The sequence below is a fragment of the Chiroxiphia lanceolata genome, chromosome 3, assembly GCF_009829145.1.
Source record: "Chiroxiphia lanceolata isolate bChiLan1 chromosome 3, bChiLan1.pri, whole genome shotgun sequence".
NCBI classification, from domain to species: domain Eukaryota; kingdom Metazoa; phylum Chordata; class Aves; order Passeriformes; family Pipridae; genus Chiroxiphia; species Chiroxiphia lanceolata.
In genome coordinates this window covers 105,087,861-105,232,039 of record NC_045639.1, presented here as the reverse complement: position 1 = coordinate 105,232,039, position 144,179 = coordinate 105,087,861, and the positions used below count along the sequence as shown (strand labels likewise).

Sequence of the window (144,179 nt, the reverse complement as noted above, 5' to 3'; positions counted from 1 at the left end):
GCTATGCTTACTCCCTCCTTACCAAAAAGAGGATAACTGCATCCAGTCTCCTTTCTTTTGGATCCTCCTCAGTTCCTCCTCACCCCTGAGCAGTGACCAAGCTGAGACCAGTTCATCACTGGATGGGTGTAACCCAAAACTGTGTATTCTATAGCCTTCCATGCCATTTCCCGGAAACTGTTATCAATGAACCATTTACACCATCTGCACATAGAGCCTGACTCCTCAGGCTATAAATTAGGTGTTAAGAGGCCTGTGAGATAGGAGTTGCTCTTGTCCTCACACCCATTAAGGAACCCCCCGCCCTGAGGGAGGTACGAAGCATTCCTACCTGAACTGGAGGATATATAATCTTGGAGTCTTGGGATGTTTTTAACCGCTCATGGGATCCAGAGGAAGACTGCAGACCACTTCTCTCAACCAGACCGCAGACCACCATTCTCAACTGGACTGCAACCATCACTTTTCAACCAGACTGCAACAGGTTTTCCCCTCTCCTTTTACTTTGGACTCGGGGCCCAAAGAACACCACTCTGTTCATGCCCCAGGGTGCTGGGTTATACATTTGGGTTTTGTGGGTTAAAACCAATTGTTTGTCTGTATAATTATACTTGTATTATTTTATTAAATTGTTATTCTGATTTATAATCTCTCTTTTGAGTTGAGTTCATTTCCCCTGCTGGTTTACCTTTAAACCAGCACATTGAAAAACACATGAGTTTGGACATGACACAGCTGTGCCACAGACCCTGGTAGCACTCCAGCAGCATGTTTTGTGCTCTATTACAGATGTGGCCGGCAGGCTCCTTTATCACAAAGGCTGAAGTGCCTAAAAAATACTGTCCAAGATACTCCAGCCCTTAGAAGAAAAGGGTAACTGGGGAAAAAGAGAAATCTATTATATAGCAATGGGCCATAAGGACTAGAAAGTTCTTGCTGTTTTTAAAAGTATTGACCATCTTATTTGAAGATATACTAATTATTTCTTAGATCATTTGCTTGAAAACTAGTGAGTGTAATACCTTTATTAGCCCTGAAGAAACTCCAAGGCACAATTCTGTGTCTATTAAAGGGTAGGCTTCATTTATTCTGGAATGAAAAAACAGAAAGAATTATTTTGCTTTGCTCCCACTAAAAATGGTCAGTTCTACAGCAAAGAGAATTACTCATATGTGACACAGGAAAAAAAATTAAGTATTGCTGCACAGTGGGACATTAGATTATAATAGGTCAGCTGTGAACTGTTTTGGAATACAGCCTCACTTGCTACTCAGAGCTTTGAGCGCCAGAACGGGAGACTCCAAGCATGCCCTGTACGATGTTGCAGACCCTGTTCATAAGATTTGGGCTATAATGATGCCTAAATAGTTTTTCTCACCTGACCTGAACAATAAGCATTTGTTTGGGATTGTAACCTATCATGGAAGTATTCTGGGTTTGAATCCCTTCAAGGCTGAAAGAGGAATTTAACCTGTCCCCTTTTCTTCAGGATAAGTGCTTTAAATCATAGTTTATTATATAAAATTTGGGAACAGTATGTTCCATTTATGTTGCTTTAAGATTAGATCTCTCCAGTGCATTTTAAATCATATGTAAGTTTTCTAAAACAGGTAGAAGAGGTCTCAGCAGACCTGGGTAAATAAATGCTATGTTACCAGGTATGTCTAGTCCAGGAAGCTGGGTTATTGAAAGCAGGTCTTTGAAAATGCATATGCTGGAGTTTCAAATGCAAGTAATTTTTCACATATTTGAATTATTTAAGTCTGGCTTTATACTCCTCTGATTGCTTCTATGAGAAACAGGTGGCATAAATCTAACAATAACGTGCAGGACATGGTCTCTCTTGTTAAGTAATTTAAAAAATTTCAGAGTCCAAAGATTGGCAAATGTTGTACCAAAATATTTCTTGACACTGTTCCACAGGACAGGAAGCATTCTTCATCCAGATGTTTGATTTTAAGGCATTTTTTAGTTAAGGACATACAAATCACCTTCTTGAATCAGATCAGCAATCCACACTCTCTGCCAGGGACCACTGTTAGAGGCATAATGTCATCATATTGCATTTGACAAATCAATGTAAAATCATTATCAATGTGAAGTAATGTAAATTTTGGCTGTATAGTAATCTGTCTAAAATCATATTCCTCTGCTGTTTAAAATCCTAAAGATTTGAAATGTCATATTCCTCTTATGTGTCATCTTATACATACTTCATTTTAAATTACCTACTTTTTAAAATATAAGTCAAGTTTCTGAGCAAAATGCCATCCTCCCCAGAATCAGCTTTACTTCTGCAAAATGAAATAATCATCTCCCCACTGCAAAAATGTCTGAAATGCTGTGGTCAGGAAAAAGCTGGGGTCAGAATAAATGGTCATTGTGTTGTTTACCAGTGTAAAATCTATGAAACATGATACTTAAACTATGCATTGTATGATGTTAAACTACCTGAAATCCATGTAGGATTTCCATGAATACACAGGCTTTACACTCTATGACATCTTCCATTTTGCAAAGTTCAACTGATAAAGTACTACAGGATGAATTTAAGGCTTTGTTAGGCTTATCAGAATGGAGGGAACATAAGGTTTTTGAATGTGGAGCTTTAGCCACCTGTCTCCAATTATACTCAGTGTGACTGCAAGATTAAAATGCCATCTAGCTCACTGCGAAAATATGTCCCATAGCATCTCCTTTTAGCTCAGGAGCATTAATGTTAATAACAGCCCAACAAAGAATCAATCTTATTTTGGTACTTTCAGTGATTAAATATTTTATACATAGCTCTGGCAACAGTGTTAAAAACTCTCAAACACAAAATTTGAGCTGAGAACATGTACTGGCACTGAGAAAAACTGTATATGAAACAGTGTGTGCTAATTGAATGACTAGCACAAATGGTAGCTAAGAGAACTACATTCACCTGACAAATTCATATGAAGTAGAATGTGAAATCAAAGAATCTGTGAAATAACTATGTTGACAGGTATTGATTTCAAGTTAAATTATCAGACTGAAATGATTTTTTTATTATTATTATTTCGATGCCTGGCAATTTCACTCTTTAAAAAAAATCTATGCAAAACCGGCCAGTAGTTTGGTTAATACTAAATATAAAATTCTGTAAATGATATGATGCCAAATTTCTAGACTTCTCCTATTCTTATTCTTATTATTACAAGGCTCCAAATCTGTAACACACTTAAGGAATCAAGTGCAAGCCATAACCAAAGTTATACACAGCCTTTCCAGTTGACAATTAAGCATTATTTCTGCAAATTCACACCTTGAAGGTAAAAAGATTAGTGAAACTGGACCATCCTGACAGAAATGTTAGCTAAGGACATACTGCTGAAGGTATCATTATTATATTCAGAGTGTTTAAATATGAATTCCAGTTTTAAGTTCCAAGTGTTTCATTTCAATGTCAAAACAGGTCCTTTTACATTAACTATAGCTGCCTGAGATCTTCTGTGCTGTTTCACAGCTGCTCCTGTTTACATTCCTTTCAGAAAAAAGGCCAAAATAGACCCTGGAAGAGGAATAATTTGACTGTAGATAAGTAAGTAGCCATTGAATCAGCCTCAGGAATCTCTACCTTACATTTTTCATGCAAGATTTTGTCTGTAAATAGGACAGTTAGGACTGTCTTTATTGCCTCATATAGTAATACACTTTAGAGATGTTAATTCTGGAGAATGTTAAAAAGGCAAGTATTAGACTTTTTCATAACAGGGATCTTTGAATCATGTTTACTTCGATGCACTTTTTTTTCAGATCATAATAATAATTATCGATCAATACATGGAAGAAATCTAGCAGTCTGCATTTGGTATACAAAACACTAAAGATGTATGTTAGAAAAAAAAAGTCATTGCCTTTTCTGTTCCTTAGTGTTAAAGTATTTAATCCCATACTGCCTTTGGAAAAGTAGCATCTCCCATTTTCAAATGAGGCAGGTCAGACATGCAGAACTGAATCCCTGGGTGTCTATAAAGTAAAAATTCAGCTTCAGGTCTTCTGATGCCCTGTTCCAGTTATGGAGACAGCAAAGATCATAAATTACATGGTATGTTGAGAGTTATGTAACCTCCCTGAGTGGTGCAAAAACATTGTGTCAGAGATAGAGACAAGGCTCATGTCTCTTCTATAACTTTATATCATGTTTCATCCTTCAGCACTGTACTCTAAATAAAAGAAAAAATTTCACCAGGAAAGGACATCAATGGTCTACTTGCATTACTGTCATTTTGCAGAGCAACATAACCCTGATGCCATTCCCTGTTAAAAAGAAAGTCTGTCGTCTAAGCCAGGACATTATTCCAACAAATGGATCCAAATGATCATGGGCATGAAATATAATTCAATGTAGAACAGTTGAAAACACCAAAATATGGAGGACTCTGTGCAGATCACCTGTACAGCTGTGTTTCCACCCTGATGAATCAAGGAGCTTTTCCATATCTTCTAATTACTAGTGGGTCTGTAAAATTGCTTTTAGTGCGCCCCTTGGCATTTTCTTTTAATATGTCTTTGTGCTTGTTGGACTTCCTGCCATGCTAGCCCACTGCCATCTCCTCTGCAGGTTTACTGTTGTCACTCATCACTCGAATTTCGTGCAGAATCATCAGTACTGCAAGGTTTCAGAAACTCTTGTTGAGACACAGCAAAGGAACTTTTTTCTCCTTGTGCACCTGCTGAACAGTTCTTTGCCTTTCTTTATGTTACTCTGGAGAATACTGACACACTCCAATAAAACTAGATGGAGTCATGGAATATCCTGAGTTGTAAGGCACCCACAAAGTTTGCTGAAATTCAATTCCTGGTCCTGAACTGGGCAACCCCAAGAAATACACCATGTACCTGAGAGTGTTGTCCAAATACTTCTTGAATTCTGAAACGTTTGGTGCTGTGACCACTTCCCTGTTCCAGTGCCCAACCACCCTTTGGGTGAAGAATCTTTTCCTAATATCCAACCTAAACCTCCTCCTACAACTTCAGTCCATTCCCTTGGGTCCTGTCACTTGTCACCAGAGAGAAGAGATCAGTGCCTGCCCCTCCTCTTCCCCTCACAAGGAAGTTGTAACTGCAGTGAGGTCTCCCATCAGTGTCCTCTTCTCCAGGCTGAACCGACCAAGTGATGACAGCCACCCCTCTTATGGCTTCCCCTCTAGAGCTGTCACCATCTTTGTAGCCCTCATCTGGATGCTCTCTAATAGCATTATATCTTTTTTATAATGTGGCACCCAAAACTGCACACAGAATTTGAGGTGAGGCTGCACCCACAGAGTGAGGGGTTATTTATCTAATTTTTTTCCAGAAAATATTCCACTGTTTTGATGTGGTTTTATTATTGCTATATTTTCAATATCAAGTGCTCCAGTAACAGAGGAAAAACTGTTTCTGTGATCTTCTTTCTTATGTTCTTTAGTACTGCACCATTATTTATTTTGACCCTTCAGTTTTGACCTCTCTGGCATGGGAGCCCCTGCTGAAGGCATGTACCATCGCCAGCATAGCTCGCAACCTCATAGGGACACACAAGCTACTTCCCCATTAAAATGGTTAGATGTGGGAGACCAGGAGAAGTGTGCTGTGGAAGATTGTGTCTACGAGCAATGGAAGGCAAATATAGAAATCTGCAAGGAAATTCTTGGAACACCAGAAGAATGCACCTTTTCTACCTTTGTTTAATGAGTTGGATTGTTAAAGTACTTTATACTCATCAGTAATGTTAATGTTGAATGTTTGGAATGTTATTGCCTTATAATATTCCTTTGATTGTCAGTTTACCACACGTCCCTCAGTGTTTGGCACCTCAACCCACGCCCTTGTTCGTAATTGGTTCAAAAATGCTGCATTGCAGTATCTAATTCATTAGTAATCCCTTGTTTGAATATCTCTGCCCTTATTCTTCCTCCATTGGTTTGTATTTGCATGCTCCTCCCAAACTCCTCCCCTTTTTCCAGTACCTTCCCTCCTGACCCTATTTAAATCCGATTCTCCCCTCAATTAAGGACGATTTTTGCCTCTACTCCGAAGTAGTTGAACCCTCTTTCCTAACCGGTCGTGTCAATTAGGGCACATAGCAAGTGAAAACTGGTAAGGCGGCTGGGGTTGATGGAATTCCACCTGAAATCTGGAAGCATGGGGGCCAAACACTCCATGCTAAATTTCATGAGTTCATAGTGCGCTGTTGGGAACTAGGCAAACTACCATCAGACCTTCATGATGCAGTCATCATCACCTTGTATAAGAAGAAAGGAGATAAATCAGACTGTTCAAATTACTGTGGTATTACTCTACTCTCCGTTGCTGGCAAAATCCAGGCAAGAATACTTTTGAACAGATTAATACCTGCTATAACAGAAGGAATTCTACCTGAAAGTCAATGTGGTTTCAGAGCCAACAGAAGTACCACAGACATGGTATTTGTTCTCAGACAACTGCAAGAGAAGTGTAGGGAACAGAACAAGGGTCTCTATGTAAGCTTTGCTGATCTCACCAAGGCTTTCGATACTGTGAGCAAAAAAGGTCTATGGCAGATTTTGGAACGTTTAGGATGTTCCCCCAAGTTCCTCAAAATGATCATCTCACTTCATGAGGATCAGCGCAGCCAAGTCAGATATAGTGATGAACTTTCTGAGCCCTTTCTAATAACCAGTGGCGTGAAACAAGGTTGCATTCTTGCGCCAACCCTATTCACAGTCTTTTTCACCATGATACTCCAAAGGGCCACGGTAGACCTCGATGATGAAGATGGTATCTATATTCGATATCATACTGATAGGTAACTGAAGGTCCATACCAAGACCTTAAGTCATCTTGTCTGGGAGCTGTTTTATGCCGATGACACCGCCCTTGTTGCCCACACAGAAGTAGCTCTGCAGCATTTAACATCCTGCTTTGCAGAGGCTGCTGAGCTTTTTAGGCTAGAAGTCAGCTTAAAGAAGACTGAAGTTCTCTATCAACCTGCACCTCAGGAAGTCTTCCATCATCCCCGTATCATCATTGGCGAATCACTGCTCAAATCAGTCCAGCAGTTTAATTACCTAGGTAGCCTCATCTCCTCGGATGGTAAGTTTGACAGAGAGATAGACAACAGGTTAGCAAAGGCGTACAGAGCTTTCAGAAAACTTCCTAAAAGAGTTTGGCGAAATAAACACCTGAAGAAAAGTACCAAGATCAGTGTTTACAGAGCCATTGTGCTGTCTACTCTTTTATATGGACCCGAATCTTGGTTCATCTACTGCTACCACCTGTGACTCTTAGAATGCTTCCATCAACGCTGTCTCCGTATAATCCTAAACATCCACTGGTCAGATTACGTGACTAATACATCTGTTCTAGAACAGGTAGCGATTACGAGTAAGGAGGCCATGTTGCTGAGAACACCACTGAGTTGGGCAGGACACATCTCAAGGATGAAGGACCACCACCTCCCTAAGATCTTGCTTTATGGTGAACTTGCCACCGGCTGCCGCAAGAGAGGAGCCCCAAAGAGAAGATACAAGGACTCCCTGAAACAACATCTCAGCCTTGGCCATATTGATCAACATAACTGGTCTACTCTGGCCTCCAATCGGGAGGCCAGGAGACACACCATCTATAACGCTGCTGCTTCTTTTGAGAACGCACACAGGATCACTCTCGAGGAAAAAAGACAACACAGAAAGAACCGTGTCTTGCCGATACCACCTAAGGAGTCTTTCTGCCTTTTTAGCCACCAGCGCGCCTGTAGCGAGTGTGCTTCCCAAATCTCTGTTCGCGAAGCCTAGCCATGATGATGATTATTTGTTTTGTGAAAAGGAGGAAGATTCCCCTGGCAATGGTACAACTCTTGTACTTCAAAACTCAGACAATAATCCTGAGTATGGCCATGCCTAAGTCACTTCACTTCTGCTTATCCTCCTGTAAAACATGAAAAGGAATATGTTTCTCTGTTAATTCTTTTGAACTGAAGGAACACAGTAGAATATGTCTGTGGCACATATGCCAACCAACATCTGTGTCACTGCTCTCCTACTGGAATTCAGTAGATGTTATTGGTACTGACATTTCCTAGACAATAAACTAATATGTGCTTCATCACCCTTCAGTTCACACCATTTTTCCATGACCTTTTTCATCTCTGTCTCAATCTCATATGCTATTTCTCATTGTACTTTTGAACAAAAAATGAGAACCAAAAATTCAGATCATGTCTGCTTTAAATATTTATGATTTAGGATAATATAAGGCCTTTTTTAACACAAAGCATGTAGGAAAGCAACCCTTAAGTAAAATTCAAAGTTAAATTTAGATGAGAGTCCATACTGCTGACATGTTTGCAAAATGCCAAAACTACTACTACTGCAATCAGCTACAGGGATTCAGCTGGGGCTGAAAGGGTTTGTCTTGTCCTTTACGTCACAGTCATTGGCATCATTACATGCAACATCTTTGGGCTTCCAGATGTTTGGGAAGTAGCTGGCTCACACTTCTGAAAAAAATTTCTCTTTTGCAGCGATGTCATGCCACTAACGGTAGGCAGAGAAGCTGCACTGGTTCCTTCATTGAATGTCCTTCTCTCTTCTGCTTCAGGAAACAATTGACTCTGTAGACAGGCTGAGCTCAAACAGCCTGCAAGGGCAATACTGGGTGTACAAACTTGTGCCTGGCAGCACTGACCTGTTAGAGAGGAATACATGGTAATTTTTTAGTTTTTATCCTTTCACTATGTTATTAAAGTGTGAAGTGTAACACGTGTCTGGCTTGCCAAGAAACAGGAACAGAAAGCAGAAATATTTAGCATTTTGCCTTTCTTTTTTTGGGATTCTGCTTTAAATTTCAACCAATTTTAGCATTTACCTGGAAATATTTTGGAAAACACATTTAACATTTAAGATGTTCCAGTTCTTAATGGGAAAACTAACCAATCCAAAAACTGTGTCAGGCTTTCACTGTTATCTTCAGACTCCAGTAGTCACTACCAGGTCTCCACTGCTTGTGGAGTCTCAGCTGCAGACACTGCAAAAATGTGTGCAGTCCAGAGACTTCAAGAGAGTTTCAGCACAGCTGGTTCTGTGAAAAGGAAACAAAGCAGTTGTATCAGCATAGTGTTATACCCAAGGAAAATTTGTAAAAACTATTTCCAGCACCATGGCAGTGTGTGGATGTCAAAGTGTGGTTGGTTTGATCTTGCTGGAGCAACACTCCATTGTACTCTACAGTCATATTTCATTCTTAAAGAGCAGTTTGACCATTTTCTTGCCTTAAAATAGGGGAAATTACGAGGCCATAGTGAAAAAGCTGATATTTTTAGGTTCTTCAATATTATCCACTTTCACAGCCCTCCTGTTATGAATAAAAATAGCTTCCTATTACTAGCATATATGACCAGACATTTGCAGTATTTTCACATAAGGAAAACAGGTAAAAAGGTAGTAACCTTTTCAGGAGATGGCACTCTCACTCAGGTTGCTTTTGATAATGTCACGACACTAACAGATTTGTCTTGTTTAGAGATAAATATAAAATCAAATAGCAGATATTTTAATGTTTGGAAAATGTATCAGCTGCCCAATGGATATTTATTAAATAGTCAGGCAATACCAATTTTAGGTTTTTTTCTCTGACTTTCTGGGCTTTTAACCATTTGCTGCTTGCTGCTTTCCTTGTTGCTTGCTATGAAGTTGTATGTGCCTCAAAGTCAGGAGGGACTGGAAGGTGCACTTACAAGCAATGTCTCTGCTGGTTTTGAACCTGTAGTTAAAATAACAATTTTTTCTTCCTCGACAAGTGAAATACCAGTAATGATACAGTTGTTTTATCAAATCTATAGGTAAGAAAGGAAAATGGCAAAGCCTACTGTTGTAGGGTTTGGTGGTAATAAAACCCGATCTAATTAAAGAGGAGACCTCACTGCTGCAGGGGTCAGCATTAATAGCTGTCAAGTAAATTCACATATAAAAGCAAACTGCCAGGTCAGAGTTGGCCACTGTGTGTGTGGATGATCACCAGACATGTTGACCACGGAACAGGAACAGTTCTTTTTTTTATCCTTAATTCTACCTGACTTACATCAATAAATTCAGGTGTACTGATAAGACTTGGTGTCCCATTGCTTCAAAAGGAAATAAATGTTGTGTTTCATAAAACATCTCTGTATAATATTCTATTTAGAGGTTTACTTATTTCCTAGGCTCAGACACCAACCCAGGGTAGACTTTCAAAATGGATTATATTAGCTGTGTTTCAAGGGATCAGCAACAACAAAATCCAGTGTCACCTGCTTTTTTTTTCTGAAATTGAGACATAAAAAACATACAAAATTTATAGACAAAACAGCCTCCATAAGTAAGCATATATCATAATGAAATGTAAAAACAAAGCTGAGTTAAATACAGAGGTTGTATGGCCAGTCTTTGCGAACAAAGATTTTGGGAAAGGTCTTTACCCTTCGAGCCTGCGCAGTGGATTTTTTAGGTGAGACACAGTGTGCGCTGAGCTGAGCCCACCCTTTAATCCTGAGGTTCATCTGCCGGGGCCGAGCAAGCTTGGACAGTGGCAGTGAGGTCCTCAGGACGTAGGTTTGTTTAGAGTGACCTTCTCTTAGATGGATGGCCTTACAGGGCTGACAAGCTCCATCTGCCCGGGGGACTTCTCTGACCGGGAATCGAACCCGGGCCGCGGCGGTGAAAGCGCCGCATCCTAACCACTAGACCACCAGGGGGCCCCAAATACAGAGGTAGATTAATGGTATCCCTGGCAATCGGACAGCCACTCCATTCCCTGTTAGAGGTCTTTGGTCTGACCCTCACATCAGAATAAAGAATCAACAACTCCTCCAATTTTGTCTAGACATTTTCTGATTTGCAATTAGACTCTTCTTCCTCTTTTGGAGGGTGATCTGCACTGGTACCTTAGCAAATAAAATCTTGCTACTGTACTGTTTTATATCCTTTTGTCAAGAATTATTTATGATTTGTAAGATGTTTCCCTTCTTGAAAATACAATGTAATTGAGTAATTGATGATTTTCAGCCCTTTCAGAAAAATAGACAGCTTCTTCTGCATTGCATTTTCAAGTTCTGTAGTTTGCAAACATGAAGAGGACCTTCATACACGAAATTGAAAAATTAATGTTTGAATGAACTGGATGACATAGCATTTCAGGAAGGAGAGATTTATAATAACGGTTAAAACTCCAATGGAATAGGCTATAATGAAATCTAATGTTTGAAAAATGAAGCTGCAGGAATTCAGACTAATATTGAAACATAAAAGTGTAATTAAGGACAATTAATTGCACAAACGAGCCCTACACCATTTGTTGTAGTTTTAAATCAAAACTGAACAACTTTCAAAACTCTATGACATAGATACTATAGCAATTACATGTCTGAGACAGATATTCATCAGTTCTATCTTAAAAAATTTAAGAAACAACCATTACATTGTTTTACAATTTAAATAACTGAAACTATCATTAACATTTTGACTGATGGGGCAGGAAAACTTCAATTAATGAAGTAACATTGTTGCACATTCAAGTACTCAAAGTTACAAAATGCGATAACCCAGTTAGCCACTAGAGATTTTATAGACTGGGTAAATCCAGCCATATTTTTGACCGATCCAAGACTAACCAACACAGTGGAATATTATATAGCTTTTATTAAAGAAGGCAATAGGGATCTATTAAAAACATCTTAACTAACTTATATGTAAGGAGAATGGGATATAATTTTGTAAATTTTTCTTGGTTGAAAATTCAAAAATATTCATGGGAAACTTACATCATTAAGGTGAACTAAGAAGCAGTTGAAAATGCTTTTTTACAGTGTAAAATCTTGGTTAGTCTTATCTTTAGACAATCTCAGCTACAAGTTTTTGCCATTTAATATGTATAGAAATTTTTCTATATGCATACTGGAAAAAGACTGTATTTTAGTCCTCCATGTTTGCTCATTTTGAGAGGGATTCGTCTTACTCACCATCCACTCTCAAACAGTCTAGTCCAAGCAAGTAATGTAACCTGACTGATTGTAAAAATAGCATCGGTGATGAGCTTAAATTGAACTTTCATCTTTTAAATTGCTACAGTGATATGTGTAATACCAATAGTTTATGATCTTTCTTAACGAGCCTTTGTAAGAAATACCTGACAGATCATAACCCAGTCCTTCGACATATGTTTTTGTGAATGAATTCTAATTAATGCAAATGCTTATGTCCATGAGTGTTGGCAATGGAACTGGTTCCTTCCATACTGGTTGGTGTAGCTGAGACTGTAGCACCAACCAGTCCTCATCTGTCCTCCCACACCCAGCAGCAAGTCCTCTGACAGAGATCAGTGTCTTCTTACATTAACAACTTAAGATTTTATGTACACACTTCTCTATAAATAAATTGGTAATACAGCACTGAACCTGTTTTATAGAAAGTTCAACAACAATTATCAGCATTGGTTACAGTGTGGATTGTTGGTTTACTTTTAGCATATTGAGCCAGATGCCCTTCTGAAATTAAAGTAATTAATCTACAGTGTTTTCAATCTACCTGTGCTGCTTTGACTTGTCCTGCAATTTTGTTGATAAAATAAATATTTGTGTTCCCTAATTAGATTGGAAAAATAATTAATAGAGTCCTTCGTTATTATACTAGCAGCTGCACATACAAAATATACATTTGTGTAAGATGTCTTCCAAACTTTTCATGGCAATAAATAGAAACTAATTGCAATATAAATTCTCTGTTGACAGTTGCTTTATACTGCCAATTCACCTATTAGTATCCTCAATTATGAATGAACAGAATAACGGGGAGAACACTGTAAATATTAATTTAGGAACTATCCAAAATGCTTTGTAAATGTAAAACACTGCTATGACTGAAGGCGTTCACTGATTAGATGATGAAGGAAGAGCTGAGAGGCATGTTAACCTTGGTACCTCAAAAGTACTACTTCCTTTACTGAATTTAAGTTCAAAATATACATAAATATCTGTCTCCACTGAAAACAACGGCAAAGCTGTCATATTCAAAATGGAAAATTAATTCCCTTTTTTTCTGTCAAATATCTCTCAATAAATGAAGTAAGAGTTATAAATCAACTCAATCAGAAAAGTAGAGAAAAATGAAGTAAGGTGAAATTTTTTCGAGTAAGTTTAAATCAGGAATTCCCACACTGAAATTTAGCCAACTACAAATTTAATGTAAAGGAAGTAATGGGAATAATGGTGGGAGTTTGCTTTGATGTCTTGCTCAGTATTCAATAGAGTATCTAATGATATCTTTAGAAGATCTGAAAACAAAGTACGACTACCTTTCCTTTCCTCTGCTAGCATATTTTCGGTAGCTACTAATTTAACCCTTTTTTTTTTCTTAAATCTTATCTTTAAAGTTTACTTTTACTCTGTAAATGTGTTTTTTCTACCATAAATCTCAAACGTCTGAGAATCCACCCACCTCAAACAGTTGTCCAGAAGGCGATAAAACCTTCAAATATGTGCTGTCTTACAATATTAGCTGAAAATAAAAGCTATCATTCATGATCATTCCTGGGCCCTGGCTGTTAGTGACTGCTCCACTTTTTGGATGTTCCCCCAAGTAAGATCAAAGAATATGCTATTTCCTTTTCATTCATGTTAAACCTAGTGAAGAGCATTTATATTTCAGTTCTTGGAGGTATATAAAATATACCTGCACCAGATAGCTTTTTTTTTCTCTGAAGATAATTGCTGGCATTTATTTTCTCAAAAAAATTATTTTCCCTGTACTAAATGAGATGAGATGATGCATGAGTGATCTCACAGAGGGATATACTGAGATTTGAAGTAGCAAGTATGTATTTGGCACAAAAATAATTCAGCATAAATATTTTTTGTATCCTGTCTTATTGTGAGCGAGGGACTTAAAGAAACAGATTCATGGGATGGAAAAATAAGGAAGTGAGTAATTTATATTTATTTAGGTGGGATGATGAAGGGGATAATGTGCATTACCTTGATGGAGTGGCAGTTGCCTTAGCAGATCTGTTGAGTCATCTCTGTGGTACCGTGTTGAGTCTTATGTATTGTTAGCTGCCACAGTAATCACAGAAAGACTTATTGAGAAGCAGATTACTTAAGAAGAGTAACTAAATACCCATTAGAATTCTGCCTGAGACAGAGGAAATTCAGCTTGCGTGATCAACATTTGGAAAAGTAATGAGTAACCGACAGCCTGTGCGTATAATACAATATTTGGGGTGCCTCAGGTCTCCCCTGTTGGGGATAAAACTGTTGTAGAGAGCTCAGCTGCTCTGTCACACAACATGAAGTGCAGCCTGGCTGACACTATCAGAGCAGGAAAAGCTGCACTTCTGTAAATCCACTGTGCTCTATACATGGCACAGCGGAGCCACAGGCGGGAATGATGTAACAGTGAGAGAGCAATATACAGCAATGGGACAATTTATGGTATGTGTTATAACCCAGTTTAATGCACTACTAAATTGTCTACTGAAAAAAAAAAAGCGTGTACTGTTTTTCTTTTGTGTATTATTAAAGGCTGATTATTGTTTAAGGTGTTGGCATGGAGCCCAGTGGCCGAATTTGGACTAATTTTCAGTGGGAATGGAGTCACAGAAGAAAACAAGTTATATGAAAACTGTAGGCATACCTGCAGTCATTTATTACAGGATAATATACAATGATTCCTGCTAAATTCAGATGTTTTTATTATTATCTTTTGAGCAAAGATTTGGTACAAAATTAAGTAGATATGTAGGTGATGACTCAGCTTCTCTGAGGGTAAATTTGCATTCTAACAGTAAAGTCAGTACAGTCAAGATAATTTACCTCGTCTAAGGACAAGACCCCCAGTCACTACTAAATTCAAGACCGTTTGTCTGGATAAAGTGATAAATCATTTCAGTGGAGGCAGCACCTGATTCTTTAATGAAACAGACTAACACTGTCAGATTTTTCTGTTCTTTGGTTCCAAAATAAGTTTGTACAGGCTCTCAGAATAAAATCTTTAAAATCTTAACCACAATTCCATAATCAAAAGAAGTTTTGTCAGATTTAGAATTTAGGCTATTGACTTTACCATATATGTTTATTCCCTATATTATTTTATTTTCCTTCTTTTTTAGGTTTGGATTTCCTGTTACTTGACTGCTGAACAAAACTACCCTAAAGGTTTTGCACACTGAGAAAAAAAAATAATTAGCTTTTTCTGGCTTCTCTACTCAGTGAGCTCAGTTGTTATGACAACCAAAATTTTACCACTTTCTTAACATCAGTCCTTTTGATTTCTGCATCTACAAAAAAACCCAAACCTATTTAAACTGAAAAAAAAAAAAATCTGTAATTTCAAATATTTAGAACCACATAGTTCACCTGTATTAATAATGACCATGCTTACTAACTTTCTTAATATCTTCTAAGAGTCAAAGAGGTCTTCAGAGAGTCAAAGAGTTTTTCCATGGGATACAGCAAAACAAGTATCTGTAACTCATCACTGGTCCTACAAGCTCACTTATCAAGGACTCCTACAGAGATTAAAGCTGAAACAAATAATTACTGTGGTTCTGATGTCAGAAGATGTCAGACAGTACATCCCAGTCTGGCAAAGAGGGAGCTTTTATTACTATTTTGATTGTGCTCAGAAAATACATATAATGAGGCATTTTTGTGTTGGAGTGATGTGATCTTGGGGTTTTTTATGTATAGCTTTTCCTGGCTGGGAAACTTTCAATTTGCTTCCAGTAGTTCTTCACATTATTGTAAAAACCAGTTTCATTTGCTATTTGAAGAAACCTCCTTTCAGGAACAAAATACAATATGAACTTTCATTGAAAGAATACAAAACATGTGCCAAAGGCTAGCAAACAGAAGACTATATTATTCACCAGTAGAGATTTGTGTAAGATTTTATAGATTTGTTAGGTACAGATAAATACAAAAATTTAGAATGGACATCATTCTACTTCCCTCTAGTATTCCCATAGAATGTAAATCAAAGTGTAAATCACTGCCAATTCTACCACTAAATCATGTCCCGAGGTGCCACATCTACACATCTTTTAAACACCTCCAGGAATGGTGAGTCCCCCACTTCCCTGGGCAGGCTGTTCCAGTGCTTGGCAACTCTTTCTGCAAAATAATTTTTCCTAGTATCTAATCTAGCCTACCCTAGCACAACTTGAGGCTGTTAGCTTTCATCCTATTGCTGGTTACCTGGGAGAAGAGGCCAACCCTCACCTCACTACAGCCTCCTTTCAGGGAGTTGTAGAGAGTGAAAAGGTCCCCTCTGGAATAAACATCCAGAACCTCAATGTCTTTCTTGTCATGAGAGGCCCAAAACTGAACAGAAGATTCAAGGTGTAGCCTCGCCAGTACAGGGGGACAATCACTGCCCTGGTCCTGCTGGCCACACTAGTGCTGATACATGGATGGAGACAATATAAATGGTTGACACAAACATCACCTCCCTGGGAGCTTTTATACACAGAGTGAATGGGAAACTAAGGAAGCTATCTGCCCACAGGGATTGAAATCCCCTTCTAGAAAAAGGTTCATCCAAGATATCTTTTAAAAAAAGAGATAAGTTTGTTTCTTGTTTTGAAATGTGGTAGCCCAAAGGGTGGAGATCTATCACATATGTAAATGTTGTTCCATCTCCTTCAGGTGTTCCATCTCCTCCAGTTCTTTTTCTGGAGAAGATGGAAACATTTCAGAGGGAACTTTACGCAAGCAACTCCTTGTAAATATTTAATTGTATTGCTCTAAATTGGATTCAAGTCTGGAGATACACTAAATGAAGCAAGAGCACACTCAGACAGAAACATACAATTGTCCACATTGTTTAATTTGCACACGGTTCCTATCACGGTTTTGGCCCTTGAATGGATTCCTCTGTTGTGTTTTAATCAGAGCAGTCACAGAGATCATAGTTACTTCTTCATTCATCTTTCATGTTATCTTCTTTTTGCCTCCTATACATGGTTTCTCAAGCTCAAGGCTGTGATATTTAGTGAACAGCCTCATTCTTTGCTTACAGAGAGATCAGACTCACTACAATCTTTCCAAATGCACTGCTTCCTCATTTGTATGCACTGCAGCCACCTCCTTCTCCGCAGACTAGATCAATCTCAGTATTAGGTAGTTTATACTTCCATTGGTAAGTCCTCAGCTTTTGCCTCACATTACCGTAGCACAAGGCTACATCTTGAAGACTAGATGAGCTTGTCATTTTGTTTCACCCACTCGATATAACAAAAAGGAATTTTACTTAAGGAAAAAGTGATTCCGGTAGAACATTCTGTAGTTTGTAGGAAACAGTTCCTCTTCTTTGTGATCTAGTTAAAGACAAAGGTTCTTTTTAAGCATAGGTGACCAAGAACTTATTTGATGTTTAGCCAAAACCAACCTGCAAATATTATTAAATATTAAAAAGGCCTGTAGGCAACATTTGGTAGAGGAATGGAAAAATGGAAAAATAGAGTCAAGCTTTCTGAGTTCTGATCCTAGCGATTACTGCGTCTTAACTTGTCACAAAATAATTCTTCCTCCTCCCTTCTAAAACTTATGAAAACTTTTAAACATTTTATTGATTTTTGTGAAAGCTTGACAAATATTTTGATATCAATGATGTTTTAAAAAATAAAAAGCTACATAAACTTACCTAATTTTTCTTCCCATCAAAGCTGCATAAACACCTCCAGCTTTGAGTATTCTCATGCATATGGTTTGGAATGGATGATACAAATTATAAATTTCAAAAGACATTTCAGATTTTAAAAAGAACTTTTTTTCAAAATAAATCTCACATTTATTCAAGAGCTGCATATTAGACAGTAGTGTAGCTCTGTGTTTTAGTAATGGCTTCATGGTTGCTGGATTCTTTGTTTTATTTCTCCAATGCAAATCTTTCACCACTAGGGAAAAAAAAATCTAAACATTAGTAGTCTTAGCTATGTGTTTAGGTAAAAAAAAGGAAAAGAAAAAAAAACTAGCCAAAAAAAATAGAGAAAGAGTAATAAGAAGATTTGCCCAAGGTAATATATAGACTGGATGATTTCCAGTGTGGTTAGAAGAGAACTTAGGATGTAATCAGAAGGGAGAACAGCACTTAATTTAGAGATATTTACTCCGTAAGGCAAGATTCTTCCATCTTTCACTGTCTCACAGCATTTCTAATGCCTTGATTTTCCCACTTAGCTTTACTATTCCGTTCTCTTTTTTTTTTCAAAAAGAGAAGTTGGATAGAAAAAGCGACATGGCTGTGGACTCTCAGAGGATTTCTGGCCACACCTCCTGAAATGATACGTAAGCTTTGTTTATGTGAGTGGTACAATTGCTGCTTTCAATTTGTCCGTTTGGGTGTGTAAGAACTGGCAAAGTGGATTCTTTACAGAGAGAGTGATCAGACATTTTAATGGGCTGTCCAGGGAGGTGGTGGAGCCACAGTCCCTGGAGGCATTAAAGAAAAGACTGTATGTGGCCTTAGTGCCATGGTCTAGTAGGCCAGGTGGTATTAGGTCAAAGGTTGGACTTGATGATCTCAGAGGTCTTTTCCAACCTAGCTGATTCTGTGATTCTGTGATTCCAGGTACCATATTTGGCACTACATTTTGTGGTTTTGGTTACTTTGGGTGACTGTGCATGGGTGTGAAATACGTCCGGAAATGTGGGGCAAGATGACCCATGGACTGTAGAGAGTAAACCTGTAGTAAGAATTGTCCCAAAGTCAGAGGATGCCAACAGGATGTCAAGGAAAGTTTGTGATGGACAGATTCCCTGGCCTTATGGAACTGATGGTGCTGTTTGACAAGTTACTTTGTCATATTGTGATTAGTATTATTAAATTTACATTTCTCAAGAGGAGGGTTATTAGGCAGAGGGAGCATATAAACATATATCTACAGTCAGACTCATGGTGAGGAATATTGTCTTTTGTTGTGGGGTGGGATGGGCTTTTTTCTCCTTTTCCCTTTACATTTTCTCTTTCTCAGTTTCTATTAGTCCTGTCTCCCTCCCCAGCACTTCCTTCTCTAGAACAATTCTCCAGCCTTTTGGAGAATTCCTCCTATTTCTTGTTGATTTGTGTATGGGCAACATCTTAGTAGTGATTGACAGTGAAATTCATTATCAAAGACTATAACTGAGGTCACAGAAATATGTTGACCAGATGTCTGACCTGCATAGTACCTGTCATATGAAGGATTTGCGGTTTTATTGCTTTGTTTTGCTGAGGTAGAAAGATTTTGTGAGGAAAGTGCTGAAAGAAATGGGAAAATTTTAATCCTCTCTTCTCTAGTGGAATTTCTGGCAAATAAGAATGGGAGTAGAGCCCTGTGATAACACAGGAATTACCATTTCTCTCACTCTGTCCACATCTGAGCATGAAATAAGCAATGGAACAGAGCAGTAACCAAGGAGGTTCAGCCACAGCCCAAGGAAGGCTGTTTTAGCACAGGAAGACAGAGTGGAGGCTGTTCCATTGGCACAGGTCAAAGTGGTCAGAGTAGCAAACCCCAAATTATATGTACAAGTAAAGAGAAAGAAGAACATTTAAGTGGAGATTGGGTTGAGTTGTCAGAGGGGTGAACTGTCTTTCTATGCGCTTGGTCTTACCTGCAAGGTATATCACTTCCTTGTGCTTCCCTTTTTATTCCCTTCTCAGAGTATTGACTGCATGTAATGAGTTTATTTTTAGAAATATTTGCAGAATTATGTGATTTTTTAATTAAGTAAAGCTGAATATTTGTTATAATTTTTGAATTACTTTCAGTTTATGCATGGAAAAACTCTGTTCATTCCTCCACAATTTTTTCCTAAATGTTTATGAAATATAAATAGAATAAATACTCCAGTCAGCTAATGAAAGAGAAAAAAAGATATAAAAATGAAGCTGTAGACATTAGGAAACACAGTTTGTGAGGAGATTTTGGAAAAGTTTTGTTTCTTTGCCTTTTTTTTTTTCTTGTTTTTATAGATTAAAATTTGATCTAAGAACAGCTGACTAGGCACTGGGTATTTATTTTTCAATTATACACACCTATTTCCTTGAAGATAGAACTACCTTTTGAACGGCTTACACTTGTTGTTTCTCATTTTTCCCAGTAAGATATTCACAAAAGCATTTAAGACAGTCGCATGTCTTCCACATCTGCAGCATTTTGCAAGAGACCAGTTTCACCATCAGGAATTTCAGATGAATTCTCAATTCAAAGCCCTGAGCTGGAATGTCAGAGATTCTAAACCAGAATTTGCTCTTTAGATTGATGATTAAAACTGTCTGGAGAGAGCTGTCAATGACCAGTCTTTGTCTGAATTCAATTGCTTCCATGTGTGCTGAACTCTGGCAGTTAAAAGATTTTTTTGTTATTGCAGAGGGTTTTTTATATTGACATTATGACACATGATAAAGCTAATTATTTGCATGAGAGTTCACATCCAAATGAACAGAAAACATTTGGAGCTACCTGTTACCAGTATTTAATAATAGTACTTGAGGTTTGACCTGAGCTTTGTTTCTCCTACTTTCTACAAGCATTTAACTCTTACCAGGGTTTCAATCAGAATATGATCCTTTGAAACTATTGATGCCCAATACCTTCTCCTGTTCCCCCTTTAAACCACAGCTATTGAGTACGTGAGCATTTGTCTAAGCTATTAAACAAATACAACTAGGAGAGTTTCAATTTAAGTGTACATAATATATTTGGCTTATATGAACTATTTCAAATAAAGCAGAAGAATTGATGGAGTTGCAGCTGTCAATAAAACAATTAGGTTCAGGTGAATTACTCACTGAAGTGTGATGTATTTTAGATTCCACAGAGGTTTTCAAAAGGAAGATATGAGCAGCTTGTCCTTCACTGAAACATCCCTCCTGATATGCACCAGTCCCTAAGCTGCACATATTGAACTTGTGTTTTGAAGTACTTCAAAGCTGTAGGGTCACTTTGAGAAAAGAACGTATCAAGGATCAATAAGTTATACGATAGTTAATAATGTGGTTTAAGTTTTGAATATACACCAGAGATATGAAATCAAACAAAATCTTATTTTACTAATGACAGACTGTGCTCCCACAACTATGCAGTGAGGTTCTTGCCTTTGTTCCAAACATAGTTGATTTCCTTTGTTTCTTTAACATAACTGCATGCTAGTCAGTATAAGAAAAGCTCAGTTTTGAATCTTCTGGTTTTGGACAGGAGGACAAAATCTTCTGTTTTACTTGAAAAGGGGAGAATATTTATGTCCAGAGGTCTATCTTATTTCCTTCTCAGATTTGATTTGTTTATTTACATATTAGCTTACAGATCATGCCTAAGTGGTTTGTAATGTAAGTAGCTGTTGTAAATAGTGACCCTCTATTGCATTCTATCCTGTGCTGATGGATCTGACTGCCATACACAATTGTGGCCTGAACTTCTTCCATAGAAGTCTGGGTGTAGGATGTGGCTCACCTCAGACCTACATGCGACTAGCACTAGCCATGCTCTGCAGAAGTCAGACTGAGGGCACTGCTGCCACTGAGTTTTATCAAATAACATTTTGGGGACTGCTGTAACGCTGCACAGCCTTATTCACCTTCTTCCTGTGATACAACATTGGACAACAATGCTTTTTCCTTACCAGAGGGGGAAAAGGAAACTGGAACATTAATTAGCACCTGGAAGAAGTATGTTTGCATCGTGATAGATTCATAAGCAGCAAACTTCACCATGTCACTACATAAGATCATTATGATACAATGACAAATTCTGAAGCATATATCTGTATATACTACAACAATATTTGTTGCAACACAGCTCCTCCTAGGCAGAAGCAGAGCAATCGTATGTTTGGGGATAGATATGTTGTGTCTCCAGAAACTTCCAGCATTTTGAAGGCAAAAGGGAGGTTAGTAAAGATGAAATAAAAAATTAATAAACCACCCCAACTTATTACTGTTGCTGCTATGGAAACTGAACAAAGAACAATAACTACTTGCCAATTTCTTCTGACTCCTACAGTGAATAAGCCTAAAATACTGAGATTTCAAGGACAAGAATTGCTGTCAATAACTAAATACTTTTCTATTCTGGGTTTTATCAGCACATTAACTCGGAGTTTTTTCATTCCTAAACCTTTGTGAAATTCTTTTTTTTTTTTTTCTGAGATACAAGACATTACAAGTACATAAAGCATGTTGTTATAGAAAGGCAATTAATTTTACACAGAGAAATCAATGAAAGAGCCACTCTGGTCCTGAAATTAGGAATGCATTCACTGCATTTTATTTATATCTATAAAGGACAATGCTTTTATAAAAAGGAGAAACATTAAATTTACAGGTGTGCCTAGCCCTGCACAAATCCTGAGAACTTATAAGGAATGAAAGATCGTTGTTAGATGTTTATTGCCACACAGTTATAATATACTCAGTGCAGCCATAGCTGTATAAGAGGCTGCTGCTGAGACTTCCTTCTTCTGACTCACATGTGGCTTTTGTCTGAATGGGAGAAGCACCCAATGCATTTCTGCCCAAAAATAATGTCTTACAGTATATTTTTGATAACCTGCACTTTATACTTCATCCGGAAATGAAGATGCAGCTATTTTAGGGCATAGAGTATGACTTTCAGTATGCTTTCACCATGTTTTCCCACTCAAAAAACAGAAATTAAATCCTAAAATTACTGGAATAAAATGACAGCATTCATCAATTGACTTGGAAAAATTTGTTAGTTGTTAAAATTTAGAATAGAGTAGTCAAAATTAACCACAGGAAAGCTTGTATCTGTGGGAGAAAAAAGGTGTCTAGACTCTTCTGGCAAGTAAAAGGTGAGAGAATTCACTTCTGTTATCCTTTTCCTAGATTTACAGTGGGTGTTCTTGTTGAAAAATATCTCTTCTGTAAGAGATGGACATCTTCTCTTGTTCAAGTTCCTCAAAATAGTCTTCATCTATTCTTTTCCAATCTGTGTTTGAGGTATATAGTATTCTTCCAAGCAATTCCCTCTGCCAGATGTTAACTTGACTATCCTCCTATGTGCAACAAAAAGAAATATAATTTAAATATCTCTCAACTATAATTTATCCTACAACATCTCAGTGACATGAATACTCTTGGTATGGTTTGAAGAGGGAAAGAAAAGTGATGGGATAGAATAGGTGCTGAAGATGTTTTAAACCTGAAGCATCCATTAATTATGAAATGTAAGAAATTTGAAATTGTCCAATAACATTTTTAAGGATCTTCTCAAGCAGAATAGATCTAATTAAAAAAAAACCCCTGAATTCTGAACAAATTAAATAAAAAGTAATCACGGAAATCACAGATGATAGAGGAGGAAACTCACCATCAGCAACATTCTAGAAAGAGTTGGTGATTTTCTCAAACTATCATTTCTAAATGGTCTTGCAAGTGCACCTCAGTCATAACAGGCATGATAATCTGGAGGAGGAGATGTTGTCATTCAGAATACTAGCAGCTATAAGTACCAAACCCCTCAAAGTTACCACCTAAGTTCCCAGGCACTTCCAATACAATTAGACTCTTTCCCACTGAGGTGTTTCATAAATTCATTTCAACCATTTACAGGAGCCTCTGGAATTTCTAATATACCCTTTAATTCAATGCTTTTCTGAATAAAAGTGCAATACTCTATGTCCTTATTACATAATTTTTTTAGGATAGACAACTTAAAATCGTTTTCCTGTCAAGAGTGCACAAATCTGGAAATTTCTTGGTAAATTCAGTTCAATCTATTTTGACATGATAGCAACAGAATACACTGATATTTTGTCTGTAATTAATGACAGATAAATGTAATATCTGTGCTCAGGCCAAAAAATTGACATGATTTACTGATAGTGGATGTGCACTAAATAAAGACTCTTTCTTGGCTCTATTTGAATAAATATGGCTACTGTTAAAATACCTGGTAGTTTATTTGCAAGGTAAGTAGAGAGAGTGAGTCAGCTGAGTCTTGCCATGCCATGAGCAGAGGGGAGTGGATAAGCTCTGCAGTCTTAACCATAGCTCCATTAAATTTGTCCACAATTCTATCAAGGCTAATCATAATTTTGTCTACTACAGAATATGTTCATTGCATGGCAGCAGCTCACTCCAACACAAAAAATAGCAGGTGAATTTTTGTCTGTATGAAGCTGAAGGGTAAGATGCTTGTTATTTATAGAGAAACCAAAATTGCACAGTGCATTTTTAGATGTTTGTAGAATAAAGACATCAGAAATGTTCACCTGCAGGAATTGATTTCCCTGATTTTCCTTAGATGAGATTTCCTTTAAAAATATGACATAGTTTGAAGTCTAGTCACAGCTTATGCTGTCAAAGTTCTGTTATTGAAGGAATCATTAGTACCAGAGTTCCTGACGGGAATTATCTTAGTACGAAAACCCAGGAAGTATAAAAGCCAATAAGTGAAAGAAAGGTAAGATTAAGTGATATATTATCCCAGGGAAAAAAACCCAACATTATTTTAAATATCAGAGGAAGGCTTTGCTTTTTTAAGTATTTTATAGCATAATTGCATTATCTTAAACATCTTTACATTTCTTTTCTAGTTATTAACTAATCTGGTCTCGGCTTAACAATGTTTGAATTATTCATATCTTCAAATTCTATGTTTAATGAATGCTTTTTTTCTAAATATTGGAGATATATATATATAGGTCATTTAATAGTTGGGATAAGGACTCAGTTTGATGTTAAAAAATGTACAATTGGGTGTTTGTATGTCAGTGTGTACAGATGAAGGATTATCTGTGGCATCTGGAGACTATGTCAGATCTGGCACATTTGAAGTCAAAATCTAAGAACAGGCTGGGGCATTCTAGCAGTATTCCTCATTGCAGGGCACTATGAGCAAAGCTGTTCTGTAAAGTCGGTTTAAGACTATGTCAGCATACTGCACAAGTTGATGTCAGCAGTTATGAATTAGAAATTTGATGCATTTCATACATACACGAAGAAAATAGGATTCATACACTGTAATATTCTAGAAGGGTCATTCCTTTCCCCCAAACATAAAGTTTGCTCCCATTTAATGGATGACCAATCCTTCCCTCTGCAGTAGATATAGTGGAACCATGTAAGGAAACATGAAGAAGAGATCTTAAAAGGGTTAATAAAAATTTACAAAATGATTTTCCAATTAAAAACTGGGGGATTTTGTATAAATGTTTCTATTTTACTTATATCTTCTACAGAGAACAGACAATACAGATAATTCTACTTTTTTTCTAACACAAAATATAGGTGACCTTGTTGCTTCTTGATTCTTCCATTCTGACATTTCAAACTTCTTTCAAAGGAAGTGTCTTACAGGTAAATAATTTTCTTTCCATTTTTCTTGTCCTAATAAAGTTAGATTCTCCAAAATATTCTTTTTTTTAAGGGACAAAAACCTCAAAAATCCGGTCCTTACTAGAGAGAGACAATTCCACTTGTTAAACAAAAAGTTCCTTAAATCTGTGACTCTAATGTTCAACAGCACAAAAATCATGTGAAGCTGACAGACTCTGCTCTTCTCCGTGTCTGTGTTTGCACCAATAAACTGAGCAAGGAATGGACCTGAGCTCTGCCATGTGATAATTCCAGCTCTTAGGTCGGTACCGTCCATGGCAAAGGTCTGGCTCCAGCTCACTAACACTCCCACAGACAATGCCTGGGCACGCTGCAAGGTTAGCACCTGACAGGACAACAACCAACAGAAAAGTTGGTTTTGAACCCTGTGTTTTATGAGAATAAGGACGACCAGTTGCATGGACACAGATTGCATTATGATCAAGAATGTGCCTGATCTATTTTATTTGCACAGATACAGCAAATGAGAAGAGAGGAAAGACCTGCTCCTGGAAATGTCCTTGAAGAATAGTGTGCACTAGATGAAAATTGTACTTCTGCTACAAGACTTGCAAATATTTCATTAACAGCAATCTGGTTTTCTATAAGATTAAACTGAATAGCACTAAAGCAGCTTCTGCTCTCACACCACATTCCCTCACTGGGGCCTGAAAGAATTGAAGAATATTTGAGCTACTTTTCAATAGGGTCAGAAAAAGATACCTAGTCTTGTACATGAAGCCAAAAAACCAGAATAGTGGGAGGGGTGTGTGTGCTCTTTAAGGATTAATTTGCCAGTTCAAATAGGTAAGAAAAAAAGCAGACTTGAGAACAAAATGACATTGTTCAAAGTAATTATTTATTTCTTGTGTTTTGTTTTGCTTGCTTGGTTGGGGTTTTTTAGTTCTTCCTAGGTTCTAATCTTTCAGCTACCTTTTTTTCCTTTCTCCTACCTGTTGATTTTGTCTTTATCTTTTGGAGGGAAGTTATGAAATCGTTGGTTTCTTATTGGCAAGCATGAAAGCTTGGTATTTCATCATCAGTATTCACTGCACCATTCAGATAAGAATTCATTCTGAATATAACCCTGTGTGAGGAGATTTACTGCAAATTACTGCTCTCTGTGGAAGGTTACAAATGCCAGTAAGATACTGGGGGCTCAGAGATAATGTTCAGCACTCTGCAGCCAACATGTAAGGGTCAGCTAGATAAGTGAAAGGCAGATTGTTTTCCATCACACTGATAATTTCCATTTCATTTGCCATTTTGTCCCTGCTTAATTATATACTTTATCTAAATCAAGTAGAATCTGAAAAACTTTTTCATTAAGGTTTTTGCATCTAAATAAAAAATAATTAAAATCGTTTCTATGCAAAAGAGTGAAAATTTTGAGTTTGTATTGAACAGATCATGCTAATGCAAGCAGCAACATGAAAAGATCTCTCTAAATTGTCTTTTCTTCCTCTCAGAGTGCAAGCAGTCACAGTGTCAGCACATTTCACTTGCAGATTCCTCACTCAGATCTTAGTGCTATTCAATAGTTTTCAGCTCCAAAAACGATCAAAGTAGGGCATAACCATCCATTTCCTTTCACTAAGCTCCTCAAGGTTGCTGTTGTATAAGATCTGCTTCCACTAACTCACCTTTGCCCCAGTACCTCCAACCTGTATATGTGAAACATCAAAACAGATAAGTGTGGAAGGGTAAATACATTTGGATACTATAACATGCCCATATCTATATATATCTATCTCATAGATATATGCAGTTTTATTAAACACATGACTTCTCTTTGCTGTAGTACAGATGGTGCAGTGGGGGAGAGAAGGCATCTGGGTTAACATAGAGGCTCCTACACAACCTCCTTGTTCCATGCAAGAGATAGTGTAGTCCTGCTGGGAGCTTGGTACTGAGCATAGTGGTTCCTGCTGTGAGTCTTCCATGGGCTCTTCTCTGCTCCATGAATCCCCCAGTGGATGGAAAGATGATTCCCGACCTGATGCATAGTTGTGGGACTTTCCTCCTTGAAGTTGTTTTTCAGCCACTTTTGGTTATCCCAGTACTCCAACACACTTCAGTGTCCTTATTTTTAGTACTGGCTGAAGAACACCTTTATGATGATTTGGGTTTTGATGCGCTGTTCGTTTCTGATTTGCTTCCCTAATGCTGGTGCTAATGATCTGGACACTATGAGTGGGACTTCTTGAAGATCTACAAGTTGTTTTGCCCATTTGGCTATTTCTTTGGTCACAGCAAAACTATCCCACTGTCTGACACAGGGGGTCTATCGTGTTTTCATCAGGGGGTTGATCATAGAATCACAGGATGGTTTGTGTTGGAAGGGACATTAAGGACCATCTAGTTCCAATCTCCCTGCCGTGGGCAGGGACACCTGCCACTAGACCAGGTTGCTCAGAGCCTCATCCAACTTGGCCTTGAACACTTCCAGGGATGGGACATCCACAACTCTTCTGGGCAAACTGTTCCAGTGCCTCACCACCCTGTGAGTAAAGAATTCCTTCCTAATTGCTAATCTACCTCTACCCTCCTTCAGCTTAAAGCCATTACGTTTTCGTCTACTTTTGCTACAACACAAGTTTGGTTGGAACAACTGTATTACAAGTGGGACCCATGGGAACAGTAGTGAATCCTGGAGCTCAAGAAGAAACATCTGAAAATAGAAAAATAATCCAAGGAAGAAAACCTTGGCAGCTCCATTTCTATATTCTCATATCTGAATCTTAATGCTTGGACCCCTGACTTGTGAAGAATGAGGATCTCACTGACTGGGATTCAACATATATTTTATCCTGCTCCAGAAGGAAATCCAGAAATTCAGTCTGGACTATATTAAACTGTATGTCTTTACTCTGCACTTGACCTTCAGATTCTAATACCTTAAGTAGAGAAATTTGTAACCAAGGAAACATGAATTATTTCCCTTATTATTCAATAAATTTGATACAAACTACAGAAAGCATCTATCCATTATCACTCTAAAGCTAGAATGTTGTCCTTCTTCCTTTTCTTTAATTTCTTTCTGTCTTTGATAAGTGACTTATAACTTCACTGTCAGATATCATGGATATACAGACCATGGTAAAAGAAATAAAAAGAAAAAGCAATTATGCTTCTTGACGTATATGAAGAAAGATTTATGATTTCTCTTTCCTCTGTAGATGAAATGTTTCTTGCAGAGCTGTAGTACATTAGCCAGCAGTTCCCTCTGAAAAGGGTTGTAATGGGGGTGGGGAAGGGTTGTGTCAAAGATGCCAGATTGTTATGATTATGTCTGGTTTTAATTAACAGTTTTGACATCTTTAGACATAACTAATTTTAAGAAAGTGCTGTGAAGAATAGTGATGATGTTCTGACTAATGCACATTATCAGGACTAAAAAGACCAAAGTTAATCGTTTAAGTTGGCTACAGAATCTTCTTCTCTGACTAAAGCAATGTTCAAGATTTCTTAAGCTTAGTTAGACCTCAGTCAGGCTGAATGTTGAAGAACGTATGAACATGGATTTTTAGCGAAGGAGAGAAGGTGATTAGACATAATCAGTCAAAGCCAAATGAATTCTTTGATTTCTTCCACTGAAGAAGTAAAAATAATATCCTGCATGACTAAAAAATATAACACTGGATTTTCCAGTCTTTGGGGTACGTTTTCTGAGGTTTTTTCTCTCTCCACAGCCATCTGAAGTGTACCAAATAAAAAAACAAGTTGAGCAAGTCTGAGCTGGCTTCACACCAAATCTCCAAAACTCAGCAAAAGCCTTTTCCCTCCCTCCCCCTTTAGACAAAGGGGGAAAAAAACTGTGGAAACTGAGAGAAATTAAAATCAACCAAATTATATAAAAAATATATATTTACATATATTTACAATTATATATACAATTTGAATATATTGTACACATGATAGGGAGCTCCCGGGGGGAAAAAAGGGAAAAGGGAGGGGGAAATGGAGTTAAAAAAACTAAGAAAACAAATATCCTTCAAATATACCCCGTTAATAGAGAGCTAGCAAATAAATACAAAAAAACCTAATTAAATACTTCCCTGAATGAGACAGCAGAACTGTGCGAAGCACCAGCCAACTCCCCAGGCCTCCCAGAGGGACCGGAGATAACTAATCTCAATTGCTATGTGCACCTTCTTTTTCCACTAATCACCAATTCCTTTGATACTCTGACAGATAGTCGAGCCAAAACTTATCTGATGACTATACATGGTATAGTGATGAAAAATTAAACTCAAGTAACTGAACACTTTGTAAATACAATACAAAAAGACGATCACAAGCAGAATCTCTGTCAACTATTCCCAAACAAAGTTGAACGTATGATCAATAAATAGTCCTTGCATTTTCTGTAATCATTTAATGAAAATACTTTTATAAATATATTGGGTGCACCCTCAGCAAGTTTGGTGATGACACCAAGCTTTGTGGTGTGGTCAACATACTGGAGGGAAGGGATGCCATCCAGAGGGACCTTGACAGGCTTGAGAGGTTGGTCTACATGAACCTTGTGAAGTTCAATAAGGTCAAGTGCAAGGTCCTGCATCTGGGTCAGGGCAATCCCAAGCACAAATACAGGCTGGGCAGAGAATGGATTGAGAGAAGCCCTGAGGAGGACTTATTGGTTTGTGGATGAAAAGCTGGAGATGTGCACTTGCATCCTAGAAAGCCAACCACATCCTGGGCTGCATCAAAAGATCAAATAATTCAGATTAAACATTAGGAAAAAAAAAAAACCAACACACTGAAAGAGTGGTTAGACATTGGAATAAATTGAACAGAGAGAAAGTGGTTACCATCTCTGGAAGTGTTCAAGAGGCGTCTGGATGTGACACTTGAGGATCCGGTTTAGAGGTGACTGTGGTGATGCTTGTTTGACAGTGGGGCTAGATGATCTTGAAAATTTTTTCCAACCTCAAACATTCTGTGATAAGGAGTATTACCGGCGGATCAAGGCTCTCATGACAACCCTCCTGGAGAACTGTGTCCTGTGCTGGAATCCTCAGCATAAGAAGGACATGAATGCATTAGAGTCCAAAGGAGGCCACAAAGCTGTTCAGAGGGCTGGAGCACTTCTCCTATGAACAGCCTGAGAGTTGAGATTGTTCAGCCTGAAGAAGAGAAGGCTCCAGGGAGATCTTATAGCACCTTCCTATACCCAAAGGAGTCACAAGAGAGCTGGAGAGGGAGTTTTTGCAAGGGCATGTAGTGATAGGATATGGGGGAATAGCATCAAACTGAAAGAGGGTAGGTTTAGATCAGATATAAGAAAGAAATTCTTCACTAGGAGGGTGATCAGACACTGGCACAGGTCAGGTTGTCCAGAGAGGTCATGGATGCCCCGTCCCTCTAAGTGTTCAAGGCCAGGTTGGATGGGGCTTTGAGCAGCCTGGTCTATTGGAAGGTGTCCCTGCCCATGGTATGGGGAGGGATGATCTTTAATGTCCCTTTCAGCCCAAACTATTATTCAGTTCCATGACTCTACATGCAAAGTATTTCATTAAGGTAGACCCACTTACAGTAATTGCTAAAATGTTATTAATTCCTTGATTTTAATTCACTGCTTAAGTTACCAAAGGCGATTTTGTTATTTGAGAATAATTTAAAAACTATAAAATAACTAATTTTATTACTGTATTATGATTGATCTAATGACTATTTTATGGGAGTTAGAATTTTATATCACAGATATAGCTTTTATTTGCTGGGAAAAACTATGTGTTATAATGCAAGCAATTTCTTTTGTAAAATAAGTTGTGCAAGGATGCAGTTCTCATAACTTGATCCATAAAAGAAAAATTCTTTTACCAACCAACTTTGAGCTGTAGCATATCCAGATGAAATTCAGTACTGTTAAAATAAAGTCCTTCTTTTTTCAAATACTCTCATCATTGGGTCCACAACTTCTAGTATACATAACATTATTGGACTCCATTCAATCATGGCTAGGCTTTGCAAACAAAGATTTAGGAAGGACTCTATCCGCATTTGTTAAAAGCATGCTGGTGGCTAAAAAGGTCAATATAAGATAGACACGTCCGATTGCAAAAGGCACAGCAGAAAGACTCCTTAGGTGGTATATTCTGCAGGACACAATTCTTTCTGCATTGTCTTTTCTCCTCGAGAGTGATTCCACGTGCATTCTCATAGGAGGCAGCAGCGTTATAGATGGTGTGTCTCCAGGCCTCCTGATTGGAGGCCAGAGTAGACCAATTATGTTGATCAATATGGCCAAGGCTGAGATGTTGTTTCAGGGAGTCCTTGTATCTCCTCTTCGGGGCTCCTCTCTTGCAGCAGCCGGTGGCAAGTTCACCATAGAGCAGGATCTTAGGGAGGCGGTGGTTCTTCATTCTTGAGACGTGTCCTGCCCAGCGCAGCTGTGTTCTCAGCAACATGGCCTCAATACTTGTAACTGCTGCTTGTTCTAGAACAGATGTATTGGTCATGGAATCTGACCAGTGGATGTTTGGGATTGTACAGAGGCAGCGTTGATGGAAGCGTTCTAGGAGACACAGGTAGTGGTGGTGGATGACCCATGATTCAGCTCCGTATAAGAGAGCAGACAGCACTGTGGTTCTGTAAACACTATCTTGGTACTTTTCTTCAAGTGTTTATTACGCCATACTCTTTTGTGGAGTTTTCCGAAAGCACTGTATGCCTTTGCTAACCTGTGGACTCCATTACAAGAAGAACTAAAGTGGAGCAGTAGAATATTTTAACAGTGAACATGCAGAAGAATATTATAAAAGGTTAGATTTTTGTGTCTCTGTAAATGCACACTACATCTTGATTTTCTTATTTGCTTGAGTAATTAAATTGTTATGAGTTCAGACAGCTAACATGACTTCTTTGTACTATACTATTCTGTATTTGCATAGCATCTCTCCTCTAACAGGGTGATAGGTAAGTATTTTTTATATTTCTATTTCACAGAATTACAGAATATATGAGGTTAGAAGGGCTGCATCAGGACCATCGAGTCCAGCTCCTAGACCTGCATAGGACATCCCCAAGAATTATACCGTATGCCCAAAAGAGTATTTTTCAAACTCTCCCAGGCTTGGTGCTGTGACCACTTCCCTGAGGAGCTTCTTCCAGTGCCCAACAACCCTCTGGGTGAAGAAACTTTTTCTAATGTCCAACCTAAACTCCCCTAACACAACTTCAAGCCATTCCCTTGGGTAGTTCTTGTTGTCTACTATGTTACACCCTATTCAGCATTATGGAAGGCCTAATGCTGATGACATTGCAATCCACAGAGAATAACAGTGAAAAGGGAAATTATTAATTCTAGATGTCAGGAAAGGGGACAGGTGAAAGAATTCTACAATTCTGATCTTACTGACATTATGTTTCTGTGAAGGAAACAAAGGAAACTCAAAATACTGTATTTCACAATAATCACTGGTTGCAGTGCTATTACAATTTCTTTTGTAATAAATGACATATAATTACCCTGAAGTAATCAGATAATTCATTCTGGAAAAAGTATATGGGATGGAAGGGAGAGTTCTCACATGTGTTACAAGACTTTTACCACATCTGCACAACATTGCCATCCATCACATTTATTTCATTTGATTCTGTGATTGGATTTATTTTGCCTGACTTTGATGTCTTGCTGCACCCTGGCGGGACACGGAGTGCCCACAAAAGCAGCTCTATCTCTACCCTCCTCAGCTAAGTAAGGGAAAGAAAATATAAGGAAAGTCTCATGAGTCTAGATAAGGGCAGGGAGAGATCACTCACCAGTGACTGCGACAGGCAAACTTGACTTAGGAAAATTGGTTGAATTTATTACCAGTCAAAATCAGATCAGGATAATGAGAAATAAAATAAATCTTAACAATACCTTCCACCCACCGCTCCTGCCTTCTTTGGCTTACATTTATTCATGATTCTCTACCTCCTCCCCACCTAGCAGCACAGGGAGACAGGGAACGGGTGTTACAGTCAGTTCATCTCCTGTTGTTTCCTCCTCAGGAAGAGGAGTCCTTCCCCTGCTCCAGAGGGGTCCCTCCCACTGGAGACAATTCTCCATAAACTTCTCCAAGGTGAGTCCTTCCCATGGGCTGCAGTTCCTCACACAGTGCCCCAGCATGGGTCCCTCCCGCAGGATGAAGCCCTTCAGGCCCAGGCTGCTCCAATGTGGGTCCTCCACAAGGTCACATAAGTCCTACCAGAAAACCTGCTCCAGTGTGGGCTCCTCTCTCCATGAGTCTGCAGGTCCCTCCCAGGAGCCTGCTACAGCACAGACCTCCCGTAAAGTCACAACCTTTTTTTCAGGCATCCACCTGCTCCAGTGTGGGGTCATCTACAGGCTGCAGATGGATCTCTGCTCCCCTGTGGACGTCCATGGGCTGCAGGGGCACAGCTGCCTCGCTAAGGTCTGCACCACAGGCTGCAGGGGGGAATCTCAGCTCCCGTGCCTGGAGCACCTCCTCCCTCTCCTTCACTGCCCTTGGGGTCTACAGGATTGTTGTTCTCACATATTCTCACTTGTCTCTTCTCGAGTGCAATTGCTTCTGCTCAATAACTTTTTTCTCTCCTTCTTAAATGTGTTATCACAGAGGCATTACTACCATAACTGGTTGGCTTAGCCTGGGCCAGCACCAGGTCCATCTTGGAGCTGGCTGGCATTGGCTCTCTTGGACATGGGAAAGCTTCCAGCAGCTTCTCAGAGAAGTCTTCCCTATAAAACCTCCAGCTACCAGAATCTTGCCATGCAAATCCGAAACATTTGTTCTCTATCCAAAACAGAGAGACAACAGACAATTCAGTTCTCTGAACATAAGCATTCCTGTCTGTTCGGGAAGCCTTCAGCTCCTGCTACAGAAGGGTACAAGACTCGCCAAGACATGTGTTGCATTTGTCAACACCATGCAGGTGTTTGGACAGAGTAGGACATCCCAAATCACATGCTTAGGTAGCCTGTGTTTAAACATCTAAACTGAGGCCACACATATACACATTTTCAGAACATAACTCACCCCCTTCTTTTGAACCATGTAACTCACAATAATGAAGTGTATTGAGACGAGGTACCTACCCTTCCTCTGCATTTAGTAGAGTGAAGCTAGGGACTTAACTCATTTCACTTCTGTGGTTATGCTTGACACTAAATATGTGTTCATTGTAACAGACAAAAATGGAAAGATTTATTGAAACTAATATTTCATAATATGGACTTTGAAAACTGAACCCAAACCCAAACTCTTTGCCACCCGCCCTCCCCAGAAATGTCACTAGAAGTTAAGGTTATCTTCCTGCTGTAAAACTGGATCTTCAACTCCTAGTTGAAGATAAAAGCCATTGGAGATAAATTAGGAACCTGAGGTTTCATCACCTATAGGAAAGTCTTTAAAAAGAGGAGAGGAATACTTTGTGTGTTGCTATTACTACTACCAGACATTGTAACACAGAAGATAATGCATTTTTGGGGAAGAAACAACTCCCAGATATTTTTGCAAATATGTTAATGAAATGTACAAAATAATATTTTCCATGAAATACTGTGACACTGAAATCCCAGCAAATAATCATTACTGAAAGCCTTTATAATTTCTGAAATAACCTCAAGTCCTTTGATGTGTTTCTTTCTTAGGGAACACAACATAAAATTTCCAAAGTCCTGAAACCTGTACCATGATGAGGCCATTACTGGAATTTCAGGAATTATATTTTACCCTAATGCTACGTGAGGTACTTGACCCAGTGGACAGGCACAGATCAGGATTCAGTCTGAGTTTGAAACACCTGAGTTTAGATATCTACTTATGCTGAACTCCTGTTATAGAGATGTACTCAGTACAGACAGTGGAGCTTGAAGGACAGTATAGAAGCAGCCAGGATGGAGCTGTTGTCTGCACAGTCAGGAGGAGCTTGTTAGTAGCACAGGCATATTATGTCAGCTGAAATGTCCCTAAAATCTGCTTTAGAAGAGCTGAAGTACTACATAGGCTCCACTGAGATTTGTCTAGGTGTCCATTGGGCGTGGTAGGAAGTCAGACATCTCCAGCTCAATCCAACAGTGCATAGAATCATAGAATCATAGGATCATAGAATCATAAAATCAGCTGGATTGGAAGGGACCTCTGAGATCATCAAGTTCAACCCTTGATCCACTACCACCGTGGTTACCATGGCGCTAAGTGTCACATCCAGATCATCTTAAAAACCTTCAGGGACAGAGAATCCACCACTTCCCTGGGCAGCCCATTCCAATGCCTGATTACCCTCTCTGCAAAGAATTTCTTCCTAATATCTAACCTAAACTTCCCCTGGCAGAGCTTAAAACCATGCCCTCTTGCCTTACTGATAGCTGCCTGGGAGAAGAGACCAATCCCCACCTGGTTACAACCTCCTCTCAGGGAGTTATAGAGAGTGAGGAGGTCTCCCCTGAGTCTCCTCTTCTCCAGGTTGAACAACCCCAGCTCCCTCAGCCTTTCCTTATAGGATTTGTACTCGAGTCCCTTCACCAGCCTTGTTGCTCTTCTCTGGACCTACTCCAGCACCTCAATATCCTTCCTGAACTGAGGGGCCCAGAACTGGACACAGCACTCCAGGTGTGGCCTCACCAGCGCTAAGTACAGGGGAAGAATCACTTCCCTGGTCCTGCTGGCCACACTGTTCTTGAAACAGGTCAGGATGCCATTGGCCTTCTTGTCCACCTGGGCACACTGCTGGCTCATGTTCAGCTTCCTGTCAATCCAAACTCCCAGGTCCCTTTCTGCCTGGCTGCTCTCCAGCCACTCTGTGCCCAGCCTGTAGCGCTGCAGGGGGTTGTTGTGACCAAAGTGCAGGACCCGGCACTTGGCCTTGTTGAACCTCATCCCGTTGCAATCAGACCATCTCTCCAGCTTGTCAAGGTCCCTCTGCAGAGCCCTCCTGCCTTCCAGCTGATCGACACTCCCCCCAGCTTAGTGTCATCTGCAAATTTGCTGTTGGTGGACTCAATCCCCTCATCTAAATCATCAATAAAGACATTAAACAGAACTGGGCCCAACACTGATTCCTGGGGGACACCACTAGTGACTGGCTGCCAACTGGATGCAGCACCATTCACCACCACTCTCTGGGCCTGGCCCTCTAGCCAGTTCCTAACCCAGCACAGAGTGCCTCTGTCCAAGCCATGGGCTGCCAGCTTTCCCAGGAGAATGCTGTGGGAGATGGTGTCAAAGGCTTTGCTGAAGTCCCGATAGACCACAACCACAGCCTTCCCCTCATCCACCAGGCGGGTCACCTGAACATAAAAGGAGATCAGGTTGGTCAGACAGGACCTGCCCTTCCTAAACCCCTGCTGGTTGATTGTGATCCCTTGCCCATACTGTAGGTGCCGTGTGATTGCACAGAGGATGATCTGCTCCACAACCTTGCCAGACACTAAGGCCAGACTGATGGGCCTGTAGTTTCCCAGGTCCTCCTTGCAGCCCTTTTTGTGGATGGGCATGACATTCACCAACTTCCAATCATAGCATAGAGGTCTAGGGCATTTGAGGTGCCACTTGCCATCTACAAGTGGCTAATAGATATGACACAGGACCTGTAGAAGACACATGCCTTTTCTTCTAGAATTGCGACTACAGACCTTATAGGATGGCCCAAGACATCTGAAATGGTACTAGATAACAGTATAGGTAATTGAATTGCACTTACAATGTTCATCCAATACATATAGTGACACTATATGTGTCACTTCCCTTTTCTTACTATAACAACTCAAAAGTCAGAAAGTTAACTAGGGTTTAATTTCTACCTTCAGTTTAGAGCTTTTTTTTTTTCTTAAATTTGCATTAATATCTTGGGTACTAGTATACAATATCCTCTAGATATTTCCTAACTGATCTGTTAAGGTTTGTATAAACAGATTTTAATAGTCTTTGGAGCATGGATCAGAAAGCTGGTGTTTGACTTCTCACCTAACCTCCAGCCTGCAGAGTCAATCTGATGCCCCATCACAGACTGTGGCTGACTTCCACAGCAGCTCCAGAGCCAGGCAAGGCTCCAGTACAGTCATTGAAGGTAAATACTATAATTCTTCATTTAGGAACTATGAAAAAATGCAAAAGATTTACAAAAATTCATAGTTCTGCTGAATCCAAAGCAATTACTCAAACAGCTAATAATCCATTGCTTATTAGTACAACATGTTTTTTTCAAGCATCTGGATGTGGGTGTTAAATCCCTAACAGCTGTTAGTGATTCCCTGCTGTATTTCTGTATTTTTATTATTGTAATCATGTGTCTCTTGAATATTAGAAGCATTTTAATACATAGAGTTACCAAGCAACTGCTCAAGACAGCTTTATTATATGCACATTTCTTGCATGCTTCATGAGGCTGCTCTGTGAACAGAATTATCAAAGCATGAGAACAGAAGAGTAAGCTGGAGAAGGAGCCCAGCTAAAGGATAGAGCAATTTTAGAGAACTAATTCTATGAAACTCACTCTAATAAACTTCAAAGACTCAAAGAGCATAGAGGTTGTTAACCTTATACAGCTTCAGGCTTCACCCTCTGACATGTGAGGCTGGCTGCAAGCTTCTTGCCACAAACAAGATTTTTAAGAACTTAAATCCTTTCGTCTTGGCCCTAAAATTATACTTGTGTAGAGAATATTCTCAAATGTTCAACCTTAAGTACAAACCTAGTAATCTCAACATTAATAAACAGCTTAAAATGACAGTTTGTATGTGGTGGTAGTACTCCTACAAGGCAGTGTCAGTATTCTTCATTCTATTTAGCCCAGGTTTTGCACCATTGAAGTGCACCTCAGTATATTTTTAGGCCATATCTCCAATAACAAGAGAGCTCAGATCTTACATCTCTTGTAAAAGCTGAATATCACATGATTTCTCAAAGGTGCAACACTGGAAGCAAGCAACTACATATTTATTTTATATATATTGATCAGCATACTTTGGTTATGGTTAGATCCTAAGAAACTGTCATGCCTTGATGTTTTTAGAAAACTACAATTTATCTACACAATAATCCTGAAACTGTAATATACAATTTCGTACAAGATATGAGGAGAAAATGGCAACAATATTCTCTCCTGAAGACAAAGTGTTTCTGAGAATGATGATACTAAACAGGACTAGAGTATAAAAAAGTGAACATATGAGGCAAAAACCTTGTTCATTGAAAGGATTTTGGATTTAAGGCTAAGTGCTTTTTAGGAAAACATGATTTTGCTCAATCTGAAAAATACAAACTATTTTTCGTTCCTTCTGTACTTTTAACTGCATGTGTGCTATGGCACTGTAGAATTAATTTTCTGGGGTTTTTGTTTGTTTTTTTTTCTAGCAATAACACCCATGAGAGGATCTGCAGGAGTTAGCACATCTCCTGCAGAGCTTGTGTTCAGGCAAAATTAAGAAATCTTTCTGGATAGCAGCTGACATGGAATAGAGCTATTTGTCTTTTCCATGTAACCTTGAGAACTCCAGCTTCCTGGAACACATCTTACTGCTGTGATAACAGGTCTGTTACCCACAGGCAGTTGTCTTGAACTGTGCTAAGTGGCTATGCTGCTGGCCTTGAAAGCAAAATAAATGCATTTAGTCGCTGCTATGCTTAGACTTATACTGATAGTCCAAGTAGAGCAAGCACAAGTGTCTGATCTACAAGCTGGATAAACTGTTTCTGTATAAATTAGAGTTTTCATGTTCACATAACTAATCACACATGCCGAAAAGCTGTAACATCCATATTCCCCGTTGAAAGGATGCTCACCTTAGAGCTAAAAAAGGTGAAAATCTCCACAGGATAACTTGAAAAAATATCTGTGACACTTTTTCCAAAATATACGTCAGGGTCAAATTGATTTCACAGAATCACAGAATCAGCTAGGTTGGAAAAGACCTCTGAGATCACTGAGTCCAACCTTTGACCTAACACCATCTTGTCTACTACACCATGGCACTAAATACCACATCCAGTCTTTCTTTAAATAGCTCCAGGAAGAGTGAATCCACCACCGCCCTGGGCAGCCCATTCCAATGCCCACTCACTCTCTCTGTGTAGAACTTCTTCATGTCCAACCTAAACCTCCCCTGGCACAGCTTAAGACTATGCCCTCTTGTCCTGCTGCTGGTTGCCTGGGAGAAGTGACCAACCCCCACCTGGTTACAGCCTCCTTTCGGGGAACTGTAGAGAGCGATAAGGTTTCCCCTGAGTCTCCTTTTCTCCAGGCTAAACAATCCCAGCTCCCTCAGTCATAGGACTTGTGCTCCAGACCCTTCACCAGCCTCATTGCCCTTCTCTGGACACTCTCCAGCACCTCAATATCCTTCCTGAATGGAGAGGTCTGGAACTGGACACAGCACTTGAGCTATGGCCTCACCAGTGCCAAGTACAGGGGAAGAATCACTGCCTTGGTCCTGCTGGACACACTATTGCTGATACAGGCCAGGATGCCACTGGCCTTCTTGGCCAGCTGGGCACACTGCCAGCTCAAGTTCAGGATTTCAGGTTACCTGGATTGTGAATTCACATCAAAAACTGTGGCAATCCTTTCTGAGCCAGAAAGTCAGATATTAGTGCTGCACTAATGGTTTCCATAAATTACCACCAGGGAGAAGGAGGACTGAAGGAAAGACAGGATGACTTTCTCTGCCCCAACCAAAACTGTTGTTGAAACACAGCAACAGCTGAGTGTGACACTACAGCATGTTTCATACGATATAAAAAGCATGATAGATCAGATGAACTCACACTAGGAGCTTTCAGTTTCTAAGTGGTTTATCACAATATGCAAAGCCTAGTTTTATGTTCAAGGACACAAAGAAGGTTTGCTTATGGGGTGCTTTATTTGGTCCATTAGTAACTGGCCACAGAGTTTCAGGCATTAACATCCTGCTTCTCTACTTCCAAGTGGCTGCGAAGTTCTACCTGCACTGTACCTGGGTCATAAAGCATTATCCTCTCAAGCATTGTCTGCAAGACTCATCTTTGTTAATAAAAAGTCCACTGACTTTTGAAGACAGGCCAGCAAAAGTCAGCACTAGAATGGTACAAAGCATTATAATGGTCATGCTGTTGCAGACTTCTTTTCTGGATATATAGTCACCAGCCTTCCCCCAGTCCCCTGAGGAATTATGCAGGATAATAAAGATGATTTGAACCTCATTTCTTCAGGCTACTCCATTTTAGCTGGAGAAGGAACATGGCATTGTAGATAGAATATGCTTCTACTAGACTGGGGTTTTTTGTGTAATAACTAGAAAAAGAAACCAGCTTTGTGTTTCCTTTTACATAACACATTAACACTCTGCCACCTATAAATACTCAGACTCAACCTCCTGTCAGATTCCATTTATATTCCTTTTTAATGTTTTCTTCCCCTCCCTTCAGCACACTGTTTGATACTCTGCCTTTTTACTGGCTTCTTGGGAGCTTGTCTGTACATGAAATTAATTTAGCAACTCCTTCTTAATATTACTGTTTTGAAATCTTATTCACATTTAAGCTGATTTAATTTCTGCACTAATCTGAATAAGTGATAAAATGCCGTAATGAAGATTTCTAAATACATTGTTATTCAGCAAAAAATACTGAAGATGACAATTGTTTTCTATTTTAATCCAAAATAACTTCTTATTTCTGCTCTTAAAATAAAGTCTATTGCTACTGAAACTCTTCCTGGTAAAGTGAGACTATGATTGATGTTAAAAATATAATTAAATGAATAATATAATATAGTGTAATTTGTAATTGTAAATAGTCCTACCATAGCAATCTTTTTTAATTCTAATTTAATCATATTTTATATAATTCCCAGAAGCTATGAATGATCCTTAGAATAGAAGACTACTCATCTGATAGACTTCCTACTTTTTGCATGGATGGAGAGAATATTGCAGTATGGAAGTGTCCAAAGATCTTCTACAATGAATGCTTTTAATTTGATTAATATGATCTCTTTAATTAATTTTGTTTCATCTGTTCATTGCATCTCTTGTCACTTTGAGCCACTGACATAAAGGTCCTCACATCATTTCGTTGACTATGGATGGAATCTGAAGGTTTGAAGCAGGAGAAAATGTGTCTCAATCTCTGACTCTTTTTATCATGCAGGCTGCTTAGCTTTGGTGGATTGACCTCATTACTGGGATATTGAATCCACAGCTGCCTGCTCCTCCTCGTCATCTTTCTCCTCCTCCACGGTGTCTTTATATGTCTGCATTGCAAAATGAGGCATGTCCGGGGAGGGATGCTGAGCACTTTCCCCACACTCAGCACTGTTTTTTTCTCTGCTTCTTTCTGGAAATGTCCAACAATATATCTCCAAGACAAATCCTAGTGCAATCTTGGGGGCAGTTTACCTGCTAGGAGGCAATACCATTAAATCTACCCATTTCACAAATGCAAGCATCCTTTATTCTGAGTCATGCTGTGGCGGCAGGCAGGTTTCACCACATCTGCAGAAAAACCTTTGTTTCTGGGCCTTGGGGCCATCAAATGTGGGCACATGGTTTAGTGCTGTGCTATATTGCTGCATGTAGTCTGCCACAGACTAGATCAGGACTGTGGGGTGTTTTAAATAAATGAGCTTAATTTACTCTTTATTCTTATTCCTTTGCCATTGCGTTCTTGAAAGAAAGAAAATTATGGATTATTATTCACTTCTACCAGTGAAACATTTCTCAGAACTGACCTTAAACAGACAGCAAAGTATCTGAGTGCAATATTATATAAATTGTTGATGCTATTCCTGAAAATCTTAACATTTCTTTTTTGTTTGAAAAGTACATATGTGTATATTTGCATATATTGCAACTGAGGAAAGCTACTACTTAGCAAATAAAAGCATATTGTCAATGGAAAATTTGTCAAAATTCCAGTTTTCTACAGGCTCTTACAATGGTATATTTTTCTACCAGCTTTTGTATATCACCAGTACAATTGCTGAGAGTAGACCGATTTTTGGTGTTTACACAGGTTAATTTACCTTATGACATTGTATGATTGCTTTGGAACACAGCAATATATCTACTATACCCAGTGCTTAGGTTCTAGGCAGTAGCAACATTATTTAAAGCAAGGAGTTGTCATCACGATTCTGTACTCACTCTTAGCCCCTATATAGTGCAAGAGGAGAATACAGCTGCGTCATGCTTCAGAAGTTTTTTATTTAGCAAAATAGATCACTTTATTTTATTTCACCCTTTTAATTCTGTTTCTGCTATTTACATAGTTAGGATACAGACTGGAATAAAGATTTCTTTCATTTGAAATGCAGTGAGATCAGAGATTAACCTGATTTCTGAAGGGAGAGGATTCAGTAGTTGTAGCTTTATTATCAGTAACTTCAGTCATCTGCCCCTCATCTCTCCCTGGGCCTGGGATTATAACAGTTATTTTCTGTGTTGATGGAGGAGGAAAAGAAGGAAACGAGCAAATGTCAACACAGTAATGTCTTTAAAAGGTCAAAATTAAACATGAAGTTAGATCTGCCATGGAACAGGACAGTAGTGCACTAAAAACGGAATGACAATCCCTGAGGAAGTGTCCTGGCATCTCGGCACCAGAGCAACAGCCGGTAGTTTTTGCTGTTTGCCAGCAAGGACACAGCTCCCGATGCAGTGCCATTGAGGACAGTGAAGAGCCAGTCTGTGCCCTCTACATGGAATTCACAGCACTGCCCAACTGCCGGTGGCTCTGCACTGTCCTTTAGGCATGGAGATGTCACAGGTCCAGCCTCCAGAAAATCTGCCAGGTGGTTTCCAAGTCATTGTCAGATCTCATTGACAACAGACCTCAAGGCTCTTCTTTCTTGTACAAAACCAAAATAAATATCTGATATTTCTCCAGTTTTACTTTGTGATATCTAATTAGACTGGGAAGAAAGTCACTTGTAATGGACAATATTTGAGTTATTTTCAATCTTTATTCAATCACTATCCCAAGGCATAGTCTAAGGATTTTTGTTAATATTGACTTCAAATAACTAAAAGATATGACCCTTCTGCCAAATATTATTTAATATAATATAGAGAACAGTATGTACGAGGACTAGATTTCTAAAGAATGTGTAGAAATTTTCCTTAAAAATCTGATTCTTTTCCACAGCAATTAACTCTTCTTTCCACTCACATTATAATGGAGTCTATAGGAATTTATAGGAATCTTGAAGCAGTTTGAATCCCCAAGTATGCCATTAAGGAGCTTGCAGAAGATCTACCAACAGTTAATCAACACCCCTCAGCTATCTACCACCTAAAACTCATTATGATCATTTGTGAACAACATTATAATATTAGCTGCAGGGTGATAAACCACAAAAACAAAACAAACAAAAAACCCAAATGCCAAAATAGCTGTTAGTCACAGGAAAATATAAATAACAACAAGCTTTCCCTGCTTCCTTCTTCCTTTTTTTTTTTTTTTTCATTCCCCTTTCTTTTTGTTAGTTCTGAGCACCATCTGCTGGATGCTGCCAGCTTGCACTAATACTCATTCTTGGGGTGAGGACAGGTTATTCCCACACACATATACAAGTTGAGGGAGGGAGGTCTTGTCCCCATACACAAAGACAACACCTTTTATATAAATATCCTCCCAGTCCTCATAAAAATAGATAACTGAATATGTTTTATCATTTGTTTCTAAACACAGGAGAGGTACTTAATATATCATGGATTACATCCTGTCTTGGAAGTGCTGAAATAAATCAGTGGTCAGTGGTACAGCTTTGTGTTCATATATCAAACACTAATCTGCTTTTACCACCAGGCAAGCACTGCCCAGACGGTGTCTGGGGAAGGACAAGCTCTAATCTTAATTATCAGACTCATGTTTACTTGGTGTTGGAAGACACAAATGTAAAAATAGGTTTTTAACCTTCCACTTTTGTTTTAGATTTATTATCCTGCCTTGTAATGTAGCAACCATAATCCGACATGTTTTTTCCTTGGAAAGTCCTGGATGAATTTCTCTGAAAGGTCTGGTTTCACTGACTCCAGTACTTTCCCATTAGAGGCTATAAGACTTTTATGAAGAAAACACAATCTTATCTTGTCATCCCTAAGACACCTACTTTAGAAGTCTTTCCAACTATGCACATGTAAGCTGTGACATTAAAGTGTCTACACTGGTCTTTATAAGCTGTTGCGTAAATTTTTTTACATTAACTTTGCAAAAGTGAGGGGATTTTGACAGGTAATTCATGCAAATCTTTGGAAAAAATGGCAATACATTTTTGTTATCTGTGCTGAGTCACTAATGTACAATTATTATCTGTGTGCAGCTGAGTACACTTATGAAGAGAACTGCTCCAAATGCCTTTGAGCAGAAAAGTAGCCCTACTGAGCTATACCTTGAAAAGGGAATGAGATAAAAAAGAAATCCTCTCTTCCACAATTGCTTTTTATTTTTTTGTCACAAACACCCTGATTTCTCCCCAAAAATTCAGGACAAATTGAGATGTTGCTGAGGGCAAAGGCAAAACTAACTAGTGCAGAGGGAGGGAGCAAAATAGAACATGTCTAGAACCACATTTGAGAGGGTTCTATCCATGTGCCCCAAAATTCAAGCCATTTACTCCATAAAAGACACATGTCAAACAGAAATCACCTCAGGATAATTTCCATTTGTTATTTTTCCTTTGGTAGAATGGGATATGCAGACCAAATGGAATGTGCAGTCTACAATGTTTGCAGTAAATAAATTCCTTCTTACTTTGGATTTCATTGTGAATGTATGAAGAACACAGGACTCTAGATAATAATATGCATCTGCAAAGGGTAGAGCAAGAACCATCATTGTGAATGTTAAAACACTCTCATAATTTACTCAGAGGTTTCCTTTCTTCTGAAATGAAAAAAAATATGAAAAAGTTGCCTTTTTTTTTTCTTCTTTACTTCTCATGTGACTCTAGCATTCCAAATGGTAATATTAAGGGGTTTATAAACTAAGAAATAGATTGCTGGGGGACAGAATAAAAACATGGGAAATCATTTTATGCCATTGATATTCAAAAACTGAAATGAGCAGCACTAGTGTTACTAATGTATTCCAGATGGCACAGCAGTATTGCCACTGTGCTCCGATTGAGGTGGAAACAAATATATTAATATTAATGGAAAGATGGAAGAAGTTGATGGCCTTACTGCCATCAACTGCCTGAGAATGTTCTTGCAATTTCTTATAACATTAAAACACCTTTACTGAGGTACAATCAGAGAGTTGTGCCATAACTTAGGTTTAAATGGATCTTTAAAAGTCATGTGGTCCAAGTCCCCACTTAAAGTAGAGCCAGTTGTGAAGTTGAATCCAACTTTGAGACCATGGGGTTTCTCAGAGTCTTGTCAAGTCAAATTTTGTATTTAAGGATGGAGATCCCACAGGCTCTCTGGGCAACCCATTCCAGAGATTTATCACTCTCATTATAGTAATTGGCTTTGTCCTGCTACTTAATTGGGATTTTAGCTGTCTGCAGCTTGTGCCCATTTTCCTAGCATTGGAGGCTGTGCACCTCTAAGTGGAGTCTGGCTCCATTTTCACTATAAACACTCACTAAACAGCTGAAAAAAACCAATTTACTTACTCTTCTTTGGGCTGGACAAACCCATCTCTCTACATCTCTGTTCATGTCACATGTGCTGGCCCCCCAATCATTTTGATGGCTCTCTGCCATACTCAGTTCAATTAATCACTGTCTTACTTGCGCTGGGAAGCACAAAATTGGACATAGCACTTTCAATGGAGTCTTGCAACTGCTACACTGAATAGACAGCAGTAATCACATCTCTCTTCCTGTGGCTGTGGCCTTACTGGTACAGTCCTTTATGTTCTTAGGCTTCACTGCAGCACATACAAGCCAGTTCATATAAACCAAACACTGGTGGGTTCTGTGTTCCCCTAATATAATTGTAACATTGTTTCATTGGACTGTAACTAAATTTCCAGAGAAAATCTGCAGTTAACGGCAATTATTATCTAATTAAAAACCATACCATGTTATCTATTTTTAAGTTAACATCTCAATGAAGTTCTATAAGCTGGAGAATCCCTCCTATGAGCTATACAACAAAATACCATGTGGGGAGACACACAAAAATGCAACTTCAGTAGAAGCACACACTACTTTGCACAGTGTTTTATCCAGCACTAATGAAGCTTCGTGGAACTCCTACACAGCAGATAATTATTACATCCATTATGCAGGGAGGAGGAACTGAAGCATAAATAAGCAACTGAACTAATTTTAAAGTCCTCAGTTATGGCCTAAATGACCTCTTATTGAATGGGAGTTTTAAGAATGATTTAATTAGAGGAGAACTCAGTCAAGGTCAAGTGTTCTTGAAAATCTCACACTACCTTTTTCTAACTCTAGGTCAAACAGAGAACAGAAGTCAAAGGAAAGCTCTCTTCCTAATCCTTTAATTTATTTATATATATATATATATATATCATACTCATAAACAGTGAACCAGATTCCTCCTCCCCAGGTGCTAACATTCCTACTGGGATCAACACAGACTTAAAAAGGGGAAAATTGATTAGTTCTGCAGTTCTGGGGGATGAAAATAGCCAGTTAGATAGATGCACGTAACAGTAGATAGGTTTTTTTAAACCATTTCATAATTCAGATATTCAGTGGTTTATCTACAATATGTTGCTGTCCAGAACAGTATCCATCCGTTGCAAACAAATGACTTTCCGTTAACCCTATTTTTATCAGGACAACTTGTCAAACTATCTTCTTAACAACATATTTTCATAGCACTATTGGACAGTTTGTTTACTTTCAAATCCAGAAATGTCTTTTAGAAGACTTAGGAATTTTTTATTTCTATTTAACGGTCTGAAAATTTTGTCAAAAATGAAATAAAAGATCTCCAAATGTTCATGGGTGAACAGGGAAATTATATTTTCTTGGACATTTCAAGGATAACCTTGAAGACTTTAAAATTAGGGGTGCTTATGATATCAAAACAAAAATTAACACTCTTGATGTTGACCTTATAAACTAATATAACTGAAAAATCAGGAAATAGCCATACAAGGGCCACAAGATGGCACTGCTTCATGCCACCTGCTCTATTCTAAGTGTCCTAAAACAACACATAGGTAAAAAGAGATGGTAAAACCATATGTAAAAGATACATATGCAGGTTTATAAAATTAATAGCAATAAATGAAAAGGAAATAATAAAAAGTTAGCCAAATAGCATATTCAGTAGAAACAGCGTAGAACTCATTCAGCAATTATATATTTACCCCAGTGTTATCTGGAGGTGGAGAGGGCCTGGAAGTAAGGAACAGTTGGTCTGGTTCATATTAAGCAAGAACTCATCAATAAAATGTGTGTACAGCAATATTACCTCAACTAGGAAGCATCAAATGTCATAAACTTTGCTAGAAACCTTTCTAAAAAGTATTAATTTTTTAATTTAAAACAATTTTCATCCTCTTCTTAATAGTAAAATCATTGAGGTTGGAAAAGACCGTAAGATTGAGTTTAACCATTAACCCAGCACTGCCAAATCTACCACTGAACCGTGTCCCTAAGTGCCACATCCACATGCCTTATATGCCTCAGGGGCTGGTGACTCAACTTCCCTGTTTGAACACTTAACAGCTCCTTTGCTGAATAGATTTTTCCTAATATCCAATCTAAACTTACCCTGGTGCAATCTGAGGCCATTTCCTGTCACTTGTTACTTGGGAAAAAGAGATGGACACCCGCACCAGCACACACCATGGGGGAGCTCACTGGGATAGTCTGTCTGGAAAAACTACAACTCCATTGATTAATAAGTGTGAGTCCTGGCAAAGTGTTTCTCTGCTCAGAGAAATACTTTATGTGTTTGCTAGGAAGGGAGGAGAAACAGGAGGGGGAAAATCAGACATAGTGTTTAGAAGATTGGCTCAGGACCCTGACATATGTGTTTGTAGTGAGTTTCTGTTCTGCAGATAGTCCAGTCTTATCATGTCTCTAAGCAACAAGATTTATAATTTGCACTTGCACTAACAGAGAGTAAATTGCTTCAAACGTACATAAATTTTAAGCCAGATCTGAATCTTTATTTAGTGATTGCTTTATTATCATAATAAGTAGGGGAATAAATATTGTCATGGCTTGAAGACCTTGATAAAGCATATTATTTTTCTGTATTCACATAATATCTAGAAATTTTTTATATTCAGAGTTCTGAGTAGTGCTCTAAATTACTGTGTGGACAAGACCTTCCACCTGCACAATTCACCTCTTGATATTTTTCAGAGGTTTGTGATGACAGAATGTAGAAATCTCTGTATTATGGAGTATTCAGTTGTGTTATACCTTTATGCAAAACACACATTTTTTTCCAACACTTTTGATCTGTATGACACTAAAGGTATACATAAACAGTAATAAATGTGAAAGTTAAATCTAGAAATAAATTTGGTAAAATTATGAAAAAAAGTGTTTCATAATTCCACTAGAAGCATATGCAAATGTGAAGTATGTTATCTGTATTCCAGGTGTTATAAAACATGTCAAATATTAGACTTAAATCTTCCTGGTAGTTTGTGACATACTGTACAAGTATATTTTAAAACGGGAAACTAATATTTTGAAAATTAGAAACAAAAGAGTATTTATGGGACTTGAAAATTGGACTTTTTTTCTTTTTTATGCTCTAAGGTAACTAGAAAAATTTCAAGATGACTGAATTCTACAGCACAGAAACAAAATTCTACAACACAAAGAATAAAGAGAAGATAGTAACAGGTCAAATGGCATATTAAAAGGTGTGATTTTGGCCATCATGACAAAATTGATGCTATTGAAGATGTGGGAGATTTATTCTTTCATTAAACATGCCAAAGTAATTGTATAGCAGCAACATTCTGACTGGTAACATTTGGGGTCAATGTGTAATAGGTACGAATTGATATATCACTTCTATACAGAACAATACAAATTAGTCATGTTGGACTGGAACCTGGAGAGGGTTTGGTGTCTTTACCTTAATTGTTAAAATGTCTTTAATTGGCAACCGTCTCTGAACTGGATAGTCTTATTAAATAATAATGAACACATACAGACTCCTACAGGTAGAAACCTAAGCATAGGTGTCTCCATCTCGAGATGAAGTCCCTCCTAGATATATTTCCAGAAGGCCATTAGAGAGCTGATGTGACTGTCCACACATTGACTTCTAGGATTGTTTGATACATGTTAGTGTTTGACCTGGTCTCCACCTGCCACAGTAAAATGGTGGATCATCTGCCTTATATTTGACAAATCTCTTCAGGTCTTCCAAAAATCCAAGGCATCTCAAAAAGCAGTGGATGCTTATGTGTGAGCAAGTGAACAGAGGATATTTTGAGTTTATGAATCCCTTTGCAATACAAGAATGGCTTGGCAAGTACCCGATGCCTATAATTTTTCCTGGAATTGAGTAGCTTCCATATCCAATTTTTTTTTTCCTTTTCTTTTGTAAAATGTCTTACGTAGTTTAGACTCTGCTTTTAGATAATTTAAATGGTATTCACCTGTCTTACTTTAGACATTTTTATATGATCAGATCTCGTAGAATAATTTTCTATTCAAGGAGGCTATGATACATTTTTAGACTGCAATTAAACTTAAAGTACATGGTTAAAACAGGTCAGATGAATCACGTTCTCATTTCCCTTCATTATCTGTACAGTATGGCTAACTCAGGTGTACACATCTAAAGTCAGGTCAGATGAATCATGCACTATGGTATCCCTCAAGGACAGAGTTGAAGGGAGGAGTTGCATTCCTTCCAAAGAGACTTGTTACCACAGTGTCTGGAGTTGTCAGAAGACAGAAAGATTAATTCTATTTATATATTTGTATAATACATGATTGCCATTTCACATGTTCTTATTATTTATATCTCAATAAATTAAAAGTTTCAACCTGAGAAAACAAGTATATCAGTATTAATATTTGAATGAGCATTTTTAAATGGTTTATTTTTAAAAGAAGCAGATAATCATGCTTTCACAGCATTAGTCTCAAACATATGGCACAAAATTTAAGTTGGCTTTATGTTTTTTTGCCATTCTGAACATGGGAGAAGAGCAAGCATTTTATGCAGCATAAGGAGGATCAGATAGACAATGACTTTCTTTGCATAAAATCTAGCACTGCAAGGTCCATACCCCACATAAATTAATCATTAAAAGAGACTTAAATTTACACAGCTGGTTTATACCAGAATAATTATTATTATCATGTGCTTATTACATTTTGTTCTGCTGCTAGGAATCCTAAACCAAATTTACTCTGTCCTCTAAACAAAGAGTGAGAGTTGAATGAGGCCTTGCTGGGATGAATAATTTACTAAATCCTTTGTTGAGCATAGAAAAATCCTCTTCACTTTTACTACAATTCATCAAATCTTCATTTATGCAAATACAATTCCTTGTGAAACTGGACTGTAAGAAGATCAGTGACGTTGTGGGACTTAGAAATAACTGGCATAATCTGAAAGTCCAGCAAACAGGAGCAGAAGAAAGAGTAGAAAACAGGAATGAGGAGGATGAGGAAGCTTCACAGTCAAACTGCCTTCGGGGTCATGAAAATGCCACATGTTTACTGCTAGGCAGCAATAACTGCATATGGCTGTGACAAAAGCACAGCATGTTTCTAAAGCTCAAGGGGCTGAACAGCCACGAAATGACAGAAAAGTTGAAACACCTTCTTGATGGAATTAAGGACCAAGAAATCCTTAAAGAAGGAAAAGACACAAAGGACTAAACCTGAATGTCCTTCAAAGGTGGTTCTGAAGAACTGTATGGGTTCAGATAAGTACCAGCTCTTGTGCAGCCTGAAGATTTAATATTGAAGGAGGTACATAAATATCCTCAGCCAGAGGATTGTAAAGCATCTATAAGTTAGTCAGATGAAGGATGAAAGGAACCTTTAGAATCTAAATATCACATAAATACACATGTTCCTAGTATTTACACTAAAACTGTGTTTTCTAAGCCTTTATGGCAGTATTGTTTATCTTTGTTCATATGCCTTCTTAATGAGAAGACTTCTCTCTTTGGCAAGTCCCACTTGGATGACGTGGTTCTGCATCCCCAAAGCCTGAAACCTGCAAGTGTTGGACACCATAGTAATGGATCACAGTTTAGTTATTTTTAACATCTTGCTATTTCATACAAATTGAAAACAGAGAAACCCAGAAAAAGAAGCTTTATATAAGGGAAAGAAAGTGAGATAGAGAAAATAACCTACCTTTTGCAGTAGCCAGGGAGATGTGAATCTTTCTTAAAAGGGATTTTATGTGCCTTAGGTTTTTTATCCTTTGTCTCTACTTTTAAAGCACATTAGTGATTATTGTAACATGACTTTTTTGTTGTACTTCCATGCTTTCTGTATTATCTATAATTGCTATGTCTCTGGGAAAGTTATGAATATTGCAATCTTTTTACTGTCTTGAATTTTGCACTGTAGATTTTTTTCACAAAAAAAAAGAAGGTGGGGAAACAAGAAAAAGAATTACACATTTATTCAAATGAAAGATGGTCTCTACAGAAAATCATTTTGAAATAAGCCAGTAGACCTCCCAGGAATGTTCTATTACAAATATTGTCGCAGTTGGAATGAACACCTCCTGCAGCCTAAGCCTGCTACCATAACTGGTCTGACTCTGTTACAAATCGACCCAACAGGAAAAAAAAAATAGCAACATTTTAGGGATGTGCAATGACTCTTAAGGGCTGTTCTCATTGACTATGACACAAATATAGTTTTGTTACTAATGTAACAAATGTTCCTAATGTCACTTTCTACAATCAGCACTTTAGTATGTGCAGTAATTTATTTTTTTTTTAAGAAGATCCTATTTCACTAGATCTTTTGTAAGGACTTTTTAGAACTGGTTGCACAGAAGCTGCCAACACCCATATTTGCCAGTTCTTTGAACAGTTAAGCCTTCTCTCAAGTGACCTCTCTGGTCGCAGTTGGGACATCAGCCCTACACTTTGTTTCTTTTCATTTAACATGCTCATAAACAAAAGTTAACTGCAAGTGTGTACCTACAAAGAAGAAAAGCCATACAAGGCTTGATCAAGAACAGAGTTGTACATTTACAAATGTCTACAAACATTTGACTTGTGGCAGATCCCACGTTACATTCAAATATCTGTAGTTCCAGATCTCTGAGGCAAAAATTGACAAAATGCCCCAACAGGCATTGCAGGTTGGACAGAAACACTGGACTCTGATGAAGATTCAGAAGCGATATGTGCTAAAAAGGGCTTTTGGATTTTTAAATAACTATTAATAAAAATAATTACTATTTTCTGACACAGCCAGTGGGAAGACAGAATTTAGGAGCTTTGTTTTTCTCAGAAAACTCTTTGCCTAAGCCTAAAATACACTAGTTTCCATTAAAATTCATATCTCTTACAGAAACACGGTGCTAATTAATTATAACAGGACTGGATTTTTCTGGCCTTGGCAAAGTTGCATCATGGCAGGGCCCGTGACTGACCCCGTTCCCCCATCCTGGGCTCTGGTGCTGGGGAGTGGTGCTGGGGGAGCAAGGGCACCCCTGGTTCCATACCCCTACCCTGCCCACCACTCTGCTGCTCCATGGCATATCATTTGAAACACAGAACCCCCAGCCCTTCCCAAGGTGGCTTCTGCAGAAAACGAATGAAAGAAGCTCAATACACCACATCCTTTGCTCAGGACCTCCAAGAGCATCTTCAATCCCAAAGTGTGGCCAGGTTGCCAGACAGAGATCTGCTCTCACCCTCACCCTCAGTGCACATCAGGAATGTGTTGATGATTTGTACCCATCGCCTGGCTGAAGCAGAGTGCCTATGCCTGTTTCCTAGAATGGGCTCAATTTGTGAAATGAGAGTGTAGATGTGTGCTCTAAAATGACAGCAATTTTAAGCAAAGGCTCAGATCAAGTAGGAGGCACTACTGATGAAACGTTGAGGTATCTGTGAAATGAAGTAGGGATTTTGAGAACTGCTTTCCAGATTAAGCTGCCAAATTTCAGTCTCAGCCCCAAATACCACAACTTGCACTCATCACTACAAGGTATCACCTGTATCTAATGAGATGATAGCTGCTACAGAAAAGATAGATTTCTAGAATCATGATACATTTTTGTCATATACGTTGTGAGATTTCTTTTTTTCTTTCCTTTTTTCCCTTCTTTTTCTTTCCTGTGTCATTGCTATAGCTAGTAGCAACTTATCCAGGCCACCACAGCCATTATGACTTGCTGAGACACACATATAGCTCCAGCTGTGAATGGGAAATCAGGGATGGATTCATATTTTTCCTTACTGCATGCAGGCAGTCTCTCTGTAATTAAACCTATCAGATATTTTCTTCATTAGATTCTCCCATGGCTCCCTGAAGTTTCACTCCCGAACTTCATTAAAATTCAATGTGAGCAATGTTTTTCTGTGCAAGGTATAAAGTCCCCTTGAGAACAATTGTTTGTGATGAGATGGGGTTTTGTTGTGCTTTGAAATAGTTCTAAGATTTCTGTATATACAGAAACACAGGTCACTGTACACATGCAAGTGTACTTTGTCTGCATTTTGAACTTTATCAGCTTACAACAACATAAACCGGTCCTTGACAGCTATGGGACTATGTAGACACAGTATCATAACACTTGTAAGACTTCAAAGATGAATTCTTAATATTAGAGGTTTTCTTAGGTTCTATTATATGCACAAGAAACAGTTTTAGACTGAAGGAAAGCATATTAGAATGCTCAGGTTTATTTAAGAAAATCTAATAAATATCACTTCATTTTCAGCTCTTACTTTACAACTTCATACTTAAAGTTCAGTGCCAGTTAACTTTGCCTTTTACCATTTATTTCAATGAGAAGAACGTGTGCACATGTGTTTCCTGCTCAAGCTGAGGTTCATATTTACAGGATATGGAAAGTTAGCATGACAAAAGTAATGACCATGTAGAAGGAAATTCACTTTCGTTAGCAGGCATCCTATTTACTCTGCTGTCACCTCGCATGAAATGCCACATACCATTTCAGACACCAAAGTTCTTTCAGTGAAAACTTCCTGCACAGAAAATGGAAACTCTGACAGAAAACAACAATATCAAAAAAAAAAAAAAAGGCTGAGTTTATCCTGGAAAAAATGTATCAGTGAGATCCTTTCCACTGGTCGCATATGAAATTGAACACAGAAGATTATAAAGAATTATTTGGTTTAATAAAAAATTTGGGGGAAAAAGCCCACCTTTTTTTTTTTTTTTTAACCCTCTGCATTCTACTCACTGAGAGTCTTGGCTGTCTTCAAAATGGTTTTCCAAAACCTGTTAATTATGACTGAAGTTATTCTGGCAGTGGCTGAGGAAGGATTCCTCAGCAGAAAAACATCCAGTAGGATTGAACAATGACCCTCAGCAGCTATCTATAGGATTAATTTTGGGATAAAGAAGGAAAGGAGAAAGTTTACATACATAAATCCTCAAAAAATGGACCCAGAGACCCAGTCACTAAGTTAGAAACACTACATTCAAGCAAGTGGCTGGATTCACAATGATGGGGGAACTGCAGGGCTCACTGTTACTCTCCCTATGGGACACCACAAGAACTGGACATTTAAAGGAAATCATTTTCCATGCACTTAACACTTCTACAGGTCCTCTGCGCTTAAAAAGCGAGTTCCACGTGATTCAGCTCAAAGCACCGAAATTAATATAAAATCAGAAGAAAGTTCCAGTAATTGGTGCAAAAACTACTTTTGTTAAAGTTTTTTTTTTTTTTCCTTTTAGGGTTTCTGTAACAATAACGGGGAAATAGCTATTTTATTTGAGAAATGGCATGCTTTGCATTTTTGTTTTAAAATGAAGTTTTTTGGATGCTGAATTCACTCAGGGTTATAATCACCTGCAATTGTTCTTTTGAAAAGGCTATAACACTAAGATTTAAAGGAATATAATTTACCTACATGAGAAATTATATTCTGTGAAGCAAGATTTGACCATAAGTCAGCTCATATGAATGACTGAACTTAGAGTCATGGAATAATATTCTTCTCTGCTCTGTGATGCATGAATTTAATTTTGCAGAGTGATATGGATCACTGAAAATGACCATTTCCAGGGTTATGGAAGAGCTTGTCACTGGTTAGAAACCATTAAGTGCAGCTGAATTTATGTACAAAAAGACTGAGAATCAGTTTAAAGATCTGAAGTTTCAGCTTTTGAGAAAAAAAAAAGTGTGAATGGTTCACTAGTTACTAAAATAGACTGAGTGTTACAACAGCAAGAGCTTGTAGACGTTACTTGTGTAATAAAAATATGGGTGGTAGCAAATTATATTGCTGTGAAGAGCAGATGAGGAGAAACGCCTACTGAAACCTGATGCTGCCTTTGAACTTTAAAAATTTAACTTAATAAGCTCTGCAGTGGCGCTGCTTAGCAAAGTGCTGTCACGAAGGGCAGATTTGTTTCACAGCAGAGTTGCTTTATTAAAAACCCTCAGCATTTCCAGAAAGTCCTGATTCAGACACAGAAGGAGGAGTTACACTGAACTTGACTGCTGACCTGACAGTGAGAATGGAGCTATTGTATCCAGGACTGAATATGCATATCTGTGCTTCTCCCCGAGCTTCACAGGGCAGTTACCCTCAGAGAGAGAAGAACCCTTTAGAGATCTGAAAGCTGCCACTGCCAGACACTGAAACCCCAAAACAGACCCTAAACTCCATAGGTTTCATAGCCATTAAGAGGTTAAAATACAACTTCTAACCTTCTCGCTTTTTTCCTCCATTTGCTGTAGGGTAATCAGTGGACTGCAAGCCATGTGCAGCAGTGTGGCCCATGGATCTTCTTTGTGCTGTTCAGCAAACTGCAAGCTAGATGTGCTCAATTAATAGTAAAGATTGTCAGGGAAGCAGAGCTAGAAATGCCTATTTGGTACTGCATGAATTGAACCTGCTTGTTTGAATAAAACACTAACTAACCACCTCACTGACTCTTTTGCATTAAGCCTCCTCGTTATACTGTGCTTTACTTGGTGGGGAGGAGTTAGTACAGTTCAGCACAAAATGTGATACAAACTAATGCTTGGGAAGTAAAAAAATCTAATGGCACATAATGTGTTGACCATTGCATGGCTTTCTCTATTACTGTTGAACTTTCAGGATAAAGAAAATACCATCTGTAATCATTGGTTGCACAAATAAAACACACAGAAAGGAAATTCATTCCCTCATCTTGAACCTCAGAAAAAGGCAGAGCTCGTTTCTGCTCTGTGTACAGTACTAGGAATATCAGCATCCACCTAAATCATACTTTTCTCCCCAGATTTTAACTGAATATCAAGCTCTGTGATGCAGAGAGGTCTGCTTATGATTTGATCTAGTAATGATGGCAAGAAAAGGTATTTTAATGGCTTCTTCTCTGCCATCCTTGACATATAGAGACTCTCTTGTCTAGTAAATTTTTTAATCCTTTTTCAATCTTCATCTGTGGTTTTCTTCTATCTTCGTCCTGATGGAAGCTGTGGTACAGTTAGACATTTTCTTATTAAGGCTGCACTGAGACAGAGCTCTCAGTTCAGTCCTACAGATCCTTTTACAAGTGATACCAGCAGCAGTACATCATCTAAGAAAAGACATGTAGAAAATACACTGAAAGACTTAAAGAATATGCTTCCTGTTGTGAGATCTGTAAGGAGCCAATGGAAAGAATTTTATGTTTCATTCGTTTTATGCAAAATTAATTGTTCTACAATTTAGTGCTCCACTGTTCCTTTTAACAATTAAATTAACAGAATTTTTGTCACAGGAGAAATAGATTTCTCTTGCCACCTATTAATAAGCTAGAAAAGACCATTTGAATATCCTGTTGTTAAAGAAATACTTTGTTTTGCACCACAGCGACAAAACTGAAATCATTCTACAAGATAGAACTTCAGGATGTCTTAACTAGGACTGTTGCAAGAAGCAACACCAACACAATGAGACACTGACTCTTATAAACTTCTTGTCACTAGTGGTGAAAAGCTCCTCTCCCTAGAATGAAAGCTCAAGGTAACATCATGATGGAAGATGGTTTTGTGGGCTTCGGGATGAATGGCTTTCAAAAGACAGAACAGGGAGAAGGATGGGATCAGGAGAGGTGACATTATTGGGTAAACAGAAGAAAGTAAGATGGAATAAGATATTTATTTCCTATTCATAACATCTGATGGGAAAAATAAGGCAAAGATTTACTGTCTATTGTATATGACTACTGGGGGGAACTAGTAGCAGCTTTCTAAGGCCCTTGTGAAGGTTATTGAGAAGACCCACCCCTTCTGCATCCCTAGAAGTGTTCAAGGCCAAGATGGATGGGGCCCTGAACAACCTGGTCTAGTGGAAATGTCCCTGCCCTTGGTGGGGGGATTGGGACTAGATGATTTTTAAGGTCTCTTCTAATCCAAACCATTCTGTGATTCGGTGACTCTAAGACAGGGTCAGGCTCTCCCAAGCGATGTGTGGCAAGTGGAGGAGATTCAACAACGTATGTTGAAAAAAAGACAAGTTCAGACTGTCTGTAAGGCAGAGTCTTTTCAACACGAGGACAGCAGTAGAACAGTTTTCCCACATATGCTGTGCAGTTTCCATTCTTGAGGGTTTTCAAGACCTGGCTGGATAAACATCTGAGCAACATGGTGTGATTACACAGTTAACCTTGCTTTGAGCAGGAGATTGGACTAGAAATTGTCTGAGGTTCCTTCCAACATGAATTATTTAATGATCCTGTGAGCCTATGATTTTTTTGTGGACACAGGTTTTTTTCCACACATATAAATGAACTTTTCATTAATCCTTAGAATTGACTCAGAATTAATTACTGCTCATTATAAACATCTCTTTGACTGTGGACTACTGACTTTCCATAATTACTGCTGTATTTATCTTTCAGATTAGAGACATTTTATTGCATTTACATATAGACTCAATGCTTGCAAGAAGAACTGTAAGATTATTTAGAGAACTCAGGAGAACATGTTTCACTTTCCTAGTTTAGATAGCAGAAAAGGCCCAAATAGTTTACCAAGAATAAGGACATTTACTTTTTTTTAAGTACTTTTAACATCATCTAGCAGGAGGATATTATATGAGCTTTAATTATTCTAATTCTAATAAGACAGTAAAAAGAATAATGCACTTTTGGGAAGTGAAGAAAGCATTATCTTAATGTTCCTAGCACTTCTATTGCTATGTTGTTTGTATTACACACTAGACAAATGATAGACTAAGCTTGGAATGTCTAGATTGTAGAGGACTTAAATTGTTTTCATGTTGGCACCATCTCAAATGGAATCTTTAGCAGTGCTGATACACTTAAATTTTCTTTGAATTTTTGTCTAAAAGAGAGAAGCACTCCTTTTTAAAGGGGTAGCATTCTTGATTTTTCAGACTTTAGGTGAAAAAAATAATTATTGGAATGTGTTCTGGTTTTTTTGTCAGATGACATGTAAGACAATTTCAAACTTATTACCCTTCCTTGTTCTCAAATAAAACAAAAAAATAAAAAAGAGAGAGGCCAATCTTCTACTGCCTTGCATGTAGTATATGTCCTCTACAGTTTGTGAAGCATGGATAAAGAGAAAAAAGACCCCTGCAGGAAAAACTCATTAGATGTACCCTCAATGATTTTTACATAATCTGATATTTGTTTTGACACAGAAAACAACAGATAAATCTTAGTGACTTTAATAAAAGCTATAGCATGTGCTTTATTTGCTGTAACAGAAGAGGCAAACACTTGTAGGAGAATCTAGTTTTAAATTCCCTAAATTTGCTGAGCACTAAGCAGGTGCACACTCCAGGAGTAACCTGCCTCTCTCTCTCCACTCTGCCCTGGAGGCTGTCACATTTACTCATGTCTTCCTGTAGAGTTGACAGGGTGAGCATATCATAATATAGTTCAGTCAAAATGAGGTGACCCAGGAGAGACCTACTACTTAAGCTGTTTAATCTAAACTGTCTCATTTTGACTGTATTAGCAAACGAAGCCAGCAAATCTTTGGGGACAATAAACACAGGCAAGCTGGGAGTAGTGACGTGGTGGTACCAATACAGTGAACTGAGTAGGTGACATCCGTTCACAACTTAATGCTTCTAATAAGGAGGACCTGGATCCTGCAAATCCTTCCCATATAGTCTATGCAAGACAGATCTAATTTAATTTGGTATATTCTTTTCACAGTGGTGCTACATCCGTAAAGCGTGTGCTGAAAACAATATTTAAAGCTGCAAAGTTAAGATTTCAAGAATTAGGAAATATCAGAATCAAGATTCAAATATACCTTTCTCATGGCCCAGTTGGGTACCTACCCTCTTTTCTGACTGAAAAGCAGAGGCTTTGTGTGTTGACTTTTAGACCATGGGAATTCATATATATGGATTTTGGAAAAGTGTATGTATTGGGACAAAAACTGAGATAATATGTGCAATTCAAACCCTGTTTTTTCTTATTACAAAAGCAAAGAAACTAATTTAGCAACCCAACTATTACTACAACACACTTGTGTAATTTCCTGTGGCAACTGCTTATGACTTCATATATCTTCAAATTGGAGTCCTGGCCTTTTAACTTACTAAGTCAAATTGAAGTTCGCTGACTGCCATGTAGCAATGGGGCAAAATTAGATGGCTAAAATTTCCATTTCCATCAGCTATGTCCTCCTGTCCTTTGACAGAGCCTGCTGTACTCAAGGAAGGCTGTACTGGTTATCTCACGAAACATAGTCCAAGTACTGTGATGGTCATAGGTAGTGTGCATGAAAGTAAATAGAAAGAAGGGTCCTAGGCCACCTGAAAACTTCAATGGCTCAAGAGTTGTTTCAGAAACTGTTCTCTTGTTATATGTACATTTAACCCTGATACGAGAACAAGAAAAGTGATTGAGGACCAGTTTAGTTGTCTAATTTGAATTTATTCTGGGTATAACTGAGTCCTACAGGTCAGCAGAGGAAGATTACTTTCTTAGAGTGGAACAAAGTTATCATGTTCACTGAGGAGTAGCTGTAGGGTTGTGGTTCTGTCTACCAGCTATGCTGCTACAGAAAGCTTCATTTATTGTTGTTGCTCTGAAAGGAACTACATAGGCCTGGCTGTTAAGAGTATTCAGATTCTCTGATTTTGATCCAGGCTGAGAGCTCTTGAAGAACACAAGTTAAAAAAAAAAAAAGAATCATTTACTTTTATAAGTGTTCTGCACTTGTAGGGTATTATACACAGTACATTTCTATAAACAGAGCTGTACCCAAGCTGAACTCCTTTAATCTTATCAAAAATTAAAAAAAAAAAAAGAAAAAGAAGTTTTTATAGTGATAGAATATACTGAAGATACAAGGGTTTCTGTAAACTGTCTTCTATAGCAAATGCAAACAAATAATTGACACATACCCACCAAAACCAGAAGACAGCTCTCCAAAAAATGTCCTTTCAATTAAATTCACATATGATATGATAACACATATACATAGCAGTTCAACTTGGTGTTTGCTGTAGATACTGTGTTAGCTTATCAAGCTTTCAAGTCAGCATGCTTAGATGTGATCAGTGTTGAGAGCCTCTGCTCCTCCTCTTTTCTCCATAAGTTCTATGTGAGTTTGGGGAAAAATGAAGGATTTTCAACACAGAAAATAACAGAGCAGAAGCAGTGCTGTGGTATGGGATAATCATGACTTCACAGGACACAGCTTGGGTTACTACTTGCTTTCCATGTTTGAGCAAAAGTATGTTAATTATGCCAGATAAACATTTTACCTCGGTAGAAACACTGAAGAAAATGTTTCATGGACTATTTAAAAAAAAATAATCTGACTCAAATAGATTCCTGATCATCTATCTATAGCTCTGAACGATGGAAGTTATCCATCTTGAATTCTCATGATTCCTGCAGTATTGGTTCCCTCATTTGCATAAAATGAATAGAATAAATTGTTACGAATCCAAAAATATACGGTTGCCAGGATACCTCTTGCTAGATGCAAATGAAAATGGGTTTGTACCGACCAGCTTAAAATAGTTTGGTACTTAGATATTTTCTTATTAACACTAATAGTGATAAGTGATACATTACATATCCAGTGAGCTGTTGAAATTATTGATATTTGTTTTGCAAAAGGAATATTACTTCAAGCAAATCTGAACTAGTTGTACAATGTACTTCTGCTAAAATACACTGCAGTTTAATTGTACAAGCAACATGCAGAATGAACAAATATTCCATGCTTGCTCCTTGATAAACTTTTGAATTTAAAAGGCAAGTTTCCTGTTAATTGTTCTAATGATTTTCAGTGCTACAGCATTAGCAACAAGCTAATGTATAGAAACATTATTACTGTGCTTTGTCCATGTATATGTGGCTAAGGTAGGTATAGTTGGGAACCATACCCAAAGAAGTCCCACCGTCTAACCACACTTCTGTACAATGACACAGACAATGTCCCATTATTTAAGGTATATTATTTTGACTTCTAAAAATAAAAAATATAATTTATTTTTTTAAGCAATATATTTTATATATCTCAATTTTTTTAACTGGATGCACACATATCAATATCTTAAAAAGCCTATATCAGAAGATTAATCATATCACTTTTCTGAGTAAAGTTGTTTAATTTGCATTGAATGACTAATTAAGATAATTAAGGCACAAAATAATTTAATTTTTATTGTGTGCCATTCAAAGTGTGTACAAGTATTTAAAAGTGGATTATACATCCTATATATTGACTTCCAAACAGGTAGATAAACACAGATCAGATTTCCAGCTGTATTCATATGAGACTCCAGTACTTTTCATGAGTGATATAGCCACTCTAATCTGCCATGGCTGCTCCCTTGTCAGCAAAGGGCTGGCTGCCCATGCTTCTGCCAATGGCATGGATCAGTTGACACAAGAGATAAACTATGGGTTTACTATGATAAAGGCTCAATGTTCTCTGAGAAAGAAAGCTCTTCAAGCTGAAGATACCTAAAACAATTGAGACGCAGGAATTTTCTCTGTTCCCTTACTAATGGTTGGATCTTTGAGAGGAGAGAAAAACACTGACGAAGCCACAGCAGCACTGTGGCTTCACAAGAAACAATTTCAAACACAATTCAGAGTTGTAAAATGATAGATTAACCCCCTCCTCTCCTCTTTTGGTTTGTCATGCGTCAGAAGTTGGTGGCTTCACTCCTAATTTCCAGTGCTATAATCGAGAAAGAAAACTATGTTCCTAAATTATAAAATAACATTGTGGTTCCTCTTCAGAAGTTACAAAGAGCTACAATTCCAAACAATATCAGTGGTATTCTGACTTATGCAAGAGATAAAAGGATTGTACTTAATATTTATATAATTTAATTCATAGAATATATTATTATTATTATTATTATTCTTTTTTTAATGGTCTTCGTACTAATTTTCATGTCAGTGTGCACAGAGCTAAAATTAGCATTAAGGAAGATATCTTTATTCCACAAATCAACTCCTACATGCAATACTTGAGAAAACTGCTAGATAAATGCATTAGTTCTGCTTAGCAAGTTAAACATCAAAAGCTGAAAACTCATGTGCCCATCTGTTCTGAGAGCGCTGTTTGAATCCAGATGACTGTTGGTACAATTCTGCATAAAGCCATGAGTTTCAAGACCTGCAAGGAACCATACTCTACGAAAGACTAAACAACACTGTTCCAGGTAGATAAAATTCAAGTATTTGCCAACATTGTAGGTGACTTCATGAATCATTCCTTTTTAAAATAAATACAACTATGTCACCATTCAGATTCCAGGAGATGTTATAAGGACAGCACCTAAAAAGATCAGGAGACTGCTGCTAAGCTGCTATGAGCCATGGCAACTGGCTGTGTATACACTGTCATAACTGTGAAATAAAATGTGTTAATGCCCCTGAGATTTGAGATTGCAAATCGATTTGGATGGAATTTAGTGTGAGATTCAGATTCCTAAGCTTTAGATGTCTGTATGATGTGTCTTTAGCTAAATGTCTTAAATATCCACTGTGGTGAAGACAGATACATAGGCAGTGGACATTCTGAGCTACATCTATAGGTCACAGGAGATCCAGGGCTTCTGGAAGACCAGTAGAGAACAAAGTAAGATACCAAGGGCACTTTAAGAATATCTGAATGTTTCTGGTTAACCTGCCCATGGATCAGGACCTGGGTAGCTTTAAGTTGTGATAACACAGACTCTTACTGGCTGGTCCATTGCATTACTCACTTGAGAACTGATTGTAGGCACCTGCTTCTTGTGACGTGTGAGACAACCTTATGAAAACACCACACCTGGATTCTAGTACTGCCTGTAATGGGAGATTAGACACCTAATTAATGTCTAAGAAATGGAGCTGTCTGTATACCCAAATTTAGAGGCACAATTCACCTGTGTAAATACAAGAACATCCTTTTACCTGAGAAAGTTTAGGGTGCTTGAGGTGCTGGAATGGGGCTGGTAGAGATAAGATAGAAATTCAGGTATCTAATATCTCTTCAAATCAAAAACTAGGCACTATGTGAGATCCCTCACAGAGTTGAAGTGATCAGAATTTACTTTATTGAGGAATCTGATCTCTAATCTGATCTCTACCGATGTGCTGCAAACTGAATTTGTCTCGCACCAGCACTGGGATAACAGTTTCACACAGACAGTTGTGGCTTGGCTGATACACCAGTAGCTGGTTAAATGATTGTTTTCTCATCTCTAATGTCATTGTCCAAAGCTGAGAATCTGAAATCTATCACTCGCCTGCCATTTCCCCTACAGGCTGTTCAACTCCAGTCTTATGGCGGTATATTACGCTACAGCTATGTTCTGATGTTCTACAGTTCATTTCATCAATATACAGCAGTCCCTTTGTTTTGGCAGGGCTTAAAAGCTGGACTTTTCTAACTCCTAAATATTACCTATATGCAGAATAAAAATATTCTTCTGGTTGTCCCTGATGCATTCAGTGCAAGCAACCTGAGAGCGTGCACTCACAGAGTCAGAATATTTCCAAATGACGTGACAGCTGCCTCTTCTTTTGTAAAACCATCCGGTTAAGACACATCCATTATACAGCAGTCAGAATGCATGCCCCAGAAAAATAATTAAAAGGGGACATTAAGCTGCTAGCTGGGAACCTGAGGTTCAGTTCTCTCCCCTGGTTCAAGTTTTCCATGTGACTGTTCTTCCCACTTGAAAGTGGAGCAATGCTATTTACTTCTTTTAAAGGGTACTTTGAGACTTGTGGGTAAAAAATGCAAGCCAGCAGCTTAGTGTTCTACTAAGCTGGGTGCTGTAAGGGTAGCTATATTAGATATGTGCTACAGCAACAGACACACAGTCTTTTAATAGACTAAGTATGTCACTTGAATTATTTTCTAACTAGAAAATTTGGAATTTTCAGACCAAAGAAGAACAATTCAAGGACATCTGGATACAGCCAGGGTAAAGGCAAGAAGTTAAAGCATGGAAGTGATGCTGCTCTGGAATGCTTGCTCAGAGGCAGTGACAGGAGAGAGGGTCAAGTCTGCAGCAGGCCCTACATGCTCACAGCTCCACCAAACCACTCAGCTTCATAATGTTCCAAAACTTGCCTTATTCATGAGAATCACACCTTTTGGGGCACACAGCTCTATTCAACACATCTGCCCCAGGCAGGACGCAGCTGTGAACTCTCAGGTTCACTGGCACAGAGCTGTGATGGCTTTTGTGGTCAGCATCACAGCTTCTCACATTTAAAGAGCTCAGCAAGCAAAATCCTGGTATGAACAAATAAGTAGGTATTTCTGTGCTGTACTTCCAGTATTGTCACTTGTAGGCTCTTGTTTTTCTCTTTCTTGATTGCTTTCTTTCTGTTGTTCTGTAAATGATTCACAGACTGGCTTTTGGGGAAGGGGGAAATCAAGCGCCGCACAGCCATTCTAGCGATTTTAACCTCATTTAACCCTCATCACAGCAAGAGGAAGTACAGTATTTTCACGAGCTGTGAATGGGCTCAGATCTCTTTTTTTTTTTTTTCTTTCTTTTTTTTTTTTTTTTTTACGTCTTGAGGAAGCGCTGCCTTCTGCAAAGCCAGAAATTTATAAAAGAAAAAACAAAAACGTATCTGCAATCCCGAACTCCAGCATTTACACACGCACGCCCCGTCCCGTCCCGCCTGCCCCCCACCCCAAAACAGAGCCCACGGGCTGGGAGGAGAGGAGAGGAGACGGGGAGGGTTGGGGTCAGCGCCGATGTCCCCGGGCTGGGTGACACCCGCTTGCTGCCCTGCCCTTATTCCCAAGCGGACACCCCAGACCCCCGAACTGCGGAGCCAGGGGGACCCCACGGACGGTCTGTGTGGGGCTGAGCGACCCATCCCCCAACACCATCCCCATCCACTATCCCACGGAGGGCGCCTCGCCCCCCCAGCCCCGGGCGGTGGGAGGCGGGTCCGGGGGAGCCGCGCCCGGGGCGGCCGCCGGCGGGAGCCGCACGCAGCCACCGCGGGGCGGGGCGGTTCTGCCACAGCGTCGCGCTGGGCCGGGCGGGCTGGGCCGCGCCGCAGCGCCGGCGACTGACTCGGAGGAGCAGCGGGGGATGGACGAGGGTCCCTGCAGCGGCCAGCAGCGACGGGCGGCTCAGGTAAGGGCGGAGAGGCGCCGGGGGCCGCCACCCCCCCGGGGGCTGTGCGGGAGCGGGCGGGCTGAGCCGCCTCTGCCGCTCCTTCGCTCGGCGCCCCCGCATCACCCCGCGGCGGCGGGGCGGGGACGGCGCGCTGCAGCCCCGGGGTTCCTGCGCTCCCCGAGCCCCCCAAACCCTCGGGGCAGCCGCCTTTGTGCCCGCTGCCCGGCCCCGAGTCACCCTCCCCGCGGTGCCCCTCGCACCGCACCGCGGGGGCGGCGCCGGGGGACACGGGGGGGACACGGCCAACTGTTGCCTGGGAAGCGCCGTCCCCGGAGCGCTGCCAGCGCCCGCGGCACCGCGGCGGTGAGTGCCGGGGGGGGCTGCATTCGCTCCCAGCCGCGTCTGGAGAGGCATCGGGTGCGGTGCAAGCCCCACTGGAGGTTCCCCGCTTGGCCTCGCCCCAGCCTGGGGAGACGCTTCCCCAGCCACTGGCCCTCTTGGGTGGAAGTGTCCGGGTTGTCGCTGCCGGGGGGTGGTGCCGGAGTTGCCGCGACCGCGGGGACGAACAGCGCCCGTGCGGGGACCCGGCCCGGGGCAGTCCGGCCGGGCTCCAGCGCTGGCCCGGGGTGTTGGTCACACAGCGCGCCGCTGTTTCTGGTTGGAGTGAGTACTGGGGGGAGAAAGGGAGATTAAGCTTCCAACTTTGATTATACTGAAAACTTTCTGCTCTAGCTGCTGGTAGTTGCTGGATGGGGGGTGGCATAAGCGTGGTGTTTCCAGAGGGATGTACCTAGACGAGAGATGAAAAACAGGCTCTGTAATGCTGCCTTCCTCTCGTTGGAATCGCTGTCCATATTGAGAGGTGTTACAGTGAACAGATACCACGCTTGCATCCATTCTTCCTATTATTACTTTTTCCCCTAATTTGATTTCAAGACCGTTTAGCTTTAATTTTATTTATGTGGGGTTTGTTGTACTATGGTCTTGATAATACGTGACGCCACTGTGTAAAATCGAATGCTCCATAATTCACTAGCAACACAGCGAGGCTCTTAATTGCACAGGCTCTCAGTGGTGTTGCTAATAACTTGCCGAGGGTGGTGATGTGTGTTGGTTTCCAGCCTGTTCCTGATAGTCTCTGGTTGTCGTACAGCCCATCTTTGTGCTCTCTGTTTTTGTTTACCAGTTCTAAAGGCAGTTTATATGTGTATGGGGAAAGAGTAAGGTAAGGGGGACAGAGGTGTGTTTCCTTTGCTTCTTCTGTTTTGACCGTCTACAAGGTCAGAAAAAAATGAAAACAACTTTGGCAGTGAACTCTTAGGTGGGGAGATCTGGCATGAAATAATGTCGTGACATGAGATTCCCTTGTGGGCAAAGATTTTCACGTGCTCAGCACAGCTCTACAAAAATACCCCAACTCATATTACACAGGGAAGAACTGAGCTGATACTTCCCTTTTCACTGTTATGGTAACTTTTGTGTTAGGTGTTAGGAAGACTGATACATCAGCAATGTACTTTTTAAAAGTAGTATAAAAAGATCAACTTTGTAACTTCTCATGTTTAAATATATTTTCTACTCTCCTATACTACCGCCACTCTCCCACCTCACTAGGCCGAAATTATAAACTAATGATAAACCCCTACTACTTTCTAGGGTAGACTTAAAAAAAAAAAAGTTTCAATGAAATGAAATTACAGATCATGGAAATATCATGAAGGGTTTGACTTAGGTTCATAAAAATGTAAGGTAGCAACTACGAATAAAATTCTTCAACTTGAACAACTGTAGTATAGTTTATCTAGTCTTTAAAATTTCGGTCTATGTAAACTACAGCAAACATAAGCAAGGCTTTCTGAGTTACTGGTTTACAAGGTTACAAGGTTTTCTGAGTTCTGGTTTCTCAAAGACTGTGCAATGTTTTATTGTATTCTGCTCTGTACTTTTTCAGTACCCTTCTGTGTTGTTTTTGCAGTGATGCATTTTTTTCCCCGTGAACTTCTGTTCTTTATTAAAAACAGAAAATGAACAAACAACAAGTGATTAAAAAGACAATGTATACCAGTAATTAGAGTAAAAAAAAAAACCTCGATTAAGTCAAAAAGGAAAACTGATGACCATCTTGGATACTACTGCATAGTTACTGTCAGCAGATGTCATTTTGCCATAATAGTGAGTCTATTAGAGAATTTTACAGTGCTAAGAAGATAATTCATTGTTAGTGTGCTTAGCTTGTCCTCATGACATCATTTTTGACACTGTTTTGTCAGGCTGAAATGTTTTGGCCTCAGCAGTATGGTAGCCTCACAAAGACATTGAGGATTTGCATGTGCAGTATGTTGCAGATTTGCACGTTATGTGTTATAAAAACGAGAGCTTAAAATGTCTGTCAGTAATATAAAATGTTATTTAGATGAATAACCATTCCGGTACTTTGACAGAAATAATATTTTATAGATGTACAGATACTACAAGTAAGACCTCTTTAGTCAGTTGTATTTCTATCTACTTCCAAATACCCTCCTAATTAGAGTTTTTAGAGAAACTGTAAAATATTTTTGTAGAGTCACTGGCATTCTTTAGCACTAGGTGCACACTACATGCAGCAGCACATGAACTTGATAATTCAATTCATATTTTATACAAACCAGAAAAATACTATTCTATATCCCAAACCTGTATATGATCCAGACATCATTAGGTCTGTTAAATCCCTGGAGACAAACTGACTGTGTCAATGTGACCTATAACATCAATGTACAGGGGCATATGCATGCCAGCAATGTATGTTGATTTGAAGGAGCTGAAAGCTTTTAGTGTTTCCTCTGTACTGAATTCAGAATGTATTTGGATCCATTTCAATATTACCAATCATTCTTTTAGCAGTGCTTTCTACTCATGTTATCTAGGAATGCAAAACAGTAACACTAAATCAGAGAAAACAGTTTGAGAGGCATGAATTAAAATACTTAATATATGGGGCAGCTTGAGAGCTACAAAAAATGCAGTCATAAATTTTAATTTTGTTGTTTAAATTAAAATTGTCATAGAAGCTGCTATGCAGTGCTGGGAATGATGATGAGAGCAACATCAGTGATGTGAGATGTACAGATCTGAATTCTTTTGAAGTACCAAGAATTTGCCATTCTTCTACTTTCTCAAAATTCCAATTCCTGCTTCCAGTTAAAATGAAAGGTGTGTCTTATCTTTAAACCAAGAACTTCTATGAGCAGTAAGTAAACTGGTAGCAGTAGTGGATTCTACAGAAAAACTAACAGTGATAGATATAGGATAAATACCTTTTAGAACAGATGTGACCCAGTACAGCACAGGTGCTTGAAAGGTTTTTATTTAGTATTGTGGATTTAAAATGTTTAGAAATAATGCCAACCATGAGATTTAGTTAAACATCAGTCAGCCTTACCTTTACTCAAGAACAGTTACTTTTGCATGCTAACAGCTGAAATACTCTTGTCTAATTTATGAACTTCTCAGCAGATTACAAAACCAGTGCTCTCTGGGACTTCTGTTTGCTTTTTTTTTTTTCTTTATCCATAACAACAGTACTTCCGTAGCACTGTTCATAGTGGACAGGTTGACTTTTAACATCATGGTTTGGATAACTGGCAGTGTGAAAGGTGAAGCTAATGCATAAGTCCCAGGCTTATTTTTGAGTAAATCTGTGTAAAGAACTTATGACATTTGTAACATGTGAAAAGTTAATTTTGAAACCTGGTGGAACCTTCCAGTGGTGTTATGTGTCCCTCTGTGTGCTGGTCTGGTTTGGTTCAAGACTTAATAAATATAAGTCACAAGCATGTGTCCCTCAGGCATGTTGAAGAACATCAATATGGCGTGGGAGTTGTCATGTCTAGAATGTGGCATGGAGCATATTGGGATCTTGAGTTTGATCCTATTTGTCTATGGTGAGCTCTGGATGACAAAGTGTGAGTTTTCACAATTTAATAACACTGGAGGTGGTTTGGTGTTTTTAAGGGGATGTGTAGACTTACACTGACTGTACTCTCCTGTATCTCTCTGATACACATAAGTTTAACTTAAAATTTAAATAGTTGTTAGAAGCTTTTTTTATATATAATTTATGGGATTTGGGCAGAGGGGGAACCCTTTTCCCTGCTGTATTACTGCCTGAATTCATAAATTATTTGAGTGGCCTATTTTACAATTAGATGCCTCAAAGCTAAGGTTGATGGTCTTAAAACCCCTGTCTGAAAGCACACTTTTCCATATTTTTTTACTGTGAAGAAAATGAGATGCACAGAGCTTCATTTCTGCATCCATCCAGAGCTATTACCAGAGATTGTTCTGGAGAGTGGCATCTCTCTCCTGCCTCACTGCATTTGGCATCCGGAGATGGAAATGTTTCCTCAGGATTTGAAAAGCCTGTTTTGCTAAGAAATAAATGCATTCTACCTCAAACCTGAGGTAGAAGCATTTGCAGTGATGTCAATCTCTCTCTCTTCTCTTTGTTTGATGTTGCATTAGTTGCATCCCATACTCATTAAATATGATGCTTGATTCTCTGTCCTCTTTTCAGCTTTAAGTACCTTTAGCTAACATCACCTTCTTCCCAAGAGAGTGCAACAAGCAGCGTGTCATAAGCTGTCCTTTATTTCACCTGCAACTGTGTTGCTTTGAAAAACACCCCAAACAATAATTAGGCCAGAGGGAGAGTGACTCCTGCCCTGTGATTAAGGCATTCAGGTGAGGGAAATCTGGTTTCTATAGGTGTTTCATTGTTTCATCCAGTGAATATTTTTCCATTTCATGGCTTCAGCAGGAATAATCTTAGGACTGTGGTTTAGGGCACTACCCTGGTGTGCAGAGATGTGGTTGGGAGCCAGTCTCTCAACCTGAAAAGAGCCTACCACCCACTTTTACTTCCTCTGTGGTTGCTTTCCTGATGCTTTTAAATTGCTCGATGGTGCTTGGGGGCATGCTCCTGCTCTCTCATCTGAAACTTCAAAATTGCATGACTCCTTTCCTCAGGAGCTTGTGAAAAGAATAACTTTGTATCTTGCTACTGGGGAGGCCTGAGGGTTTTACAACCCTTTTTAATAACATAGGTACCTCTTGAGCTTCCAGGAATAGGAGACATCAGTTTAAGGTACAGCCTTCAGAACTTTGTTACCTACTAGGTTAGATGGTTTTCTGCTTACTATCCCAGTTATCTTACTTTCCCTTACCCAAATTTGTTGTAGCCATGCTAAAAATTCTCCTGTTGAGTCCAATTTGTGCTTCTAGACTCATATGGACTAATAAATCTAAGAAGAGTATAAATTTGGGGGGTGGGGTTGGAGGCCAGAATTTGGCAAGACTGAGGATTCCAGGAGAAAGTCTTTAGTTTGAGTTTAGAACACAATTTGAGTCCGGTTTAATTCAGTTGTCCAGTGTAGGTGTCTTGTCCTTGATGAGATGCTTTACGACATCCATTGCATCTTGGTGCAGATGTGAGGCCGCCAGGACACCCATGTCTTGAATGGATCCATGTCCTATAGTGCCTGCCAATAAGGTGGGATATGTTAAAACAGCTGAATACTATTTGCTTCTGCAACTGAACTGAGCTCAGTAGTGTTCTAAGTCTATTGTTGCCTAGGCTGAATGTGGTTAGACTAAGAAGTGGGAGGAAGGGCTTGTTTTCTTGTTTTTCACAGATAACCTGCTTTCTGTTTTATTTTCTTTATTGCGAGTGTATTTAATACCTAACTTGATCATTATAATTTTCATTTTGCAGCTGCCCCAGATTAAATCCGGAAGGTTAGCTTGAGTTAATGGTTTTCTGGGAAGAGGGGGAGAAAGTTCATCTTCTGGTTTGTCTCATGCATGTTAATAGTGGTGTGGAGCTGTGGGGCAAAAATTCATTACTGTTGTTAGCTGGTGTGGAAATGCTGAGTGATGGTGCCACTTACAGAGCAGAATTGGTTTTGGAGAAGAAGGAAAATTCTCTCTGATAACTGATCTGTATGATCCTATCTCCAGTAAATTGATTCTAGAATTGTGTTTAAATAGCTTCCATGGGAGATGTACAGTGGTATTTATTTAGTAGAGGTGATCTGTTGGTCCTGATTTTTTGGAGGTGATTCCTATAATCCCCTCCATGCTGTGGAAACTGGGGAGGGAAGCAATGGTGGGGGAAAATTCTGTAATAGTATTTCTCAAGAGTTGTTCAGACCTGTTTAGATTTGAGAAGGCTATTAAGGTTGTTAAATTTGTTACATTTCTTTCCAAGAATAGTCTAATTTTGTCTCAGTTATACTTTCTCCCACCCACACATATATGGTCTGACTCCATGTACTGTATAGCTCTGCAACTGCACAGTGCTCTGCTTCAAGGATCATCTGTAGGCAGTTGGTGACTCCTTCAGATAAAGATTTCATGATGGACGTTGGCATCTTTAGAAGCTTCTGGAAATAAGTCTGTAATCCTCTCCCTAATCAGTGATGGTGGCAGAGGAATTTGAATCTGCTAATTCTCTGTTTTTCCTATGTTTTTATTATTAAAGCATAAAAGCCCTGTAGGACTGGAGCACTTCCCTCACCCTTTCACAAGGCTGTGCTTCAGCAGGGCTCTGTAATACCAATTACTGTGGGGGCAGTTTGCCATTGCAGATGAGATCATGATGGGGATGCTGGAAAACGAGTCTTTCTCAAAATGTGTTTTATACTCTGTTATAGTGTGATATTTAGGTTTATGGGGTTTATATTTTTAATTAGTGAAAAGATTAAAAAATCCACTTAAAATATTCTGTCAACATCTCTTGTATTCAGTAGGAAAACAGAAAATAATTCCTGATCTTGAAGTATTTTGGGATTGTGTTGCCTGTAGAAGTGATTGGTATTTCTGCAACTAGATAACAGTACTACTTTTGTTTATTTTATTTTTTCCCAAAAGACAAAGGGAGAGCACATGTTTTAGAGGCCTTAGATGTATAGATAATATATATCTATTTTTTTGTCCATTTTTATACCGTGAGACACAGAATGATTGGGCTCCAACTACTTATGCCTTTGTTTTACTGAGGTTTCGATTCATTAAGGCACAGACAGTATCATGTTGTCCTTTACTGAACTAAAAGTAAAACTGCCAAAAAAAAAATCCCCTTTTGTTCTGCTGCTGAGGAACACTGTGGGCTGCCAAATCCTGACAGTCTGAGTCACCACAATTGTGATAAAGTGTTTGTACTTTGGCGGTTGCTGTTATTCAGTGTCTTCTAATTTATAAGGCAAAGGGACACCTACAGGTTAAAATACTATTTTTTAAAGAAACAGTCCATGTTTATAATGAAATAACATTTGTCAATAGAGAATTAAATACATTCTTGAAACACTTCAAAGCTTCCAAGGAATAAATGATTAGTCTTTAACAGTAAGGAATATATACATTATACATATATATTTAACAAAAATTCCATGTTCTGTGTAAGAGTAGTGCTGGACTTCAAAAAATGATGAGATTATTTTAAAGTCCCTACTGAACTCTGCTGTTTTGGCCATCTGATCTGACCTGATAATGATCTGATAACCAGGGAGACTGTTTCCTTCCTTAAAAAAAAAAAAAAATTGTTTTAAGGACAGGGCCTCTGACCCTGGAAATGCTTATCTGCATTTTAACTTAAATGCGTGGGCCATGACCAAGCAAGCATAGCTCATGTAATTGAATTCAGTTGTTTTCATCATCACTCCCAAATAAAGTAGTCAAGTATAAGTTGTAATAGTCAAATTAAGTTGTAATAATCAGATAACACTTGGAATGACTGCATATAAACAGCTGAGGGAAAGCCAGGTGGCTCTGAATGGAGGATGGATACCTGTAGGACTGACAGGTTTGTTCCCAGACTCCACAGCAGGTGTCCCATGGGTGGCCATGTGTACACAATGGTGATCTGGCTGATGGATCCTGTTGCCTGTGCTTGGGCGGGAGAGGGGAGTTCTTACAAATTCTTGATCCCATTGCCTACACATGGAGAGGAGGTGGGTTTCTTTACAATTTCTCAGTACGGTAGATGTTTACAGATGGGAGTCCTCATATTGTCTGGTATTGATTATTGGGGCAGAAACAATGATTTCTTTCTTTCTATTGATAAAATAACAAGACTTTTATTCCTTTTTTTTTGCCTGATACATAGGGAATTTTGTGTATCATTTACCTTTCCCTAAAAATGAGCTCATGAGATTTCCACTGTTCTCTCTTGCAAAAAAAAAAAAAAGCCAAATTTGCTGAGTTGGATCATGAATAACTTTCCCTGAATCTGTCTTGCTGAGCAGCTGAAGAGAAGGACTGAGCTGGGTGTGGGTGGTGGGCACTGGGGTGGTGTGGGACACGTGGAAATTCATGCAGCAGAAAGCACTATAATTTTAATTGCTGCTCAGTGTCACACTATCACTACAGCTGTTTCCCAAAGAAGCGCTTTGCCTGCTATTGACAGGACATGCACGCAAAGGGAGGAGATGGTAGATAAGCAAATGCAAATATATTATATGCCTTCTATCCTTTGGTTTTTAATACATTCTGTAGTAACGAGTTCAGCGTGAAACACTCAGTGACATGTAATTATATATGCATTAAGTGGCAGTTGATTCATAGTGTCCCTCTTTCAGGGTGTATATCCATAATGCACCGAGGTAGGGATGAGTGAGGAGTAGCACAGCTCTGAGCTGCTTGATTCATGTGGCACTGCAGTCCTGCTCGGCTGCTGACTTCCTTTCTCCTTTTTTTTTGCCCATAAAAGGAGAAAAGTGCTGCCATATGACTTGCTCTAGAGAGAATCACAAGACGAGGTGGCGGGGGGGGGGAAGTTATTCAGGTAGCTTTGTTTCTTGTACATGGTACAAGACATTCTGCTTTCCGTGTTTTAATGTGGTATTACTAGCAAAGCATGTGGTAGTATTTCCTTCAGCTGACATTGAAGTGAAACATTTCATTCTTTTAATAACTTCTCTTTTCTTTTTTTTTTTGTTTTCTGCATGGATGAAAGATTCTAAAGGGAAACCGGAAATAAATGTGTTTGGAAAGGAGATAGCCCCACTTCCTAGGGATTAGGCTATCCTCCAAACCTGCAGACACTTTCCTACTGGTTCTTAAGGAATGACTGTATGTGGTATTCTCCTATCTTGTGCCAGTGACTGTAGGTAGACATGCCTGAATTCATTGCTTAATTTTGGACTGTTAAAAAGCTTTATCTCCAGCTTTTCCAGAAAACAGACTAATTGGGTGATTCTCTGGACTTGCTCAGAGACCAAATCTGAATAACTCTGTCTTTATGAGAAGCCCATGAGCTTGCTTACTCTGCAGTCTCCCAGTGACTCTTGGTGTACAGTAGAGCAAGAGTTGCCTGACTTCCTTTGGTATATTCTGAGAAAAAGCACTTGCCACTGATGAGGGTCACATTTTCTCCATAGAGCAAAGGCAATTAACAGCTCTAAATGAGCTTCTAGCGTGGGTGGTGTGTGATGGGTTCCTGGTTCTGCCAGCACCAGGATGGTCAGCTCCAACCATGCTGCCAGCTGATGTCCTGCGTGTGTGTTCAAAGCCATCTCTGAGTCGATGATTCACAGTATTGATCAGCTTGGGTTTAGTCAGCCTTGTATGTTCCCTTTATTTACTGATGCTGTGAAACGATTTGACATGGGTGCATGTAAATCAGCTGTCTCTCTTCTTGCTCAGCCCAACACAAGATGTTTTAGAAGTCACAGCAGAATGGATGTGTCTGTGTAAACCAGACTTTTTCCTTTGACAGCTATGAAAAGTGGAGATCTTTGACCCGAACATTTACTTTCATATGAAATGAAGCATTTTGTCAAGGAGCCCGAAGGGAGCTGGAGAAAATTAAGATCTTAATGAACAGTCCCTTTTCTGGCATCACCCTTTTCTAGTGTCGCTGTAGGTATCCTGGGAACAAAAGAAAAGGATCATACTAATTCTGGATCTAAAGTAATTTTTTAATTTTTCTTTTTAGCTGTTGCTTTGTGGGTTTTTTTCACATCAGAACTAGGAGGTAGGCCAAGATCTGTGAAAAACAGATGTCTGTCTCATACCTCCAGTGTTATCATCACTGGGATTTAATAAATTTGTTGATTCACATATGTGGGTGGGCTTTTGGTTGTTTTTCTTGGAAGATCTGATGGTTTTTTGGTTAATTGGAGTGATGGTCTTTAGTTGGGTGTTGACATCACTGTTGAGATAAATTTGTCATTTTTCATCTCTTTGGAAGACTGAAATTGTACCTGTAGTTCAAGGCACTATGATTAAAGTATTCCCAGGTAAATCAGGCTATGGGAGTTCATCATATGGGACTATTAGGTTGAGGCAGGTGGTTATTAGGTGGATGATTAGGTGAACTCACTGGACCAGATTGGCAGCCAGTACTCCAATGGTTATAAATGGGTGGTCAAGGTCTGACAGAGTAATAAGCAGTTTTGTCAATACTGTGGTGGATTGACCCTGTTGGGGTTGTAGGTGCCCACTGCTCTATCACTGCCCTACTCAGCTTGACAGGGGAGAGAAAACATAATGAAAGGCTTGTGAGTCGAGATAAGGGCAGGGAGAGATCGCTCACCAGTGACTGTCATGGGCAAAACAGACTCCGCTTGGGGAAATTAGTTTGACTTAATCAAATCAGAGTAGGATGATTAATAATAAACTCAAATCCTAAAACACCTTCCCCCCATCCCTCCCTTCTTCCCGAGCTCCACTTCATTCCCAAATTCTCTGTCTCTTTCCCTCAAGCTACACAAGGGGGATGGAGAATGGAGGTTGCAGTCAGTTCAGCACACCTCAGCCACTCCATCCTCCTCACACTCTTCCCCTGCTCCAGCATGGGGTCCCTCCCACAGGAAACAGTCCTTCATGAACTATTCTAATGTGAACTCTTCCCACAGGCTGCAGTTCTTCACAAACTGCTCCAATGTGATCCCTCCCTCAGGATGCAGTCCTTCAGGAGCAGGCTGCTCCAGTGTGGGTCCCCTGTGAGGGGACCTGCCAGCAAACCTGCTCCAGCATGAGCTCCTCTCTCCATGGGTCCACAGGTCCTACCAGGGGCCTCCTCCAGCATAGGCTTCCCATGGGGTCAAAATCCTTTGAGCATCCATACACCTGCTCTGGACTGGAGTCCTCTCCAGGTTGCAGGTGAATCTCTGCTCCCTTGTGGACGTCTATGGCTGCAGGGATGCAGCTGCCTCATCATAGTCTGCACCACGGACTGCAGGGGAATCTCAGCACCTCCTACCCCTCCTTCTACACTGACCTTGGGATCTGCAGGGTTGTTACTCTCATGCTCTCACTCCTCTCTCTGGCTGCTGTTCTGCAGCAGTTTTTTTCCACTTTCGTAACTCTGTTATCCCAGAAGTACTGCACCATCGCTGATGGGCTCGGCCTTGGCCAGTGGTGGGTTGTGTCATCTTGTCCTGTTCCCCTCCACCTCACTCCTGCTACCAAAACCTTGCCACGGAAATCCAATACACAATACCCTTACACTTTTAAGACAAGAAGGTAAGCTGAATTGAGACTGAAGCATCATCATCTTTAGGTCAGCAGCTGTAAAAGGGGTGTATGTTTTTGTACTGTCTGCATGACTTTTGGGTGCCCCACGACACTGCGCAATCACATCTATACAAAGTTTTACACACAGTAATTTCTGCCAAGTATAATATTTACATCTAGATTTGCACCATGGTAGTTGTGTTTTGCTTTGGAAAAATTTTATGTGCCTCTCTTGTGTTTACAAGAACTTCTTGCTTATGTTCTTTTTTGTGCAAAATAAGGGTAAATGTTTCTGATTCGGGTTTGCATTAAATTTTTTAAAGTTGGGATTTCTGACTTAGAAGAGAGAAACAATTTGTGAAGACATATATAACTTTGTGAATTATTGAAAAAAACCACAGATTTGTCCCAAAAATGCTGATAAGTTGAATTTCTTCCTTGTTCATCACACTGATGTGGGTGGGGTTTGGAGAAGCAGAGTTTCAGCTGCTCTGCATTGGGATGCTGTCCGTAGAGCTATGCCCACTCTATACCAGCTGACAGTCAGGGCCAATGTTCTACTGGCAGCAATCCAGGCTTGCTGAAATTAAGAAGTCAGATACTCATGTTTAGTCTGCCTGAACACATTAAAAAACTGCGAAAACCTAGAGTGCAAATTTTCATGTGTGCTGCATATAATACATGCAGAAACACAAATGCCCAACTGTTACATTTTTATATTGTTCTGTTCCCTTGGTTTGAAAGCAACAACCACCTAGGTGAGGATGTGATATTAAAGCTAGGAGCTATAAAGCCTGGAAAAGGTGACCTATTAATTCTGAAATGCATTTGGCTGCTTATGGAATTAACTTCTAAAAATGATATTCTCCAGAAGCAGCTGGGTACTGTATTTGTGATGCATGTTCATAGTAGGAACTAAATAAGGAGTGAATATGGCATGCAACTCTACTGTTACATTTTTAGTACTGCTCATGACACAGTTTTGTCCTGTGCCAACTAACACTCTCACAGATAATGCCCAAGCATAGTTCTGGGGTTAGGAGAGAGATGGACCATTTCCAAAAGGCTGTTTGGATCTGACCAGGCTGTTTTGGAGGAATAGGATTTTAGTTGTCCAGCTACAAGCTGTACCATGTTTGTTGGTTCCAAGCCCAGAGCATGGCTGTGTGCCTTAGTCTGTTTTATTTTCTGACATACATGTGGCCACAGATCCTGCTTTCCAGGAAGCTGGGATTCAGATGCTTCTTTGGGAAGGCAATGGCAGCATTGTCTTTGAAAGGTAGGAGAAAAAATTCTTTCAAGCCTGGAAGTGAGAGGCTATGTCTGGAAAGCAGGAAAAATAATCCAGAGCAACTTAAAATCATAGAATAATTGAGTTTCACAATTTTGTTTGTAAGACAAACCCCAGGGAATATGCAGGTATAATCAGCAACTTTGAAAACAATTGCTTAAAAAAATATATGTATTTTTTAAGAATTATGGCCTGGCATTTTAAATCAAAATTAATAAATTCAGTGTAAGCAGATGGCATGTACAGTGTCCTCAACCAAAGGATGTATATCTTGGCAGTACAGTAAAATTTATCCCTGAGCTAAGCTTTGCCTTCTGTTAGCTAAAGGAGCAGCAGCAACCTACTAGCGCAAACCTGAGTTGGCATGATGGTTTTCCTTGGGGAATCCCTGTCTTAAGCAAATGTCTCAGCCCTTTTTTACTAATTGGCTGTTTGCCTTTGTCAAGGAGATGCAAGTCTAACCTTATATTTAGCAAAAACTGAAGAGTGTGAAGTTTTGTGTGTGGGTGTTTTTTTTTTCTTTAAGCAGTGTTAAAGGTATTAGAGTCCTAATGACTTAACAGTGTCTGGTCCAACAGACAACTCAAGGGTTGACTCTAGTCTGTGGAGCACAACCATCTGTCTCACCACCTTTCTTCTGTAGTACTTGAGGAATAGCTGTTGGGATGGTGTAGGCGTCCTGGTGAACTTGCCATATATTCCTCCACCTGGAAGTGGTCCAGTGGTCAGAAACTAAGCTTCCAGTCCCTGCATAGACAGTGACAGGCTAAGTGCCATTCCTGTGCTGGGAATTCCTGCTATCTGGTGCAGTTTGTGGTGTGAGGATTGTGTGGGGAGAGAATCAAAGCTCGGGTCAGGATGCTTTAAGGATGAGCTGCCCTGAATTACCTGTATTGCCATCAACATCGTTTGCATAATATTTATATAGTACAAGCTTGGTAATAAAGGTTTTAATGAGTCTGCTTTTTCAGTATATACATTGACAAGTGTGTTTAGCTGCTGCTCCTTTTTTATTTTTTGTATCTTAAATCAGAATATAATTCTTTGCTTGATTTTGGAACTTGTACTTTCTAGTTCTTGGGTAAAGGACTTCTAAAACATGAAATAATATTGTGGTTGCATAGTTAGGATTGAGAGTCTGGCCTCTGACACACACTTCATCTTATTTAACTCTTCTGTTTTGCCTTTGAACTACAACCTTACTTAGTCCATTCTGTAATGCGGCTTCACTTAACTCGTCATTTGCAAATAGAATTAATTTAGCATCTTTGCTATTTATGCTTCATTGAATACTGATCGTACAGCCTTAATTATTTCTTACACAGCAGGAAACTTTCAAAATAGCAGCTGTGTTTTTCCTTAAGTCAAATTGGTTGTGAACTACGACTGCTCAAATCCCTGGGTGGATAATAAGCTTTACTCCCAGCAGGTCCCCCAGACTACTATGCTGAGGGAACGAAACTGACTCCTATGTTTTATTGTATAAATGCATTTTAACTAGGGATAAATTGACTTACTGGATGTTACCAAAACAGGAAAACAGAATTTTCTCTTCCATGTTAATATGTGATGGTTTGCCTCCTTGTTGATATCCTTCCCTTAAGGCAGCATTAAGGTTTTGCTAAGGTTCCCAGAGTGTCTTATTTATTTCTGTCCATTTTTATCTTACTGATGTTAAGGAATGATCACTTTCCTTTCTTTCTAACTTGCAAATTCTCTCCAGGAGAAGAGTGATTGCTCATAAATTTGGTTTTTTACCCTGTGGTTAAGTCACAATGTTGCAAGAAGTGTCTTTATATTTATTTTATAAACACATTAAAGTGTTCTTCCTCTTCATTCCCCTCAGCTTTTCCATGGAAAATTCTGATATCAATCTTGGGCTCTTTATCTCCACTTCTAAAGGAATATTCCTTTTTAAATACTGGAAACTTGAAACTTTGCAGAGTGGTTTATCCTCTTTCCCTTCCCATGGCACTTGCTCTCCCACTCAACCACATCTCTCTCAATCCAAATTCGTTACCTCAATGAACTGGCCTTGCAGCCCATTCCACACAGTTATTGTTTGTGAACAAGAAGTGCTTCCTGGCATCACCTGGTCTTTTTAATGCCCATTTCATACTGGTTCATCACGATAACTCTGTGAATTGGACTGACATTGTTCTTAGATCCCATTTGATCTTTGTGTTAGTTTGATTTTGTTTTATACTGAAATTTGGATATCTGTGATAAATTCTTTAAAAGGTTTAAAAGCAAGCTTCCAGAATGGAATGTGTATTTTGTTAAAATTCTAATTTAGTCCTAGCTTCTACTTAAGTTGTGCTGAGGAATAGCTGTTCTGTGTAAGTTGCAAAGTTTTTATAATTTTATGATACAGCTGAACAGGAGATACTCCTTGATAGTTGCTGGTTTTTTGTTTCCAAAATTTAATTTTTCTATATAAATTTAGTTAGTGCTGGAGTTCCTAAGTCTTTCAGACCATCATTATTGTTGGGTCAAGAGGGAAGTGGACATGTTTTCATATATCTTGAACCAGTAAATGCTGTAAAAATCAATGATATTTAGAGCTGGTTTTGCAACCCAGTCACGCCAGAGGGTCAGAAGTTGTCTCTTACTACATAACTGCTCTGTAGGAAAGGGGTATTTCTGGGTTCTGTGAGGTGCTGCCAGCACTTTCCCTCTCCTGAGGTGTTCCTGCTTTGCTTGTTCTCTGATGCCTCTTTCCCATCTTCTTTCCCATGTAAGATGCATCACTCTTCAGGGTGAACTTGGTGTCCTAAACAGTAGTTCACTGTCTGTACTGAGAGGCCGATTGACCTTTTACTCTGGGCGTAATACACAGTAGAGGATACCTTGCAGGAATACTCTTTGTTTTTGAAAAAAAAAAGGCAAATTACTCAGTATTTAAGGAATTTAAGTAACTTTTCTGATTTTTACTTAGTAATTGAAACAGTTTCATTAATAACAGTACTTTTAAACAACTTTTAAAATCCACAGATTGCAGCCTCTGTCTAAGTATCAGGAAGGCTCTGGATCATCTTCAGCAAGGTAAGAGTCAACTCTGGTACTTTCAGACTTGCACAGAACAGCTGTCTAGCAGATTTGAATGTCATCAATGATAAATGAACACTCAGCCACCCTTGAATGCCATCCTATTATGTAGTTTTACTGTTGCACCTAACTGGTACTTTAAAAATGCTATCTGGGCATTATATTCTCGCCTTGGGGTTTTTATTTGTTTGCCTTTCTTATTATGGAATAACAACTGAGAATTCTTCTTCCCATGTACTTTTTTCATTTACTCCACTGTTTGTTTTGAGTCATTTCACTGTTATTGTTCTGGTCTGTGTAAACCCTTGGGACAGAATTGGCTTAGGCAGAGAGCAGAGTTTATTCTCATCCCTTTTGAAGTCCTGATTCTGTGATTTTTACAGGGCTTCTACTGCCATTTTTTTCCCCAGATCTTGACTGAGTTCCCATCAAACTCTCTGAAATATAAGTTCTAAATACCTTCCATTGCTACAGAACTGGAGAGAATTTGCAGCCAGCAGCAAAATAAAGCAATGCTGAAAATAGACATTTTCCCCTAGAGAAAGGGAGTTCCCTGACTTGACCAGCTACTAATTGGTACAAAGATTTGTTTACACAGAGGAGCCGTTGCTAATTAGTTCCCTGTGTGGGTGTTCTGCTTGGGAAATTAGTGTTACATTTTGATTTAATTTAATCTGCTTTTATAATGAATTGTTATAATTTGCAGTAAGGAACGTATTTTTAGGAAAAAAACCAATCTGCACCGCATCACCCTTCCCCTGAGTTTCAAAAGATAATTCCTCTTTAGGCAGAAATCAAGCACTCTTACTATTTTGAATTTAAATGATAAAAATGCATAATTAGATTAGAACCAGTTTTTAGTCATATATCTATAAATATAGCTGCAGAAACAACCGTGTGTTTTTCAAAGCTAAAACTTAATTAAGCTGATTTATGGACCTGATGGCTTGGCCTCTGAGGTTTTGTGGATAGTGAACCTGAATATCTGGGAAGAGTGTTTGTGGAGTTATATTAGCATTATTGAGGTTATGGTTGAAATGGAAGTTCACTTTCAAGTTTTTCTGTAGTGAATTTATTTTTCTTGTTACCTTTGCCTTTATTCTGGAAGCAAACTTGCATCTCTCTAAGTTATTTTATTTAGAGGGTTGAAAAAGTGACATTAGAATAGCTGTCTCTGCAGATCCTTATGGAGGAGCTGGTGCCCTTGTTTTTACATTAGAGCCCCCTCTCCCTCACACTTGCAGAATGAAATTATCACTATTGGGCATTTAAATTACATTCTTCATTTCAGTAGTTACAAAAGATTGGAAAATTAATTTCTGAACTTAGAACTGCTTTAACTGGACTTTTTCAATATAAATACTGTTTTAAATAAGTATAGCCGTTGTACTAAATTGCTAAATATTTTGGAAATGTATTCCTGTTTTCATGATTTCATTATTATATCTTTTAATTCTGTGCACACCAATATTAGTGAACATTATTTTCCTTTGGTTCTACCAGCCTTTGCAACAGCTCACTATAAAATCCAACTTAAATTGATTCTGTTCTGCAGAATTATATGAGATAAAGTTTAGTTTAAGTACCTGATTGTTTTGACCCAGCTGCATTTTTGAATGGTGTTGCTCCAAAAATTTTTGGATGATACAAAGTTCACGTTGAATAGAATAATTTCTATTTTTCCTGGGAATTTCTTTTTTAAACTAGAAAGCTTAATCTGAAAATTGAGATAGGGAAAAGCACAGTGATCCCAAGTGTAATCTTGAATGTTTTTCATGACAGACGGACATTGAATGTTTAGCATCACCTCTTTGGATTTTTGAATGTGAATTGGAACCACTGTATTCCTAGGTAAGACATAACCAAGTGTTTGTGTTAAGTACTCCCTTTCTTTTATATGTGAAATGCAAGAAAGCTAAAGAGTGCAATATGCTGGACTTTACTTTGTGCAGTGTTTATGTCTTTGTTGAATGAGTCCGATGTTATTTGACCTTTTAAATAATAATAGTTCACCTTACCCTAAATTTTAATATTCCCTGAGAGAAACTGCACCAACAAATGTATGACCATCTATGTGCAGGATTATCTTTATGATCAGGTGTGTAGTTGTTTGATCATCATGTTGCCGTCCAAAGTGACAGGTGAGTTCTGTTTGCCCCTTTTCTTCTATCAACACCTTCACTCAGCAGGATATGCTGGTTTAGGGAATTTGCTGCTGAAAATGTGTGGGATTGCAAAGGCTTCCTGGAGGATTACTTTTGTCAGTTTAGAACTCTGCATCAGCTCACTGCAGACTCAAACAAGTACTGGTGTCAATGCAAGGAAATCAGTGCCAGTATCTGCAGCAACAAATTGTTTTATTGGCTTTAAACTTCTTGTTTCTCTCTGCTGCAAGAAAAGGTTTGATATATGAGGAGGTCTATGAAGGGGTTGTGAACAGCTGCAGACTTCAATAACTGAGGAGGAAGCAGAGAAGCTAGAAGGTTTTGATCTGTAGATGTAATTAAAAGAGAATTTGTCACTGAAGATTAGCTTTTTTTAGTGAAATACTCGAGGTTGTGCCAATTTGGCTATCCATGTTTTCTGCGTAGGTTACAAGGAACAGAAGGGAGATCTCAGGGTCACACTACACGTGTGGCCAAGTTGAGGTCAGCACTGCGCCGGGGCTTCCAGGCTGCGAGTCACAGACACCAGGTCTGCTGGTTCTGCCCCAACCACTGCTGTTTGCCAGCCCTTTCTGGGCTGCTGGGAAACATGAAACACACAGGAAATTTGACTTGGGCACTTGCAGCATCTAACACTTAAGATCTGAAGGGCAATATCTTTATCGTGGCAAGTAAGGCTATGCTAGATGGTAGTTTTGATCTGGTGTTTTCTCAGAGGTGGAAGCCATTGAGTATGGAAAGGACTCTTTGAGCTAACCCTGCTTTATTAACAGTGAATGATGTCATTAATTAAGCTGCTGTGAGAGGCATCCAACAAGCAATGCTGTGGGCAAAAGACCACAAAAACTTCCATTTGTTGCAGGTAGAAACAAACCCAACGTGGTAGCAGCCTGACTGAGTTTCTGTTAGAGCAGGTTCACAGTATCCAGGTGAACACAGGGCAGTCTGTCAAAATAAAGGTGTTTGTAATCATGCAGGTATACTCAAAAGAAATAAAGCCACCTGCAGAGATGTTTGGAAGGTGTAGAGATTCATTAATTTAAGGCCACAAAGGATGTGGAACCAGCATTGTTGAAAGACAGCAATATTCCTGTTTCAGTTCACTGGATGGGTGAATAAACTCAGGACCAACAGAGAAGGTGAATGTGAGGGGTGACAGGAGAGACTTGCTTAGATGAAAGGCTGCAGTCAGAGCTTTGACAATTTCTGCAGTGTAGGAAATTATTCTTCTCTGTGTTTTAAACTAATGATGTGAACTTGGAAGAACTGTATACTTTACCAGCGAAGCTACTTTGCGTATTTTATTTTTAAGTTTTATTTTCTCCTTTAAAATGCCTTCCACCCTTCCATTTTGTTGGAGTTGTATGGAATTTGAAGTAGGAATTATGTATATGACATGCCTATTAAATTTTATAATAGCAATTTAACTAATTAATGGCCCAAGCTACTTTTTAAATGCAGGATGATCCTTCTGAGCCAGAGAGGACAGAATCTCAAAAATGAGTGCTCTGCATGGGCTTATCTACCCCAGGGCTGGGGAGGACTGAGATCTTACAGACAGAACAAGTAGACTGAAAAGGGAGAATAAAAGGAAAAATGGTAGGAATGAAGATAAATACTCTTGACGTGTCAGAAGAAACAGAAAATGAGGAGAAAAAAAGAGGGTGAAATGAGGAAATAGAGATTTGTTAAATTACGGATTATTTCAAATATTATTCCATAGAAAGTTAATATTACTACAGCATGTTTCACTGCTTTTATTAAGCTAATTGGCAGGAAATAATAGGAATTACAACTGGTAGGAGAATGTGTTAGTTTTTTTCTTTTACCTGATATATTTTTTGAAGTCCTAACTGTTTGCTATTAGAGACCTTTTACAGTTATTAAGACTTTTTTTTCCAAATGAAGCCCTTAAATATGCCTTTAATGACTTTAAAGATTGATTTTTTTTTTCAGAAGACTGACAAAATACAAGCTATAGAAGCATCTGAAGATTTTTTTTTTAAAGAAAAGATTCTGAAAATCAAATCTTAATATGACAGTGACAAACCAATAATAAATTCTAAATACTAATGTGACAGAAGCAATTCTTTGTGCTCATAGCTCTGAGCTCCTTGAGCTGTGTTGGGAATTTCACATGACAAGGATTTCGTTTCTCTCAGTGCAAAGAGAAAGACTGTATCTCGTGGACCGTTTTTAAAATGACCAGTATCCCTTAAAACTGTTTGGAAAAGTATGACATTAAATATTGCTTTAGTTCTCCAGAATTTGAATTTTCTTATCAGATTAAATAATTGTGTCTGTGTTGGCTTTTAAATGAGAATGTGGGGTGGGAAGAGAGTAAACTAGTTTTCATTTTCAATTTCCTGTTTTCTAAGTTTACATAGGCAAGTTTCTTAATTAAATAATACCATAGTAGACCTAAGTTAGACAAAGAACTATGATGGTGAACTATGATGATTCAGGTCTTCAGATGGTAAGTATATTCTGAAATAGTAACTGGTTGACAAGAATTAGGCATCATTTTCTACCAAAAGCAGTGTGAACTGTTAAGATGAAGTTAGCATTGCAAGGAGAACAACATCAAACATTTAACCTAATTTCCACAATTAAGTTGGATGCCTGAAGTATGCTTTACTAACTGCTTGAGGTGCCAGAATTAATATCTAAAGCTGAATCTCTGAAGTGAATTTGTACTTCACACACAAATGTGTCCTTGGGTATCACCTGAGGCCACGATAACTTACATCTCAACTACCTTGATAAAATAAGCACTGTGGTCTAGAATTCAGAATGCATGTTAGATATTTTTTAGAAAGTAATTAAAAGTTTATAAACAAGATGATAACATTTCACACCTGTTGCTATGCAGTCTTTGGGAGATCGTTTTTATGCCCACAAAGTACCTTGTACAGGCCTGTTCTGTACTGTTGCAAGGAGTACCATGTAATGAGGTTTTCAACACTGATTACTAGTTAATTCTTTGGCAAGTATTTTACAGATACAATGCATAATCATGTTTCAGGAAGACCTGTGAAGAAATGTACTCTGATAACTGTAGGGGGCTGCCTTGCATTGTTGGCCAGATGTGTTTTCCCAAGAACTGGGCACAGTCTCAATCTGGAATTCGGCTGTACAACTAGATTTTGGTCTGTAGTGCTAGACTGTGACTCAGTCAGAGCCTAAAATTAAAATGCTTTTTCTGAGTTTTGCATCCTCAAAGAAGGATGGTTTCCCAGCAGGTGTTAATGATGAGTTGTTTGCTAATTTACAGCAGTGAAACTTAATGAAGTTTTTGAAATAAAGGGTAAATTTTTTCTAAAGTAGCAAAAGACACATTATTGACTTCTTCTGAAATAAAGGCTCTAATATTTCATCAATAGCAAAAAGTACGGCTTTGTGTTATCTCTTTTTTTAATAAAAAATTTTACAAGAGATTTTTCTTTCACGAAAAAGATTTGCAAGCTCTTTTTTTGCAATGTTCACCTTCATTAGCACAACTTGCTGACTTCCTTCCTCAGCTGCAGTTCTTCCTACACTCAGAGGTCAGAAAAGAGCAAGATCAACAAGCCACACATCTGGCTGTCCCTCTTTCCAACTGGAACAAAGAAACAATTTTTTAATGGCTTTTTGAGTTAATTGTAAACAATTTGGTTTTGGAGTCACTGACTTGCAGCAAATGTTTGTAGTAGGCGGATGTAGGGAAAAGGACCATGTCCAAATGCAATTCCTCTGTGGCCAGCGAGGAAAAAAAAAAATCACTTAAAAAAAAAAGGAGTGTCTTGCTCGTTGTAGCATTGGAGTATGCTGAGAATTTTGGGTGCATGTGTAGGACATTTCACAGGCTTAAAATATATGCTTTGATGAGGCAGGGAGACACTAGTTGCTCGTTTAAATTTTCTGTAGTCTGGTCTACAATAATACTGACTTTTTCCCCCTTTATTTTCAATAACTATTTATGTATGAACAAATTGACAGTGATAAAAGACCAGGGACAAACAATAGGAATAGGGGAAAACTACTTTAAAATGAGAGTTCTGTTCTAATACTTTTTTCTGGTATTTCTACTGTTCCTAAAGGCATTTTTCCAGCAAACGATTGTCAAAATCCCCCCAATATTTACAGTCATTAATCCTTAAGTAACATTTTGAAAACAAATCCCTAAATAATTAGTGAAACATCATTTTCTTACTTTCCCAGTTACTGTAATTTTTTAATACTATGTAGCATCAGGTAGCATCACTATATCTAATTGATTGGATTTACTTTTTTTTTTAAAATGTTTTATCTAAAGTAAAGTAAACATCTGGTGTGACTTTTATACTTCACAACAGGAAATACTAGAATTGTTGATTTGCAGCACTACTGAAACCCCAGCTACTTTTAAAATACCTTGTTGTATGTTTATGTGTCTAATTTGAACTCATATTGCTCCCAGATTTTAGTTACTCTGTTTAATAGGTCTGTCATGATGGTTTTATTTCTAACCTGACCATCCTGCTAAATATTTCCAAATGTTTTGATGTGAAAAGTAAATTGGTAATGCTGTTTGGAACAATGCCAAGGTTTAGGAAAAACTGGAGTAAAATGAATCATTCAAAAAAAAATGTTTTCCATCAGTTCGTTTGTAGGGGGTAAAATGTTCTTTACAATGATTATTTTTTGTAAAAATTAGGTGTTTGGGTTGATAATGCCACTTAGTGGATAACTGCCTCAACTGCAGCCCACTTCCAAAACCTAATCAGGTGCTGGACAGCTATCTTGATTTGTATTGGAGTTTTCCTCCTGCTGGGAATATGCTGAACATAGCATGTTTTCAAAGAACCTTTAATTATCAGCCCCATTTTAGGAATTTTATTATAACCAGTTCAATTTCTGAATTAAGTATGTTAAATGTAGGAATTATTTATTACAGAATTTTAAACTTCTTATAGGAAAGTAAGGTTTTTTAATTTGATTTGAAACAGTAAACAACAATCTTGGTCACTTTGCTTCTGATTCTTTAGGTTAATAAAATATTAATTGGTACTATGGTGGTAATTTTAGGCAATGCTTCGTTTTAGCCCTTATGGTTGGAAGATGGGTGGCTGGGCAAACACTGAACTAGAACAAACCCGTAATTCAAGAACTGAGTTGAAGATTCAAGTTCAAATTAAATCAAGGTCTGATTGAGAGTAGTTATTGCCTTTTGTTGGGTGACAGTGTGGAGGCCATACCCAAAACGGGAGTGTAGAACTTGAATGGGCCTTGCTGGAGTTGGACTTTTTCAGACTTCAAATAATTCTCCTTCAGAAGATCAGAAAGGTGAGATAGGCACCAAATGTGCGTTCCACCACTGTTATTTACAGTAATCATTTCTTCAATATATTCCTTTCATAAAAATTCTACAAAGTAGTTTGGATGGTAGTATTAATAATGTGGTGTATTTCATATAAAATTTAAATATATAAAAATCTAACTTTGATACCAATGTAGATATACATATGTATAGTTTATATTGTTCATATACGTATATTTTTTCAATATTAGTGTTAAAAAAAATCTAGTCTATAATAAAAGACTATTAATCTTTTTGCAGTTTAAAGACTTTTTTTATAGAAAATATTTTTGCACTTTTGAAATGTGTATTGATTTAGGTCTTTCAATTTCTTTTCAGTCTTTAAACTCTCTTCTTTGAACTTTTTTTTTTTTACCTAAGTAAATTTGCATTACTTGCAAACCTGATAATCTTCAATCACTGAGTATTTTTTACCTATTTTCTCAGGCTTTTCTGAAGTTTTCATTGATGTCTTTTTTATTAGTAAGTCAGTTGAATAAATTACAACTAAAATAGTAATTGGGTCAGAGGAGAATAAAACAAAATTCAATTTCCAGAGATGTTTCCAGTGCTGTGTGGAATTCCTTGTGTACATGAGTATATGCATATGCTTGGGGAGGGGTGTCTGCCTGTGTAGTTTTTACACAATTTGAATTTTTCAACAAAGTTCTAAATATTTTTTAATTTCCTATTTAAATAGTTGCTTATACTTTGAAATTTTCTTAGAAACTAATGAATGTTGTCCTTACGAGGATGTATTTATTTTAGATATGACTTATGCCACTTCTAAGTGTGAATGGCAAGTAAGTTAGAACTGAAAATGAAACAAGGTTATGCGAAAGGAAAATTTCAAATTTTGCTCTAAACCTAAATATAGTGTATTTTTTATAGTTCCATGATTTGCCTTTCAAACAGGATTCAGCAAAGGCAGTAAGAAAATCTTGGATGTGACTGCTTCCTTCCATTTTTCATAGCAAGTAACTGGCATTTTAAAGTTAGTGTATCTCATACCATGTATCTCTTCTTTAGTCAGACTACCAAACCATTTCTTCTTTCTCAACTTTTAGACTGCTGCTTAACTTCAAAAGAAATAATGCTAATCAAAACTGCTTGAATAAGTGTAAATAGAAATGTTATTTCTGTTCAGGAGAGAACAGGACTGGTGCTAGGGCTGATGTGGAATGTGTCAGATGCCCTGCTGAGAACGCTCACCAGCTTTGGGATTTCACTCTGCTAAGCCTAAGCAGCGCCCGTGTGCTGTTCAGCCTTTGACTGGAAATGACAGTTGTGGTAATTTTCGAGGCAGTCACAGTTACTTTTAAACTAAGTTCTGAGTTTCAGCAGGAAAAAAGGGAAAGCGATATAATTATTTTTTTTTAATATTGGTATTAGTTCTGAAATGTGGTTATTAAAATATTGTCTGGGTTGGTTTGGGGTTTGTTTAAGCTGTAAGGGTAGAGGAGAAGGTCATCTACTGATGGAGGAGCTGGAGTCCCTGCAGGAATCCAGGCGGACGCGTGGGTCTCCTGCAGAGGGATGTTGGGCTGAGTTCAGCTGGCGTTAGGGCTCATCCTGGCCTTTACTTAGGTGGGGAGATGGGCTCTGGAGGTGGTCAGTGCGCTGGAGCACCTCATTCATTATAAAGAAAGGCTGAGGGAGCTGGGCCAGTTTAGCCTGGAAAGGAGAAAACGGAGAGGGGAACACATCAATGTCTTTAGTTATCTGAAAAGGGGAGCATCAAGAGGATGGAGCCGGGATTTTCCCGGCAGTGCCCAGGACAAGAGACAACGGGCAAGAAACTGATGCGCAGTAAAGGTCCAGCTGAACCCGAGGAGGAGCTTTGCTGGGCGGGGGCCCGGGGAGGCTGCGGATCTGCAGAGCCTCGGGGCTGTTCCGCCGTGCGGCAGCAGGGGGCGCCCCCGCGCCGCGTGTCCCGCTCCCGCCGCTTTCCCTGGAAAAGGAGCCTCCGGGGTTTGTGCATCTCCTGATGGGGAGGGAATAAACCGGCGTCAGTGGGTTTGGGGCCGATCGCCATCCACAGCGGTCAGTCAGCTAAAAATGGATATATAGCAAAGCAAAGGTCACGACTGTGCATCAATTTTATCGGCTTAATAAAAAGTTACCGTGCAAATTTCATTGCTTAAATTAGGAATAGCTTCCAGTAGTGATTAGGACTAATAACTGATGAGCCTGTCAGGATCACTAGGTGATTTCAATTTTTTTATGTTTACAAGAAATCTTGATTTTTAATTAAGAGGATGGTTTTAATTTGGTGTCATCTGCAATAGGTCCTTCCCTGTTTGTCATCTTAGGCAAATACCAGATTTGTTAATATACCCAAAAAAGTTACAACGGTGTTTAGCTAGCTCGTGTTGGGGCACAAGGCTTGTTTGGGAGTCAGTGTAAGTAAAACACTGGTTTTGAAAATAGATTTACTAGGGAATGCACTTCTTAAAGTATTAGGCACAATATAAAATTAAAAATCTCTTCGTGTTTGCATCATTAAGAGGGCTAATATGCTTGTCTAATAACTAAATGCAATTTTAAAAGCAGGCTGTTTTGCAGAAAAATGGCATGAAACCATTCTACCCTGTACGTCTTAATGAATTAAGTCTTTAATGTGAAAGAAAAGGAATTAAGAAAATAATATCAGAAGGATTTTAAAAGTGATACAAAGTTAATTAAGAAAAAAGGGGGAGTTTTATTGAAATTTATACCTTTCAAATTGTGAGCTATTGGTACATATAGTCAGCCATAGCTCTCTTAATTCCACTAATGTCAATATCTTCGATCTGAATGTATTGTCTGCTTAGTATTTTAATATATTGTTTGACTTCCCTCCCCTTTTCCAGGAAGCAATACTTGTAAAGACTGCTTTGGATCTGTATCCTGCAGATCTGGTTTGTACCCTACAAACCAGAAACACAAAATGGCAAAATGCATTATGTTCTACCTACTGACACATTTAGAGCAGATCACTGGCAAATACGCAGTAAGGAATCTGGTCACTGTAGGATTTATGGTTTTGTATCTCAGGACTTGACTGAGATTAGATGTACTGTTTTGGCATTTATAAAATGAGAAGTAAAATAGAGAAAGAAGAAGATTAGGATGCAAAGACTTATCAACTGGCACAAGAAATAACTTGAAAATAAAATCAAACTGAGGAAAGTTTTTACCATCTTTGCCCAAAAAACTAGAATATGATGGTTTTCATCTAGTTTTTTCAGCCACGTCCACTGGATTTTCTGTGAGTATGATAAAAATACTCTGTGTGGCATAGTCAGAAGACAATAATCAGCAGTCATTTATAGGCAGAAAGGACCAGCAACATTTTTTTCCTGTTTCTAATTTTTCACCCAAGAGTCTGTTTCTGATTCTGTATCTAAGAACTTATCTGATCAAGAATAGATTTTTCACTCATTATATTCACAGATGTTGAAACCAGATACCTTCTCAAATGTTCAAATCATTAGATTTCCAAAACTGAATGGTGTTTAAGATGGCTTACTTCCTGTTTCACTATGATTTTGGTGAGAAATTATGAGGACAAGAAACTTTTAAGGGGAAGATGTTGCTGTGGCTGCCCTTCTCTTACAAAAGCTTGGAAGAAATCAAACTCCACTTAGGAAAAAATACAGTGGTTTTGTTTTGAAGGAAGAGACACTTAAAACTAGCTCTCCCTGCTGTGTATCAGTTTGGTAAGCAGTGGTATCCTGCTTTGCTTATCTAACAGCATCAACTGATAGAGGCTCCATTTACCATGTACAGAGGAATTATGTCCCTGTTTTGTGTAAAGCATCTATGCAGGCAATGGCATATTCAGACTAGGTTACTGTAGTTATACTCTACACTCAGACAGAAGAAGCAAAGTGCAACAGTGTTTTCCTGATTTTAAATATAATTTTATTCTAATTACCCAATTGGCTTCCATTTCACATTTCTGTTGGTGTTTTTTTGTTTGGTTCATTTGTGTTGTGGGTTTTATTATTATTATTATTATTACCTGTGAATCAAAATCCAGATATTTTGGTTGACTGGTTTTCATTCTTTCATGATGGCTGCTCTGACATTATGTACTTTGAAAATACATACGAGTTCTGTTCAAAGTATATTCAGGTGTGAGAGTTGACATATAGAAAAATCCCCCTGTTGGATAAATTTTAAGTTCATCTAAGGTAATTTTTTTCTTTTTTTACCTCTTAATTTTAATGAAACCACAAGCCAAGCTCTGTAATCCTTGGGGCTACGGGTACTAATGTTGATGGCCAAGTCTTTAAACGTTTTATGATTAGTGAAAATGTATTTGTCATTACAAACCATTTATTAATTCCCTTTTACTTGCCTCACTTGTTTTTTAGGTTTTAATTGTGTCCTGCAATCTACATATCAGTTAACAGCATAAGCTCTTGGCTGGAAGTGTTGCTTATCTAGGAATTTTAATAAAATGATTGTTCAAAGCAGGAATGATTCTTTTATCTTGAGTTACTTTCACCTTGAGCGACTTTCTTCTCTTATTCCACTTTTCACTTCTTTATATCTATTTTTTGGCTTTGAGTTTGTTGGGGTTTCTTTTTGTCTGTTTGTGCTTCACCTGCCTAAGGAATGTGTGGCACTGATTTTTCTTTGCTTGCATATAGGTTTTCTCTTGCTGCACTTTATGTATGTCATTTATATTATGAAAATCTTATAAATACAGGATTTAGAGGCCAGCACTGGGGATAATTTTTTTTTTCTGGAAAATAAATGTAGCTTTCTCTCTGAAAAAAAAAGAATACCGTATGTACTTCACTATCAAATATCTCTTATATATTGGGGATTTTGTGCAATTAGCATCTCAAACACAAATATATGACTATTTTTACTTTTTTCTTTTCTTAGTATAACAATACAGTCTTAAACTTATTTCTAAAATGAATTCCATAGAGGATTAATACCACTTTTGAAAACTAAATGTATTTGCACAATTGAGACTATTAAATACCAGTTGTTACGTTATTCTTAGTCAATGCAACTACAATTTATAAGAGTTAAACATTTCTCAGTAAAACAATGGAAGATAATGATAATAACATATCCATGCAAATATTCTTAACTATAATAAAAATGGAGAGATGATTAAAAAGAAACCTACTGTAGAGTTTGATGGGAATAAATTATAGGATCATAGGATCATTTAGGTTTGAAAAGACCTCCAAGTTCATTGAGTCCTGCTGCTAACCTGATCCTGCCAAATCCACCACATCTCTAAGCACCACATCTACATGACTTTTAAATACCTCCAGGGATGGTGACTCACCCACTTCTCTGCGCAGCCTGTTGCAATTCTTGACAACCCTTTCAGAGAAGAAGTTTTTCCTAATATCCAATCTAAACCTCCCTGCTGCGACTTGAGGCCATTTCCCCTTGTCTCACTGCTCATTATCATTTCCATGGTCCTACTGGCCATACTATGACTTATACAGGCCAGGATGCCATTGGCCTTCTTGGTTACCTGGGCACACACTGGCTCACGTTCAGCTGGCTGTCGACCAGCACCCCCAGCTCCTTTTCCTTTTGGCAGCTTTCCAGTCACTCTGCCCCCAGCCTGTAGTTGCCAGTTGTGCAGGACCTGGCACTTGGCCTTGTTGAACCTCATACGACTGGGCCTCGACGCATCAATCCAGCGTGTCTCGATCCCTCTGCAGAGCCTTCCTGCTCTCCAGACGATAAACACTTATGCCCAACTTGCTGTCGTCTGCCAACTGACTGAGGGTGCACTCGATCAGAGAATCACAGAATCATTTAGGTTGGAAAAAGACCCCCAAGTCCAACCTTCGAACGATCACCACCAGATCAGCTAGACCATGGCACTAAGTGTCACATCCAGTCATTTCTTGAACACTTCCAGGGATGGTGATTCCACCACTTCCCTGGACAGTCTGTTCCAATGTTTACAACCCTTTCCATGAAGAAATCTTTCCTGGTGTCCAACCTGAATCTCTCCTGTCACAGCTTGAGGCCATGTGCCCTCATCCTTTCGATAGTTGCCTGGCAGAAGAGACTGAGCCCCGCCTTGCTACAACTTCCTTTCAGGTAGCTGTAGAGAGCAATAAGGTCACCCCTGAGCCTCCTCTTCTCCAGGCTAGACAACCCCACTCCCTCAGCCACTCTTCATAAGTCTTACTCTCCAGACCCTCCACCACCTTCATTGCACTCATCTGGACATGTTCCAGCACCTCAATGTCATTCTTGAAGTGAGGAGCCCAGAACTGGACACAGTACTCAGGGTGCAGCCTCACCAATGCAAATCTCCTTGTCAAGATCACTGATAAATATATTAAACAGGACTGGCCCCAATATTGAGGCCTGGCAAACCCCACTAGTGTCTGACCACTAGCTGGATGTAATTCCACAGCTGAATGTAACTCCGCTCACCACCACTCTCTCAGCCTGGCCAGCCAGCCAGTTTTTCACCCAGTGTCCAGTGTACCCATCCAAGCCATGAGCAGCCAGTTCTCCAAGTAAATTTTTTGCATCTTGCACTTCTACTGTTTCCTTATGAGCATTTCAACAAACTGTATAAGTGAATATCACAGTGATTTGGAATCCTGCTTTTGATCTGAGACATCTTGAGTTTGTTCAGATGCCGGTGTATTTTTGAAACCACAATTAATTATTCATGCAGTAAGGTCAGTTCCAGTGCTTTAATGGCACTGATGTGCTTCATATAGTTCCCTCAGACTGTGGACTGGATGCCTCCTGTCTCTACTCATGCAGGTGTGCCACTAGAACTTATCATTCCAGATCTTTCAGTGCCTCTGCTGAGCTTGGGAGCCTCTGTTTCTCCTGAAACTCCCAATGGAGCTGCTCATGAGAACACTCACAGCCCTGCTTCGTTAGGGTGATGTAAATGAGTTTAAGCAGTAAGTATTTGCTGATCCAGCTCATTTTGACAAAAGCCTTTTAGACCATGTTTATGCAAGCAGGCAGATTTAGGAAATAGTATCTAGCAAAGGAGCACTGATGAGCAGCAAAGGCTTGAGCTGGTGAATGTGTCCTTTTTCACTAACGTGGTTTAAATGCTTTATCTATCTGTTATAACTTCAGTGTAGCTGCAATGCTGCTGATAGTTTTGGGTTGGTGCTGATTAAATTAGTCCTGTAAGAGAAGAAATCAATTAGTACTTCTCTAACAATTTATATTTTACTGTAGCTGTCATTTGAAAGAAGTGCAAAACTCCACACTTGAGAATTGTGTAGTTGCTTAAAACACTGTGTAAACAAAGATTTTAAAGAAGAGTTAAATAACATGATATTTAGCTTTGGACATTCAATGTTTAGTTACTAATACCCAGTTTGTGAACACTTACTACATTTTCAAAACTGGATTTAAATATATAATAAGAATATATTTCAGTATATAAAATCCATGGCAAATTTGTAGGGTTGAGTTCTGATTTGTTTGGGGGAGGGGGCATAGTATTTTATAGATCACAATTCAAAAATAAACTGATTGGTTTAATGGGGGAGAAGAAATATATTTTCCCATCCTAGGTAATACCTCTAGAATGTTGAAACTGAATCAATGAAATTTTAGGAACAAAGTTATGTGTTGGAAAACCAGCCCATGCTATTTTGTTCAAAGCTCAGATTTTTAAATATGCTACTGGATAATGGTAAATAAAACGCAAAATTCTAAACGCACCTTCTTGTTCATTACTGGTGTTATGGCTTATGTCTGTATGCTACTAATTAAGTGTTGAGCATCAAAAATCAAGCAATGAGCTTTAAACTATCAACAGTATCTTAAAAAAGTATTTTCTATATGCTTATGTAAGTTTTAATGATTTGGGTAGCAGTAGAGAAAAAGAAAATGCAAACATTGTTTTCAACATGTCATAATTTTTAAAGCGTAGTTAAAAGTTAGAATTTTAAGGGATTTAGAGACTAAAGAGAAGCCACTGTCATTTAGTGCAACATCAGCAATATTTTTATATATGCATTGAGTCTCATTTCAACATTTAAACTGATTTTACGGTAAGTAAAATAAAATGCTTTCCAGTTTTATTAAATGGATTTTTATGCTCTTAAGTTAAACCTTCCTTATTTGCTTCTGTGCATCAGCTGTTATTTGCATTTTTCTTGCAACCACAGTATATATCCTGACCTGCTCAGAATGCCTTCCATTAGTGACTTTGAAATTCCATTAAAAATTATCCTGGAGGTAACTTGCAGTTCCTGAGGTTTGGCATATTTTGTTAGAGTTTTTAAGGAAAGACAGTTTGGAAGATCCAAGTACTGGGAAGCAGCAAGCTATCCAGAATAAAATAATTCAGTTTGAGGCAAGGAATTGTGTTTATTAGCACGTCCATTGAGGTGAAGGTTGGCCTTTTAATTCGGAGTCAAAACTTAGTGTTGAATGAAGAATTATACTTGAAAGCTTCTTGGAACTAGATGTTGCTTTTAGTTTTGTTTTTTAGAAAACTATTAAGAAATTATTTCAATTCGTAGCATTCAATTAAAGCATGTTTAGCAGCTACCTGAACCATATTTTCTGGATGTTGATGTTGAATATGAATATTTTTGGAGTTGAGGTACTTTGAAAATAGATGGTGTCAAACCAGAGCCTTCAGGATCTTTGGAAAATTCTACCTGACCATGAACATGTGTATAAGTTTGTACAGGGTTCTGTTTCATACTTGTGACCTAAATAGCTGAATCAGTTTTTACACAAGGATTGAAGGAAAGGGGAATAAAATGAAAAACAAGCTAAAAAATACAACAAAAGTTCCGGAAAAATACTCAGAAATCTCCCAAGCCGAGTTGTGCTGTACTTGTGTAAGAAGGATCAGAAAGCAGAGCTTGGGCACATGACCTCAAGCTACTCAGTGCAAATGAGGGAGCATATCCTCAGGTTTTTGGCACAAAGGGTTTCTTGCTGTTCAAAGCATACTATCAGCTAAACCAGTTCTGGATGCAGTGCAGACTTTGGCAGTAGAAGAAATGGTTGGATGCTCTCTGAAGATTGAAGGCAATGAGGTAAGATATGGCTTAAAATGAGTTGAAAATGAAGAATCCATGCTGAGTCAGTCATTTAGATTGTGTTACTATTGCATAGTGTAATTTTTTTCTTTCAAGGTTGTGAAAAGGAAAATAAGTGTATACACATTATCTTGTTCCTCTTAGCTAATGCTGATAAAATATATTATGCCAGTTTGATGAAAATATTAAATTATTGAAGATACAAGTTTTAACACTGTATAAAATCTGTTTTGCTTTGTCTGCATGTTTTTCCCCTTTCTAGGAACAGTGTATTTTTTTTCCTGCCTATAAATGAATGTAACTTTACAAATAATGGAAAATGCTTCTTTATGTTTCAATTTTGTATATGCAAGATGCTGCTAATTGCAAAGGGCTTGACAGTCTGCTCACTGAATTTGTTCTGGAGAGAAAATTTTGAAGTAGTATTTAATGCAAAACAAAGCCATTTGTCTAACAAAAGCCTTGTTTACATGAAGCTGCATGCTCTGAAGAGAATATTGATTAAATTTATATCATTTTATGGTATGATTGTGGCTATTTTGAAATCTGCAAGCCTCACATTACCTTCCTAGCTTTTCCTGCTATAGAAATATATCCCTTATATGTACGTAGAAATTAGGATTGATGATACTTTCTCTACTGTAATGCTTGTGGGAGAACTTGAAAAAAGCTTTGTCTCATAGTATCAGCCATGTGCATGCTTAGAATAATTTTTTGTGGTCTGATTTCTTAAGTGGGAAAAGAGTTAAACTGAATCACAGATGAACATCAGATCTGAGCCCCAAGAGCTATGGCATAGAGTACTGAGAATATTTATCTTTGAGGCAAAAATCAGTTTTCAACCTGCATTTTAAATCTAAAATTACATTTTCCTACATCCCTCCAGGCAAACCTCTTTGTCCTTATATGTGCTTTTCATGGTTTAATTATTCTCTCTTCTGACAAAAAGTTTAAGTTTGACCAAGAAAGCTCTACTTCTACATAGTTTTAGAATAATTTATCTTCTTAAGGACTGTACTGGTAAAAAACTTTTCTTCAAATCTCCTTCCTACTTATCTTTCATAGAGACTTCCTTTTTTAAGAATTGGTCACTTTTCCTTTTGGGAGTTTTTCATAACTTGACATGCAAAGACTTCCAAGATGATAAAAGATAGGAATAACAGATAAAAAGATAAAGTTTGAACCTCCTCTTTTTTTCATTTTTTTCTTAATGCATACATGCATTTTAAAAGTTAAAAAGAGCTGTTCTTTGTGATAGATTGTTGCAGTAATATTTTATAAAATCTTGCTGATTGGAAACAGATTTTTTTTCTTAAATTGGGTTATTTTCTTAAAATAACATGGATTTATGCTGAGGAACCTAGGACAAGTATTAAGACCTCAGTTTTTACTTTAAAATGGTGTTCGCTAATAAAGAATCCAGAAATTTAGAGGATTTACAAATAGAGATGTAGCTCTGAGTTTGTTTCTCTTGCTAAGTAAATAAACTTATAAATACCTGTTTATATTCTGGGATGTTATATGGAAGTTTAAATTTCAGTTTGTTGAATGGAATTATTTCTGTGTTTGTCCAAGATTTTCCTCTTTCTTTCACTACTTATAAATACCACAGAACTGACCATCAAAATGTTTCTCATGGTCCAGAATGTGACAAAGTGTAGAATATATGATCAGACTGTGTCAAGCCTTTAGCTGTAGCATTCTGTGTTTATGTGTATAACTGTTTACGATTTTGTTGCATTTACTAGGTTTGCTGGGATGGGTAATCTTCTTAAGGTCCTTACCAGGGAAATTGAAAACTATCCACATTTTTTCCTGGATTTTGAAAGTAAGTTCAAACAATTACAAGACAATGAGAGATTCTTTTCCCTGACTTAACAGCAAATTGAGGAAAAACTTTTAATATCTGATTGCTTAGAGTGTGTATTTTCCACCACAACCAGTCTGTCCAAGTCCTTGTCTCTAAAATCACTTGTTCACTCAGGACTCCTTTTCTCTTCCTTTTCTATTTTTCAGGAACCAAATGGGAAATCTTTTAAAAGTTCTCACTTGCACAGAGCTTGATCAGGGGCCAAATTTTTTCCTTGACTTTGAAAGTGAGCAAAGCTTCTTGCCTGGCTTGCCTTCTTTGCTTATTATTTCCTAATAAACTGCATGTGCTCATGCATCATAAAGCAATTCAAAAGGGATTTGCAAACAAATCAAATTACACTTCAGTAGAATACTGCTTTTTGATATTTAAAGAACCATACAAAATTCCTTCAATTCATTCTGAGCAGAGAAAGAGACAGAAAGGTAGATATGCAAGTAAAACCTTACCTTCAGTTAAATTCAAAACGTTTATGAGCCGTTGTTAAATTTACATATGAGTTAACTCAGCCTCGACTTTTTTTAACAAATCAGGATTAAAAAAAAATTATGATTCTTCCTTGAATGAAAATACCTATTTGAAATAAAAAGCTGAAAAAATATAAGCAGTTGGGGTGTAACTATTTTGGTTGGTTCAGTGATGATTTAACTGGGATTATAGTTTCTAAAAAGTAGTGAAGGGGTCAAAGTGTATGCACTTGATTGCATCTCTCTTAATTGCATGGTTATGAGTTTGCAGAACGGCATTCTAATTTCCTTGTCATGTCTATATTTGATTCAAAGCTGTTTCACTTTTGCTGATTATATTTTCCCTGCATGTACTTCTAGACATTCTCATCAAATCCTTTAATATGGCTTTAATCTTTCTTCACTACATACATGAAATGCTTTTTATTTAAAACACTAACAGTGTGTGATGATTTGTCTCTTAATACCTCTCTTCTAAAAAAAAAATTCAAAAAAAAGTTTTGAGAAAAGCCAGTGTCTTTAAAATAACTTTCTTTTGTAGCATTGGTTTAAGAGAGCATTTTGGGTGTTTAAACACATATTTTATCATCTCGAAATAGTTTTGTTCTTTCATTATTTATTCCTGAATTATTTTTCTGAAAAAAGTAACTGACACATTCTGAGTGTATGTGTGTGTCTGCACTCTGAAGCACTGCTTCAAAAAGTCAGCTAGGGTGTATGACTGTAACTGTGTTCATGTCTTCTCATCTAGATCGTAATAACCTCATTATGAAGAATCAATTGATGAAAAAAAGTTAATTGGTTAGTTTGGGTTTAGGACAAGTTACTGTGAGCCGTGTATCCCCCCTCCACTGTCTATATCATTTGAAAATTTTATTGTCATCCTAGGATGACAAACTTTATCCAAACCACCACTTAATTTTTTTTTTTAATCAAACTTTTGAAGGCCTTGTGCTCTGTGGCTTTGCCAAGGTACTGTGGAAGTTTTCAGCTGATCCGAGGTTCCAGATTTAATCAGCCCCACTGTGGCCTGGACGATAAGAAAGTGTTCCTGACCCAGGCTACAGGAAAGAGGTGGTCTGGCAGTGGGAAGCCTTGGTAGAGGTGGTGATGAGAGGGGAAAATATCAGGTTTGTTGCCTTGGCAGTGAAGGTTGGTTTTTGTTCTAAAGGCACATGTCCAAGGACTGAATGTGTTGAAGTGCCCTCTCCCAGGGAAGGTCCAGTGGTCAGTGCACACTAGTCAGGCACAACTACATGCAGAGGAATGAAACTGTCACCTCCAAATTTCCATGGGTTTGGTGCTCATGAGTGGAAGTTTAAAATGTTTTTCCTGTGAAATACAGTCCTGGAGGTTTTTATTGACACGAAATCTGTATTGGGTCAAAGGGGTGTGACTGAAGATGGCTGTGGTTGTGTGCTTTGGTCTCCTTTAATTGACCATCTTACAGTGCCAAAGGATGCTCTCAGTGGACATAGTTCAGAGTCTGGTGTGTGCAGTGTGTGTGGTGTGTGCTTGCTGGACATTGTGACTTTCTGTGGCCTGAGCTGTCAGTTTGAGCTCATGGATGAAAATGGTCACTTCAGTTGGCCATTTGGAGGATGAGGGGTATGCTGAGCTGATTTACTGTATTCATTGTTTGCATCAGCATATTGCTTTCCAGGTTTTGTGCACTTTTTCATTAGGCAGGAGCTTAAATCTCAAAGTAAATATGTCAGCACTGCTTCTGAAATGTTTACAGAGATTTTGGATTCTCCTACCCTGGCATTTTTTGCTATTCTTCATTTGGTATGTATTGTATCTGAAAGGAGGGGGTGTGACATACTCCCTGCTACGTATATAATGTGCCACACAAATACTGCTTAAAAAGCAAGAGACAGCCTTCTTTCTCCAACGCAGGGGAAAAACAGATATAATATGTCTACGTGCCTCAAAAAAGCAGAGGCTTTAATGTGTTTATGTAAAGAAAGTGGGAAAATAACATTAAGGTGTCAACTTCATTTGACAGTTGATTTAATCTGTGCTGTTCCCAAAGGGGTCATCCCATGGGTGATGGTTGGCTACATGGTCTCATATCCTTGTGCTAGAATTGAGATGAACACATGATTGCTCTCATCATGAATGACAGCTGTGTGGGAAAATTAACTTACTAAGAACTAGACCCCACCAAATTACCACTTTACCTCTCTCCCCTCTCTTCTAAGTACTCGTCCAGTCAGGTCAGGGTGATGAGGATGATGGTGTGGTTGGAGGAGCCCTAGCAGTGGCACATGGATGGGAACACAAATGCAGGAGAGGATGGCAAGCACTTGTATGGATTTAGATTTATTTATGGTTTGGATTTTATTTATTATAGATAGCCTATGTCAGTATAGTAGCTTTTTATTCTGTTATTTTCCCTTATTACCCTTAACTAACACATTTTAGAGGCAAGGATGAGTCGTTCTGTGCAACAAAAATTAATTTATTTTCTTGTTAATTACTCTTCCCCAGAGCAAAATTCTGTTTTGCTGAAAAATTTGAGAAGAACAATCTTGTACTGCATCTTTTGAAAAATTCCATTATGGATTTTTGTTTGTTTAAAATTTACTTAGTGGCAAGTTGCTTTTCATCAGCTGCGTGCTCACTTTGCTCTTGCATATTTTTCACCAGACTGATTTTTTCATATTTAACCTTTCAGCATCTGTTCTATGGAATTCTTGAGGTCTTGAAAAATGGGCAGGTAGAAATAGGAACACTTAGAAAAATTAAGTTTTTTCAATGTATTCTGTTACTTTTTCAAACTCTGCCTTGTGCTATATTTGAAAATGGGAAGGAATCATGAAAAAAAAAGAAGTAAGTTTCAAAATTTCATCTTCCATTTTTTGTTGTTGGGTTTTTTGGTTTTGGTTTTTTATTTTTAATAGCTATTTTAATTTTTCCCTAGAAAAGTTTAGGTTAAAAAAAAAAAAGGTTTAAAATCATCTCTTTTCCATTGCTTTCCTGCAGCTGTCCACATCATCAGTTGTAATTCCTTTTGACACCTGTTGCTGACATTATTCTTCAATCGAAATTGGGAACTAGGTTTTGTAACTCCATGGTCATACCTGAAAAAACTTGAATCCAGCATTAATTTTAGTTAATGTTGTATAGCAAAAGCAATTCTGTTTGCTCCCCAGTATTAATTTTAGCGTTAGGCAGTTACTCTGGATCTGTGCAAGAAACAATCTGAAGAAACATTCAATCCAACCTTGAAAGCAAACGAGAAATGGGAATTGTGGGCATGTGGGGAATAGTGTTCTCCTATGCAGGTGGAAAAGCCTTTTCTTTGAGGTGAATTGCAAAGTATATGTATTTAGCCAAATTACTCTTTTTAAGGTCTACTGAAAGGTTTACATAAGGAAAAAGAATTTCATGCTTCTCGGAAAGGGCACTATGGCTGTTTTATACTGGGATCTTGGTGTGGGTATTTTTAATCAAACTGCTACCTATTGGATTTGATTATATACCCCTTACTTTACCTTAAGTTCTTCTTAGCTCTCAACTTGAAAAATAATGTTAGGAAGAGAGAGTGCCTGGCAGGTCTTGAGAGTCCTGGATTTCAGGATTTCGCAAGCCCACAGGGTGAATTCTCTTGAAATGGATTTTGTCAGTTCAAGAACTATTTTGTTCTTTAGATGTTGACCTTATTTAAATTAGTCACAGATAAATGAATTCTGGGTATTTGAGCTCTTTGCATAGCAGCTTACAATTGCTCTTTTTTGCAGAAAATCTATTGTCAAATTACTGCTGCCTTTTTCAGGCAGAGTAAACAAATAATTCCACATGAATTCTTGGAAATAATTTGGAGTTTGAGGCAACAACAATTTATTTTGAACCTAAAAGACTAAAGCTTATAGATTATTGAGAGGAGGTATCCTTAAGGGACATCTACAGTCCCATCCTCTCCTCAAATACCTTTTGTAAGACCAAACTCTCTAACCTTAATGTGAGCAGGTTCCTTTTTTTCTTAAATGTTAGCTGGGTAGGCTTGTTACCTGATCCTAATTTAATCCCTCTCATAGCCTCCATGATTCTTATTTTCTAAGATTCCCCCCCATCCCCAGAAAGATTCATGAAATTTTCAGTTATTGTTCATGTATGATTAAAAGGGTCTGGGAGCAAAACAACTGCCCACTTTACACATAATAGGATATTAATTAATACCCTTACTGCACAGGCAGCGGGACTGGGGATATGATCTGGACCCAGCCTGCAGGAAGTTACACTCACCTCCTGTGCAGAATGCCCTAAGCAGGAGCTACAGCTCAGCTGGAGAGAGGCTGGGTGTCCATTCCATGTCCACCACAGAGCTGAGCCTGGCTCTGCCGTCCTTGGCACAGCACTCTGCCTGTAGGATAAAATTCAAGAACCCATTGTAGCCTGGATAGGGTACTGGTGCTGTCCAGTACTAGGGTTTTTTAATATATGGAGTATAGAAGGTTCTGGTACCCTCTAAAGTGTATTACTCACTGTAGTTGTAATGCCTTTGCTCTTTTCTAGGAGCTGTTCATCTAATTTTGTGCCAAATTGGCATGGAAAAAAAGATTGTCATGGTTACAAACTTGAAATAGGACTTTAGCATTATGCAGTTAAATATGTGTACTGCTCTCTTAACTGGCTGGCTGATGGAATTATTGGCCACCTTCAGCAGATGGCATGAAAAGCTGAAAGCAGAGCCTGTGAGAGCTCTTGTTTAACTCGCTTTCTTTTGCTATGGTATTGAGGTCAGAAGGGTATGGTATTTTTATGACAAATATGATTCCATATTCACTGAAATGGAAGCACTAACCATCCTCAGTGGGAATCTTCTTAACCACCTGAGAGTGGAATAAACTTCTGAGCTTTTGGTCTGCATTTCAGATTGAGAAAGGGTGTGTGAGTTTGAAGTGCTTCTTTTAGTACTGTTTTGTTATCTCTTCATTAAAATTAATTACTGAGATACCATTATCCTTCATTTTGTATTGATAAAGGCTTCATATCCTTTCTATATTTAATCTGGTCCTATGAGTACTACTGTCTTACCTCCCTAGCAGTTTCTAATGCACATTTGGTGAAGGATGAGATAGATACCTTGCGCTGCTGGAGGGGTTTTCTGAAACAAGTGACAGGTATTTTTCTAAGAAAATAATGAAGATCCCACTTTCATGCCTGACCATTTACCTGAAATACTTAATGCATCTACAAATGGATTGTGTTGGATCCAGCTTTCCTCCTTGTTTTTATGAAATGCAAAGTGCCATCCAAAACATGGTACAGACCATGCATAAAGGTGAAAGAAGCATGTGTTCATGGAAGGGATGAATTATCATGTCCTGGTTATTTCTGATGGAACCAATAGAACTGCATTTCTCTCCAGAGCTAAAATTTTGAAATTTTGCTGATAGAATCTGTATATGGAAGATTCAAGCCTCCACTAGGATTCATGTAGTTGTTGGGTTTAGGGTTCACATTAGAAATATTTGGCCAAAGGGAGGTAAAAGGGCTTTCTATTTTGTCTTATTAAAGACAGCATGCTCTGAATGCTACTCATGAGTACTCCAAAAACTCAGACTTGAAATCAAAGTCTGGTCATTATGGTAGCTTATTACTAAGAAGGCCTGCATCCAGCATGAGTTAGTCAGTGGCAGTGGTTTTATTTATAAATGGGCTCAGATTGCTTAAGTGTGTGCTGGTTCTGTGGTGGCATGAGGATAAGTGGTGAACGCTGCCAGGTAGTGATCCCATACAGTGATTCAGGACTGGCATTTTTTAGTTCAGAACAGAGAAACAGGCTTTGGTATCGTTGGAATAGAAAGCCAGTTTTAAAAGCCAAAATCTACCATGAAGTCTATATTCCTTTTAGTTCTTGTTGCTGTTTTTATTGTTGTTGTTGACAGTAAGATAAAATTGTTTTCAAAGTGATCCATTGAAGTTAATTTAGCTGACCATTTTTGGCAGGATCTTCATGTAAAATCCCTTTTGAAACATGGCCATGGTCTTTTCAGAACATCTGTTTGCATAACATGTATTTCATAAATAAGATGCATGTTTTTTTTAAAAGCTTGAATCATCCTCCCTACCTTTATTTTTAAGCTAAACATTTCCAGCATAAATATAAACAGCTTCTGCAAATGCAAGCTAAGCCTGTTGCTCTGTAGCCTTTGCAGCCCTCTTCCTCTCCCTTCTCTTTCTTTCCCATCTCCCACACACCTACATTCCTCTTGCTCCTACTTCCCCAGGTGCTGTGATACTACAGAAAACTCAATGAGTTTCAAATATTCCTCCTTCCCCAACTCTAAAAGATAAATTTGAAAAATATTTACAATAAAGTGTGTAACTAAAGGCCATTTTGAAGTCCAAAAGTGCTGAGCAATCTATAATATTTACATCCCTATTAGGCACTAATTTTTTTTTAAGAAAAGAAATTGTGAAAAGTAACATAGAAGTACTTTATTAGCCAACAAAGTTAACAACATACTTCACATGCAAATTTTACATTCATGAACTGCATTATCAAGTTATTTGTTCTCTTTGGTGTTAGTATTCACTGAAAATGTTATTTTAATTAACTTTTATTTAACTATTAAAATATAGATACTGATTTATGTGCAACTCTTACCTTTCCCTACTCTGCTGTTATATGATTGGTAGCTGCTTAGCAAGATCACCACTTTCCTCATTAAATTCAGAAGGGTTTTCTGTTTTGCTTGTTTATCACAAGGTGACAGACCCCTTCCAGTGTATACCTGAGATTTCTTGCAGCTTGAGGAAAGAACCAGTCTGGAACACTGTAAACTTAATGTAACTGATAGACTGGTTCAGCATCCAGATGGGATTTTCCTGTGGGGTTTTTCCCTTTAATGCTACTTTCTCTCACTTTTTGAAAGATAATGGAATTTTTTAGTCACATGAAGTATTTTGGCTATAAAATCCAGCTAAGTAAGCCCAGCTTATGTTTTCTTTCACTTTTTAAATAAGATTAAGGAAAACTTCCAGAATAAAAGGAAAGTCAAATCAATGTTGTTTTTTATGTGGCCAGTCTCATGGGACTCATGATGTCATAGGAATATAGGAAAGATTTTAAGTGCTAGTTGCTTCAGAACTACAGACATGTAAATCTCAGCCATTTGTGTCCCATTCATGCAAGGTCAATAGATAACTTGAAACATCTAAACAAATTATCCTCACCTGAAACATCATGGAGAGGGTGACTGTTCTTTCCATACACTCCAATGTGAACTGGTTCATTTGCTTCTGATGGGGGCTGGGTAAATGAATCCTGTGCTGATACATGGGTATAAAAATGTGTCTGTTGTCTTAAGAAGAGTGATAAGACTAAATAGAAAAAGTATTTTTAATAATTCTTGTCTACTAATGTAGAGATGTGTACTGTAACTCGTCTTAACTGATGAGTTTTGAAGTTATCTCATTCCTTTTAATTCAAACAAACAGTCACTAAGATTCACCTTCAAAGTAATTTTTTTCTTCCCTAAAAATTAAAATTCTGTCTTTACAAGCTAATACAAAACTAAGTAAAAAAAAAAAAATAGGTATATCTCCGTAGAAATGTGCTAGGACAATGTCATTGTTCCTACACATACTGACTGCAATCCCATATATAGGTCATCTAGTCTTTGGTCAGTGCTTGTCATCTTTATGTTTTAAAGCAAAAGAAGACAGAAGATCTCTACCTTGTCTAACATGCCTGTGTTCTGGTCATAACATCACTCCTTGGTGTCACATTGCCATGTAAATCCCATAGGATTAGATTTGAATGGGAAAATTGATCTACTTTCAAATGTCATTTCTCTGAACAATAGAGGTCTACAGGTCACTCCCACCCTGAAAACTGATTATTGGCAGATCTGAATTTATTTTAGTGACAGAAATGATCTCTGGCATACTGAGAAAAAATGTATTTTTAACAGTAGTGTATCTGTGTTTTACAAAAGGAGAAATAAATTACCCTAGTTAAGGAAACCCGGAGCAAAGTCAAAGTGGAGTAATATCCCACTGCTCCGTCCATTGAAAGGCCTGATTTTATCCCCAAGCTGCAAGAAAAGTGAACAATTCTTTGTAATTGAGCTGTGGAGCTCATAAAAGAGAGGGACTGATGCGTTATCCTGTTTTCTAATAACATTGCTTTATGATACTGCTGCTCTTTAAAATGCTGCATTTTGAGAAGAGGCATTATGAGCCAGAGCATACAAAAACTGTTCTATTTTTCCTTCCTTGCTATAAAAAGCAGAGACTTGGATGTTAGCAGAATGGCAGTGCAGTATAATTGTATATTAAAAATATCTACATCAGTCAAACTGGATATAGTGTTAAGTAGAACTGAGTAATCTTGCCATTTGTATTGCAGCTTCCTTTTGACTTTGTGCATTTTGCTTTTCTGTTTCTTAGATGCACAGCCCACAGATGGAGAAAGGGAGGTATGGAATCAGATCAGTGCAGTTTTACAGGACTCGGAAAGTATGCTCGCAGACCTTCAGGCTTACAAAGGAGCAGGACAAGAAATTAGAGATGTATGTTTGTTAATGAGAGTTCTTTGGAAGCAAAATCAAGCAAAACTCAATATGTTCCTAGCTTCTGTTCTCTATCCAAGGACATTGAATGAATTTATATGAAAGTCTCATTAAAATTGTATTTATAAAATACGTTACAGATTATGCATAATATTCAATATAAATGCCTAATGTGAAGTCATTAAATGATGGCTGTTGGAACTTCTTTTAAGTTTTCTGTTAGTAATTAGTAATTATTTTTCACTTTAAGAAACACCATTTTATATACCCTGTTTCATGTATCTCCTAGTAGAGAAGTTGAGGACATGGAAGAAATAATACTTGGATGTTAGAAACACATGACAAAAGTAGTTGTTCTTCTGTGTAAGTGGAATAATGAACCACAGTAAATTTTAACCTTACATCCACTTTATTCTGTGAAACTGGTCCTGAAGTACAGTTTTGAACTGTAGCTTACAATTTTTCTCAGGTGACCAAACCTTTTCCTGCATCAGCTTTGCTGTTACTGTTACTGTGAGTGAACTGTTGATTACTTAAGAACTTCAACATGTTGAAGATCTCAAAATCACCAAAACCTTGAATAAAAGGCTACTTCTGTAACCAGTAGTCATATAAAAGGTTTTTTATCTGGTGCTTTTACAATAGTTTTGTTCCCAAGAGAATACACTAGAGCATGTTTCCCTGTGTCAGTGGTGCACTGTAATGAATGATTTTAAATTGGTATGTTACAGGGGGACAGGGAAGGTGGAAAAAATGGTATTTTTTTTACTTATTAATGTTCTGTTCCTATGTAATATAATTTCTCAGAATTGTTCTACGTTTTACAATACTTACTTTTTAAAATAATGTGGAAAAATTACAGACTACCTTTTGCTTGTTATTTGTTTATCACAGTTCTTTACAGTAATATTTTCATTTCAGGCAATACAAAATCCCAATGATATCCAGTTGCAAGAAAAAGCATGGAATTCAGTCTGTCCTCTGGTTGTAAGGCTGAAGCGCTTTTATGAGTTTTCACTCAGATTAGGTGAGCCCTGTTTTAATATGTTTGTTTAATAGGTTATTTATATATAGAAAAATAGAAACTTTCTTTATACACAGACTTTTAAAGAATTAATATTCTTTCTGTTTGATATCAGCAGACATTTAACTGCATTACATTTGTCAAGGCATATTTTTAATCTTAATTTAACTTTGTCATCTCTATAAACACAAAAAATTATATAATTGCTCTTTGAATTAGGACTCTGGAAGAGAAAAAGTTTGCAAGAATATATGTATGAAGTGGGAGAGCTCCCAGTGCAAGGGAATTCTACAGCATCCTGCTAACTAAGTCTTTCACTTTTTGAGTTATACTGGTAATTATAGCCACAAGAGCTAATTTATATTGCTATCAGTGCCTAGGAGTACACTTTTAGTAACAGAGATGCCAGAATAATCTATACTGAGCTGATGGCTAATTGGGGAAGATGAAAGAGAAAGAGTTGAATATCTTGAATGAATATAAGAGTTGAATGCAAGAAAAATGCTTCCTCTAGAATTCTTGATAGGGATCCCAGATAAAGGGAAAAGAGCTCAGTGATACAAAATGGAGAGAAAATGGCAGAGCCTAAGAGGCAGGTGTCTTTGACTGATGGTTCTCACTTTAAGATAGTAAGAAAAAGCATTTCTGTTAGGGCTCTGCATGTAGAGGGTTCCTTCCCTTCAAAAGTAGTATATTTAGATATGCACTTAAAACTTTTTCATAATGTGGACTGACTAGAATTTGTGCTTCTGATTTTATATTCAGAGAAAGCCCTGCAGAGCTTACTGGAATCACTGACCTGCCCTCCTTACACTCCGACTCAGCACCTGGAACGGGAACAGGCTCTAGCAAAAGAGTTTGCAGAAATATTACATTTTACTCTTCGTTTTGATGAACTTAAGGTTAATAAAATCTTTTAATACATTTTGATTTTACCATGTGTTTTGAACCAAAACTGATTATTTCCTGTTCGTCTTCTTGAAAGATGAGAAACCCAGCAATTCAGAATGACTTCAGTTATTACAGGCGGACAATAAGTCGCAACAGAATAAACAACATGCATGTAAGTAAATAAACTCTGATCTGCTGCTCACACTGAGGTATTTATCAGGATACATTTATGCCATTTGTAGTAAAGTTTTTGCTTTTGATTCGCTAGCTGTCGTGTTCTCTCCTTCACACTGGGAGTTAATCAGCAGTCCGGATGAAGTGATTAGAGTGGAACTATTCATGCAACAATCTGCTTGCTGACATGAACATGTACTGTATCTTTTTCTTGCTGCTGGCAAGATTTTAAAGAGTTTTGCTGACTATTTTTTCTCCTGTTTTCATCAGCTAGACATTGAGAATGAAGTGAACAATGAAATGGCCAATAGGATGTCCCTGTTTTATGCAGAAGCCACACCAATGCTGAAGACACTCAGTAATGCAACAACACATTTTGTATCAGAAGTAGGTAATGGGGGAGAAAGGTCTAACACAGGCATCCTTGATTTTAATTTTGCATGATGGTTTACTGAACATGGACTTCTTTTTTTACCTTCCAGAACAAAACGTTACCAATTGAAAATACAACGGATTGTCTAAGCACTATGGCCAGTGTATGTAAAGTCATGTTGGAAACACCGTAAGTTTTATCTTAAATCTTGGGGGGGTTGTATGAGAGAAACCTGTATTGTATTTTAAGTTGCCACCTGGGGCACCTCAGTTTTTTCCAATAAAAACTGTATCTTTGCCTTAAGTTGTTACCACTTTTTGTACAGAAAGCACAGCCTGGTATTAGAAAGCCTTACCTCCTGTTTTAACCACCTTATGATGTTTTTCGTGAATCAGCATTGAGTTTTGTTCAAGGGAGCTTACATGGTCAGCCTGCATTTCAACAAAAGGTTAAAATATGAGTGGAATCTCATGCACTCATAGGCTTCAGTGTCTGTGTCTTGTTTAGCCTGGCCCATAGGCCAACTGCTCCCTCCTGTTTGCCCGTGCTGCTCAATTATTAGCACGCAGAGGCAAGATTTTGGCTCTTCCACGCAGAGCTTTAGCAAATGATACACAAGGATTATTTCAAGGATCATCAAAGTAGATATTTTTTTGGATGTAGCCATCTAATTCTAGATATGAAAAAATTCAGCTGTATGATTTTTTCATTCATATGAATGTATTCAGCTATACAGTTGTGTTCATATCTACTGGTGTAGATAATAAGCAGTGGGGTTGTTTATTATTGTTTTGCTGTGCATTTAGCAGAGTATTTTTTAGGTTAGATGTCTCTTTAGTGGAAAACACATACCACATAGAGCCAAAGTAGAGTTTTCTGCCTTTGAATCATTTGCTCATGGCACTATGTAAAAGGCAGAATTTCTGAGGTTTGTTTATGAAAATTCTGGAGAAGTATATGTTGGGGCAGGACTCATCTCACAATCCCAGGACATCGTAGGAGTAGTAATTGAAAAGTAGCTTTATGTGTCAGCTCTTTTTTTGGCCAAAGAAGAGAAACAAAGTTGTGATTCATCTACTAGAAGATTATCTGATATTTAATTCTAATTGTGGAATAATCAAGCATTATCACATCAAAATGTCGTAGCCTTTAAATCTGTTCATGTTATGATGCTGTGTAAGAATAAAAGTTCAAATTGGAAACTGAGATGTACTGTAGTACAGATTTTCATATTTTTAATGTCATTTAAGTGAAAAAATCAAGTTTTGTATTGAAAATAAATTGATATTTATATTGAAATATTTCTACATATTATTTATATTTATAAATTAATTTATATTTAAATGAATTTTCTGTTGAAATTAATGACACTAAACAAATCTATGTATTATCTACTCAAAATAATGTTTGTTAGAATAAATATGATAATTTCTTTTTTGCCCAGTTTCTGTTTTTCTCTGCTGCAGTTCATTTTTCATTTCCTGACAATGGTTTCAGGGATTACAGCCTAGAGGGGCTGTCTTAACAGCGCCACCCATACTCTTATGAAAAGTCAGAGAAAAACTCTGGAATTAATTCAGACCAGTCCTATCTAGTGGTACTTCATACTGGGACACCAGTGTGTTGGGTCTCTGAAGTTAAACAGAATTATGATCAGTCTCCATCATATTTCATGAAGTTTTCTGTGAAGCCATCATCACATACATTTTGTGAAGTGAGGATCTCAACTGTGCATGAGTATTAGCAGAGGTTTACTTCTCTCTATTTGCTTTCTAACCATTCTTCTAAATTGGCAAGGGCTTATGATACTCAGAGATCTTTGAAGTCTTACTGAGGTGCATCTTCAGCCTTAAAATACACTTCAGATTTCATGCACTCACTGTCTAATTTTTTTAAATTGTCTAGTAAAAATCAAGACTGTTTGTTTCTTTTGTTCTGTTTTCCAGAGAGTATAGGAGTAGATTCACCAGTGAAGAGACCCTTATGTTCTGCATGCGAGTAATGGTGGGAGTTATTATTCTGTATGATCACGTTCATCCTGTGGGAGCTTTCTCAAAGACATCAAAGATTGATGTAAGAGATGCTTTTCTTTAATACTCTGTAGGTTTGGGAATACTAGTCTACAGCTCTCTTTCAGCACAAGCTTATGACTTGGTACAAATAATTTTAATTCCTTTTGGATGGCAAAATTTAGAATTTGTCTTCACCTGTGTACTTTAATACATCAGTTAGTTTGAAAGTAAAATAAGGATCAACTTTTTTTTCTTTGCATTTTCTTCCAGATACAGATAATAATTTTTTTTTTGTTAGCTCTGCTTTCTTGCCAAATATATAGTTACACCAAAATAATTTTTTATTACATCTACCCTGGAATATGGTCCATGGTCATAATTTTTTTTTAATCATGTATTTTATTGACCCTGCAATGCTCTTCTTTGGCAGTAGTTCTCTTGTAAATAAGTTCGACATTGTCTCTGCTTTGTGTGAGATCTGAAGTAGCAGAACTGAAATGTTACTGTTGTAATGCTGATAATGACCCTTCAGTTTTAGCGTTAGCATGGCCAGTCACAGGGAAATCAACCTTATTTTTCCATTTGAAAAATTGCAAGCACACATAAAAAAAGCACTCTTATTTTTTTCTATATGTTTTTACAAACCTAAATCTTATGCACGACGTCTTTCAGCAGAAATAATCTGTTATTCATGAAAAAAGATACCAAGTCTTTCCCTTTACAAGACAGCCCGCTTCAAAAGAGAAGAAAAAACATATATATTATTGCCCTCCATGACCCTGGGTCTTCATTAGCATTTTGCTTCTGCAGATACCAGTGTTTTGCCGCATCTCCCCTTTGACTCTGTGCAGAGGGAAAGATGTGTCACAGAGAGGTGAATTGATCTACTCAAGGTCATGAAGCAGATAGAGCGTGGGACTTGAATGCAGATTTCCTGACTGCCAGTTCAGTTTCTTGCCTACAGAGATAACACAAGTGAAATTTTGATAGGACCAAATATACAGTGTGTGTACTTTGTTTCTGACGTTTATCCTAAAGCCCTGTAATCTTACAGTAGGGTTATGGAGAGGTAAATGGGAAGCGGGAGATGTATGACTCAGGGGTTTTTTTAATGACTACGTGGTCCCAAATCTTGACTAAAACTAATTGGTTTAGTGATTCTTCTCAAATTAAAACATCTTCTAATATTTCAGATGATGAGTTTGTTTTACTGTGAAAAACAATTCTTTTTTCCCACTTCTTGGGAGCCATTTCAAGAGAATTTCAGGGACAGTGGAGTATATTACCCTTTCCTTACTCTTTCAAGACTGTTTGAATTTTCATCCCCTTTGAGGGGGATCTGACAGGACGTGTACACCTCTACTGAGTGATGTGCATATAATCTTGAGTTTCTCTAATTTGGGAACAGTAGCGGTGTCACTTCAAAACACGTGGTGCTACCCTGGGAATTTCATCTGATCTCCTGTTTGCAAAGCTAGTTATGCTTTCCAGGTAGAAATGAGCCAACTGGGCAGTAATCAGTGTCTGTTAGACTGGTCACTGCCAAGGAGGCTGAACTACTTTTCTGAGTAATTTTTGTTGGCAAATAAATGGACCCTGCCTTCAGTTAAGTTTTTCATCAGCTGCTTCCTTAATAAGGCAGAGGTGCCTTTTAACTGCAAAGAAAATAGTGGTGCATAGATTTAGCACTCTAATGTGACCTGGAAAATTAGAAGATTCAGATCTTGAGTCAACCATACCTTTATCTGTCATTTTGAATAAGATGGAATTCATCTAGACTAATTTCTGGATAACTATATTAGATGTCTTCATAGCAGTGGGAAGAAATAGGTACTTCTGGGGCATAATTTGTTACATATAAAAGTATATTCTGAATAGGTTAGAGAGATTTCTTGTTTCTCTCTATTGAATAGATAAGGAGTCTGTACAGTGGGTCAAATGAGTTCTACCCCTGCTTTCTCTGCTTTATTTCCCTTTTTGTAAATTTGGACAGAGTTTCAGCCTGTTTTTTGCAGTCTCCACAAAGATGTTCATTCAGCGTAGTGTTTAAAGTCAACATCATGGACTTCTTATCTCAGATTAAATTTGTAACCCCTTGTTATGAAACTAATCATAAGATGTCACCAGTTAAATTTACAACTAAAAACTGAATACTGAAAATTACTTCCTTGTCTTCAAACATAAAAATAAAAGTCGAAGTTAAAACATCTCTTCTGATAGTTGCTAACAACGAGATGGAACTCCCCAAATCATTTTTTTTAGCTTGTATCAGCTGTTCTTAATTTTTTTTTTCTAACTTGGAATTGGAGAAATCACATTCAAGTGAAAATATATATACTTGATATGTAATTTACTCTCTACAAATGCTTATTAAAGGAGATGTTTTCTCCAAAGTTGGGTTTTTAACTTAGATATAATTGTTAATAAGTTTTAATGCTTTTATTGTGTCATATAAAGCAGCATTAACACTCAGTAGGAAAAAAACCCTGCCTGTCTATGGTGAAATTTTTCCTTGTTTTCAGCTAGTGCAGTTCATATATTATTGTTCAATAGTGGCATGCTTCTGTTCCCAGATGAAGGGATGCATAAAAGTTTTAAAGGAACAACCACCTGACACTGTGGAAGGACTTCTGAATGCTCTCAGGTATGTATGGAATAATTGTGTGATTCAGTCTTAGAAAGTTCTCTCTTTATAATTAAGACTCTTCACTTTAGAAACTTGATTTATTAAGACTGTCCTTTGAGGTTTGCCTTCATTACCTGGAGTTTTCTTAATTAGCGTTCATTTCTCTCAGTTTCATTTCAGTTGGATAAGCAGGGATTATAAATATTGTCAACAGTGTATCTAAGCTAAGATTTATTATATAAAATGCCTCAGCAACTAGAACATTTTAGAAGCCAAGTGTAGGATTTCTATTTCTCAGACTTGGAAAAAAACCCAATAAAGCTCTTCAGTCTTCCCAGGACATTTAAGAAGGCTGCTTTAAGTAATAGATTATGCCAAAAGTCAGTCTAAATTCCTAAGTGCTTTTAATATTTACCATATTTCTTATGTCTTTCCATGATTTTGCTTCTTTTGAGGCTTTTAACTGGGAAAAAAAAAGGGAGATAATTTTGACCCAAATTATGACAGTGTTGTAGATGGGTAGAAAACAGGATTTAGCCACAATTCTCCATCTTTTAGAAGGGAATAATTTATTGCAAAGAGTATTTAGAAGATGAAGAGCACCAGACTATTACCAGTTAAATTCCAGTGAAACATGTAAATTCCTCCTTTGTGAAACTGAACTGTGCTGATTTCAAAAAGGGGCTTCAAGTTTTCAGACTTCCCTAATGCCCATTCATTTTATAAAACATTGTTTTAACTTGTAATTTCTAGGTTCACTACAAAACACCTGAATGATGAATCTACTTCAAAACAAATTCGAGCTATGCTGCAGTAGTACCCTGAGACAAGTAGATGTTTGTATTGATCACAGAAGATGTGTATGTTTACATAATTTAATACAGTTTGATGTTAATACTTGTGTGTATTTACATAACCATTTTCTTCACATTGCTAAAATATATGAATCTGTTCATAACCTGACTGACTTTATATAGTGCCGCCTGTTTTTATGCTAGGCTTTATCTTCTGACCTTTAAAATACTTTTTTACTTAGATACTTCAGTTATGACAGTTTATCTGTGCATTTTAATCCTTAAACACCTTCTCTATCAGAGAATTAAGTAGTAGTGAAGACAAAATGGAAATCAAATAAACTGAAATGTCAAAGGTACCACAAAAAAGGAGCTTTAAAGAAGGAGAAAGTTAATATGAGGGAAAGGAAAATCCATTGGATGTGTTTTAAGAACATGTGCGCAGTTTTTTGGTCAGTTTTAGGATCTCATCAAACTACTATGAATAGGAGAATACCTGAATGTTCATCACTCTCATAAAACACATTGTCTTTCCTGTAATAAGTGGAGATCCACCTAATTTTAAGAATTATGTGCTGGCTGTCATCCAAAAATGTATTGCAAAGAGGTAATTTTACCTTTTTAATTAAGTGTAATGTACCTTTCAACAATTGAGGAAATTAATATCCTTTTTCAGATTCAATATAAATAAACAGAAAATGTGTTTGAAGACCACTGATAAATTTTGAAAATTCTGTATAATTTTATTAGATTTAGAAAGAAAAGGGAAAATACTAATGCCTTGACTTAACTGAAAGAGTTTGTCAGTGTAAATATATCACAATGAACATTAGCTCTTTGGCAGCTCTAGCTGGTAAGTAATTTTTTTGCTGATCTAAACTGGTACACTCTTCTGTAGCAGCAAATTTCCCTAGTGTCAAATTGGCCTCATCAAACTAGGGATGATATAAATTTAAGAGCTGAGCTGTTCTTAGGAACTCTATCAAGTTCCTTACAATGTTATTCATTAGATGATTCAGAGTCAACACAGAAATATTTGTCAACTGACTGCTCTTCATTGGTTTTTGAGATGTGATTGATACTTCAAGGAGTTGAGTTCCTTGCTGCATTGTTTGTTCTTACTTTCTAGTAAATTTTCCAGTAAATGGAATAGAAATACTTTGCCAAAAGCAGCAAAGTGCCCATGCTCTGCTAAGTGTGTCTTCTGGGTGGTCTGCAGTTGCTGTACATATTTTTGCAGAGGTCACATTCTGAAAATGTGTTTGATTTTGTGTACTTTGCTTGCATTATATGTGTGAAAACTCCAGTGCTTGTGCACAGATTCAGATTTACATTTGCTTATTCCTGTGTACATATATCAGGGTTTGTATGCTTTCACTGGAATTTTCATGCATATCACTTCTAAAAACATTACCTTAAGACTTTGAAGATGCATTTGGTCTGCTGAAACTTGGCTGCGCTGTGACAAATTGTATCATTGAACTCAGTTCTTAAACAGTATTAATATCACAAGTTCTCTGGAATAGGGATTGGCTTAAGAGTTTATTTCTGAGCAGAACAACCACTATGAGGTTTCTCAGACCTGATCAGAACCCACAGGTGCCAACATCATACATGTGGTGATACTGGACAGCACCACATCTCCAACATTCCTGTCACATGCCTGCAGTTGCAGCAGCCGATCACTGTGTTGTTGTCAGGAACAGAATTAGAACTCACATTAGTTTTTGTTGTTTTTTTTTTTTTTTCTGGAAGCAATGATCACACTGTTTTTTCCCAGTAGTAAATCCACTGTTTACAAGCTCCATTTTTAATGGGAGGACATTTAAAAATGTATATTAGGAAAAATCCTGCTTTGTTCATAGTCACTTCCAGTTAGGTGAATCAAGGTGGATGACAGACCATTCTGTTGAGCTTTGAAGTTAATACATGCTTACCTGCAATTATTTGTCAAACAATGAAGTCTTCTCTTTAAGTAGCCCAGAGAAAAGCTCTTTGTCACTTGTATAATAAAAGTGTAAACCTTAAATCATTCCGTGAGTTGTCATGTGCTGTTTGCTGAAGTCACAGAATTTCTTTGCCTGCTTTGATGTTTTTGTACAGAAGTTTGTTTGAAATAATAAAAAGTTTGGTACAGTAAGCATTGGGACTCTCTGTGTTTAGAGACAATATAAACAGGTTGTGAAATACCTCATTTAATGTTTTGGATCAGTGATACAGTAGTCTCACATTTATGTATCCAGTTTATATTTTATTTTAAAACCATTGAAGATGTTTCACTTGTACGCCACAATACTATAACCTCACGTCACTTAAACAATTCCTGTCTTTTTCTGACAGTTCTTGACACTTGTCTGTCATCTTGATAAGGGAAAAATGTTGATATTGCTGAGGGCATGAATCTCTTTTCTGTGACTTTTATATCTTCATATTAGTCATCCTAGCCTATGGTGGCCATCTCAGGTTTGTGTTTACAGTCAATAAGGTCACCAGAGGATGATTGATTTAATCATAAGTGCAAATGAATTGCTTTTGGAAGAAGAGCTGTGTAGACTAATGGACAAAGTTATTGTTCTCCATTTTGAGGGTGTTTCTTCTTATTTTGTCTCATCATTATGTAAGAATACATGTTTGTGGTATGATAAATATTTAAGCCTTGTAGTGATAGCACTTCAGAATGTTCATAAATGACTGTGAACAGTTTGGGTCATAAGAGCCCTACAAATTTGTTAGTTTTGTGGTGGAAGAAAATACTATTTTAGAGTGGTATGAATTTGAAAGACTAAAGTTTGTCACTTCAAATGAATGTGTTTGAAACATAATTTATGATTTCTAAGTAGATTTGGGAAAACTCTGCATCATTTTTTCATACCATATCTGAATGAAAGCAGTCCACGTGTCCAGTTTTCAGTCTGTCAAGGTCCCTCTGCATGGCAACACAACCATCTGGTGTATCAACAACTCTTCCCAGTTTTGGATCATCTGCAAAATTCCTGAAGGTACATCCTGCCCTGCCCTCTGCATCACTAACGAAGATGTTAAATGGTATTGGTCCCAGTATCAACCACTGGGGTACACCAGTAGTGACTGTCCTTAAGATGCATTTTGTGCTGCTAATGACATCCCCTTTGAGCCTGGAGTTCAGCCAGTTCTCAGTATACCACACTGCCTGTTTATCTCATCCGTGGTTCAGCAGTTTATCCATGAGGAAGTTATGAGAGGCGGTATCAGAAGCCTTGCTAAAGTTAAGATAAACAAGCCTTCAGGGACGTCAACCAGCTCACTCGACATTTGTGGTGCATCCCATCAGGTCCCATAGACTTGTGTAGGTCCAGTTTGTTTAAATGTTCCCAATGTGATCCTTCTCTGCCAAAAGTTAAGTCTTCCATGCTCCAGATTTTTCCTCTGGTCTGAGAGGCCTGGGATTCCTGAAGGCAAATCCTTCCATTAAAGGACTGAGGCAAAGGCAGCACTGAATTCCTTGGTCTTTTCTACGTTTTTTGTCACCAGATCCCATATGCCGTTTAGCAGCAGGCACACATTTTCCATAGCTTTCCAGTTGCTGCTGATAAACCTGTAGAAGCTCTTTTTTGTAGACCTTCATGTCTTTCACCATATTTAAATTCAGAAGAGCTCTGGCTTTCCTAAGCCCAACCATGCGTGCTCAGACAAAGTCTTTACATTTTTCCTGAGTGTCTCATCCTTGCTCTAAATTCCTGCATGCTTCCTCTTTCTGTTTGAGTTTATCCAGCAGCTTTGTGTTCATCCCTGCAGGCCTCCTGCCATCTTTCTTTGGTTTCATGCTTACCAGGAAGGGCCATTCTTGAGCTTGGAGGAGGTGATCCATGGAAATAAGCCAGCTCTCCTGGGCAAGATAGTTTCTCCAGTGCTGTATCCCATGCAATGCTTCCAACCAGATCCCTGAACAAGCCAAGTTAAAACTCCCAAGCAAAATCTTTTTCATAAATCATCTTGTGGCTGTGTAGTCAGAAATATGCTTTTTAAAATTGCATGTTTTCTAGGACTATTAGAAGTGCATGATTCTGTGAACATCAAAAGTCAAGAAATACAAAATCCTACATATCCAAAAGTTTGCTAGTAGTTGTGAATAGTTGGAAAAGGTGAGGTTTTGATTTTTTTGCTTTAAAAACTAGGGCACTAATTACTGTTCTTTTACCTCAGATTAATTCTCTAAGGTAAAATTACAGAATCTGTTACTTCATACCTTGAAGCACGTTAGATAACGCAGTGCAAGCAAGCAGGCTTAAACAGTGACATGAATTTGATTTGCCAATAAGAGGATAAACCCCATTTTGGTTAAAAAGCCAGCACGAAAAAAATAGGATTTTAATTTAGCAATCTTTTAGTAATGCTTCCTGCTATAGACTAATAAATGTGAATTCCTGACTGCCACATAATCCAGATTCTGCAAACACAGAATTCTCTTTCACACTGATTTGAGACAAAGATAACTCAGTTGATTTCAAGAGACCTGTTTCTGATCAACACAGGTGTAAATGATACTCTTTGTCTTTTCTCAGCCATGGCCTTTGACCCAAATTTCTTGCTGCTGAACAAATTGAGACTTCTAGTGAGGATCAATGACATAACATGATAATCTTGCAAAGATCTCCTGTGCTTGACTGCTTTGAAAATAAAATTAAATGAACAATTAAATAAATAAAATTAAAATGAACAATGCAGTAGGTGTTCCAGAAAATAAGTATATAGTTTAAATGTAGACCGACCAAGTACTATTCCCTAGTTTAAGAGGAAGACATATCATGATTTTCTAACAGATATTAATTTGGGGTCCAGCTGGAATTAATATAACACTATTGTCTTGGATATTTCGGCTGTTGACAATTAAATATGTAGACTTGGGTATTAAGAACTTAGCATACCTCTTGACATTTTAAAATTGCTAACAGAATTTAAAGGTTAAAATATTACTATGTGACTTGGATCAGAGTTGCTGTTACAGCTCATGATAATTCTCATTCTGATTCTGCATCCACTTCAATGAAATTCCAAGGTTTAAAGAAGTTTTCTGTGGATTTTAGTGATGTGTCAAACAGCTGCTCTCTTACTGCCTTGAAAATTGTGGAAGAGTTTGTCTTCTCTAAACACACAAAAGAAGCTGAAAGAGAGCAGTGAAAGATGATCAGCCTCAACTGGCTTAGATCTTCCATAATGAAAAGAGAACAAAGAACGAGGCTCAGCATGGACGCAGTCACCTGTCCCGTGGGTGGTTGACAGGGCAATGTCATCCAAGTCCCTGTTAGATGGATGTGAAAGGCTTTGACCAGGAAAGGACTCTACCCAAAATGAAGAAACTTTGCTTTACAGACACAATTTTAGGATGCCATGGTAGGAGGAAACTTAGGGGCTCTCTCCAACCTTGCCACTCTCACTGTGCAGAGCCTCAGATTTCACTCTAGCTGCTGCCTGAGGACCCTCCTCAGGCCATGACTTCTGCTCTTTGGTGCTTGTCGTTATTGAGTGATGTAAAGCAGTGTGTAAAGGAATGTGGGGTGGCTCGCTTTGGCTCATCTGTGTGCAACCTCCTTCTGCCTTCTGGTCCTTTACACAGAGTGAATTTAGAGAGATGGGCATTGAACCTCATTTTGAGAACATTTCTGATAAGGTTATTGAAAAAACTGGTCTTGCACAGTTTTCTCAATAATATTAAGATTTGGCAATTTAAGATATATTTCTAAATCAAATGCTGTGGGTTTTATTATTTTAATTTTTTGTACTAGAATTGTCTATGCAGTTCCTATTTGTGTCTTTTTACTCATAATAAAGAAATATCTGATGGAGTAGATTTTGGGAAAACAAATGTTTAAATCAATTTAATGTACTTTTTTTTTTTGTATTGCATATAAGGACTGTGGTTAATTATAAACACTTCAACTATTAAACTCAGGCTTAAATAACATACAGCATCAAAACTCAAAGGCTCCTTAATAGAAACCTTCCCAAACAAGATTCCTTAGAGGGGACTTGTATTAGGTTTCTTAGATGAACTTACTGAACAGGTATATGTGGTCCTAGCTGCTGAGATACTGAATATATCAATAGAAGACTGAAGCAGGCATTGAATCTCTATGGAAGTTTTCAGTTTGGAGAAAGAAAAGTTGTGGATTTTGTGGAGATTTTTGTTATGTGTTTCTGATGAAATGTACGTATTGGTTCTTCTGGTCAGTTTTGGGTTATCCATACTCAGGTATACATTCATAATAATATCAATGATACTCATACAATGAGAAATTCTTTTAACCACTGACAGCCAATTCTTTGCAGCTGCGTTTTAAAACTGCAGAGTGAATGCCACATTTGTTTTACACAGCCTGTCAAATTGACATTTGCTTTATTAACTTTGGAAGCTTAAGATTACTTTTGTTCAGTAGTTTCACATTCACACTGAAGCCCACTATTCTGATTATATGTTGTACAACTATAATTACTTTGAGACACAAATAAGACCAATTTTTTTTCTTTATTTTTGTCATTCACTGTATAACTGTCCAGATTTTTAAATAATGCAATCCAGCGTAGGTTAAATGAAGTCAGCAAAAGTACTCAAATGCATGCTACCAGAAAATTGCTGAAAACTTCTGAGACAAGATTATTTTTCAAACAAGTATCATTAGTCCTTCTCATATGTATAAACCTGGGGGGTTACTGTTACAGCTATTACCTGAGTGTGCAAGTAGTTCAAATCAAGAAGCACAGTGTAACTGAGCTGAGAAAAGACAGAACAGTTTTGTTAAGAGTTTGACCCAGGTGCCCAAGGCAATGATCACTCTTTGTGTTGGAAAGTTAGAGATTCCTCAGTTCTTTCATATTGATGAAATGTAAAAAAAAAAAAAAGTCATTCCTCTCTGACCCCAAGAATAATTTGAAACGCCATACTTAATAGAAATCAGCCTATACAATCTAACAAGCAAAACACTGTGGTTTTTAGCTTTTGAAAAGTACAGTCTTCAATTTAATTCAGATTATTTTCATGCCAGGTAGTAGTGGGGCTATTTATGTGTAAGACAAAAGGCCCAGGAAATAGCAAAGATTTGGCCTCATGAAAAGTCATTTTTGATTTTGCGTGTATATGGAAAGTTCAGTTCTCCTGGGGTGTTCATTCAATTGTATCACAATTAGAAACTTCTGCTGGAAAAATTCTCTGGGACATCTTCTATTGACTTCATGGGTCAAGAAGCATAAAAATGAAACATAACATTCTAGACTTGGCAGTGACAGGTCATTTACCTCCCTGATCTTGAAAGCAAAATGAAAATAACTAATGGTCACAGTACTGGTATCAGAGCTCCTAAAATGTCATCCTCTCACCCTCTTTTTAGTGGCATTATTTTTTTAATTTCTTTTTATCATCTCTTTTCAAAATTAGAAAATACATTTTTGCCTCCATTTGAAGTAGATAAATTCTTCCATAGCTTTGTTCATCTTAACCTGATATGCTTTTTGAAGCATAGAATTTTGTGTCCTGTCTGCCATAAACATCTTGAAAATACAAGTGACAGGAGTTACAACCTTAGTTTTCATATGACATTTCAGGGGACAACACTTGGAACAGCCATAGGCTTTGCTTGATGTAGGAAATTATGTCGTATGTGCAGTCCTCCAAAGAGTATGGAGAGCCAGACCTCTAAAGAACCTCATTCTTTGTGTTAGGGTAGACTAAATTGCCTCCAGAAATCACAGAATCATAGAATGCTTTAGTTTGGAAGGGACCTTAAAGATCATCCAGTTCCAACTGCTCTGCAATGGGCAGAGACACCTTTCACTGTACCAGGTTACTCAGAGCCTTTAACACTCCCAGGGATGGTGCATCAACAATTTCTCTGGGCAACCTTTTCCAGTGCCTCACCACTCCCACAGTAAAGAATTTGTTCCTAATACCTAATCTGAACCTACTCTCTTCCAGTTTGAAGCCATTGCCCCTTCTTCTGTTACTATACACCCTTGTAAAAAGTCTCTCCCCATCTTTCTTGTAGGCTCCCTTCAGGTACTGGAAGGTCACAATTAGGTTATCCCACAGCCTTCTCTTCTCCAGGCTGAACAATCCCAATTCCCTCAACCTTTCCTCATAGAAGAGGTGTTCCATCCTTCTGATCATCTTGGTGGCTTCCTCTGGACTTGCTCCAACAGGTCCATGTCCTTCCTGTGCTGGGGACCCCAGGGCTGGATGCAGCACTGCAGGTGGGGTCTCATCAGAGCAGAGCAGAGGGACAGAATCCCCTCCCTCGCCCTGCTGCCCACCCTGCTTTTGGGTGCGGCCCAGGATACAATTGGGTTCCTGGGCTGTGAGTGCACACTGTTGGCTCATGTCCAGCCTCTCATCGACCAGCACTCCAAATCCTTCTCTGCAGGGCTGTTCTCCATCTGTTCAGCCCCCTGCTTGTATGGATACCAGGGATTGTCCCGACCCAGGTGCAGCACCTTGAACTTGGTCTTGATAAACTGCATGAGATTCCCATGGGCCCACTTCTCTGTCTCTCCACTGTTGCCTATGGAGATCATGGATTATTACCTTGGATGAAATGCCATCTCTTACAATGACCTTCAGGAGAGGTGACTAACTGTGAAAGTGTTCCCAGTATCTGACAGTTTTTGCTTTGAGCATTGCCTGTTGCTATCCTGTGCTGGGATTTCTGCAACAGCAAGAGAGAGGCAACAAAAGCAGCAATATAAAATAAATGAAATGGCTTTCATTTTCATTTAGTTTGTCTTTGAGGATCTGATTCAAAGCCTGTTTGAGTCATTAGCCTTCAAATTGCCAAGCTGAAAATAAACCAAAAAAAGGCCAAGCAAAACCTCTTTATTCTTACAAGTTGTAACTTTTTCTTCATGTGTGCTAATAAATCATCTTTTCTGTCTGGTAGCACTCAGCTACCTGACAGCATCACCAGCAATGCTAATTTCCTCAACAGGGTTCAGCAGTTCAACCTTACTGGGTTACTAGGAACTCCTTTGACTTACTCTCTCTGGTCTCTTCCATCTGTATCCACTTAGAATAAATGTCCTCTAAATACAAGTTTTAAGACATGTTACCTTACATTTGCCCAAGCACACGTTTCGTGCTCTGCAACAGTGGTGGAGAGTTACCCAAAATTTCTTTAGTGATGTCTGGTTGAGATTCTGTATTCACTGTATGTTGTAATTACAAGAATCTTAATTGTAGTTTGAAATAATTTTCAATTCTAATTACAAGTAATTGTTCAATTGGAGCTATTCAATAGATAGAGCACTTACATCAGTAACAGTATGCAACAATTCATAAAATCACAGAGCTGTTTTATAACATAGATTCTAGAAAAAGTCTCTACTTACAAAACTGCAGCACATACTAAAATAAAACTAAAGAGTAAATTCAAATAATATCTGTTTATATTATTATATTCTGGGGGTTTGCTTGCATTTTAAGATAAATATACTCCCCATTTTATGCCCATTACTGTGTTTGTTTTCTTTGAGATATAAAGAGTGTTCACTGATAGAATAGGGTCTAAGTGTGGATTCTAGAGCACACAGAGGAAAGATTTGCTCCTGAAACCACTCCAAAAATGTTGCTTATCCAAACAAAGAATAGTAAACATTCAGCTCAGCTGGAGATTTCAGCATCAGACTGAATCACTGTTCAATAACAACTTTCAAAGCTGTGTTGATATTTTACATTAAAGCCTTTGAAGAAAATTACAAACTACTGATGGGCAAAAAACTAACAAAAGAATTCAAGTTTAAGTTGAGCTTCAACTTGAACTGCATTCAGTAGAAAGACTGCATGAATCTTGGCTGACTTTGGGACAGGTTTAAGCTGACTTTTAATGATTACCTTTATTTTGAAGACAGATCGGGCATGACTAAGTTATAGCTCATTCTCATTTTAAGTTTATTTTGATGATATGAGTGAGAACTTTTCTGAGTAAAGTTGAAGGACTGGGTCATTTACTAAGACTGAATTTGCTTTCATTGTTTGTGTTTTTCCCTGAGTTACACCTGATTGCTATAAACTGCAAACATTCTGCCAGCCATGGGCAAAATAGGGCATAACCCTATTAATATAAGTGTCCTAGACATAAAAAGCAGCCTTTATCACAGATATGGTATGTTGCATGAGGCAAAGGCTGTAATGTGCTATTTATATCATGAAATGCAATGCAGCATAGGGAAGGATAGAATTTGGCCCTTAGTTTAATCTTATTAGGCATTTATTTTTTTTTGGTTTTCATTGTGAGACAGATTTCTCCCTTATTATCAGTTCCTACTCTGGCAACTTTTTTTCCCTGTACTTATATTTCATAGAATTTTTTTTTTCCTACTTCTGATCAGATCTGCTTTTTTCTTATAGGGAAAGAAAATTAAAAGACTGGTCTGTTATCTCACATTTCAGTTAAGTCTAACATATATTTGCTTAGAGGTTGAGGAAAAAAGGGAAATGTAAAAAATGAATAATAAATGGCATATAAACAGAAGCAGATTTTCTGTGATATGTTACCCCTGATAAACTTGATAATGTTTCCCAAATGTGTTGCCTTGGTTCAAATCCAAATCTACTGGTCAGGTTTTATGTGCTATTTTTAATTTTACTGCTTAAAAAACTTTACATCATCTTGTAGGAATTCCCTCCTACTGCATGGCTGTATCTAGTTATTTGTAGGTTAAAATTCATCTTAATATAGATTCATATAAAACATATGTCACCACAGAGGCAGCAAAAAGGCAGATCTGGGTGGGTAAAACAAGCTGGATTTGTAAGGAAACTCTTTTTTCTTTCTAATGAAATATGTTTTCCTTTGAGGTCACTCTGCTGTTTGATATTGTAGACTCCAAGGTCTTTCCATTCAGTAAACTTTCCTTGCCCTTTAAACAGTGAAATCAGAACGTGAGAGGCGAATACAAACAACCAGGGACAGGGAGACCTGGAAATGTTTAGGATCCACAGAAAGCCTCTAGAACTAGGCCGTGACCTTGAGGTATTGAAAAGCAGCTCAGCTCTTTGGAATACTTAAAACCAGAAATCTTGTCCTGTACGCACTGCTGTACTGACTTGGTGGGGTTACTGTAGACTGATAGGAATGGAGATATTTTTAGAGAAGAAACTTTTTCGACATAAAGTATTAAAGATCTGGAAGCATTGAAATGGACTGAAAAAGGAAAGGAATTATGCTTCCAGTGGCACAATACTGATATGAGAAAGCAGAACCCCAGTAACAGAAGAGCTATGCAGTGTTACTTGCTGCTCAGTCCATCAGCTAGTGGTTTTTCACCATTATCCCATAGCAAGTAGGAGATATGCTGCAAGTAATATCCTTAAATACTGAGTTCATGCTTCAGTACACCAGCCTTAGCTAATTGCAATATTTTGGAGCAGGTTGGGTCTGATGAACTTCATCACAAAGAATTTGATGAACTGTCTTAGCACAGAGTGTAGTTTGACACTTCTAAAGGGGAGGTGAGTCATGTGCCTACCCTTAGAAATCAGGTCGGGGTGTGAAAATAAGAGCCTGCGTAGATAATGGGCTGTGTCACACCATGTCAAAGCAGTGCAATCTCCTTAACAGAAAAAAGTAGCAGAGAAGAAGCACCAATATCAAGTCATTTGCCTCCATGAAGCTTTTGATACCACCTCACACAGATGGTCTGTAAACAGCTAAAGAAATGTGGTCTAGATAAATCTGTTACAGGGTAAACCCTGGAATGCAGACACTCAGCTGTACAGGGGCCAGGGCACAGGTGTGAGTGCCGAGAGCCTCTCAGTGCCTGGCGCACTTCAGTCCCACAAGAAATGCCTTCAGCCTTTGCTGTGTCAGTTGTGACAGTGCTGTTTTGGAGGCAGAGACAGAACAAGGGTATGGTTGTAGCCATATCATGCCAGTCAGCCCACTGGCCAGAGACTAGACGTGTACAATTTATTAGTAGTGATATAACCTTTTTGTGTAGGCACTTTGGATCTTACTCTGGATAACTATGATTCAAGAAGGCAGAGATGTTGGATGAGGAAAAAAATGGTTCACCAGACATGTTTTGAATTACATTACACCTTTTGTGTAGTTATTCCTTTAAACAAACACCAAAATATGTTAGTTTGTATTAAGAAAAACATTCGTTTAAGTGGTTAATTAGTAACTGGTATTATATAAAACTGTAGCCAGGTGATGAAATAGCAACTCTACCATGTAGTCTAAAATATGAAGGACTTAGAAGGCATCTCTCATCCTCTGCTGAAGCACTTTAATTGATTTAAACTGTAAGAATTTATCCTGACTGAAGTTTATGAACATTAAGACAAAATACTAACATTCTAATAATAATATTTTAAAGCTTCAGTAGAAATGAATGGATAAAATATCCTTGCGCTGGCTCTCACTAGGAAAGCTACCTCTTTGCCTTTGTTTACCAGTTCATAAAACAGGGATAATTAGGCAAGGCTGGGTCATTTAATCAGTTCGTTACCAGGGCTTGTATGAGTACCCTGGAGTCAGAGATTACGGGGTTTTTTTGTCCTTACTTGAGTACCCTTTAACTATGAGTGGTCTGCGAAAGCCATGAATTTTAATTAATATAATCTAAGAAAGGTGAAGTGTAGTATAACTGAATATGGGAAAAATGTTAGTTTCACTCTCTTATTCTTGCTATATAATCATTATCAGCAGATAGTCAAAATAAGTAAAACAAGGACAAATGAAAGTCTGATACTTATGCTGGATTTAATAAACATGGGTGCTAAACAACAGCAGAGTTTTGTGAACCATTCTTTATCTCACTTCCATCACTCTTGATCTTACCTGGGGAAGAAAAGACCCTTCTCTCTTTTCAGTATAAACTGTTGAAAACAAAGTTTTGGAAGCAAACTTAAGTATTATGCATTTTATATTTTTGGTTTGATTTTTGTGGGGGTTTTATGTTGTTTTTTTTTTAATGCCTATGGAATAAAACCGGGGGCATGTGAGTTATGGCTGACATAGGCTAAATGCTGAGCCATTGACTTCCCCGCCCTGTGGTTCACTTTGCTGCCAAAACCAGGGGTCTTGGGATCTGGAGCTTCAGAGGAGCTCCCGGTCCCTGGCCAGGGCTGATGCAGCAGTGTGTTCCTGCAGTCTGCAGGCTGGCTTAGGGAGAGATACTGTTTGTGCTGAAAGGCAGGAGTGCAAGCTCTGTTACATCCTGCAAAGAGGCCAAAGAAGGAAGCAGGACATGGCAGCAATAAGAGTCGAAGGAGAAAAATGGGCTGTGTGTGGGATTGGGTGTGAGGAAAGCAGCAAAAAACACAAAAAGGCCTCTGAGTGAGCTGGAAGAGGGAACAATGCAGCTTTATACAAGCCATGCTTCATGGAGAATTATGTGTGTGCCGCTCAGAACAAGGGTTTCCTCACTCAGACATGTATGTAAACATGAGTTAAGAGCCCGAATCTCTTCTTTTGCATATTGTTTATATTCTAATATAATTCCATTAGTTTAAATCACATCAGAAAAAAAAAAAAAGCAAACACTTTCCTTTTATCTAAACATTAAGAAAATAAATTATTATCCCTCTGGTAAAAGCCTAAGAAGAGAAATCTCACATGTTAGATACATATAATGTTGCCACATTCATGGTGGGAAGGTAATAAGGGCAGTATAGGAAATTATATAGGCCTTGTACCCTGTTGAAGGGTGCAGGTACAGTTTTGGAGTGCCTGTCTGTGAAAGCAAATTCATATAAAGACAGAATGATATTTAGAGAAGGCAGCTGAGATCTCTGGTGAACTGACCCTTCCACAAGGTTTCCACCTGAGTAAGGTCTACTTGAAGACTGAGGAAAGACCTCCATGTTGGGTTTAATTGTGGATAGACAACAGGAGAGACATGAAGCCTTGTAACCATATTATTTAGGTTGTGATTTTCGCTTGTGACAGCAGATTTTTTTGCTTGTTTTATCTCCTGCCTTGTTTGAAAAGGCAGAAACTGGAACTTATAGGTGAAACAATTACAGAACACAAGGATTACTACAGTTGTTATCTGCAGTAAGCATTGGCAGCAGATCCAGTATTGGCTTACTGACTTGTAGAACAGCTTTCTCTCTGTTTTGCCCTAATACCTAATCATAACCAAGCTGGAGAGACAACCCAACAACCACACAGGTAGCAATAGAGGCACAGGATCAAGATGGTGCAATCAGAAGTCAGCATGGACATAAAAAAACAACTTCCAAGGGGGAACTGCAGTCTTGTAATCCACCTACAGTGGACATTTCTATTTCTTAAGTACAGTACTTTCCTCCTATCCTATTTAATCCTGTTTTCAGGGAATTTCTCATTTGTCAAGATTTTGAACTCTGTTTCTGACTTTTGGTGTATTACTGGGTGCAATTACCAGGTCCCTTTACAATGTCTGTGGCTGAAGGGGCACACTATTCCTTGGTCTGAATCAGGTGTCATGTCACTGTCACATCTACAATATGCAGTTTCAACTCCTGTATGAATGTACCTGAGAGAAAGCATGGCCTGGGGAAAATGGGACTATTTTTTCAGTAGCAAGATGTACCTGAGCCTTTTTGTTGCATTCTCAGTCCTTCCTACATTGGTATTACCTACAAATGTATTGGAAGTATTCTCTAGCCCATTGTCTGTTACTTTTATAAATACATTGAAGAACACTGGGCACTAGGACAGGCCTTTGCAAATCTTAGAAAAGACCTTTAGGATTATTGAATTTTGCTGTTAACCTGTTAGTCCTGCTGTTAAGCACTGCCAAGTCCACCACTAAATCATGTCCCTAAGAACCTCATCTACATGTCTTTAAAATACCTCCAGGCATGATGACACTACCACTTCCCTGGGCAGCCTGTTCCAATGCTTAACAACCTTTTCAGAGAAGAAATTTTTCCTAATATCCAACCTAAACCTCCCCCTGATGCAACTTGAGGTTGGTTGTTCCTGCCCTATCACTTGTTACTTGGGAGAAGAGATTGACACCCACAAATCTTCTTTTGACACATACCTTCCTTCTGGCAATTAATTGCTGATTAGTCTAAGTATGTGAATTATTTTGGATAAACATGGATTTTTAGTTTGTTTTTTTTTTGTTTTTTATAGACAGATTTGTCTATACAACTATGTTCATACTAAGTTGGTAATCTCAAAGGACAAGTATTGGATGTGCAGTTTTAGGGTATCCATGGACAGGATTTTTACAGATACAGAGATGTTAAACCAAAAAACTGTCCTTGGCAACTATGAGGAATATAGTCCTTCATCAATCTTCAAGGATGCTGTGTATAATTTTTAGGAACCTTTTCTTCATAGCAAATTATCTCCTGAATTGGCACAAATCAGAATAGTTCTATTTAATGAGTATCTCTAATTTATCCAAGTCGAGTTTGTGACCTTACCAAGCACTGTATTCTGAGGCAAAATACACACAGTTTACACTTGAACCCTGTGTAGCTATATTGTCTGTGTAGAAATACAGGCTCTTATTTTCAGTGTTCAGTTATATATTAAAAAAAAAATCCAAAAGCAAAAGGCAAAAGTAGAAAACTGTGAAGATTCCAATATGAACTGAGGATGAAATGCAATTTTTACATATTAGACCACATCAGCTACAAAACTACTCACACTAGAAATGATGATGACTGGGACCCCTGGGCGTCAGCAGCATCTTCAGCAGTGTCAGGAAAGCTGAGGACTTATATAGAATCTTTAGAATGGGTTTTAGTTGTACTGGTTTTCTGCAAAGTGTGGTCTCTGAGATAAGGTAGTAAGTGCTGCAGATTTAAGGTGTGCTCGTACACTCTGCATTCTGCATTTACCATCAGAGATGGTAAAATAAGGAATGGGTACACCATACCAAGTCCCCAAAGAGGAATTTAATTTCATCATCACGTCCTCTTTCAGCAGTCTTTGCCAGAGTGTACAACAAATTTAGAAAGTTTTATTATTCCCAAGAGAAATAGCTGTAGTGACACTTTTTTGAAGAGAGAGATTTATCTGACTCTGATGGAACTTTTTATTCAATTCTCAAGAACATTAAACAATAAAAACCCCAGGAAGTGAATGAAAGGTATGTGCAACTTCACTGCAAAAAATCAGGGCTTTTACCTGAGGAGACCCTGGATTTGGAGGGAAGAGAGCTGTATGAGTGTGAGCCAAGCTATGGTCTTTGGCTTCGTTTATTTTCAAGCATAGACATAGCCTGAGGTCATCAGACACATATTTCCCACTTCCTTAATATCCAATCTTCAGGTTAAGTTGAGGAAATGTGAGTTGCATTTACCCACACTTCTCTTGCAAATGAAATGTGTGTGTGGTGGGGGCAGGACTGTTGTGCAAACATCGTAACCCGTGGCTGGATCTGAGATAAGGGCGAGTGATATGGCAGTTTGAATCCATATGCAGCAGGCCCCATGGTAATAACATATTTGGGTGTATCTGCCTTAATTTTTTAATTTAGATCACAGGTTTTGAAGCAGGTCTCTGACCCATGCAGTGGAGTTGTCTTGAAGCACACGAAACAACTACTTTGCCCTGATAATAAACAAGGTGATGTGCCCTAAAAGTTCACTTCACAGCTCTGGCTTCTAATGAGCATTCAGTCCATGTCACCAGAATAGATCTGGCCTTAAATAAAACCCCCCAAATGTGTATACGGGGGACATCATATCAGCACCACAAGTTTTGCTCTGCAAATTCACTCCTTTTTGACCAAAACAATAAATTGGGCCAAATTCATTGTCATTTAATGCTAGTGGAGCTTTAGTCTACACTTCTTTATTGCCACAATCAGCAGGACAACAAACAACATCAAAGGCTCAGCCTCTTCCCTGATCTCCCAGCAATCACAGGAGGGTGTAATATTCACCTTTAGAAAAAATTTGTATGAAGCTGGCCAGAGCTGCAGCATCTCAAATAGGAACCAGCAAAAATCCTCCCAGAAAACTATACCAAAAATAAGCAAAGCCCACCTTCCCTACAACCAGATGAATTCCTGCCTGTGAACATCTGTGAGTAAAGCACACTGCTATACAGCAGCTTACTTCAAAATTAATTTGAGAAAAATAATCTTCCCTTTAAACCCTACTCTTCCAGTGTTGCATAATAAAGCATAGTCCCAAGGTTCTGTAAAAATTGGAATTCCTAGAAAACCAGCCTGAATGTTTGCCCATGTCTGGAGATGTGCTCCATTGGAGGCAACTTCACCCAGATGACTGAGCTGGAATCCAGTTTAGGATGATCATCCCAAGGGGCCAAAACCAAAAGTCTCGCTCCACTTTTTCCCATGTTCATTTTCTTGTTCCTAGCAGTTGCTTGTAATAATTTCCAAGTGTGTAAGCCCGATAGGATGAAACAATTAAGAACTTTTTGCTGTCAGCAGCAACCTGGACTAATTCTGTTTTGTTAGTCTTATGCAGGATAATTTCTCGCAGAACTGTGAAAACTGTCTTGGGAATATTTCCAACAAAATCTTCTAGAAGTTGGTTTCCTCATGAGATAAAGAAGTTTTCCAAATTCTGTACTGTATATTCTCTGTCAGAAATATTTAACAGAAAATTATAATCTCATTAGGCAATCTCATTAATCCAAAATTAATATATGTGGAGAGAAAATTGCTCATAGCAATGTTTTTCATTAGTAAGAACAGTAAGGGACAAGCTGGACTTTCAACACATGGACAGGGACTGTATATAGAAAGATCACACACTGTAATTTATGGGAACATATTAGAAAGACAAAAATAAATACTGTGACACAACTAACTTCTATCAGTGCAGATAGCCAAACTTTAATGGCACAATGTTATGTAATACAGTAGTGTTCCTTGGAAAATGGGATAAATGTTGCACAATTCCCCTATGTGAATAGTTTAATTAAAATCATCAGAAACACATGGATGACAAAACGAGCAGGTTTTTAATTTTAATTTAATATTTTGACTCTGCTCAGCAGTGCCTCTCTGAGTCATAGTGAAGTATTCCCAGGACTTCTGTTCAGCTGTATTCACTCATCCAGGTCAAATTCTTTGGACTGAATCCAGCAACTTTACAGAAGTGCAAGTTCTATCTGCTAGAAATGTCAAGATCACCTGTGATTTCAAAGCAAAACTTATGAGCTTGCAAACAATTATGCTCCACCACCCCAACAGCCTTATTAAAGCTGGTCTCAGAAATGCAAAAGTCACAGCACCAGAAAATGGGCAAGTTACAGGGTGGTGTGGGAGGGAACCTCTAAGGCAACAGTTAGAGAACTTCACCTGGGTCTCAAAATTATCTGTTTGCTAATCACAGTAAACTACAAATGAACCATTTATTAATTAACTAGGACCACTCCACTTTCTGCAAATTCTGAAAAATTTTCCTAGTTACCACCAGTTCATGCCTTAAACTGAGCACAGAAAAGTGCTTGCAACAACCAAATACATTGAGCAGCATGGAAATGCCAGCAATGTTTTGAGAACAAGCAATCTAAAGTCATGTATTGCAAGTTATAGAAATAAAGGAATTGGGATGGCTTTTTGTTTGTTTGTGAGTTTTGTGGGTTTTTTTAGATAAATCCATCCCTTGGTGAGAAGGGTAGCATTTAGTATGCAGTGCCAATCAGAGCTTGAATTTTTTGAAAACCTATCTGAACCTTTGAAAGTCAGAGCAGTTCACCTAAACTTTCTATCTTGTTGCTTTTCCAATCCATGTAGTTGTCATGTACATTAATGCTTTCTTGTTTAGCATCATAGTGTTGTTATTCAATGTAACAGTGTGCATTCTTCATTGCTCACCTGAAGTTTAAATGTATAAACTGTGAGCTATATAACACTGTGGACTCAAAAGCTTCTATATCAATCAGTTTTGCTGTGTTTCACTGAAGTATTATTTTTTTATATTGCCTATTAACTCAGGGAATACTTGGCATATCAGTCAAGGTCTATCAGAAGCAAGCTCAGACAGTTTCTCATTACTTTCCCAAGCTTCCCAACCTCCTTTTTATGCCTCTGATTCATGTGTATGGCACATCGAAGACAAACATTTAGTCCTTTCTGTAATTTATCCCTAAAGTACAAAAACCCCTTCCAAATTAGCTATGCTCAATAACTGTTTTCAGAGAAAGCACACTCTTATGCTGATGCATAAAAAAAGGCCATAGGTGTGGTATTTCTAAACCTGTGATAATGATATCTAGAAATATTCTACATTTTGTACACATAACCATCCTTTAAATGCTTTTTGAAGATGAGTTATTCTTCATTCAATCCCTAGCCCCTCCCTAGCCCAATTAATTACATTATCTCTTTTATAATATTTGTACTTAATCTTTCATGATCCTTCTTGTCTCATTATCTAAAATATAATCAAAAGCGATTGAAAAAATCCGGGTTAAACTGCAGTGTGTTTCCTGCTTTCTAATCAGAGATCTTTTTTTAGCTTAAAAGTGGCACTACTGCTGTGCTACCAGAATTTTTAAAGCTTCATTTTTTTCTAAGTTTGAAGCACATATCCAAGAGAACTTTAGATACTTTAGAGCATCAATAGGGCTACAAAGATGATCAGGGAACAGGAGCACTTCTCTTGTGAGAAAAGACTGAGGGAGCTGGGTCTGTTCAGCCTCAAGAAGAGACAACTGAGAGGGAACCTCATCAATGTCTATAAGTACTTGAAGGGAGGGTGTCAAGAGGATGGAGCTGGGCTCTTGTCAGTGATGCCCAGCAATAGGACAAAAGGCAACAGGTAGGCACTGATGTATAGAAAATCCCACCTGAACGTGAAGAACTTTGCTGTGCAGGTGCCTACAGACTGGAACAGACTGCCTGGAGAGGTTGTGGAATCTCCCTCACTGGAGATATTCAAAACTGCCTGAACACAGTCCTGAATAACGTGCTCTAGGGAACCCTGCTTCAGCAGGGAGGTTGGAGGAGGCAACCTCCAGTGGTCCCTTTCAGCCTTAACCATTCTGTGATTCTGTGATCTAAGACAATTTTGTAGGAAGTGATTAAATCACAGAGTTAGATGTTTCTATCACTGGAGACCTAAACAAGCTGCTGTAGAGGTGTGGAATGGATATTTTCTCAGATGGAAGCAAGTAGACCTAAAAGTCTTGACCTTCCAAGGGGGTTGGATAGTTTCTGTCTTTTTGGACAAGCACCGTGTATGTTCACAGGCTAAAATCCTTCTGAGCTGATGCTTGTTAAAGGCTGGATTCAAGTGTCCAGTGAAGGATGGAGCAGGAGGAATACACCTCTTGTGCTCCTGTTCCTCTCCGAATGTCTTCCTCTGGGAGTCTTAAAGAATATATTCCATAGCATTTGTGCAGTGGTCACGTCTGATGGCAATTACAAACATAAAACACAGAGTACCTAAAGTGACAGAGGGCTGAGTGGGTCATCCAGTGCCATAGGTGAGTAAAAGTATGAGGGGGTGATGGCAGGGAAGATCCGGGAACATGGATCAGTGAAAGTTCCACAGTCTTGGGTGCCCTTGCCACCCACACAGAGCACTGTGACACCCTCACAAGCACTGTCACACCCCACAGCAATGTCACATACCCGCAATAGTGTCACACCCCATGGCAGTGTCACACATCCCACAGCAGTGTCACCCCCCCAGCAGTGTCACCCCCCCCCAGCAGTGTCACCCCCCCAGCAGTGTCACACTCCCCAGCAGTGTCACCCCCCCAGCAGTGTCACCCCCCCAGCAGTGTCACACTCCCCAGCAGTGTCTCCTCGGCGCAGTCCCGGCTCCGGTCGCTGGTGGCGCTGCGGCCCCGGCGGTCGCGGTCCGGGAGAAGGGCTCCCTGTGCCGGGCCAGGGACCGCGCGGTCCGGGAGCGCCGGGAAGTCGTGCCGGCTTCTGCTCATCCATCACCCGCCGGGGCTCTGCCCGGCAGCCCCGGGATGAAAGGGCCCCGCTTTGTCCATTGTCTCTCTCGCCGGCCAGTCTGGAACTGCTCCCGCGTCGGAGCGTTGATGTGAGTCCCGCTGAGCCGGGGGCTGCTCGGCCAGTGAGTTAGTGAGCAATCGTTTTGGGACAGATGTTCTATGGCTTTACCTTCCCTGCGTTACCTTCCCTGCATTACCCTCCCTGTCGTGCGGCCCTGCACCTTTGCCAGCGTTTTCCCAGCCGGGGGTCCGGGTCTCTCTCTGCCTGTCTGTGGTATCACTGACACCATGTTCTGCGCAAAGCCACACACAACTCCCTGCAAGCTTTCTGGTATCTGTTAAACAGATAATAAAAGTAAAAAAATATCTATTAGACATGCACTAGTAGAGAGTGAGGAGTTGTGCCTTAACACTAAACTACATAGACTGGCATGTGTGAGGCATCTTTGATTCTACAAGAATAACTTGTCCCAGTACCAGTTTGAACACAGGATACTTGTTCTGGAAGCACCAAGAGTGGTGATGAGTGGTGTCCTGAGGGGTCCGTATTGGGGACTGTTTAATCCAGTTTAATATCTTCATTATTACTGTTGAATATCTTAATCAGTGACATTGGGACTGAGTGCACCCTCAGCAAGTTTGCAGGTGACATCAAGCTGAGTGGTACAATTGACACAGTAGAAGGACAAGATGCCATCCAGGGAGACTTGGACAAGCTTGAGAAGTGGCCAACAAGAATCTCATAAAGTTCAACAAGTCCAAATGCAAGGTGCTGCACCTGGATAGGGGCAATCCCAGACATGAGTGAAGACTGAGAGAAGAACTCATTGAGAGCAACCCTGTGGAGAAGGACTTGAAGATGCTTGTGGGTGAGAGGCTGGATAGGAGCCGGCAATGTGCTCTCACAGCCCAGAAAGCCAACCATGTCTTGGGCTGCAACTAAAACACCTTGGCCAGCAGGTGAAGTGAGGGGATTCTGCTCCTCTACTCTGGTGAGACCCCACCTAGAGCACTGCATCCAGCTCTGGGATCTCCAGAACAGGAAGGACATTGATCAGTTGGAGCAAGTCCAGAGGAGGCCACCAAGATGATTAGAGGGATGGAGCACCTCTTCTATGAAGACAGGCTGAGAGAATTGGGGTTGTTCAGCCTGGAGAAGAGAAGGCTTTGGGGACACCTTATTGCAACCTTTCAATACTTAAAGGAGGCTCATAAGAAAGATGGAGATGGACTTTTTAGTAGGGTCTGTAGCAATAGGACAAGGAGTAATTTGAACTAAAAGAGGGTAGATTCAGGATATCTACAACTATGAGGATGATGAAACAACGAAAACAAGTTGCCCAGAGAGGTGGTAGATACTCTGTCTCTGGAAACATTCAAGGTAGGTTTGAGGGACTCTGAGCTTTCTGATCCTAGTGGAAGATGTCCTTGCCCATTTGCAAGGGGGTTGGACCAGGTGACCCTTAAAGATCCCTTCCATCCCAAACTATTCTGTGATTCTAAGAGCTTAATACTGTGGACATGAGCAGCTCTTACTGACTGACCTGGGAGACCAAGGACGGGACTTTTCTTCCTCTGTGCTCCCAGGGAGCACAGGGAGGTCTGCTGCCTTCCTGGGGCCTGGGTGAGAGATATTAATAGGAGACTCCCTCAGCTAATTAGGCCCTCAGATTATTATCCACTGTTGGAAGTCCAGGCTGGCAGTGATGACATTAATGAAAGAAGTACCAAGGCAATTAAAAAGGACTTCAAGACGCTGGGTCGATTAGTTGATGAGACAGGAGCACAGGTGGTATTTGCCTCAGTTCCTGCAGTAGCAGGGATGAATGAGGAAAGGAGTAGGAAAACCCATCTTATAGGTGGCTAAAGGATTGGTACCACCGGTGGACCTTTGGATTTTTTGACCATGGGGCAAATTCCATCATACCTAGTCTCTTCAAACCAGATGGGCTTCATCTATCTAGCAAGGGCAATAGGACTGTAGCCCATAAGTTGTTGGGGCTGATAAGGAGGGCTTTAAACTAGGTTTGAAGGGGGAAGGGGTTGAAACCAGGCTCTCCAGAAAGGAGCCCAAGGGTGGACAGCCCAAGTTAAGAGTCAAATTAGCAGCCCAGCTGGAGTGCATGTACACCAATGCACGCAGCAGGGGTAACAAACAAGAGGAGCTGGAAGCCATCGTGCAGCAGGAAATCTGTGATGTAGTCACTATCACAGAAACGTGGTGGGATGACTCACATGACTGGAGTGCTGCCATGGGTGGCTACAGGCTCTTCAGAAGGGACAGGCAGGGTAGGAGGGGTGGAAGGGTAGCTCTATATGTTAGAGAGTCTCTTGACTCTGTAGAAGTTGAAGTCAATAACAATAAGGTTGAGTGCCTGTGGATCAGAATCAGGCAGAAGACCAACAAGGCTGATATCCTGGTGGGAGTCTGTTACAGACCACCCAATCAGGATGATGAGGGTGATGAATTATTCTACAAGCAGCACTACAGGCTGGGCACAGAGTGACTGGAGAGTAGCCAGGCAGAAAGGGACCTGGGACTTTGGATTGACAGGAAGCTGAACACGAGCCAGCAGTGTACCCAGGTGGCCAAGAAGGCCAATGGCATCCTGGCCTGGGTCAGGAACAGTGTGGCCAACAGGTAAAAGGGAGTGATTCTTCCCCTGTACTCAGCGCTGGTGAGGCCACACCTGGAGTGCTGTGTCCAGTTCTGGGCCCCTCAGTTCAGGAAGGACATTGAGGTCCTGGAGCAGGTCCAGAGAAGAACAACAAGGCTGGTGAAGGGACTGGAGCACAAGTCCTATGAGGAGAGGCTGAGGGAGCTGGGGCTGTTCAGCCTGGAGAAGAGGAGGCTCAGGGGAGACCTCATCACTCTCTGCAACTCCCTGAGAGGAGGTTGTAGCCAGGTGGGGGTTGGTCTCTTTTCCCAGGCAACTATCAGCAAGACAAGAGGGCATGGTCTGAAGTTGTGCCAGGGGAGGTTTAGGTTAGATATTAGAAAGAATTTCTTTACAGAGAGGGTAATCAGACATTGGAATGGGCTGCCCAGGTGGATTCTCTGTCCCTGACGGTTTTTAAGATGCGACTGGATGTGGCACTTAGTGCCATGGTCTAGCAATCGCAGTGGTAGTGGATCAAGGGTTGGACTTGATGATCTCAGAGGTCCCTTCCAACCCAGCTGATTCTGTGATTCTATGATTCTATGATTCATGGCTTCAAGGAATGCATGTGAGGAGGGGAAAAAAAGTGAGGATGCAAAATGTCTGTTGATTTAACAATGTGCAAAAAAGTGAAGGCTATTGGCAAAAATCTTGCCTTCATATAAGCTCTTAAACTGTCTTGTGAGGAAAAGCATAAAGTTCTCAGACGGCTAAGAATTCTGGAAATAAAATACAATCATGGAGTAATATCATTGATATTACTCCTGCATGTCATCAGTATGGTATGATAACAGAACTGGAATTTAAATGCTATGAAAAGAAAGAAATGTCTTTTTCACATTATCATTAGCCTCTCACTATTATTTTTTCACCAGTCAAAACAATATGGTCCTCTCTCACTTTGTGAAGTCATTTTGCAGTAGCAGGTAAAGGAGATCTTGGTCAGTGATTCTTTGGATTGATATTTTTTTCTGAAAATCTGCTAGCTTTGACATAACTCTACTCTTTCTAGAGTTTTCCCAGTGACTTTGGTTTGTGCAAAATTCACTTAATGACATACTCTTTGAAATCCCACCTTAGAATTTTCATTTTGAAGATACTGGAAAATTCAGATTTTAGTAGGAAACAATCAATGAGGTTGACAGAATGCAGGTAATGCATATATAACGAGGGAATATGCCTTTTTTTTAATCAGTTTTTACAGGAAGTAGGGAACTAACCCAACCAAAGGTAATTTTTTGGATTAGTGAACAGGAGGTCTAGATGCACAAACATCGCAGACACATGCACTGTACTCTTGTATTTGCATGCTGATAGCTTGAATTAAGCTAAAGTGAGATTTTACTTCTCTTGGTCTATAAGAATACTCAATTCCCTTAGAATAGTGAGGCTGAATTGCAGCTGCACAGTACCAAAATAGGAACAAATATAGACAACTCCAAGTCATGTTAATGTGTTACACTTGAAACATGTATTTCCAGGGAGGAATTTTTAAAGCAAGGATCCAGCATTTCTTACACTGGAACACCTGGTGGGCCATAGAAAGTCTCCTCTCCCAGCATTTGTGTTCATAAACTTTTGATGATCACTTTAGCTGAGCATATTTTCCTCCTTGGCAATACCATTTCAAGGGTGTTCAGTGGCTTATGCCCCTTGAGAGTACCCAAAATGCCAATTGCATACTAGCGGTCCTACTCCCTGCCCACAACTGTCTGGCATTATCTAAAAGCCCCAACAAAACCAAATCATCTCCAAAATCCAGAAAACCACTTTTCTCAGAAACTTACAAGACTTGCTTTTGTGCATAAGCTTGATATTATTTAAAAGCTACAATGTGCCGCATATTGAAGAGGAGAGGACCAGACTGAAATATCTTACTGAAGGTGGAGCTACACTGATCAGCAAACCATTTCTTTGTCCCCTCATCAAGAGCATGGTGGCCATGCAAAGGAGTTCTGGTGAGAAACAAGGTCTTTTGGTGTGATGTACAAGCTCCTTGGGAGGAGGGAGAGCTTAGGAACAGAGCAAAATCAAAGCAGGGCTCAGCATATTATTGAAGCTGTTCTCTTGATAGCTGAAGGATGTCTTTTTTAAGACAGGAGATATTTGCTAATGCTTTTTCTACCATACTGACATCTGACATGGCATTTCAGAAATGTATGAGCAACTTTGGTGAACCTGACTCCTGTTTTTCCTATATTCCCTGTGACTGTAGTTTTATGACTTAGTGTATGTCAACTGAGTGGCAGTAGCTGACTTTGTGTGTGTGGGTCTAGTTTGTAGCAAATGTAGATAAAATGAGTCACAACAGACCTCGGTAAAAGAGGTAATACTTGTATGTTATCCTTGGCAGCAGCAATGGATTAAGTATGCAGGAGCTGTTGGTTCAGCTGATACATGGTAACTCATTAATATTCAACAACTTGATCATGAGTCAGAGCCCTCAGTTTTCTTTAGCTCCTTTAAAAAGTCTTACGCAGGGATTGTGCCTTGGGAAGGACCTTCCACCTTGGACAGGTATGATTTTCACAGGAGTTTAAACCTGCCTGCAGCTCAGGGCTGTTCTGCACTTGAGACTCTGCTATGAATTACATCTAAGTATGAAAAAAATCCTTCCCTGGCCTCTGGATGCTACAGTAAATCTGTAAAAATCACTCCTGCTGAGCTGCATGGATCCACGTAGGCCTATGCAGAATGTAAATCACATAATCCTGAGAAAACTGCCTGGGCTGCATTGTAGAGAAACTGCAGCATGCACAGAATATATAAGAGCTTGAAAAGGCAGGCTCTTCCCCCCCACAGGTGACTTGTGAGACTTATCATTTGGGTTGTGAGATATTTAACCAATGCCTTATCTCTCAAACTGTTTGGTATCAGCTAGAGGGGAAGATGCAAGCTGCTCCTTGCAGCATAAAACAAAACTGAACTGGAGTCTCAGGCAAAAATAAGTTTTATGAAACAGATTTTTAAAAACAGGCAATTAAAACTAGGGTCTTGTACCCCTTTCTGTCAGCTAAAGTGGATTTTTATGGATATCAGCTCATTGGACTTGACTGAAGGTATGCCAGGAATGCTGAATAGGTCGGCTGGGTGATGAAACTGACATATCCTAAAGGAGTGAGACACGATCCAAGAGCAATACCACCATTAAAACATGTGTTAGGGTGCATCAGGAAAGAAAATTATCAACACCTCCTGCTTTTAATAGTCCTCAGCCTGCGCAGCAACAGTGAGTGGTCCATGACATGTTTTATTGACGACACCGTGGGCTATTAGGTAAAGATTTTCAGGTTTGCTTTATGGCTTTTCCAATAGGGAATAATCTTTTTTTCAATAAGATAAAAATTATCAGCAATCTTTTCAATTATAACAGATCTCTGAAATACAGCTTAGCTAATTTAGCATTTATAGGAAGATAATTACGCAGCCAATACATACATATTGATTGCTATAATCATGTTTACAGGCCTTCCTCATCTGTCTACTGTTATGTGCACACAGTCTGCCAGATCTTTGAATTCATATTTTAAAGTCTTAGAGGGTGACCTGTATTAAGGTTATTATTAAGGTTATTAGGTATTAAGATTAGAAGTATTGCTGCATACAGGA

General features: G+C 38.6%; 1 protein-coding gene across 12 annotated transcripts; it reads left to right on the top strand.

Annotated features, from left to right (window-relative positions):
• The first annotated feature begins 65,828 nt into the window (after positions 1-65,828).
• CYRIA (CYFIP related Rac1 interactor A) lies at positions 65,829-119,189 on the top strand. 12 transcript variants are annotated; one of them, XM_032682796.1, is made up of 14 exons: positions 65,836-65,965; positions 81,732-81,782; positions 83,568-83,636; positions 100,039-100,118; positions 100,307-100,386; positions 109,034-109,155; positions 110,077-110,182; positions 110,945-111,081; positions 111,165-111,242; positions 111,515-111,631; positions 111,727-111,806; positions 113,564-113,690; positions 116,152-116,273; positions 117,009-119,189. In XM_032682796.1, exons 5-14 carry the CDS (start codon positions 100,314-100,316, stop codon positions 117,070-117,072), a joined length of 1,026 nt encoding a protein of 341 aa, XP_032538687.1. In that variant the 5' UTR covers positions 65,836-65,965; positions 81,732-81,782; positions 83,568-83,636; positions 100,039-100,118; positions 100,307-100,313; the 3' UTR covers positions 117,073-119,189. The 12 variants fall into 12 exon arrangements, with proteins under 12 accessions (XP_032538693.1, XP_032538687.1, XP_032538691.1 ...); XM_032682800.1 differs by lacking the exon at positions 100,307-100,386 and adding an exon at positions 96,027-96,172; XM_032682802.1 differs by lacking the exon at positions 100,039-100,118 and having other exon boundaries at positions 65,829-65,965; positions 116,203-116,273; positions 117,009-119,081.
• The last annotated feature ends 24,990 nt before the right edge of the window (positions 119,190-144,179 follow it).

What these genes read in the sequence shown, in the direction of transcription:
- CYRIA (XM_032682794.1), top strand. An exon ending in TGAGTTTTCACTCAGATTAG is followed by an intron (nt 110,183 to 110,944) that starts GTGAGCCCTGTT and finishes TTTTATATTCAG; the next exon opens with AGAAAGCCCTGCAGAGCTTA. An exon ending in ACAGAATAAACAACATGCAT is followed by an intron (nt 111,243 to 111,514) that starts GTAAGTAAATAA and finishes TGTTTTCATCAG; the next exon opens with CTAGACATTGAGAATGAAGT.